The sequence below is a fragment of the Micropterus salmoides genome, unplaced genomic scaffold (genome assembly GCF_014851395.1).
Source record: "Micropterus salmoides isolate LMB-PRFRI ecotype aquatic unplaced genomic scaffold, ASM1485139v1 Ms_hic_scaffold_16, whole genome shotgun sequence".
Classification (NCBI taxonomy): Eukaryota; Metazoa; Chordata; class Actinopteri; order Centrarchiformes; family Centrarchidae; genus Micropterus; species Micropterus salmoides.
The window spans coordinates 18,908,320-19,049,522 of record NW_024040707.1 but is presented as its reverse complement, the minus strand read 5'-3'; the positions used below and the strand labels follow the sequence as shown (position 1 = coordinate 19,049,522).

The 141,203-nt window shown below is 41.5% G+C and overlaps 11 protein-coding genes across 13 annotated transcripts in view; 7 read left to right on the top strand and 4 right to left on the bottom strand.

Moving 5' to 3' along the window:
* LOC119906187 (probable E3 ubiquitin-protein ligase DTX3) overlaps window positions 1-2,319 on the top strand; it is a 3,659-nt gene extending 1,340 nt beyond the window's left edge. The window contains exons 2-3 of the mRNA XM_038723737.1: window positions 858-1,075; window positions 1,225-2,319. Of these exons, the coding sequence (XP_038579665.1) occupies window positions 858-1,075; window positions 1,225-1,303 (297 nt within the window). The 3' untranslated portion in view covers window positions 1,304-2,319. The remainder of the gene's footprint in view (window positions 1-857; window positions 1,076-1,224) is intronic.
* A 14,845-nt stretch (window positions 2,320-17,164) lies between these two features.
* Window positions 17,165-27,447, bottom strand: rnd1b (Rho family GTPase 1b). Its single transcript, XM_038723672.1, has 5 exons — window positions 27,196-27,447; window positions 26,616-26,703; window positions 21,030-21,139; window positions 20,709-20,843; window positions 17,165-20,173 (listed from the first exon to the last, which is right to left on the bottom strand). The coding sequence occupies exons 1-5, from the start codon at window positions 27,313-27,315 to the stop codon at window positions 19,928-19,930; spliced, it is 699 nt and encodes a 232-aa protein (XP_038579600.1). The 5' UTR covers window positions 27,316-27,447; the 3' UTR covers window positions 17,165-19,927.
* A 2,944-nt stretch (window positions 27,448-30,391) lies between these two features.
* Window positions 30,392-52,050, bottom strand: cacnb3b (calcium channel, voltage-dependent, beta 3b). Of its 2 annotated transcripts, none has more exons than XM_038722608.1 (14): window positions 51,473-52,050; window positions 39,162-39,281; window positions 38,828-38,950; window positions 38,586-38,707; window positions 38,292-38,344; window positions 37,855-37,874; window positions 37,582-37,662; window positions 35,459-35,517; window positions 35,128-35,228; window positions 34,810-34,961; window positions 34,060-34,155; window positions 33,798-33,968; window positions 33,659-33,706; window positions 30,392-33,541 (listed from the first exon to the last, which is right to left on the bottom strand). In XM_038722608.1, exons 1-13 carry the CDS (start codon window positions 51,509-51,511, stop codon window positions 33,677-33,679), a joined length of 1,167 nt encoding a protein of 388 aa, XP_038578536.1. In that variant the 5' UTR covers window positions 51,512-52,050; the 3' UTR covers window positions 30,392-33,541; window positions 33,659-33,676. The 2 variants fall into 2 exon arrangements, with proteins under 2 accessions (XP_038578536.1, XP_038578535.1); XM_038722607.1 differs by lacking the exon at window positions 51,473-52,050 and adding an exon at window positions 42,512-47,155.
* Window positions 52,051-54,824: 2,774 nt separating this feature from the next.
* Window positions 54,825-91,930, top strand: LOC119905502 (adenylate cyclase type 6-like). Its single transcript, XM_038722604.1, has 24 exons — window positions 54,825-55,074; window positions 57,274-57,465; window positions 57,547-58,429; window positions 77,816-77,965; window positions 78,356-78,477; window positions 80,575-80,686; window positions 81,003-81,130; window positions 81,356-81,514; window positions 81,637-81,778; window positions 81,970-82,098; window positions 82,866-82,894; window positions 83,139-83,286; window positions 83,415-83,512; window positions 83,652-83,739; window positions 83,894-84,010; window positions 86,300-86,449; window positions 86,584-86,759; window positions 86,958-86,990; window positions 87,077-87,106; window positions 87,207-87,339; window positions 87,626-87,889; window positions 88,112-88,316; window positions 88,507-88,631; window positions 90,033-91,930. The coding sequence occupies exons 3-24, from the start codon at window positions 57,548-57,550 to the stop codon at window positions 90,159-90,161; spliced, it is 3,549 nt and encodes a 1,182-aa protein (XP_038578532.1). The 5' UTR covers window positions 54,825-55,074; window positions 57,274-57,465; window position 57,547; the 3' UTR covers window positions 90,162-91,930.
* A 963-nt stretch (window positions 91,931-92,893) lies between these two features.
* On the top strand, window positions 92,894-102,477 carry galnt6 (UDP-N-acetyl-alpha-D-galactosamine:polypeptide N-acetylgalactosaminyltransferase 6 (GalNAc-T6)). The gene is made up of 11 exons (XM_038722605.1): window positions 92,894-93,094; window positions 94,399-94,907; window positions 95,458-95,630; window positions 97,893-98,042; window positions 99,377-99,611; window positions 99,695-99,812; window positions 99,914-100,114; window positions 100,299-100,430; window positions 100,548-100,649; window positions 100,751-100,909; window positions 101,863-102,477. Exons 2-11 carry the CDS (start codon window positions 94,426-94,428, stop codon window positions 101,974-101,976), a joined length of 1,866 nt encoding a protein of 621 aa, XP_038578533.1. The 5' UTR covers window positions 92,894-93,094; window positions 94,399-94,425; the 3' UTR covers window positions 101,977-102,477.
* A 684-nt stretch (window positions 102,478-103,161) lies between these two features.
* Window positions 103,162-107,045, top strand: LOC119905504 (glucose-6-phosphate 1-dehydrogenase-like). Its single transcript, XM_038722606.1, has 12 exons — window positions 103,162-103,344; window positions 103,979-104,016; window positions 104,158-104,266; window positions 104,366-104,583; window positions 104,667-104,825; window positions 104,959-105,084; window positions 105,191-105,284; window positions 105,395-105,581; window positions 105,711-105,946; window positions 106,380-106,456; window positions 106,552-106,644; window positions 106,747-107,045. Exons 1-12 carry the CDS (start codon window positions 103,216-103,218, stop codon window positions 106,835-106,837), a joined length of 1,557 nt encoding a protein of 518 aa, XP_038578534.1. The 5' UTR covers window positions 103,162-103,215; the 3' UTR covers window positions 106,838-107,045.
* An 822-nt stretch (window positions 107,046-107,867) lies between these two features.
* Window positions 107,868-114,567, bottom strand: zgc:158263 (ceramide kinase family protein). The gene is made up of 13 exons (XM_038722603.1): window positions 114,151-114,567; window positions 112,925-113,020; window positions 112,573-112,710; window positions 112,335-112,463; window positions 112,079-112,142; window positions 111,824-111,969; window positions 111,662-111,736; window positions 111,390-111,542; window positions 111,010-111,115; window positions 109,963-110,066; window positions 109,598-109,794; window positions 109,205-109,512; window positions 107,868-109,006 (listed from the first exon to the last, which is right to left on the bottom strand). Exons 1-13 carry the CDS (start codon window positions 114,272-114,274, stop codon window positions 108,889-108,891), a joined length of 1,758 nt encoding a protein of 585 aa, XP_038578531.1. The 5' UTR covers window positions 114,275-114,567; the 3' UTR covers window positions 107,868-108,888.
* A 1,803-nt stretch (window positions 114,568-116,370) lies between these two features.
* On the top strand, window positions 116,371-119,074 carry naa10 (N-alpha-acetyltransferase 10, NatA catalytic subuni). 2 transcript variants are annotated; one of them, XM_038722600.1, is made up of 8 exons: window positions 116,371-116,562; window positions 116,724-116,822; window positions 116,938-116,996; window positions 117,078-117,123; window positions 117,244-117,359; window positions 117,480-117,524; window positions 118,286-118,370; window positions 118,508-119,074. In XM_038722600.1, the coding sequence occupies exons 1-8, from the start codon at window positions 116,542-116,544 to the stop codon at window positions 118,697-118,699; spliced, it is 663 nt and encodes a 220-aa protein (XP_038578528.1). In that variant the 5' UTR covers window positions 116,371-116,541; the 3' UTR covers window positions 118,700-119,074. The 2 variants fall into 2 exon arrangements, with proteins under 2 accessions (XP_038578528.1, XP_038578530.1); XM_038722602.1 differs by having other exon boundaries at window positions 116,372-116,562; window positions 118,517-119,074.
* A 150-nt stretch (window positions 119,075-119,224) lies between these two features.
* Window positions 119,225-129,634, top strand: LOC119905499 (rho GTPase-activating protein 4-like). Its single transcript, XM_038722599.1, has 22 exons — window positions 119,225-120,570; window positions 122,057-122,146; window positions 122,345-122,516; window positions 122,648-122,810; window positions 123,054-123,116; window positions 123,204-123,332; window positions 123,420-123,548; window positions 123,871-124,092; window positions 124,204-124,305; window positions 124,897-125,070; window positions 125,201-125,285; window positions 125,521-125,548; window positions 125,678-125,777; window positions 125,936-125,996; window positions 126,384-126,461; window positions 126,591-126,719; window positions 126,819-126,924; window positions 127,508-127,735; window positions 127,821-127,876; window positions 127,973-128,204; window positions 128,288-128,333; window positions 128,885-129,634. Exons 2-22 carry the CDS (start codon window positions 122,080-122,082, stop codon window positions 129,059-129,061), a joined length of 2,547 nt encoding a protein of 848 aa, XP_038578527.1. The 5' UTR covers window positions 119,225-120,570; window positions 122,057-122,079; the 3' UTR covers window positions 129,062-129,634.
* Window positions 129,635-131,779: 2,145 nt separating this feature from the next.
* Window positions 131,780-135,048, top strand: ssr4 (signal sequence receptor, delta). The gene is made up of 6 exons (XM_038723435.1): window positions 131,780-131,944; window positions 132,167-132,285; window positions 132,386-132,460; window positions 133,220-133,309; window positions 133,443-133,508; window positions 134,381-135,048. The coding sequence occupies exons 1-6, from the start codon at window positions 131,899-131,901 to the stop codon at window positions 134,483-134,485; spliced, it is 501 nt and encodes a 166-aa protein (XP_038579363.1). The 5' UTR covers window positions 131,780-131,898; the 3' UTR covers window positions 134,486-135,048.
* Window positions 135,049-139,379: 4,331 nt separating this feature from the next.
* The window catches only part of avpr2aa (arginine vasopressin receptor 2a, duplicate a), a 17,416-nt gene continuing 15,592 nt past the window's right edge, over window positions 139,380-141,203 (bottom strand). Inside the window, exon 7 of the mRNA XM_038723533.1 lies at window positions 139,380-141,203. This exon is cut by the window's right edge and continues 117 nt beyond it. Within this exon, the coding sequence (XP_038579461.1) occupies window positions 141,121-141,203 (83 nt within the window). The 3' untranslated portion in view covers window positions 139,380-141,120.

The window sequence follows — 141,203 nt, the reverse complement described above, 5'->3', positions numbered from 1 at the left end:
ATGAGCAAAGCTTGAAGCAGACAGTGTTTGTTTTTTATTATTGAAAAATTACCGTATTGATTGATTAGCAAAATATGTGCTGATTATTTTCTGTCAATCAACAAATTGACGAATCACGTAATCTTTTAGGTCTACTTTGAACACCTTCAATATGTGGCAGAAGTTCTGTTTCCAACCCATTTTAGAGCATATTTTTATGTACAAAAAACCAGCAAGCATCGTAACTGTGACAGCAAATGTGCAATGGACAGTATGTGTCTCTGTGTGACAGAAAGAGAGCACATGCATCATGCCATATATGTGTTTATAGGGAGTCAGATGGGAGCAATACACCAAAGCAAACGGTAAAAATTAAGCATTGATTTTCATCCCAGTGTTCAAATTTGTCTACAGGTCAAGATATAAATGGAGGAGATTTATGTGTAGGAGAGAGAGTGGGGTTATATTTTTGGATGTTGTGCAACACTGAAGGCATCTTAAAGTTTCTGAAGTGTCTGTTGTATCAGGGAATGTTTTCTGGGCCTCAGGAGTATTTCAGATGCAACATCAAGGTTAGTTACCATGCCAAGGACTACCTCTCTGTGGCAGTAGAAGTCAGCCTTTTTCTTACCATATGTGAATGTAGATCCATCCCTTGTTTAGTTGTTTATAGGGAGATTTGAGAATGAGCTTTTCCTCCTAATCTATAACAAAGATATATTACAAAATTCATCAATGTCTTGGTCATGAAAACCTCTATCCCCACTCTTCCTAAAGGCAGGATTGTCATCTGGATTTAAGCGGCATTATAAGAGGGCCAAAATTGTTGATCAGTGTATGTTCATTAGTAATATATGCTGTTGTTTACCATATTACAGCCTGAGCACCCAAACCCCGGAGTGAGGTACAGCAGCACCTCTCGTGTTGCATTCCTGCCAGCCTGCGAGGAGGGTGAGAAAGTCCTGAAGCTGCTGAGGAAGGCCTTCGACAGGAGACTCACCTTCACCATCGGACGATCTGTCACCACAGGCCTCAACAATGTCATCACCTGGAACGACATCCATCACAAGACCAACATACAAGGTGGACCACAATGGTATGCACATTATTGCTGTAGAATAATCATTTCATTGAAATTTGTTGAGTGTAGAGTCATTGAATGTCTGACATTTCTGCCATCCCTAGACCCACACTGCAGATGTGTACTTACTACTTTACTAATACTTTATACTTTCTCCATTCCAGTTTTGGATATCCAGATCCAGAATATTTGTTCAGGGTTCAAGAGGAGCTTCGTCGTAATGGAGTGACAGAGGATGACTGATGCGTGAAGACAATCAGAGGACGTCCTTCTAATATATTTAATACTGTGTATTGTTACATATTTGCACATTTTGCATCATCAAGCAGGCATCTTCACCACTGACTTTTTTCCTCTATCGAGTGGATAAATTGAATAATTATATTGAGACATGAAGATTGTCTGTCAACTAACTATGCAAAATAATATTTTAAACTCTGTACAGTATATAATATACACAATGATTATAGTACTGTAGGTACTAAAAGGTAGTAAAGACGTTATACAATTTTAATAATGTAAAAATGCCATGTATCATCTTTTGTTAAAACTGGATCACAGGTCTGGTGCAGAGAACCATAGGAGGCAGAACAGGTCTTTACTTGGTCTGGCTCACAGTCAGCAACAAGGATGCAGCCAAAACAAGCAAACTGATCCTGAGGGGTAAGATGAGAAGAATTAAAAAAAGGCTGGACAGCATAAACAACATAGACTATCTAACAAGGAGTGACTGCTACCTGTTTTCTGTATAGACTGATACATGGATAGTGTCGATATGTCCCAATGATGATGTCCACAACAATCTTGAAACATTGGCTTTAGCTTTAGCACATTTCTGAACATAAGTGGAATGGGTGAACCAACATATCATTACTGTTGTATATTTCAAGCTTACATGGTAATGGAGTAAGTCTACTTTGCTATAGCTGACACTGGGTGACTGCTTTGACTTTGCTCAGTATGATTAATTCACACATTCAACCAGGGAGGTCCATGTAGGAAACCTTTGCACGCCTATGACAATATGGTTAACGTCGGAAACGAGAGACGATAATGTATGTGGTATTGTCAAGTCTGATGGTATTCTATATTTTGCTTAATGTCAACAAATCCAATGAAAAGACTAAAACCAACAATGAATTGCTCCTACTAGCAAGTGTTGCCTGTGTATCCACACATGTAGCTTATTCCTCTCTGCCACAGACTACCATTGGAGTACAAAAGCTAATAAAAACACATAAAGGTGACATGTTCCTTCATTACATTGAACATGGACAATGTAGTCTGTTTAAAGTCCTCCTGCTCTTAATATTCACTAATGTACCAAATCCGTGGCTGTAAATAGTACCAAACAAATGCACAATTTACTTGTTTGAGTTATGTTTGTTAAAAAACTACAGCGCCCAACTGTTTTAGCCATTACAAAAATTAAATTAAAATACATAAAAAACGTTGTGTATATATATATATACACTGAACAAAATCATAAATGCAACACTTTTGTTTTTGCCCCCATTCATCATGAGCTGAACTCAAAGATGTAATACTTTCTTTGCATAGGTGTGCCTTAGGCTGGCCACAATAAAAGGCCACTCAAAAACGCACAGTTTCACTATATTGGGTGGGTCCGGGGGGGTCCGGAAAACAGTCAGCATCTGGTGTGACCACCATTTGCCTCACGCAGTGCAACACATCCCCTTCGCATAGAGTTGATCAGGTAGTTGATTGTGGCCTGTGGAATGTTGGTCCACTCCTCTTCAATGGCTGTGCGAAGTCAGATCGAGACCACGATGACGACGATGAGCATGTAGATGAGCTTCCCTGAGACGGTTCCTGACAGTTTGTGCAGAAATTCTTTGGTTATGTAAATTGATTGTTGTAGCGGCTGTCCGGGTGGCTGGTCTCAGACGATCTTGGAGTTGAAGATGCTGGATGTGGAGGTCCTGGCTGGTTACATGTGGTCTGCGGTTGTGGGGCCGGTTGGATGTACTGTCAAATTCTCTGAAACACCTTTGGAGATGGCTTTGGAGAAATGAACATTCAATTCACAGGCAACTGCACTGGTGGACATTCCTGCAGTCAGCATGCCAATTGCATGCTTCCTCAAAACTTGCAACAGCTGTGGCATTGTGCTGTGTGATGGAACTAAACATTTCTGAGTGGCCTTTCATTGTGGCCAGCCTAAGACACAACTGTGCAATACCCATGCTGTGTGATCAGCATCTTGATATACCACACCTGTGAGGTGAATAGATTATCTCAGCAAAGGAGAAGTGCTCACTAACAGATTTTGACAGATTTGTGAACAATATTTAACAGAAATAGGACTTTTGTGTACATAGAGAAAGTGTTAGATCTTTGAGTTCAGCTCATGATGAATGGGAGCAAGTATATATGTATGCGTATATATATATATACATATATATGTATATATATATACCCTCTGAGACAACACACCCTCTGAGATAACCTCTTACTTATTTTAACCCAAACCATCATCTTTTCTTAAAACTAACCAAGTAACATAGATTGGGGAACTGGTCCTTTCATGGGATACGTTGATAACAACCAAAATATAAAAGTCTTATCCTATAGCATGTTGTGCCTTTATATGACATCAGTGAACGCACTGTATTGAAAGAAGTGTCAAACAAAAGGAGTGTTGGGGGTGATCAGTCTTCACCAGTCCAGTCCTGTATCTATCAAGCTCTTTTAGTCCAAAAACACCATAGATATATTTCACTCCTGCCATTTACAAGTCTGGTCCACCAGAGGGTGATGCTCCCCTCAAAGAAAACTTATGTGATGGCGTCTGCTTGGTATGCAGCTGCATTATCGCCACAAACCCACAGTCCTGCGGCACCTCCCAAACCTCATCGCCCAAAGTCAGTGAGATGAGCAGAGCATCTGCCATAGATGATGAGTCATGTGTTTCTATGGTGCTCGGGGCAGTTTAGCAGCAGCGTGCACATCGGAGAGAACAGTTATCACCTTGTGTTTGACCACATTGAACTGATCATCTCTGGATTTCTTATGGCAGTGCAAATGCTGTTAAAGATGAGCTGTGTTAGTTGCAATGCACAGACAGATCCTTACTCAATATGAAGGTTAATAAAGGCAAAAGAATTCAAAGCTCATCTGCACTTTAATTGAGGTAATTTGCAGGTTTGTCACCATGTCTGTTCTCATATGTTAAATGTGTAACAAGTGTCCTTGTCATCTCTGGCACAACAAACCTGAAAATAGAGCAGAGAAGCATTGTATTTTCTCAGATCTCATGCATCTGTTGATGCTTTTCACTCTGCTCTTTGACCAGCAGACATTTAAATTACAACTGAATATGAATGATATCCAGCTGATTTTCTTCTCAGGGGCAGCATTACAGAGTTATAGGATGAGGTAATACTTTTAACCACCTCCTACCATATCAGAAAGAGTGCTCATGTGACAAGGCGGAGTTACTGGGCTTGGCCTCTTTAGTGTTCTGGTGTTTAGCGGCTGGGGGCATTTCTGTGGCCTAGGATCTCAGGGCATCTGCTGCTCTCACAAAGCAGACCAGGACCCATCTGGTCAAAATGTACCACCACCACCACCCTCGTCATTTCCCCCCATAATTCAATCCATCCATGTCTCCTCTTTTCCTCTCTTGTCCCTTTATCGATTCTCTGTTATCACTCTGTTATTATTTTCCTGTCTGCTGCAATGTGTAAATAGAAAAGCACATAAAGCATCACCTGATACAACGTCATGAACATTCATTACATATTTGCATATTTTGTTGTGATTTATTACTGTGTTTTACACCTTTTAACAGAAGAGTGACTTACAGTGACAGAATGGAAACTTGTCTTTATAAGTAGAGAAGCAGATTGTGGAGGGGAAAAAAAATTTAATGGAGCACTGAACATACCTAAAATACAGGGAGGAAATGCAACAAACGTTCATTTCAGTGAATCTAACCTATATTTGAAAATAAAATATTCTATGTGACAGGCTGAAGATTGTTTCCATAAGAAGACATCCTCCCATTTGACTGTAATTCTTCAGGCATTATTATTTAAATGCAGTTTATATTCTTGATTAAACTAGGGAAAGAACTGGGATGGACTCTTACTATCTTGTTTGCCTTGGGTCCCGAATTTAAATTAAAATTGAATGACTCTTTGCACCTGTCTGCAGGTATTTCCCTTCCCTGTCATTGCCCATCTGGACATCTGGGAATAGCGGCAAGGAATTGCAAAAATATAACCAGAGACATAAATATGTATTAATGATTATGCAGAGCAATATTGTGGGCGGATTAAACAGGCATCAATGTAAATGGGCAGTGGCAAGCCTCCCCGATAAAATGGATTGATGATTGATGGAGTGAAAATAAACGCTCAGTGTATGGATTAAGACGGATACATCTGTAGCTTCATTCATTTCCATCAAAAGTGGCTCTACACTGTTTTTCTCCTGTCCGGCACTGAAAATAGCACCAAGACTTTCTGGGTGTGACTAGACGGCCGCTCAGCAGGGGCTCCCAGGAAACATGCGGACAGTGTATACCCATCACGCGAAAGATGTGCAGTGTTTCCTGTACTAGAGATGATAAGAAAATCGTTGTGTGACAATGCAGAGCTGTTGTTCCTGCCCCCTCTTCCCACTGTGCTCCTTAATTAGAGTGTCTCTGGCTGTGGGGAGAACCCTGGCACAGCGCCCGCCTGCCTGTCTGCCTGCCTCCTCATCCTCTCACACTCTGGTGCTAAAGTCAACCAATCACAGACATACCTGTCTTTTTGGGTGCAGGGCACGCTACTCTTCATCTCCCTACATTGTAATGAGGAGCAACTCCACCAGACGTAGCCTACTTTTGCATACCTTTGAAGCTATGTTTTTGGATATCTTCACCCCAGTTTCCTCTTTTAATGCCAAAGTTGACAGAGATAAAGACTATCTGGCTTCCCTGAATTAAAAAAAAATCTCTGTATCCAAATCATAAAGGGCACGCAAGGATATGTTTCAGGCCGTGTTTCTATGTTAGGTAAATGGACAGGAGGAGGCTGAGGAAGCATCTGTCTCCACACACAATCTTTGTGTGACAGAATGTCAGCCCACATTGCTGACATGCTCATTCACTGTGCCTAAGGCTGTTAGCTTAAGAACAGTAAAGTGAAGGTGGGTGTGTGGGTGCTTGTGCTTCTGTGGCTTTTGTCTGTGTGCCCTTGACTGCATCTGTGCATACAGTATGTACGGATATGCACTAGTGAATGCTTGAACATGTGTGTGTGTGTGTGCTTGTTGAGGCGTTTTCTCACATTCTGTTCTCTGATTCATAGCCGGGGCTGCATGGCTTTTTGTCTGCCTGATTTAGCAGAACAGACCCTCTGCTTTTCTTAGTAATGCTGACAGATTTACTGACTTGCTTTGCCGACAGGACACAACAGCAGAGCTGGCATTTATTGGGGTCTTTGGCTGGGTTGTCAGCATCACAGATTGAACGCTCTGCTCAAGCTGTTCTTCATTAACGACAGTCGAGCTTCTCCTCGATAAAAGTATAGCAGCTCCATCATCTGTTCTCTGTGAGAGAGATTAAAGCAATGTCCAGTAATTACCTCTCCAAACTTAAATCAGGAACGGTGTTGTTATCCGTTGTTTATCAGTTCAGCTTGTCCATTTCACACAGAATACCGAACCTCATAATCTCCTCCATGTGAAACTACAATCACAGGCTGTACAGCAACATGAAAATATTCAACAAAAACTGAACAAAACCCCCCTGCAAATACAGTGTAGTCCACTGAGGGATGCCAAACTCCTTTGTTGTCCTTCATGTCTGCATCCTAAGCCTTGGGCATCCACACTCAGACTGCCTCATGTAAGAGCAATTAGCAGTGGCTGTCATGGCAACTGGCATGACCTTTCTATCATTTCAAAAATGATAATCTCTGCTAAGGTTTGTCATTCTTCTGAACAACTGCAACAGCTGTCTGGAGCCTCTTTCACATTCGTGGAAGTTTCTTTATATTAGTTTGTTACCAAAAAAATTATATATTGTGAATTTCCGAGAGTTTTAATGTGGCCTGGTTACAAACTTTACATTGGAAGGTTGTATCCAGTGTCACCTCTACTGTATGTGAGCCCCACTGAAACTTTGGAGGCACCAGTTATATTGTACTGTTCAAGTGGAAATTAGCCCTTTTTCTCTCCATTGAGATAGAAAAGATCTCAGTTTGGCATTACACAAGTTCAAGTGACTGGAAAGTCAGAATTACAAATAATAAATTCACACCATTTCTTTTTAATTTTATTGTATTTTGATATTTTTGTGTATACTGTATGTTGTATGTGTGTCTAGCATGAAGAGGCTAAAACATTTCATTGTGCAACCCTGTGTTGTAAAATGACAAATAAATGAACCTTGATACCTTGAATTGGTTTCAACCACTTGTTTTCAAAAGAATTGCCAAATTGCACACTTCACAGAAAAAGCATCATTATTATATAAACAATTGAGCTCAGGTATGAGCTTTTAAGGATTCACATTGAATATACTGTGTAAATATAAATACAGACAAGCTCAAGAAAAATGCTAGCACAATTGTAGATTGTATATTGCTGTGCAAAGTGCAGAACTATCAGACAAGGAATACCAGTCTCTGACCAGTGGTTTTTACATGTCTCAAGGTTAAGTGTGTGAAGGAGGGAGAATTCTTGCGGTTATGAAGCCGGGCACCTTGCCTCACCTGTGGTTTGTTGCAGTGTGATGTGTTGAGACGCCACACTACCAGAGGGCTAAGCAGGAGTTCTTACAATTAGCAAATGGAACAGCTGCACCTTGTGGCAACAAACAACTCACTCAGCAGTTTGGGCTTTGAGTTATGAGAGTAAACAGAAAGCTTAATCATTTCAGATAATTATAGCAAGAATGTTGTGTGAGTAACCATTCCTGCTACAGTGTGTTCTCGAAACATAAGCCAATGTGACTCATAAGATACAGTTTCATATTCATAGCCCAACTGTATCCCTTTTTCAGAAAAAAAGATTGGTCAGGTTATGCTACCTCGTGTAGAAACAGACTGTAAAATTTCTGAAATTACCAGCGAATATGGCCTACCTCTCACAAATCCAAAATGATAAGGGAATCTTGAGAGAAGCTTAAAGCTTATCATTGGGGAAATACATACTGTATATATCTATATCAACAGCAAAATTAATTAATGCTTAATTTCAGAATTTGAAGATTGAAAATATTGTTTTTTTAAACCAAATATAACAAAACAATTATGAAGTAAGAGGATATTGTACAGTAATATGATGTAACACATTAGTTAAACACATTGTAGATCTATGAATATTTGGTCTCGACACAAGAGCTCTTTAAAACATCAAAAGTCATCTTCATAATTAGAGGAAGATGAAGACTAGGGAGAGAGTGGACATTTAAATATTATCAGTGTAGCATACTGATTCCTGTCACAAAGGGGCCTCTAAGCCTTCCACAGTCAGCATCAAGGCAGGAAGGATAGCAACTGGGAAAAAATGCATATTTACTTATCAAAGACGCCCCCCCAAGCAGCTGTGAATCAAAAGCCTAGAGTATACGAGTCAAAGGGAAGAGGAAGAAGAAACAGAGGAAAAAGAAGAAACAGCTTTGGGAGGGAGGACACAGACAGAGGGCGGATGAAAATCCTCCACGGGAATATCTTTGGAGCTGATGTGTTGCATAGTAACAGACTGCATTCCAGTATCTAGACCATGCATTGATTAGTCCATCTAATTTATCTCAAAGTACTTTGTTTTCCACCTTTTAAAGGTAAGGGTGCACACCCAAAGAGAGAACCTGGCTTTATTTATGAAGGCCATCAGGGCTTGTATAGTTGTGTAATGAGGAGAGAGAAAGTAATGGAAAGATAGGCACATCAAACAGGATCATTGATGAGCACTGTCCTTAATCTCTAAAATATTTTTCTCTTTTCAACCTCTCTCTTTAAGAACAATACATCTTATGCAGTTCAATTTTAATCTTTAGTGCCATAGATTCACAACCGGATTCAATGAGCTGAAACATGTAGCGAAGACATCTCACAGTCCCAAAGAGGTTATTTCAAAATATTTTATGCATGGACACAAGTTGAAAGGTGACAACAGGTAATCCATGAGTTAAATAAAGAATGCAGAATAAAAACATTTGGTGTCCGATTTATATCATGAAACCGCGCACCACTGCTGTTGCACTTTGCAGTCGGCTGGTCTCTCTGACCTGTAAATCTGCAGGAGGTCATAGCGAAGTTTCATTGTTGTGTAACACATTGCTGAATTTTTCATTTGCATAATTTTACGATAAATAAAAGACGGGCAAGTGAATGGTGGCAGATGCTGGCGCAGGTGTGACAGTTCCAAAGACGGTTAGATAGTTAGAAATGTCATGACCTTCTAAACACCAGCATAAAGATGAATGTCTTCTAATTGTGTTCCTCTCCCTTGAGTGGAGGCTGCATGGATGTCCAGGTTGGCAGTGAGCTTAGAGCCATAGCCACCCAGACTTTGGTATGCAGGATTCATTTTTACCGAGTTCATCAACTGTCTCACATGTATCATGGTGTTGCTCCAGTATCTGTCCTGCACGTGCTGCCAAAAATACTGGTGTGACTGAGGTCCATCCTGTAAATCTGCAGGCTTTTGACACCTCTGTCATACAGTAAGACAAGAAGATGCCCACTGCAGTTAGTTTGGTAAAACTGGACCGACATTTTCTTTAAAAAAAAAAAGCACCTGCACCAGCTCTACTGTCTCCTTCAAAAACCCATGCAATGTACGTCTGCTCCCTTTATTCGTCTATAAAAAAACGTAGGAAACATGCTTTTATCACAGATGTGCTACCTGTTGTCATGACAACATATCCCTGCACTGGCATTGTTGCAGATCAGCACATCAAATGCCAGTTAAGTAATTACACTGATAACAAAGCCTTGCTTGCCTTGTCAGGAAGGCCATATAAGCCTCTGTTGTGTTTCCTCATAAGTTCTCTGTTTGATCCTCACATCTTTGGTGCAACTTGGCTCGTTTCAGTTTTCTGTGGATTTTTCCTGCCAGCAAAGACCTCTTCCCAATGCAGTGCTTATGTAATCCGCATTGGCTCTATGCTTCAGTTCCCCCTTTGAGTATGTACATGCAAGAACATCCCTCCAGTGTGTGTATTCTCAGTGCTTTTACAGCTCCCCTGTCACTAAGGATCAATGTCATTGCTCAGCTCAGCGTCTCTCTTAGATCCAGCCCCCCCCCCCCCCCCTTTAACACTCCAGTGTCCGTATCTGTTGCAGCATGTCAAACATATAGCCTTTCTATCTTCACAGTCCACTTCATTTTGAAGTAAAATTGAGATGAGGTTCTGACTTAAAATCTATCGAGCTATTCAAGATAGGAAATTCTGCCCTCTTCCCGGCCTTTGCTCACTCCCCATCTCCTTATTTCTTTGCTCCCAACCCCCCCCGGGCGTGAACAGGAGACTTATTGCTCAGTAGGAGGGCTCTCTGGTCCTGCGTGCACCCGGACTAAGCCTTACGCACACCTCACTCTCAAACCACTAAAGGCACATGCTCCCGCCTGTAGCCATGGTTCCCTAAAGAGGAGTGGCAGAGAAAAAAATGAATAGAGTGCTTCCTGCAGTAGCCTCGGCCTTCCTTTTGTGTGTCTCCCATCCTTCCCCCCACTACTAAGACTTCTCTCATAGCTGCAAGGACCTCAGGGATAACAGTTGCGCACATGCATGCATGCTGATCACTGAGGGAGAGGTGCTCTGTTTGGAGGAATGCACTGGTCCTTTTGATGGTTGATGTGCGTTATGGAGCATTCATCAATTTAGGCTGCCAGAAATGGGTTCCGCACTTTGATGTGTGCAATTGAAGCAGTGCTTTTGCACCTGACCACTGAGTAAAAAAAAAGTAAAATGATGGTGGTGAAACATGGCAGAGACACAATGTGTATTTAGGTGTAATTATGGAGTAATTATCACTGCTGTGCTCTCAGTCGGCTGCAGCTGACCTAATCTAGAATTTTAATCAGCATGAAGGACAAAGCATTGGGCCCTGCTCATTTCTCCACTGGTGCAGCTGAGGGGACGGCGCTTATGGCCGCTGTACTTGATGTTTCCATGTTAATTTGGCTTGTGCAGACACACGCAGGATGTGGCCCGTAGCCAAATCCACTGTGTGTGTGTTTCTCTGTGTGTGTTTGTGTGTGTTGAGGGTACAGAGCAGTGCTCCTCCTCACCCTCTCGTGCTCAGATAGTGTTACATTGTGCACAGCAGAGCACGCCTCTGTCTTTGTGTGTGGTTGCCCAGTGATCACAAAGGAGGGGCACAGAGCATGTGAATAGTGTGTTTGTCTACTGTGTTTATGTTTTGGATGTACAGTTTGGTTTGGTGCACTCACCATGGAGAACATCCTCTGTATAAAACATGTACAATAGAGTTGCAAACACAACCTACGACACAAACATGCACCTAAATATACAGGGACATTTATTATTATTGTTTATTTGTAATGAATTATTTACAAAATTAAACAAACATTTGATGTATGGCACTGGACCTTTCATCTGCTGTCATCTTATGTTCAAATTAAAACATATATATCATGCATAAAGCACTAAAAATTGGTACAGGGGGCCTTATGCTAAGTCATGCACAACATGACATCCCTTTTATAATATGAACAAGACTAAAATGTACACGTTTGGATTTTCTACCGACAAATACTTGCCATTTAATGTAAACAAGATTAAACAAGAAGAGGAAATTTGCTCATTTGGCAAACACGAGCAAGTAAACATTTAACACAGGCAATGCTCGCAAACACAAACAGCGTATAAGGATTAGAATAAACCGAAGAAACACAACCAATTTGCATGACTTGTGTCACGTTTCTGGCCCACCCTGGTTAAAGAATAATGATGTACCCCAAAACAACACAACGATTTCTCTATTCCTTTTTTAAAAAACAACATTCGGTTTCAGAGGAACAAATTGTGCTTTCCCACTGTGGCCACAGGGAACATTAAACAATAGCTCATTGGTGGCGCTGCCAGGGAAACACAAGGTCAAGAGAGAGCACTAGGGGAGCCGTAGGTTTAGCCACAGGCGGGAGTTTAGGGTCAGGGGTCACACAGAGAGGTGGGGCTGGTGGAGGAGCTGCAACATAGTTTTTAGTCCCAGCTGGTACTGAAGATACAGAGGGAAGATCTGTTCAGGTGGACAGTTACTGGTGCTGCCTGTAAAGTGACGATAGAGCTGATGTGTTTGTAAAGTGAGGATTTTATTAGAGTTATCAACAAGTAAAATAATGATATACTGTAAAGAGAATATGTTGGGTTTCTAATAAATACATGGACACTCATCTCTAAACCTCAGTCCATTATTTGTGAGCTAGTGAATCTGAAAAGAACAACATTGTAACATTGTAATGAGATTGTGAGGATAAAGGGCATAATAGGAATGCGGTGATCATGTCGCATTAAATCCTATTATACTAACCCTTTTTTGAGAGCAAAACAGGCTGAATTGGGAATTGATGGGTTTGGATATTCTGGCCCTGCCCTGCACTGCGGCAGAGGCAGAGAATCTGGTGTCTGTGTGTCTGAGTGAGAGTGAGAGAGAGAGGGAGAGGGAGCACACACTGCAGGACCCGACACCTCATCACACCTCATCACTAATCAAAGATTAGCGCATATCTGCACAGATGCGTGTGGATGGATCGCTGTGACATTCATAAGATCAGTTTTATTTTCAAGATGACAACATGGAAGATTTTAATCTGCCAGCACACAAACTGGGAGCATAAAGTGGCAGGTTAGCTCTGGACTGTGCTGTTGTGTTGTTGCGTCCTTCCACCCCGAGGACCCAGAGCATGATGATAAAATTACACAACAGCACTGAGGGCTGTCCACTCAGTGCTGCATCACCCTTTGTACATCGGCATCCAGATCTGCTAAAAAATGTATAGTCCAGCCTGAACACTGACTCATTCTACTAAGATGTCAGGTCCCAATTCTATTTTTTCTTTCTTTTTTGTTTTTGGTCGCACATACTTTTAAACTAGAATACAATCACTATAACTACAATGAAAAGGAGAACGCCTATTTGTGCATCTTCCATCATCAATCTAGATTTTAATGAATGGATTTAAATGTCACCAGGGAGATAATGATGTTCATTTTGCGATGTGGATGTGGATTGATATTCAGATTAGTTAAACATGTGTGTGAATCAGAATCAATCAACTGTGTTTTACAGCCTGTTAAATTAGCTTTGTGTGGGTAAAATGCCCTCTCTCTCTCCAGCTTTTGTCCATGGCAACACAGTAATCCTGGGTCAAAGTGACCCCATGTTTGTGTTGGAGACAAAGAACTTTTCTAAGGTGGCTGTGTATGGCAAAGTCTTAACAAAATGGCCGGGTTGATCCTAAAAGCTCACTGGACTGTGCCATGATGCCACTTTTCCTTAACCGAGCCCTCGAGGTACAAGCCACAGCTGAGTGGGCAATTGAACTCTCCGTGCCTGTCCAGATGTTGTCCTAATTTACTACGACTAGCAGCGTATGTGGCCCATTTACATGTCCTCACACCCAGTGTGTGTGCCTGCATGTGTACAATGTCAGCCACTACCTCAGGTGCTCCTGCATCCACCCCACTGACATCCCATGATTCATTTTGTTTTTAGCAGCAGTGTTTTTTTTTTTTTTTTTTTAGAAAAAAGCAGCAAGAGATTTGTTGTATGAGTTCCAAACTGGGGACTGCTCAGGTTTGTCGTCCTCACACCAGTTTCTTAATGTTTCAGTGCATTTGGATGAGAATAGGTTGAAAACACATCTTGGATGATCGGTTACTGTGTTACCTGTAAAAGTTTAGGTGTTCAGCACGACACTATATGAGTAAAAAGAACATGAGCAAAACGTTTGCCTTACCACATAATTTGGTGTCATACTGAAGCACAGCTTCTCCCAGAAGTCTAAATTTATTTGCAATAATGGTGCCCTTTTCTGTTTATATTTATATTACCATAAAATAAATATCTTTTGATTGTATTACCATATAATAAATCTCTTTTGGTGTTTTTGCCAAAAGTAATTTCCAACAAAACCCACTGTACATTACCTGCTCAGCACCAAACAGCAGATGGACACAGTTAACTACTAGCTGGTCAACACAGTGGAGCATTTAGTAGATAAAGATTCAGATGTTTCACTCAGGAGTTTGTGGAGAGCAAAACAGAGATAAAAGAAAGTGGATTCAAATCGGGTGGACAAAAAAACAACTCCAACCGAAAGCTAATGCTGCTCCATATGTGCTGGATGTGTAAATAAGAAACTGGTTGACGATATGTTTGCCCTTTTTAAAATATTACCTTAGTTCTCTTCCACTGCCTACTCTGCTTTGCAGACAGCACTTGTAGCACTGGAAGAAGAGGCAAGGTGAGGGCTCATGGGCTGGTTGGCCTGGTGGCACCTCTGCCACATTCTGTGGCATCAGGCCAGTTTCAGACACCTCTGCAGCTGGCAGCGACCAGATGTGGTGTGTTTGAAGACAGATGAGAGAAGCAGCTTTGTGCATCTTCAGAATAGACAGAGATTTTGAAGATTTCCAACAATCTGCAAGGATGAATGTGTGCCAAGTGCTTGCTATCTATCTATCTATCTATCTATCTATCTATCTATCTATCTATCTATCTATCTATCTTTTTACTACCTTCAAAATTAATCAAAATTAACATGCCACTTGGTTTATTGTTCCATTAAGCAGAGTCTGTGATAATACTTCACTGATCATTAGTGACTAAGATCTTAGTGCAGGGTTGAAGTAATAGAAAATGATAGTAATCCCCCATCCTTCATGATCTAAATTTGCTCTATCCTTATTGGAACATGCTCTGCATGCCTGCAGTGACACAGAGCCTGTTAAAGGAATTATTAGCACTGATAGAGCGGAAAAGATAAGCACCTCACTTCCTACAGAGATGATTGAAGTGAGACATTACTGGAGACATCTGTTCACTTTCATTATAACACTTTCACAAGTATTTGATCGGAAAAATTAAAGCACTAGATGGGCATTTTTTAAACATGTGTAAAGCTTTTTGAAGGCCATGTGATTTTAATGAAAGTATAAATCAATATCAGCATATCATAATGATGTGTATAAAACCTGAAGAGAGAGAGAGAACTGGAGGACAGTCAAAGCCGTGTTACTGTAAGTGGCATCTCAATAGCCAAATGCAAAATGCTGTGTTTACAGCATTAAATAATACAGACACTACTCTGAATTTCTAAAGTTGGTGTACTTGAAGAGATATTTTGTGTATAAATATATTTTGAAAAGACTTGATATGTACCAGAGAAGCTCAAAAGTCTTTGAGCTAGAGTCCAAGTCAAATTTCAAGTCACTCATGGTTGTATCACCTGCTGCGTTCAATCCGGGCTGCTTATAACACTGCATAGTTATAAGGAATTCTGTAACTGTAACCTGTTTTTCACTAACAGAGCACAAACATGTAATGTGCAATGCAATTAATGACAGCTTATTAACTACTCTAAGTCAACACATTCTCAAACCCAGTGTAATGTTAACTAATGTTAAATAAAACTGTAACGTTACATGATCAACAATTACCCTGTAACCTGTTTGCAGCCAGTGTTAATAATTAACGTGATGGCAGCCAGCAGGACGTAAATGATTACATTAATCGACCTCCACAAATTTGGCAAGTAAACAAACACTCATCCATCTTTTCATGACGAACAACAGTCGGGAGTTAACCTCCCGTAGGTCGTAGCTAAAGCAAGAAGCAAGCTAACGTTAGATAGCCAATGCTGAGCTAAACAAGTGTACTCACCACAGGTTACTAACCTATTTTGCGTTCAGCGCTTCTTTGTTTGGGCCTTTTGTATTAAGTTTTAAAGCCAAAGTTTATGATGAATGGCACAGCAGTTGATCGTGTTTGTTGTCCTCTCTCATGTGTGGCCGTGTGCAGCAGATAGGCTACTATGTGTTACGTAGGTAAAGCAAGGGCGAGAATAACAGCAAGCTCATCAGACATTTCCTAAAAAAAAAACATTGTTCACGAGTCCTGCACCTCGAGTCTCAAGTTGAGTCTGAAGTCACTGTGTGTGCGACTTAAGTCGGACTAAAGTCAGAGTCTTAAACTCGAGTCTCTCTGATATGTACAGATATAAACAAATAGATAATTGACCCTTCGCTAAGCCACGCCCGGATACGCAGCTGGCCAATCACAGCGCAGTATAGGACTCGCTCCAACTGAGGTCCGACACTTTTATGGCTGCGCTCCACTGACTTTAATGCAAAAGGAGTCGTTTACTAGCTTTTTTTGCTGTATTTTGCTAAGATTTGGTGAAACACTGTTCCTGGGCCACTTGTAATATTTACATTCGCTAACCAGAGAGGTTGAAAGGAGAAGTATCATTTATTCTCTTTCCAAACCCTAAAATAAATCCAGAAAATGTAGGCTGTGGATTGTTTCTAATGTAATGTTAGTTAGCTAAAGCCAGAGGGCTCTGGCTAACGCTAGCTATATAAACCTACTGCTTTTGCATTTTAATGATTGTAATAGTGAATGGAGACCTACCCAGGAACAGTGTTGATCCTTAATATCGTTGTCTTTCGTCTCAATCGTCAGGGGATGCGGTGGTTCACTTTCACTGTGTGACTGGTAGGTTTAGCTTCTATCTTTAATTTTTTTCACGTCAGTTTGACAGCCTGAATACAACCTTCAAATGTGTAATGCAACTGCAGAACTTTCTGCTTCTTTCTGAGATCAATTTTTCCAACAAATTTGACAATATTTCTTCGGGGTGTGCAGTAATAGACAGTGGCAGTGCCATGATAAAAGTCTGACAGGTCCATCAGTTTGTTGTACTGTTAGTAACAGTAACTAAGGGGGGCATGGCTTAGCGAAGGGTCAATTAATCTCACCACCAGTAAATATTTGACTACTTATTCTGATCATTTATGATAACACTGTGAACCTGGGTATATATCAAAGAAACGTTTTTTCAGTAACATACGGTTAAAGATTTAACTTTTGCAGTAAATGACAAGAGAATGACAAGTCAAGGGTGCCGAACAGGGCAAGCTTTATTTAACACAGCAAAAAACAAAAGAAAAAAAGTCAAGTTTTCAAAATAGATTTTAAACAAATGTACATGTCAATCAAAAAAGGCAAAAAAAAAAGCTGCCAAATAAATATTCACATCAACAACAATATTTTCATGTGACATCCTTGAAGATGTCTTACAATGATTATAAAACAAGAGACAGTATGTACAATCATACAACTTCAATAGGACATGCGTAGGAGTTTGACTGCACCATTGTACCACACACTGACTACAACACAAAGGCTGCATATTAACTGACAAGGTCTGTGAGCCACCCATCTATCTCATCTTCAGAGGGCCTGGAATCAGCTCCCCAACCCCAAAAATTATATTTTATATATATCTCAACAAATTATTTTTTGAACAAGCCTTGCAATAAATGCATACTGAAGCTGTAATAATGGATGTGAGGATGTCTGCTTGTGAGCCAACCCTCTCTGTCCACACAACCAACCCAAGAGCCAGTTTCTGGTTCCTACACTGACTTGTTGCTAGGCAATGCCGAGGAATTTGGTGTACGACCATGAACTGGAAGCCTTTGTGCAAATCACCACTTAAAGTTCCTCCGACTATCGGGGGCAGCTCACAGCTCCATAAAGACGCTACAACCATCTCAGTGAGATATTTCTAAAACAACAGCGGGACTCACATCATGCTTTAAATACCAAAAAACAGCAGCAAAAAAAAACAAAAAAACCCCAGAAAAAACAAAATCACAGCAATCATAAAAACAAAATATGAAAAATAGCTTTCTTTGGACAGGGCCAGCCTGTGCTTTTTCATTACTTGTTCTGCTTAGTTCCACATAATTTCCTTTTTTCCACACACTAGCCCTTTTTACAAGATGACTGTTAGACTTTTGAATGTTTCCAATTTTAAAAACATACACTGCACTGCACTCCCTCGAGCAGTTAATTTAAGTCCTACTGCCTCAATACTTTTTATTATGATTTGGTAAAACATATTCTAGCATCTCCAACTCAGAGAGTGTTGTTTGCTCTTTTTCCACATACTCTATTTCATAGGGGTGATTGTTCTATATACCAGTGGCAACTTACATGGAGGAGGAGGGGCAAACACAGATAAGCAGCCTCTTTGTACAGCAGAGATGGTTCCAGTCTATAACGTGGATGTCCATGGAGCGTTATAGCATGACAGTAATCACAAAGCTGCATCTTTATTGCCATACAGGTTACCTTGCATCACAAGCACTTAAATCCTTATTGCTTTATGGTTTGAAGCACAGAGATCAATGCTGCACAGAAATATAACCATGAAGCCAAAGATTTAAGCTCAGAAAAGGGTCCAATTTTTGCTCCGTAGTCACTGTAACCTACAGTAAGTGCTGCTTATTGGAGGTCACTAGATCAACATGAGTGTACGACAAAAAAAACTAGCGTCATCTTGGAAGAGTAGAGTCAAGTTGGGAGTGCTACATTGGATTGTTGCAAACGAGATATATCCACAGGCATATTACAGTAGTCAAAATATTCTCAATAACTTTTGGGAACATGATATGAAAGGCATTTTTCAAAACTGCATACCATTAGAGAATTGTTGAAAAGCTCTCAACAACGCAATGCTACAAATCTTCTCTAATCTACAAACCACATTTTCCAAATCGCAGTCAGCCTGACTTAGGTAGACGTGATCCTATGCTTTTAAATATACCTCCTAACACTTTGACTGGCATCAAAAACCAGCCACAGCTTCATAAATAACACTCGACAGCTCAGCATTGAACTATTTGTGTTTATGCTCCTGGTCACAACGAATGCGTCTTTTGTCATCTATTAAAATGTGTCTGTCCCAACACAATATAGTATTTTAAAATAGACTCCAGCTGTGACAGCAGAGACACCAGAAGAACTAAAGACTAAACTTCCATTTATTTTTGTGTGTCCTCATTTCATTTTGTACCACAGCGTTTTCAGCCACCTCCACTTAGTCCACTGAAAGCCTGCGGAGCAGTGCTGTCCAGAGCTACACAACCATGCACTAAGAATCCATGCAGGTTGAAATAGTCTAGACTGCTGTCTGCACGGCAGCCTGTGCTCAGAGCTCTTATGCCTGCTCTTATCACCACTGAGACCACGAGAACCGCTCTCTATGTAATAGCTCTCACTGTGGTTTGTCCCACTACTCCCTCTACAACTCTGTGCTTTCACAGGCCTAAATGGGGATACCAGTGAGAAGCTATTTCACAGCTCACACACCTTACTAAGAGGGATGTACAGGATTTTGCTAATTCCTGACAGTTTCATGCTAGATATATTTTTGTACTTAGAAAAATATCCATTGAATTGTCTGAGAGGCATTTACATCACAAGATTAAACGTCACACGTTGCACATTTCCAATTTGGACAAAATCAACATGTGCCTAGAGATAGTAAAATCATACAGATGTAACACCGTTCTAGTTGCATACTGTTTACAGGTGAAGAAATGATAGCTCGATGATAAAACCTTGACTGATATTGTTTGTTCGAAAGCAAGATAAACAGTAGTGGAAAAAGATGTGCGCTAAAAGGTTCAGGAGCAAGTGGGCAGCGAGGTGTCCACCTCTTCTGAGGGGCGTTTGGTTTCTGGGGGGGTGAGGGAAGGATTCAGCAGGAAGCCCTGATAAAACCATCGTGCCCACCCCCCCTCCCCCGAGACCAAAGAGGCAGGGGCTTGGGGTCGCATGTGATGACTGTAACCCAAGAGGTCTCCACTCACATGACCGAGCAGCTCTTGGCCTTCTCCTTCTTGAAGGTGGAGGAGAGCAAATCCGACTTGCTAGGCAGGTGGAGAAGTCTTTTGGAGAGGCGGCGGGTGGGGCTAGACTTCGGGAGAGGCTGCAGCTTGTTGATGCAGGCCATTGCTGCGGTGCGGAACACACTGTGAATGCTTTTCTCAGAGGTGAAAGCTGAGCACTCCAGGTAAGCCTCTGCACCCAGCTGCTTGGCCATGGCAGAACCCTGCAATAAATGTGTGAGTGATGAAGGGCACTGTTCATACCATCCTTTAATACATATTTGTATTTCTTATTGCACATGGGGCGCCATGTAGTGTGGAGTTCAGGAAGAGAGGCCCCTGCCAGCTCATAAACTGGCTGTGAAATTAAAAATGAAGATGGTGACTGAATTCCCTATGCTATTCTTTGTCATTATACAAAATATAAAATAGGGTTTATTGATATTTATAGTTGATCAGCTACTATTGTGATCATGATGCAATCTTATGATCCACAAGTTTTCAAGCAATAATGAGTCAGATTCCCAAAATGACTTCTGAAATACTTGATAAATAACCGACCATAAATAAATAACTGCTCCAGCTGTTAAAACAGAACCTAACAGACAGAGATTTATATATATATATATATATATATATATATATATATATATATATATATATATATATATATATATATATATATATATATATATATATATATATATATATATATATATATATATATATATATATATATATTTACTTATTTTGTCACACCTGCTCATAGGTGATGGGTGTCTGTTTCTGATTGGACAGCTCCATCAGTGTGCAGACATCTGTGCGCAGGTCGATCTTACATCCGATGAGCAAGATACGCGTGCTCGGACAGAAGTCCAGGATCTCAGTTTTCCACTGTGGACACAAAAAGACAAGGATCAGTTCAGTGGGTCCAAGTAAATAATAACCTGATTTATTGCACAGTCCTACGATATACTTTCACAAAAACAAGCTATAGTAGAAGGAATTGCTGATATTAAGTGTGTGACAATGAGGTACAAAAGAGAAAAATAAAAAAGAGCAGAGTACTGAAGCCATTACCTTCTTCAGACTGCTGTCGACAGTGTCTGGGCGGCTGATGTCAAAACACAGCAAAACTGCATCAGAGTCACTGTAGCACAGGGGCCTCACATTATCATAGTATGGAGAACCTTAGAAGGCAGAAAAGAGAGAATCATTAATGTGGGTAAAAGACAAGAAGACAAACTTTGAAAACGAATGCAGGCGTCTCTGATTTCAAGTAGCTCCATGTGGCATCAATGACTTCAATGCAGCCCCTTGTGACTACAGGAACTCGAAGCAGAATAAGTGCAGCGCTGAATATTGCTGATTTGTGATACTAAAGTAACAGAGGAATCTTACACAGCCACCATTTTGAAGTATTGGCAAAGGACCTCAGTGTTTTCCTCATCTTCATGGTGAAATGGTTACACACTTGTAGTTTCTATACTTTGTAGTTCTCATAGTTTCCCTGTACGTTTTTCTTTTGTTTTGTTGTTGAATGTTTGATATTTAAAGGTTCTAGGCAACATTTTCACTGTAAAATGTTGAATAGTTCATGATTTGAGCCAATGATTTATTATTTTTAAGTGGATATTGTTTCAGGAATTGACTGCTGTTGCAACAGGCAGTTGGTCATGGCAAAAAAGGGTGATGGAGGAGCATAGTTGCAGAGGCAGAGTGAGAGAGTGCAGCTGCAGGGATTATGTGCAATCGGCATCACATCTCCTGCTGAGCTTCACTTTGCTGTCCCTGAAACTGCTCTTTTCCCTGCTCCTATATCCTCTGCTGGCATTTCAGAGGGAGAGAAGATGACAATCGAGCCCTAAATCCTCATTGATCTTCTCTTGCAGTAGATTACGCAAGTGGAACGGTGGGGCTCGGGGTGGGCAGACGCTCCCACTCATGCTCAGAATCCTTAAGTAAACTACCCACCCCCCCAAAAAATCCTCTGCTCGGCGCGCACTATCTCCAGTCCCTCTGTTACCACAGCAACAGCCTTGGAATCCACCATCTACATCAGCCATTCCTCCTACCTCCCCATAAAGGCTTGCCTTAACTGCCAATCAATCATTTTACACCGCAAACTGCTCACCCACCTCCTGTTGGGGGCATTCCTCTGCTCTGCAACAGAGTTGGGGACCACAGACGTACATCCATTACACACAAAGACACATTCACACATGGCAACACCACACCTAATGGGGCACACAGACTCACTATTTAAATTTGGCAGCAGCCAGAGGTGAACCCAATCTGTGATCAGATGAAACAGAAGAAGAGCAGCTCAATGGAATTAACATGTTTACTTTGGGCTCCGTGTGAATCCCAAAAGCGGATTCAGTGTTCCCATTAAAGCTATCACTCACTAGATATTACACAAACATCCTGATTGATTTACAGCATAGGAAACAATGCAGCAGAAGAAAACACATGAAAAAGCACCCACAACATGGATGTGTGCATATAGATCCATTTCATGAATACTTGATGATTTTCCACATTATCAAAGGGTAAAACTGAATTTGCCAGCTGCCGGGTGCTGTGAGTGGAATAATGACAAGCTGTGATGAAATTCCTCAGGGCTCGGTGTCCTGGAGAAAGTAAACATCTCTGCAAAGGAACAAAGGGACACGCTTGTTGTATTATAACTCTGTTGCTACACCTTTGGAAAGAATGACTTTGTTCTACTCTTAAATGTAAAATTGACTGAAACATCCTGATTAAATTAAGTAATTTACCACAACTATATTTTTACAAATAGGACAGACATCCTTAAGAATGCAAATTACATTGTTGCCCTCACACCATTTACACCTAGGGCTGGAGCTTAAAACCCACGCTCATCTGTGAGACAACTTTGCATTTGCTGACTGTGAAAATTGACACACATTAAAATCAGAACAATTAGCACCACAGACATGATAAGTCTCTCTCTCTCTCTTTCTGTGTGTGTGGCAACTCTGAGGAATCTCATGGGAGAGCCAGAGAAGGGCGCTCTATAAATCTTCTCAATCTTCCACAAGGGGTTATCACACAGCCGGGAAACTGGGTGTGATTCTACATTAAATGGCCACTGATCTAAATGCAGCAATCAATGGAAAGCTGCACAGGGGGTCCAAGAGCCTTTGCAATTAAAGCTGACAAATTAGTTACTATGCCAAGAGGGATGGGAAATGGTGGGGACGTCTTGGATGTTGGATTTTTTTTATTTTGGGCATACGATGCATGATTCAGCAGGTGTATTTTTCCTATCTTCAAAAGGAATAAAACTTTGTTTTTTTTCTACATGAATGTGTAAATATTAGTTTTTGAAGCTCTACAGCATGCTGTTTGGGTACACTAGCAGCCTTGGCATCATTCTCCCGACACTCCAGGACCCAGTTTCTAATCCTGGAAGAAATAGCTGTTTCTATTGTGGCAAGAAAAAGCCAGGAGGAAGAGAGGAGGGAAAGCAGGAGTGTAGCCCACTGAGACAGATCACAAAGAGCCCTCCTATGCCATTAATCCGTCACCCCCTGCAGTCTGATATCACAGAGTACCAGTCTCTGTCTCTTCCCCTCTCTTCCCTACTCCTCTCCATTGCAACAACCCAAAGAATGGCCTGGATAGACAGATCAATGGACAAGCAGAGCCTAAGCAAATGTTCCCTTTCTTCCATTTTCTTAACAGCATGCCTCTACGACAGATGGAGAGTTTCTGAGGCATGAAACGTGGAGAGTGAGGCTGACTAACTGGGGAATGGAAGGAAAAGAAAAGAGCATAACTAAATTCCTGCGGCTGAGCTCTACTCCATCCGTCTTGATGGTACGGTGCCCAGAGCTAAGTGTTGAGGTAGAAATTGGGCCAGAGCAGAAGTAGGTTTCGCAGGCCGAGACGACGGGCCTTGTGTTGGAGCGTACAGGTGGGGGAGGGGAGGATCTGCTTTTTCCATTTGTGCACGAGTGAGAGTGCAATTTTGTGCATGTGTGCTAAATCAACTGAGGGACATAGCCCGTCTTCTTCATTAGCACACTCCTCGCCTACCACGAGAATACAGGGGTCAGACAGATTAATGATCCAGTGATGGGATGACTCACAGATTTGGGGATGAGAGTAGCCCTGCCCCTCCACCCACACTCGGCCGGCTGGGAGATGTGGTGCAACTGCTGCTGTGGCTGAGAATGACGGACTTCACAGCCAGGCCCCAAAAAAACACTACATTGCGTCAGACAGTTGTTCCCTGGTTTCACATGCCAGAGCCAGTCAGCATCACCACAGAAGCCCCCTGCAGGGAGGGAGAGGGAGGTTCTTTGTTCCTGAGCATCGCCGCGTCTGAACTGTTAACAAGCTTTACTTTGTAACTTGACACTGTCAAAGCTGATCACACTCTGTATTTTGAAGTTGAGCGAGAGAACAGATTGTTTAAAATTTTTTAACTAAAACCTTGACGTGCACTGAATTAAAAGGGTGTTCTTCTAGTAATTGTTTGCAAAAGTCGTAGGCAGAGCCTCAGAGGTAAAAATCTACCATTGTTAGAACAGTTAAAAGGTTTATGCTAATACCAATTAATTCACGTAGCCTGTTGCATGAAATTCATCTGCCTAAACTAGTACTTATTCTATTCAAAAACTAAACTAGTGTATTATTTGCATCCCTAACTCAGACTGAACACTAAAAATAACTAAAAGCGTAGTGGCCATTAGAAATGAGCCATTAACTAATTGTGATTATTGTCTATTAACAATGTCTCTCTTTTACAGTTATACAGATTGTTTCATCAGCTTAAATTGATACAGGGTTAATAACAAATCAATCTCATTCATTAATCAGACAGCAAATGATTATATATACAGTACCTTCTTATACTCAAACGCTTTTGACCTGAAATAAATTACTCACTAACACCATAATGAGATTCATTATTCACTATACATGAGTTACAGCCACTGGACGGTGTTCACCTTCCCCTCGTTCTCTCTCCCCCTGCATGTCTGATCGGAGCAGGCTGATTAAAACTGGTGGATTGATTTTGGTCTGTAAATCCATGGCTGGGCTGGGAGAAGGATCTGCCTGCCATGGGGAGGCCGGTGATGAGGTCAGTCCAATCAATGAAGGCGAGTCGGGATAATGAGGAGACCCTCTCAGTGTGGTGGCGCTGCAGCGGCACAACTTTGTGCAATTAGAGCAAATAACAGTAAGAAGAGGAAACTGCACGGTATGACCAGAAAATAGCCCCTGTCATCCATCACCAGGAGCCTGACATGACATACATGAGAGTCATCTATCACAAATGAAGGGAAGGAGGGGGTGCACATTCATTTAAGTGTTTAAATCAAAAAGCCTGTTTGTTGTTTGCTTGTGCCTGGATAACGGGGAGGCAACAAAAGTCAACAGAGGGAAGGAAAGATTTGAAACATTTAAAGATTGGCGGGACAAAAGTGTAAATGGAAACAGAAAACTGCATATACAAGCGAAAGAAAGAAAGAATGTTAAACTCTGTGGGTCAGTCAGAAGGGGTGGCCCAGTGGTCCTATTCAGAGTCTTAATCCTCTGTATCATGCTGTTCTAGTGGGTCACCCAGAGCAGCATATGGAGGCAAATGCAGGTCACCAGAGTTTTTGAGCTGCCTCCTGGCTGTCTGCTCCAGAAAACCTTCCTGCTCAACAGGATGTCTCTCTGTGTGCCCATCATCCCCCGGCACCAGGCCCACTCCTGCTGGCCAGACCAAAGGTCCACAGTCTGGGATTAAAAAGCAGGATTTGGTCTGGGGAGGGAATTACACTTACTTTTCCCCTGTTGCTGCTTTGTTATAACGGGGGAAAAATTGCGAGAACTCGGTAAATACTGCATCATCTCACACAACTGGGTCTGTTACATAAAGGATTTGTTGTACACAGACACACGCACGCGCGCACACACATACACGCCAACTTGCTTATGGTGACCTAGTGAGGCTCCAGATACATCCAGTGTGGAGGGAGAGGGATGCTGCGCAGTGAGCATGATGAGAATCAAACAGGTGCTCCAGACCCGTGTTCACAGTATCCAGGTCAACACTCTAAACAGCAGATCCCCGGGGAGATCCACCCTGACACATTGACCCTCTTTTTCACGCTTAGTGTAAATGAACATATGATGCACAAAGTCAGCAATAACAACAAGTCAAGCGGAATAATCACTGTCTTTCTGCCTACTTTACAGTGAAACACATTAGGTAGAGAAACGCACTTGCAGCTCTGTCAATCCTTTATCCCCCCCCCCCCCCCCCCCCATGCACAACTGTGATATAAGAGGACATTTAATCAGCTGCAATTTAGAGATGTGAAAGGTGACTCTGCCGTTCAACAAGTGCACATTTTATGTGCTCTTACAGCAACAAAACAAAGAGGCCTGCACATAAGCCTTTAAGTAATTACCATAAACACCACTTTCATGCTGCCTTTATTCCAAGGCAGACAGGGTCATGGCAATTACATTTCTTGCACCCAAAAGAGGAATATCTAGGAGGAAAGTGCAGCTCGCCTTTCAGCTGAGATCATTACATTCACAGCGCATTGCCTATTATATTCTAGTCTCCTTCAGCGCTGCAGGCAGAATGGCAGGCCATGATAGGCCAGACAAGACAGGGGAATGGTGATGAGTTACCTGAAGTGTCCCACAGACTGAGCTCCACTCGCTGCTCCTCCAGCTCCAGACAGGCTGTGTAGTTTTCAAATACCGTCGGCACGTAGGTCTGGGGAGCAATTAGCAACACGGTGCCATTAGTGGGGAGGTGACAGTCAGTCAGACACAGGTAATGGAATTTATCTAGCTAATTAGTGCAACACAAAAACACGCACTGAGGGGTCAATCAAAAACTATACGCCTGATACAATTCCTCAGATTGAAGGATCAATCACGTGAATCAGTGCAGCTGCTGCAGGAAATAATCAGCACAGGCCAATATAATATGAAGCAACCATAAATGCTAGGGAATACCTTTCAACTGGTCATGCTATAAAAAGCTAATGCATTTAAAAGTATTAACGGTACATGCATACAGAATAAACCAAGAGGACAAAATTGTATGAAAATACGCATTAAAACTGCTGCAACAGACGCACCGATTTTTTTTGTTGCCACACTCAGTCATCTTAAGAGAATTTTGCACTGGTCATCAACAAAATACAGAACAGTTTTACGTGCATACACTTTAACTTCATTTTTCACAAACATTAGAGCATACCTCTGGATAACAATCCTTCGCCAGGACTTGCAACATCGCCGTTTTTCCGCATTGAACGTCTCCCACAAGAACCAGTTTACATCTCACCACCAGCGGCTGTGTATTTCTCCTTTCCTTCATGATGCTGGTCCAGTGTTTATTTTTTATTTTTTGCAGAAAAACTAAAACAAGCAGCAGAACAGTCCAGATAGCGTCCGAGTGTGACCGCGCGCCCTGATGTCTGGCTCGTCGGAAGATGCTCGCAGTTGATCTGATTGAATTTGCCACTGCGGCTCTTTATACGGGCGAGCAGCAGCCAATAGGAACTCGCCATTCCACAGGCTTTCCAACGTGTCTTCTCTGCACTCAGTGATGTTCTCAGAAAGCAAAAACAAGTTACTTCGTCAAGGATGATAGAACAATTGCGCATTAGATTGTGGGAGGAGTCTAATAGTTCTGTACACATTTATGTTTCTCTGCAAACTAAGAAAATCCATTACTGTGAACAAGTAATTTCAGCTCCTTCTCCAATAATTTGATGAAAATCTGTTTTTCAGACTTTAGGGCTTGAAATACAGTAGCCAGCAGTCAGTCACTGCAGACTTCTGTTTTGTCACCTGCGGGTCCTGTCACTTGGCCTGCTGGTAATTGATTGATTAGATTGACTTGACTCACAGGATCAATAGCATACCACTGGCTGAGGACAATGGGACTGATAGACCAATCCACAGTGGACTAATTAGTTACCTTTAATCTGCACTACAGAGTCAAGTCAGTTTTATCTAAGCAACTCGGCTTCTTCTTTTTGAAAATGTTGCAAATTAGCCCTGAACTTCTTTTTTTCTTTGTGTGATTGTGTATTTCACAATGATGTTTGATTTCTCACAAGTTGTCGCTTTCTTCTAAAATCCAACATTTCTTACTGGTTACAGTTACTCTGACAGGAGAGATTTAAAGAATGTTTCACTGAATGTCTGCAGTATAATACCAGCAAGTCGACATGTGGGATGGTGTGAGGCCCCCTGATAGGTGACCAGCTATCCAGTGTCCACAGGGTCAAGTCAGAGGTCTTCCCTCTCACTTATGCTGCTCAAAGCCCTGGAGACACACTGACTTTCACACCCTGAAGGTTATTACTCTATGGAAACAGCATCTCATTGTTAGGAAAAATGAGAATTAAAGATAAAAGTCAATTAACTGCCTTCCCCCCATTGTCTGGCAGCCAAGTTTGGCTAATTTACTTACTGTTGCCAATCAGAACCCTTGCCATTTTTGCCCCAGTGGGTCAAAGCAATTTGCCTTTGTTCACAAACAACCCATATCATTCACCCCCCATGCTGGGATCTGTCTGTGTTTTAGAGACCAATATGTTTGTTGTTATTTTACACAGGTCTGATTGTGAAGGTTCTGTCTGCATGCTGTTGAGAAATTGGTTTGTATTGCTATTAGCATTTAATTTACACCAACAGCAACATTTGACCAAATGCACTTTTTCTCTTTGTTCACAGTATTTTTTTTTTTACATCAATCTTTCAAGTGAGTGTGGCAAAATAATACCACTCACTATCAGCGCCGCAAAAAGGAGGAACTCTGTTAAATTTTAAATAAATTTTCCCCCAGATTTCTCCTGCAGAAGGATGGATAAAAATAGTTTGTCTCCAAACTCAGTAATTCCTCTGATGCTGGAAACTACAGGTGAAGACATCATGTCATAAAATCAGGTTACTAAAAGAGAAAAGAAAGGCAGGGGAAGAAACAATAGTAATAATAGTTAGCATGCAAGCATTATAAATGAAGCAGCATTGCCTTTAAGAAACTTTTTGTTAACATTTGGATTGTGCTTTTAAGTGTTTCAAGTTTTAATATGCTGTTGCAACAAACTGTTAATTATTTCATTTTATTTAATTCATGATTGTGAAGTGAAGCGTTACTCAGTTGTCTTTTATAATATAGTAATGCGTTATTCGTTTCTCAGTAGAGGGGCCAGAGTAAGATGGCTTCCCACCTTTGTCTTGTGCTCAGGTTGTAAGGAAGATCTACAAAACTGTGACAGAAATAATCTTCTATAATTTCTAAAACCTCATAGTGAAAGCTTCGAACATAAATTACATATATTTGGAGAAAAGAGGGCTGAAATATGCTGAGATTTCAAATTGTGCAGCCTTTCTTAAAGCATTATAAACACTTCATTACTGATTACTCCTACAGGCATGACAATGGATGTATTGAAGAGGGAGTAGACCCACTAAGGCTTCATGTGTACGGGGCCAGGATCTTTGTGCTACGCTGCTGATTAGTACTGGTGAATAAAACTTCAGTACAGTTCTGCATGCAGGAAGTTAAGATGAGAAGTAGCAGACTATGAACTCTCTCTAACCCTTCGAAACTAACTGCAATGCATACATCGACGCCGCTGATGGGACAGAGAGAGACAGGTGGCTGTGAATAATCATCAGGTATAAAGTGACACCTTCCAATATGGCTGATTCTAGAGGATGAGAAGGACAAGGCTGGGCAGGAAGGGGCTTCTGGCAGGATAAAGCATGGGCGCTTTAAACAATCACACCTCGATATATTTGGTGACAGTGTTGGTAATTATCATCAACACAATGACAACACACAGAAACAGAAACAGAAAAAAGCTGAGTCACCTCTCTCACAAGATTCGCAGACGGTGAGAAACTTGAGCCGGGAGACTTCCTTATTTTGCTGCCACAAACTCATCAGCAGATGGTGTCGTAACAAAGGCTTTTCAGGGAAGGATTTTCACACATGATAGTTTTAGACATACACATGAAGCAGCCATTTGTCTTTTTGTCCATTGTCCAGACACAATGTTCAGTAAGGCTACTTTATAAAACCCAAAGATCTACATTGTGGAGATTTTATAGAGACTGTTTTTTTAGTACAAAGTAGGCTACATCCAATAAAAGCTGCTCAAAGTGATGTCTGGGTTGGCAGAAATCTCAGGGCCCCTGGGCCAGACAAAACCAAACCTAGCTGCATTCCACTAGATGTAAGCGAGAAAATATGTTTTCTTTCTTGTAATTAGGGTGAACTGAGCCTTTAAATAGCAGTTAAAAATGAAAACCATCACTATATGATATTTCTGGTTTACATTGGACTGATTATTCTACAGGTACAGACATGTCACTTCTGCCCTCTGTTGGTGGTATTGTGAATCACCGAGGAGAAATAAAAACCACAGAAATGTTACTTAAATGTTGTTGTGTTTTATTCACCCCCCTCTTTCAGTTGTGCAATTGACAAAAGACGCACCCTGTACACATCATCATCAGACACTGTTGGATATCATTTATCTTGCTGACTTGTCAGAAACCACATGAAATGTTGACATCATCATTGGACCAGACAACTTGTTCAGTATTGGAGGCGGGTACAGCATAACGTTTAGTGCATTTATTGCATCGTAAAGCAGACATATAAATGATAATAGTGCAATTATACCCCATCATAACTGAGGAGATATCTTGATAGTCTCAGCTAGTGTCTTGTCAATGCTAGACTTTTTATTGCATACAGAATTTAGGTAGGTGAAACGCAATAGGAAATGATAATGGTAAAAAATTGTGCTTTGACATCCAAAGAATAATTCACTTTTTGTAGAAATTTCCTGCAATAAAATTAAGCAAACAGAAGGAGCTGATTTTTTTTAATCAAAAGAAGGTACTTTGCTCTCTGTGTTTCATCAAGTAGAAGTTATGTATCTCAAACCTGGTCCTTCAGAAATGAATGGGGGTGTCAGTGGAAGCAAACTTTATGCTGGTGCTAAATAACTGCAGTGCACCATTCTAAAAAGAGAGGAAAATACATACAAGCACATGCTTTCTGAGGCGCTGAATATAGAATTGTGTACTGTGACTAAAACCCTTCTACTTTCTGTCAGCATTAGCTGTTTCTGTGCAATTTGATAAGAAGATCTGCATATTGAATATACAGTATGTACAATTAGGCCTTGATAATGTATTCACGTGACTGGTTATGTAGGTCATGTTGAGTTGCTCTGAAGAGTGAATGGCTCATGTGAGGATGGTCCCAAAAAGCCCTTCTGATGAAACAGGAATACAATATGTCATGCACATACATAAATACATAGATTATTTACACATGTGGTATGTTTGCTGTACTCTATAGTTGTATAAGGTAAAAGCAGATGCATTAATGTGGGAATTACAGTGCTTATTGAGATTCATGTTTTTTGAGTACTGTAAAACATGAAATGGAGGCAAATAGATGATTAAATCAAGACAAAAGAGAGAACTGGTGGCTATGCAAAGTTTGGATTAAGCTTTTGGTATTTGCAGCAAAGACATTTAACTAGCCTTATGACTGGAAGTCGTCCATGTTCTTAATTTATGTGGATACATATTTAATTTATGTCTTGCAGTTTGTTTGCAATGGTCAGAGAAATAAGTAACGGTGGATATGAGAATAACATAAATATGCCACCAGAGGTCGCCCTACATATGTTTATAAACCTGCAGCATACATGCGGGGTTTAGCTGTTTATGCCAAAAGATAATTAAATAATTTACTGGGCTTATTAGGATGTGACCCTTCACAATCTGTCAATGTGCTCAGAGACCTGAATGTCCCTTCGGGGGTGATAAAGAAGTCTCAGTTTTGTAGCGCGGTGGTGTAGTGGAGGGTGGGTGCAAGTGTACAGGGCATTGCTACTTCTTTTCCACTGAGCAACTAAATTTTGAAGCCCCATTGATATCTAAACTCACCCTACCATCAAAAGAGAAACTGGGACTGTATAGTCCACCCACATCACCAGTTATCATTCCCCCACTGAGTAGCAGTGAAGTGTGGAATTTAAATGATCCCACTGACATAGTAAAAAAAAAATGCAGAGATTTTCTTGACTCTGTAGTTTGTGGTGATTTGTTTATTTTAGTTTAGTGCTAGTATTACTAAGAATTACATTCAGCACACACGCTGAGGTAACCTTTAATTGTATTATTAATCTATACACTTATCTCAAGCTTTCACTTTAAAGTCATCATAAGCCAAACAACATGTATTAGATATCAGTCGATCGCTTGATACCTGGTTATGCTACAAATTATACTTCTGGGTGGACCGAATATTGTTTCAGAAAGAAGATGTTTTTATTTCTTCGAGATTAAAAATGCATAGGCTACTGCAACAAGTGACATACATATAATTAGTTGAAATGATTAAATTGATGCACAGCTTTTCAAATTGCATTTTCATTTGTTATGGGATTTGCCACCAACCATCTGCACACAAACCACAGTAATTGTAAATAATCCTTCCTAAGCCAACAGACCAGCATTTATATATTCATAGCTGTGACAAAAGATGCATATAGATTGTAAGTCTGTGCTTGCCATGCATGGGTTTTGCATCACTGTTGCATACACATATGCGATCAGCTACACTGAGGGCCAAGATAGGGATTATAGATGGTAGTGATGATCCCTAACACAAACTGTAAAAAAAAATGAAATAAAAGGAAAGGATACTTTAAAAAGGCTACTGGATAAACAAGAAGTCAAGGCAAGGAACAACAGTGCCTTTGAGGAAACATTTGGTTAAAATGGAATGACAGCTCACAGAGAGCTGTAGGGATGGAAGACACAGAATTGGTTTTCTGTCACTCTCTGCACTCTTTGGCCAGAGGGGGAAGTCAGGTTAATCAGAGAGAGATCCCTGGAAACCCTACAACAGGAAGCTATTCGTGTTTGTATTTTGTGTTACACTGTATGCTAAAATACTCTGATTTCACAGGTATGTAATTTGTCTACAGTGAGAGCTGAATAAGCCTATCTGTGTCTGGGACAGCCATTTCTGGGTGTCTGATCACATATGGGCTGGCTCAGCTTTGCCAGGTAGGGGTTGTGACTTTCAGTGTGAAAGAAGGGAGTTGGGAACATGGTCAGGGTGGGAGGAGGGAGGGTGAGGGACGGCGGCGTGCAGTGACTGCCCTGCTGTAGAAAGCGGCCCTGAGCCTACTGGTTTTTGTTACCAGTAGGCGTGCAGCTGTAGAAAGCGGCCCTGAGTTGTCGCGTGGCGGTGGGAGCAGGGAGCTTTAGCCGAGGGGGCAGCAGTGAGGTGGAGGCTCCTCTGTCTGTTGTGGCGCTGGTCAAATCTTCCTCCTCCTCTAGCTCCTCTCCCTGGTTATGTTTCTCCTCTTCCTGCAGCTCACCAGCCTCCTGCTCTTTCTCTCTCAAGGGGACTCTGCTCTTGTTCTCTTGTGGCCAGAGAAGGTGGTGGCTGGCTTTGGAGAGATGAGGGCTGCTGCTGCCCCCTGGTAGCACCCTGGTCCCTGTGCTCTATGACCTCCTAGTCTGACCCCAGCTGACAGCACAGGCTGCTCCTGCAGGGATGCAGGGGCAAACATTTTTGAGAGAAGAAAGTGTGAGCACCAGAAACCAGTAGCAAAAGAAAGACTAAAGTTTACCAAAGTAAGAAAGAGAAGCCCATTAATTCTCACCTATGTCTGTTGTAGTAATCATTCTATCAACTCTTGAGTCTCAGAAAACTAGTGAATGGACACAGGAGACAGAAAAATTGTAATTAATAATGCAGCCAAAGTGTTAATAAATCAAGCATCAGTGATATGTTTGTCTTACCTGTTGGCTGGAGTTAGCTGAGGGTGGTGTGATCACACTTTGGTCCAGTAAGGGGTTAACAGGGGCAGAACAGGGGAGATGCGTGGCACGCCAGTAAATTTCCAGGTACTCCGCAAGGTGTTCACATGCATCTTCCAGCTGGTTCTCATCCAGGATGACATCAAACATCTCCTAATGAGTCAAACATAGGATCATGAGAGATGAGAAAGAAAATATAACTGTATGAATTTCAACTCTTTTCTGAGCATGATGAGAGACATACAGGTGGACACTGAGCCAGCTTGTCCCCTGCCATCATCTGGACGTTGAGGTGTTTGCTTTGTGACTTCCCTCGGGATTTGATCAGCCTCTGAAGAACCTGTGAGATGAGATAAAGAGAGACAAGCAGTTCAAAAATAAAAAACCCAAGTAATAAAGGTTATCATAGACATGGTTCTAATTTTATTTCCATTTTTCCTTTATATTTACTCATATAAAGTGAGCGCATCATGGCAAATCTGAAAATAGCGTTTCCTCTTTCAACATACTTTTAATCTGGAGATTAAAAGCCCATTTTAGCCTGTGTAGTCAAAGTGCAAAACTCCATCATCATGAGTCATATCATTTTTTAAACCTTCCTGCCGTAAATGTAAGCAACATATTCTGCAATTCATTGTAATTAGGACAACTAAAGGTTATTATTTTCATTCTTGATCACATTATTAAATTTGTAAAATGTCAAAATGAATGAAAAATGATCAGTCAAATGTATCATAGTTTTGTCTGATCAAGAGTCCAATACCCAGAAACATTCAGTTTGCAATAATATAAAAGTGAGCAAATCCTGCACTAGAGAAGCTGGAATAATTTGGTTTGAATTTTTTTTAACTTGAATAAACAATCAAAATGATTAATCAATTAGCTCCTGATTCATTTGTCAACTAATGGATTATTCCACTGCTTCTGCTCAACAAATATGTTGGCAAAGCCTTGAATGAATTTCTTTGTGAGGTTTATGTGGGTTGTGCTCTACTTTAGGTGAGGAGACTTTGACATAGACGACAATGGGAGCCAGAGAAGTTTTGAGGAGCTGTGCCGGGTGATTGATGGTGTCTGCATCCAGGATGACCAGCTGAAGAGACTTGGCCAGCTCAAAGATCCTCTCTATCTCACTCTGGACCTCAGCTGTCAACAAACCATAGAAGGACAGGCAATTGACACGTTTCACGAGCAACGTCTCTTACCTTGCTTTAGTACAAATTTAACATCAAAGAAAGAGTGGCATCTATTTTTAGCAGGTATTCAACTTTATTTAGCACAAAAGATTAAAGACAACTTTCTTTTCACTCACCCAGACTGGAGCGCGTGTTGGATCTCTCCATTATGGCCTTCTTGTTCAGCACAGAGCGCTTCGCCAGTGACAGATCAGCAGTCACCCGTGTAATAGAGATCCTACAGAAGAAGCGTCTTATCAAATCACATCCAACAACTGTTCCATTTCAAAAGATGAGATGAACTTCTACTCGTTTGGAGCTAAAAATAAATCATCATCGTCATGTGTCCTATCGACCATGAAAGGTGATAGGCAGATTCCCACGAAACAGCTCTGGAGCTCGGTCACAACGTTACTGTACACTGACTGAGCCACAGCTGCAGAGAGCAACACAGACAGCCGTACCCACCTGCCGTCAAATCTGTGCTTCAGGAAGTCAAACAAGGCTTTCTGCATCATGTCGGTTACCTAAGCGACAGACGGGAGGAAGGAAGAGTGGAGAGAAGTTAGACTAGACATTATTGTTACATTTTTTCACTCACTTTTGTTGAAGTCCCCCCCGTTTAGAATTTATAACCACTATATAAAGATTTTATACACACACACACACACACACACACACACATATAAATAAGGGTATAAGGACACGTTTTAGCGTTTATTAACATATAGTATTCGTCAACAATATAATATAAATAATAATATAAAAACGTACTATATAGACCTAGGCCTATTCCTACAAACATGTAAAATGCTGCTTTGATTGTTGAGTATTATACACAACTCTTGTCTTTTACAAGAGTGTCCTGGCCAAAGTGGCAGCGTAAAATAGTCACATGAGAACACATACAAACAAGTTGGCACATTCACATTTAGCACAATATCCTTTAATTTTTTAAACAATTACATTCCTCTTGAAGGAAGATGGCGCTGTCACTAGTACAGGCTGTCAGCACAGATAGAAATGAGCACCATTAAAGTCCCCCTCCACTCAAAAATGTGTTACTTCACTCTGATGTTTCAGCTTCACCTTTCAGAATGATGCATGTGCAGAGAGGGAGAATGAGTGGCTGTAAGGTTTTAAGACTGGTAATTGAGTTTTTCTGTGGTCCAAAGCAGAGTTTATTTATATGTCTTCAAACGTGTCTGGAGGCGATCTTTAAAGGCTACATGGAGAGATAGTGTGTGTTTGCTTGCGTTTGGTTGTATGTGCACTGTGAGGGAGAAGCGAAGCAGTCTATTATTATAACAGTCCTGAAAAATGGTTGGCCTTCGGAATAGGGGATGAAGCGCACAGTGGTGTTGCTCTTCCACCGTGTAACATGGAGACGGCGGGACAGCGAGAGGGGAAGAGAGTGGGAAAGAAGAAGGCAACCTTGAGGAACAATGGTGAGCGACCGAAAAGAATATGTGGGAGAGAGAGCGAGACAAAGCGGGGAAAAAGAGAACAAGTGGGGGAGAGAGAAGGAGGAAGGCTGGCTTTCACCACTGGAGCATCCCCAAAGCACATCACCAGAGCAATGCATAAATATTTAACGCACACACACACAAAACAAACGGCTTGGCACACAGCCTGCGCAGTCACAGAAGAGAGAACAAGGCAGAGAGAAAATGTTGAAGCACGGAGACATTCTGTTCAATTACATGCCTCACATTTCACCATATTCATTGGCAGATTCATACAAAATCGACAAATTCCAAGATTGATCAAATTTAATCCCAATGTGTTTACAGACATCTCATCCCATATATGTTACAGAGCGATTAGCATAGGAGAATACCACATACAGCAGCTAATATAAGGGGGCACGTATGCAGTTCTGTATCACTCAAAATGGAGCTAAGATTCCTGTTGTGTGTGCTATAATTTCATCAGGATGTGACCGTGGTGTTTAGTATCAGTGTTAATGGAATAATAGAGGCGTGAGTGAGTCCCTCTAGATCAAACCAGGCAAGTCCATGCTCGACCAGAAAATATAGCCCAGATTAAACTGGAACAAACAAAGGCAGCCCCGAGAATAAAAGAACAGAGACTGAGCCCAATTATGATCTTTTCATTATTACTTAATTTTTTCGATGAAGCAAATCAAAGTGTAAAAAAGTCTCAGATTAAGGCTCAAGTGATACCTTAAAAATGCTCATGTGTTTGACTAACAAACACTACACATCTCTGTGAAGCAGTGCATTGAGCTAAATGCTAACATCAGCATGTAAACATTCTTACAATGGCAATTTAAACATGCTAATTTCTAGCAGGTGCAGAGCAGGTGTAGTGTTTGCCATGTTCAGCATCTCAGTTTAGCATGTTAGCATGCTAACGTTTGATAATTAGCACTAAACACAAAGGGCAGCTGAGGCTGATGGGAGTGTCATAAACCTGTTGGACAAATAAAGAATTTGTTATGATGGTATATGAAAAGTCAGGGCCCTAATCCCGACCACGTACAGGCAATTACTCCAAACACAAGGCAAGACTTGAATAAGCAGAACTAAACAATACCAACTGAAAAGCTGTTTTGATGATTATCTCACCTCATAGCCTTTCAGCGAAGGGCCCACCAGCACCACCGGCCGCATGGAAGGGACCACGTCATATGGGGGAACATGTTCAGTCTGCACACATCACAAGCACAGGATTTGGAGGTGGAAAATATACCAGATATTGAAATTAATTTATGACACACACATTCAGCTAATACACTCAAAAGAATGACAACTAGTCGATCTCTGCACTAGCAACGGTCAGAGCAATGAAAATGCCATGTAAAGGGATATACAGAGGAAGAGGCACAATGGCAAACATACCTGTTTCTGCTTCTGTTTGGCTTTCAGAATAAACAGAACGAACATTAAGCAAGAAGGCTATGAACTAATAAGAAGGCTCTGGTTATAAGTCATCACTTCGTACAAAATATTTCAGTTCTAATTTTTTTCTAAACAAAGAAAACAAGCATGCCATGCAGGACAGAGAAAAAGTACATTTACATTGCGGCTCTTCAAGAAAGTAGCCTTTCATAATTTGTGTGTACATTTTTAGTGGTCATCTCACATAATCATTAAGCTTAGTTTGATATAAAAGGCAAACTATGTTGAGAAGATATTTCCAAACACACTTTTCTTCTGAAGGGAGCATTTTAGCCCAGGGATAGCCCTGTGTGCAAATCTGGACCTGTGAGAGCATGCAGTCCCAGTTGAGGCAGAGCAGACAGACGCGGTAGCAGGACTCCTCCGGTCCCATTTACCTGCAGATGGTGGGGTGGACCTCCAGCCTCCGGATGAAGCGTTCCCTCCTTTCCTGTGGAGCAACATAATGCAAAGCTTCAGTATGTGTGAAACCCCTCAGGAGGCAATTTAGAAAGAAGGACTTCCAAAACAGAGCAACACATGAGCAAGTACTAGTTCTAATAGCTCGTGCTAGACGGGAAGCTGGTGTAATTAGGGCAACAGAGAGAGACAGAAAGAGAGAGAAACAGAAAGGAGCATAGGAGAGATAACAGAGACACGTGGATCTCTCAGAGTTGTGGTTGACCTCTGACCTTGCTGCTGCTTTCTGCTCTTGTTTTATCCTCATTGCCTCCAGTTTGACTGGGCTCGGGATGAAAGTGATGTCTGCTCCTTCCTTCACCAGACGACCAATCCACCAATCATTGTTGTATTTCTGTGTGACAGTGAAACACACTTTTTTATGGCTCCGAAGTTATGCTGCAAAATGTGTGGACATGGATCAATTCTTTTTTTGCGAGTAATGGGATAATATTAATGCTGAAGGCCCTTTTACCTCTTTTATGTGCAGAAAGTCTTTGGTTTCAAAATTAATAGCGGCTCCTTGGACTGGACAATCTTCATCAAGGGCCCCACAGTAACTCACATTGGTTTTCACTGCAAATGCTACTGGTTTAGACTGTTGAAAGACAGAGAAAGTAAAAAATATAATTGAGATATGTAGTAATGTACATTATTACAATTTTGGTTTTATAGACCTTTATGATTACAAGATTAAATTGGTCTATTAATAATCAAACTCAAAGTATTAACATGATTCAGCCGTTTACACACAGGAACAGAAGGTGAGTTTAAGGACAAGCATTGACCTTTGACCCTTGGGCTCTCACCTTGGCTCTCTCTAGCTGCAGCTGAGCCTGGCGCTCGGCTTCACGCCGAGACGCCTCCTGGTCCTCCTCCAGGGACAGGTCGGAATCAGAAGGTCGACTAGTGTAGGAATCGGCTGAACCCTGAAAGAAAGGAAGAGGGGACAGAAATAATGTTACAGCGCAGGCATGGAAGAGTTAAATCCACCACAATACTGTACCTAACATCTTGCAGCACTTGTTCAGAATTACTTGCGATATAGTAACGGTTCACTTACTGCAAACAGCCTCAACGCAGCTCAGAACAGATCACCTACATCTCCCCCTGTGTCTCCCATATCCTTCTCCTTGTTCAACCTGTCTCTGAACCCGCCTGTCCTTTCCTGAAGCCATGTGATCCAGCCTGCAAGGACCAGTGAGTTCCTGCAGCTTTCCAAAGCAGCTGTCTCAGGGGAACAGGTGCGTGAGCACTGCAACAACACCAACAACCAGCACAGTACTTGTTGTCTATGAATCCACTCAGCCAGGCACACCAGATGTTGGCATCAGCCCAGATATTTCAACCAGGAAAACAATACGAAGACAATACTAATAAAATTGCAGGTAATTCAGGAGAATGCTAAAAAATTTATCTTTTGATCATTTTCTAGACACCAGATTGGTCTGTATCAACAACGGATGTGGTTTAGACAAATCAACTTTTGTGTTTGTAGTTTGTGCTCTGAATTTGTTTGTTTATCAATAAATGCTGTGATTTATATCAGAATTTCTACAAATCACAACATTTAGTTGTCCAGTTCAAGACATTTTAACATAATTAAAATGTCTTTGGCTCGTAGTTTAACTCGCTCTCCTTATATAGGATTCCACTGCCATTCACCAAATAACAAGAATACCAAATTTCTGAACATCACATAATAAAAGCTACCTCTTTTCTATGAAACAGGAAAGGAAAATAATAAAAACTCATTAAAGAAAAAATACAGGACAGACAGATACAGAACCTGCCACCCTCTTTACTACACATGTAAACTTCCAGACTGATAAAACTCTCACAAAGCCTCCCTTCACCAGATCCTACATTTCACTCTATCAGCATCCTGCTCTTCCCTGATGGCTGCAAGTCCCAGCTGGGTACTGGGCTGGAAGACTCCTCACATACAAGACAGGAGCACCCACATAAGAGAGCCAAATATAGCTCAATAACAACGTCATCCTTCTTTTACCTTTCCCCCGCTACCTGCCTCCTCCTCCCTCTTTTTCTTCCCTCCTCCCTACCATTTCCATCCCTCCCTCGCTTTCTCCCCTGCCCCCAAAAAACTGCTTTAGCTGAATCCAGCGCAGAGTTGGTGGATACCATTTGAATATCAAAGCCTGCCAGAGGTGGAGCAGAATCTGAAGAGTCTACCAGCAGAAGAAACACAACCTACAGCACATGGAGTTCTGCAGATGTATGAAGGGCATTAATATCATGAAGTACAGACTGAACTGATTTAGTGCAATATATCTACACATTGTCTTCCCCTGAACTGATCGCACTTTTATATTCTCACAATTTTAGATTGTTATAGTTTGATGAAAAAGGACTAAAAATTACTGAAAATTACCTTGTAAATAAAAAATGACTACCAAAAAACTATAACTAAAAACACACCCTTAAAGTTACAGCACAGAACTGAAGTATCTTTCTTGTTGTCACTTCCTTTACTCAAGCATCACAACACTTAGCTTAATATGGTATGGTTAGCCACTGAGCATCAGTGATGCAAAATACTAAGATTTGCTTTGCTATCTGATACGTGGCCTTTTAGGTATTACAAAATCTGCAGATATCTCAATGGCAGATGCAGGGGAAACAGATATTAAGGATAAGGTGCGATATTTGCATTTCAGTACTATAATATTTTCAAACCATAGTATAGACATTGGCAGACCAATGTTGTAGTGTTTTGTAGGATGATTACAATAAAGTAAAGTCACATAAACACTTTGTACATACAGAATATTTTGTCACCAGTTGCAGTGTGTTGCTCCCTGTTGCCCCACGACTGACATTATATTCCAGGTGTTTAAAGACCATTTCAAAACAAAGAGCGGTAGAAAAGACTGACAAGGAGTTGTGAAATTTGTAAAATGCTGGTACTCTGCTTTTATAGCTCAAATCTCTCTCTTCCTAAAGTGTGTGATAAGTGCCTGATAATAACATATTACAGCCAATTACTGTGTAGATTTGACAAACTTCATCTTATTGGTAACTCTGACAAATCCCTTGGTGATGTGTAGTTCAAAGCCATTCCCAGTCAGAGAGACTTCAGACGGTTTTGTATTTCTCCCCAAGTGCATGAATGAAGAAATACTCATGAACTGACAAGCCAACACAACAGATACTGAAACTAAGGTGTAAAACAGATCCCCCTCATCAGCAACATCAAATATATTTTGCATATTGCATGATTTTAAAGAGAATCACTTTTTTAAAATTGCTATTAAAGGACAGATTTTGTCCCCCAAATCTGTCTTAAAACAGTATACTCACAGTTTTTGCTTGCTGTGATCATTCCTTCTGTTCACACTGGCTGTTAAGTGATGCCTTCCAAATGTGCTTCCAATTTAAGTGATGATGTGGGACAAAATCCACAGTCCTCGTCCTTTGCAAAAATATATTCCAAAGTTTATCTGGAGTTAATCAAATCAGGTGGGTGTCTTCCAAAGTTACAGTCATTTTTTGTACAGATTTTCTCTTTGTGTTTCCACAGACTTTCCTCGCTGAGCTCCCGTGGACAGATAGGGACACAAAGAGGCAATATTGTATTAAAAAGACTGTAAACTTTAAGTGAAATATTCTCACTTGGACTGGATATGTTCCCCAATCACTTCCATTTGATGCACATTATGTAGGGATCTTTCAAATTTTTGAAATTCTCACTCAAAGTAACATCAGGAAAGTGACTAAGCACACAGAACCAAACAGAAAGTTCAAATACAATATTTAAAGGTAGGAATGAAAAAAGAAATAACAGTGTAAAAATTTATGACATTCAACAGATGGGCCTCCCGGTGAGACACAAGTTCAATGCATAGCTGCAAAGTAACCTACAGAGTTGAGATAGATAGACAAATTGCATGTGTACAGAACAGTAGCTGTGTTCACTGAAGATGAGAAGAAGGGGAGGGAAGAGAGGGGAAGTGGGGAGATGCTGGCAAAGTGAGTGAACCAGAATAGACTTCTGCTGAGAAAGAGTGAGAGGGGAGGGGAGGAGAGAAAAACAGAAAGAAGAAGATGTCTCCTAGCAGACAGACAAGAGACTCATGGAGGAAGAGAGGGAGTTTGCATGCAGCATGATTAAACAAAACGAGGAGCATTAACAGCGTACCTTGTTACAGATGAGTCCTGTAGCGCTTGAGTCGGAGGCAGACATGATTCTGCTGCCAGCGCTCTCTTCTCCCCCATTGCACAGAAAAGGCAGAGCCCTCCTCCCCTCAGCCCGTGGTTACAGGGTGGGAGAGAGAGGGTGGCACGCTCAGCCTAAGTGCTTCACAGCTGACGTTGCTGCGCTGCCTCAACAGCCATTTCCTATACAAAATTGATGCACACCTGACTGCAGCACTGGTGTGTACACGCCCGCGTACTGGTAAAGTACAGTGGGTTTCTTCAGCTTTTCAGCCCTCATGAAATAAAAAGAGCATTCCTCTGGTTTCATACACCGTCGCAATCTCGTCTCGTCTCCTCTCCTCTCCTCTCCTCTCCTCTCCTCTCCTCTCCTCTCCTCTCCTCTCCTCTCCTCTGAGTCTCCCCACCACAAACCACAAATCTCATGTATCACACCCCTTCCAAGTTTTTGCATACATTTCTCATATGTCAATTCCTGCTTTAAGAGATCTTGAAAAAGTGATAAAACAGGTTGGTCTGGTGCTTAATCACCAACTGCAGAGTATAATTTTTTCACTGAGCACAGATGAGAACTTCTATAAATAAGATAGAACAAAGACTGAGCAGTTATGTAAGACATGCAAAGTGATAGTGTAATACTGTAACAATAGCCAAGCAAGAAAATGCTGAGTGGCAACTTAGTTTATAATTCCTCTGCTAATTAGTAGCTATCTTTGCTTAACAGGTGACTGTTTCAAAAGCAAAGAACACAAAGGGTGTGAAGCTTGTGGAGGACAGGGAGCCAGAACGAGAGGAGGAAACGAATGGAGAAATGAACAGAGGGAGAGGAGAGGAAAAGGGAAGGCAGGGCTTTGTCCGCCTGCCTGTCTGCCTGCCCTGCACCATCCTCCTGACAGGAAGGTGATGCATGAGCCTACAGAACAGAAATGCAGCGGTGAGTCAGCATGCAGCCATCTAGAGTCCATCAGACATCTTACAGTAATAATCCAGCAGAGGGGTCTCTATTGTAGGAGACAGCCTCGTTGTTCCAGGCACGCCAGGGCTGCATGCCTGCTCTCCAGGTTGCCCCAGGCACTGAGGACCTTTCTTTGCAACCATTATGCTGGCAGCATGCGCTCCCTCACCCTCATTCAACTTTGGCTGCTTAAGAATTAAGTGCACTCCACCAGGGCTTTTAGTAAAAAATGTCTCAGGGCTATATTTCTACTTGGCTTTTTAAAATTAAAGGGATGCAAGCAGGCAAGCTTTCAAACACACACACATGCTCTCACACACAAACACATATCATTGTAGTTTGAGCAACTACCTCCCTCAGATTCCTCTGGAACAGATAAGGAGACTATTTTCATCGTTAGTGTTGTGCATGAAGCAGCAGCCATTGACTAACAGCCTTTCACACAGTGGGAGAGGAATGCGAAAATGGAGAGGGAGCGAAACCACAGGAAACAAACAGAGCTAGAAACAGAAAGATATGAGCAAAGAGAAAGAATCCCTGAAAAGCAAATAAGATTGATGGAGAAAAACGGTGAGAAATTAAACACTAAGAAAAGTCCCAGAAAGTAAAAAATAAATGTTTATCACATAATTTGTCTGCTCTGCCAATGTTAACTGTTAAAGCTCTTTAAATCAAATTGAAGAGAGGGAGAAGGAATGATAAAGGGAAAAAGGTGAAACATTGTGATGAAAACAGAGGGACAAAAAAGAAAAAGAGGGAGGGAGGAGGACTGTCGGCACATTAGAACAATAGGACCAGAGATTAACAGCAGAATCTTTTCTTTTTGTCATTTTTTTGCTGTTCAGTCAGTCTAAATATAGCTCTCTTCTCCTCTCCTTCCACTCCTCCCATCACAGACTGGGGTTGGCAGTGGGGAGAGGATAGCGAAGGATTGTCAAAGTTCACTGAGTTTTGATGAATTCCCTCAAGAAAGAGCAAAGCAGATTTGAGACTGGCTCAGCTATATTCACTGATGCCAGATAGCCCATCTGAATGTGAACAAAGTGCCTATATGGACAACAAGAACAGACAGCCTCTGAGGCTTGTCTGTTCAGCATGTAGTAAGTCTCTGTAGCAATTTGCTTCTCCTTTCCGGCAGGTTAATATTAAATCGAGTGTTGTTCAATCCTCCTGATAATGTGATGCAGGTGTTCTTCATAATGTTTCTTTTTTTAGCACTTCTCTTCAAAGTTCACACAGGCCTCCGCAAACGAGGTAATAAGAGAAACACGATTACACAAAGAAACAAGTCTGACTATGTGGACAGAAGGAAAAGTAGAGAAAGTGATTTAAAACTTGATGTAATTTTCCAACCATTGTTGGGTCTGTGACACGCTAATTCTCATTCTCAAGACAAAACCAGTGCTGAGTTGTGGTACTGATAATAAACAATTCTATTTTTCAGTTCTTTACTTTGAGGGATATAAACATTTGTCCCCCTTCCCTTTTGTATTTAACAAAAGAAGATACAGTTCTCAAATGATAAACAGTCTGAACACATGCAGCAGAACAAAATCTAAAATAAGCAAAATATGGTTTTAAATCAGATTCAAGATTAATTAAACTATGGCTGTGGATTTGACATTCAGTGCCAATCTTTAATACCTGACTGTTTTCGATATATGTTGGCGCTGATACAGACACATTTCAGTTGGTGCTAAAAAAGTATTAAGGTTTGATACTGAGCTCTTTATTTATTTTTTTGCTGAGCACTGCAGCTCAACCACACTTTCATACTGTAAGCAACTGAGACGCTCTGCACCAACTGGGAACTCAGTGGCTTGCGAAAGGGCAGCATCAGAGAAGACAGGGGTCCAGATTCCCCCCACAAATCTGGAGATTTAAGCACAAAAACTCTGCGGTCACCTGCACAGGCCTGCACCTTTTGACTTGTAAAGAGGCACCTTACAATCTGTGTGCAGCGGGAGCTGAGGCAGCATTACCGGCAGAGGTGGATCATCCAGAGCCAGAGAGAAGGTCTCCTGACAGTGCAACCAGAGTAGGGCAGAGTGGATCAATAGGAGAGCCACCCAGATTGATACTCCATCCTGTCCCGAGCGGCTCCACCCTCCTCCTGCTCTAATGTTACCTCAGGATACTTTCTCTCTGCCTGTAATGAGCCCTTGACAGCCTATAAATAAGCACTTCGAAGTCATTTCCACTACACCACTGCTTTCTGACAAAAGGCACAGAGTTACATCCATTCGAGTCGAGGTTTGAGAAAAGAGGACATCTTGTGTTAGTCAACTGCAAAGAGTGCTACAAAGTGCTACAGATGCAATGACGACAATGTGATGACGTGAATTATCACAGATTGGTCGACAGTGAAGTTGGCATACAGTAGAGGAAGAGGAGCATGATGCAGCGTGCTTGGCCAGGAATCTCTATCTTTCATCCACGCTGCCGACTCGGCCTTGCCGGCTTTGCTGTGCATACTTAGGCTTTCATCTCCCCAAGGGATCGCTCAACCTGACTTCACCAAACTGCTTCAAAGTGTAGAGAAGCTGGAGCTAACCCACATAAAGCTGTGTACCTACAGTGCAGCACAGAATGGCACATCCCTCTGCAGCATCCTTCATTAAATCAGATATGTTTTTTCGAAGCTGACCTGATTTAGGCTCTAGGTTTTGAGTTAGGCCTAATTGGTGTTTCTTGACTAGTGGGCTGAGCTAACAGAGAGAATGTCAGACTTATCAATATGTAATGGCGCCCTACATATTCACACATTCCAGCTTTGCATCTAAAAACGGTGTGTTTTCTTTCAAATTTGAGTCTTAAACATTTGTAATGACTACATAGGGATGGTTTATCACAATAAAAGTAATTTGTGCGTTTGCAGATGTTACAGCCAAGAAAGCCATTTGGAGATGTTTAAAATAGTAGAAACAGAGCGATGTCCTAGATAAGACCAGCCAAACATAAAGATGTCACATGAAAAAATTAAATAGTGTACTTCTTTACATTCTGACTTTGTAATAATTTAAAAAAGGTAGGCTTTCTAAACAGGAACTCAGAGAAGCTAAACTGGAATCTTTGGCCCTCTCAACATTCTTGGTTCATCAAATTTAATCAAGGCATTGCACAGTGATGCGCCAACACGGACACACACACATATGCATGCACATACACACACGCACACAAACACACAAAGCACTTCGCTCCTCACGGGACGGGCTTTTAGTGCTCTGTCTCATGCAGTATTTAATTGACCCCACACAGGAAGCCTAGCGGTTCCAAATGCACTCCTTCCCCCCACCAATAGAGACAGCATGAATGCCTGCAAGTGTGCCCACAGCTTCCCACCACTGCCCCTCTGTCACACAACTGCACTAAATGCCATTTTCTGCTTTAGTGCAACTCAGAATTTTCCACAGAAATGTCAGCACTGAGGGTGAGGAGTTTGGACATACATTCAGATTTGTTCAGAAAGCTCCAATGTAGATGGAAATTCAGCCATGCCCCACTTTGACTGCCGCATACACCAACTCAATTTCTCAAACTTTCACTCAAAATGTCAAGACCCGAGTTGAAAGGTTTTCCTGTTTCCACAAAGTAAACCTATGTCTTTTATCGCCATCTAATCAGGGATCATTCAGGAAGCATGTACAGATCTGTCATTTAAGGTTTAGAATGGCTATCAGTGCAATTTGCAGCAGAGATTAGATGCAGGAGAGATAGCAGCGTACTTACTCAGTTGGAGGTAGGAGAGCACACTCCCCGTCTCTCTTGCTCGCTCTCTCTGCTAGTCAGTCATGGTGTGCTCTCTCTCTTGGGTAACACTGAAGTGTACTGTAGCATGCTTGTAAGCAGTCTATCCCTCTCTCTTTCTCTACAACCCCCTCCTCTTTTATTCTCCACCACTCTCAGTACACAACCCTTTGCTACGTCAGTGAGGCTCTCTCTGCTCTGCATACCACACTTCCCACCCTCTCTGCTGCTCTTCTCTCTTCCCTTCATCTCTATACCTCGCCTGTCCAATGGGACGCAACGCCATACATAGTTCATTCAGGACTCATCACGACAGAGCATCACTGTGGCAAACAAGATCACTGTGTTGTCATGTTGGATGGGATTGTATCTTACAGCAACAAGCAGTCTCATAAAATCTCTTCTCGCTGCTATCGCAATTTAAAATCAATCCCCACTTTCAGATCCAGAAACTCACATCGGAAGTAATGAAATGTTTTATGAACCATCACATTCTCACTTTAGACACGGCTTGGGATTCTTGCATGCATTTCATTGACAAAAGTATGTGGAAGTCTGAATATTGCGCCCGTGTGTGATTGCTGAACTTTTGATTCCAAAATGACAGGCATTAATATGCTGCCTCCACTCATCTGGGCTTTCCACAAGATTTTGTAATCTTTCTGCAGGGTTTTGCTCCCATTCAGACACGTGAGCGTCATTCAAGCCATGAAAGTCTGGCTCACAATTGGCATTCCAGTTTATCCCAAACCTGTTTGATGGTGATGAGGTCAGGCCTCTGTGCAGGCCGGCACATGATCCCACGCCAACTTCAAAGGACTATTTCTTTATGCGTATCGCTTTGTGCACTGAGTCAGTCTCGTGTTAAAACTGTTCAGCTGGAAGTTGTAGCTTTAAGATTTCCCAAAATTGGGAGTATTGTTTCAAGACCATGAAAAAAGGCCCCAGACCTGAAGTACACACAAGTAAGTGGTGAGGGTTTTACACAACCATTCTGTGTAACTCACAAAGACAAGGACAAAATCTCAAAGGGTAAACACGTCCATTTCTACAGTCCTATCACATTGTTATTTCAGCCACTATGGATTTCAACATGTCAAAATCCAAAAGTTTAGAGACAAGAGAAAGTCTTGCCGTGGTGAGGGGATATGGAAGCATTGTAAGTTTTCTCTGTTCGACATGTGGAGGCGTCCCCAGTGTAGCCCTCTGTTCACTGAGTGTGTTCTGTAGATGTCATGACTGGCTGTACTCTGACACCTCCTCAGGTGCTGAGCGCATATGTTATGGATATGAACAGATGTGTATGTGGGAGGTTTTTCTTTAAAACCTGTACAAACAAACCAAACAAACCAATCTTTTTTTGTTAAATTTGTGTGTGAATGAAGATACAGCGTAAGAGATCGACGACATGCATCTAAAGATCTAAAGATCTAAAGACCAGACTATAAAACCATGACTATGGGCAATGTGAAAATCTCCAGCAAAGCTGAGATTCATAATTCATAGGATAGGTTGCAGGAAACAGTGAGGCGGAGGAGAGAAGAAAAAAGAGGAGGAGAGAGAGAGATGGAGGAGGCAACCATTCGAATTCTGCATGAGCAGTAGATGTGAATAAAACATGAATGAGTGAAGGTTTGAAAGTTAAACTCCATGGTGCTTTGCGCTGAGCGGGAGACCGGCAGAAAAAGGAGAGCAGCTTTAGGAGCTGCACCCAAGCATTGAGTGCAGATGTCTGTTAGTCTGTCCCATTTGAAGCCCCTCTGTGGGCATAGGTGCTGCTGGTGCATTATGGATGAGGGACTATTTTAAGTTTGCTGTGTTTTGATTTTTGAGTGGAAGGAGATGACACCTGGCTGCTGCCAAATCCTTCCATGGGGTTTGTACAGTACTTGATGAGTTCAGACATGCAGGTACAGCGTTGCGTTCCAAGGCAGACCTGATCCCTGTTTGAAGTGTGCACGTCAAGAGCAGGGAGGAGGTAAACAGACTGGTGGGATGCTAGGGAAGTGAGTGAGGGTGTCACTAAGCAGCTCTTCACAAAGACAGTACTGATAAAGCACACAAACATACAGTATATCACATGATGTCTAGTGAGGTTCTTAGTTATGTCGCTGAGTGGTTCATTTAACCACTGTGCAGAAAGATTATTCAAGCTACCAATGTAAATATTACCAGTAATGCTTTTCAAAAAAAATATTAGGCTGCAGTCAAAAATAATTAATGTTTTCTTCTTGTTACTGCAGTATGACACATTAAGAAGTGATGTAATAAAAAGAGTGATTGATGAGTGTTGTCATGTCCATGCTGCAAGCTTCAAATGGGTTTTTCAATGTCTTTGCTCATACACAACACTTCACATAAGGGACAATGTGAAAGTGCAATTTATTAACTATAAACAACACAGAATTACTCTCTAAACTGTTATAATGGATATAATTGAAATTGTTTTCTGTTTAATTCTGCATGCAGACATTTGATTAATTTAATAAAGATTTTTGCTGCTAAATTTACTTTTCAAAGAACTCTGTCACTCTTCTCTTTTCTGAGACTCTCAGACAAGCAAAGACAAAATGAATGGAAAAGACATCATCCTAAAGCATACCTCACTTAATGTGATGTCCCGCAAATATAATGGCACACGTTGCCAAAATCATTTTCATCTTACATTTCATGGGAAGATATTGAATTTCAAGTGCAACACCTGCTTCAACGAGATGCTCAAGAGACTTTTAGCACTCCAGCACTCAGGATGAATCCAGTGCAGAGACTGACTAGACCCCCTGCAGTTTGCCAACCACACACTGACGCAAATGATGCAATCATTTAGCTCCTCCAGGGGACCTTTTGCTGGCTGGAAAAGGCTGGCAGCACGGTCAAAATCATGTGTTTGACTTTTCAAGCACCTTTAACGCAGTCCAGACCCTTTGGGTGGGAAACATGCTCACAGAGATGCAGATGGACGCCCCAGAGGTGTCCTGGACCATGGATTATCTCACCAGTGGGCCACAGTTTGTCAGCCTTTAGCAATTTGTGTTCATTATGGAAAATGCAACACCAATTTCTGTTTCTATATACCTAATTTCTCTAAATCAAACCTGCAGGAAGTGTCACGGTAACGTTTATTTATGAAACTGTCATGGTAAGGCTTAAGCTAGCAAATGAGCAAAAACATTAACCCTTAAAAAACTTTAAATACAAGTTTTGGGACTTTTTGGTGAATTGTTGCAGAGTGATTTCATCATACTTTTCTTCATAATAATAGATTTCTCTGTTCTCTGTTCACCAGATAATAGGCTAGTGGATTACATTACATACAGAGAATTACTACATTTGTAAATATATTGAGATTACAAGTCTGACTCATATAGATGGATACTATTACACCATGGTACATGCATATTGCAATATCATTTACAGCTATTGCATCATCAATTGCTGCACAGAACATTGTTACAGAGGGAACTTTCACTCCCCCCTTTAATATTTTATATTTCTTAATTTCATGCAAGGAAAGCAGAATATAGTAAGTGTAAGTTAGTTTCACATGTCCTGACATTGCAGTAGGCTAAGTTAAGAAGGAGATAGTTATGGTGTTGACTGTCGATTGACAGAGTCATATTGAGTGGTGGATTTATGAATGTTTTTCTCATTCATAAGAGTAGAAACAGTTTCATCAAATCCTGACTGCATGGATGAGCTGTATGATATGTGAAAAAAAACCAAAACATTATTATAGCATAAATGCAATTACTGTAGCTTATCCTGGAGCAAAAATGTAATTATGTCCCTCATAACCCAATAAATGATAAGGTTAACAGACCGACGGGGCTGGATGAGCGTTTTCATCTGTTGCACCAGCTGATCAGTTCTTTTATTTGGCTCCAAATGTTTATCATGAACCTTTAAAAAAGCCCACTGCAGCCCAGCCCCACTGTCCCTAATTTCTGCTGGCAGACTGACAGTACCAATACATGCCGAGACTCCTATACTCCGAAGTGAGAGAGTCCCATTGAGGTCAGCCTGTCTAATTTAATTATCGGCATTCCAACAAGGAACTGCTTCTACCTTTACTGCTTGTTTATGTCTGGAGGTACAGTAATGAGGGGCTACGCGACGCATCCAGCCTGGTTTCAACCCCCTTCATACAGCACAGTAGCAGTCAAAATCTCATTCAGTCGCCAATTACCTCGACCACCCCCGAAGAGATCCAAAAAGAAGAGGGAAAAACTAACAATAACCCACCTCGTTAAGCAGAAAGACGCTTGAATTGGTCAGGGACATCCGCAGTTAACGGGATCTCAGCCACCTCAGCCCAACTTGGGGTAAAAAAAAAAGCCACAGTTTTCACAGTAGGCATCAACTAAAAGACAGAGCCCAGCGCCTCGTCCAAACATTTATACAACACGAGAGGAAACGGCTCGGCTGCTGCTCAACGCTTCATTTGAAGTGAAGCTCCGGCAGCATCTGCGCTATAAAATCTGTAGTTTGGGTTCACGGCATGATCAATGACTGTACACAAAGCCAAACGCACGGACACGGGTGGATAGATTACAGCTTTCTTAATAAATTATGCAAGACCTGCACTTTTTACACCACCCAGTCTCCTCTTCTATTTTTGAATTTAAATATATGATGATCACCTGTGAGTTTGACTTCAGCCCTTTTGAATGTGTGCCCAAACTCGTTCACTGACATATCTGTTTTATTAAAATTTAACTGTCTGGGTTTATATCTACAGAATTTATCTGTTTTCTCTTATCACAGCGCAACTCAATATGTTCTCGACAAATGCAGCTATTTAAAAATGTTTACTAAGCAAATACCACCCCCCCCCCCCCAGAAAACGCTGTTTTCAACGGAATGATACGTCTTGTATTTGGTCGCTAAATATGTCCAGGCAGGCAAAAGGATATATGGCATGCGGGTCTTCTCGGTTTTCACTGATCCAGCACTTTGGCCCCCTCCCATCCTGTAAACGCGTTCCATTTACATAGGGCCAATCGACCGCTCCAGTCAGGTACCTTACAGGCCATAAAGCAGACACCTTTTGTGGTTAGAGTTATTTTTTCACTCTATATTTGAAGCAGCTCATCGGTGTTCCTGACAATCTGGGACAAGCAGATATGACATTTGGCAACATCCATAGTGCAAGGATAACGCAAAGATCCTCCTTCTGAAAAGTCCATCATTTGTGCACTGAAGGTTTCAAGTTTCCTTTTCACCCTTGTGTAATTTGCCTGCTGGACCACGATTGGCTACCAAACTAGTTGTGATGTCACAAAATCTTGCTCACGCATGCATGCGTTCAACTATTATCTTAGGTGAACACAGATAAATTTTCCTCCCTCAGAAGATAAATGTAAAAATGTCTTTCTAATGTCAGTCTCTGCACACGCATCACTGAAGGTCAAAGATTCAAGTGTAATAAACACATAAAGGGGGGTTAATACAAATTAGGTCCACCAGGACTTTATTTTGTACCCTCATATGTTGGATGCGCCTATAAACTCTTGGGTATATACCCACACACACACGCACGCACGCACGCACGCACACACACACACACACACACACACACACACACACACACACACAAATTATTTCTATAGTTTTACTGCAGAGAAATACTTTATAGTTTTAGGCGTTCCTACACAGAGAAGTGATGTACGAGACTATTGATGGCCAATGGCGCCGACTGCTGGGCAAACTGACGACAATGGCAATGTGTATTCATATTCATATTTATACATTTAAATATCTGTTCATTTGCACAAAGCTATATAAATATAAGTTGACTTTAAAACTCTCCCATCAACTGTAATAATAAGTGTTTATTATGGGTGTTGTAATTTAACTTCTTCACAACCCATCATACTAGTTGTAACTGTATAAAAGAATGTAACTGCTACAGGTTTCTGCTTTCTGCAGCCACAGCCAAGTTTACCCACCACTCAATATCATTCCCTCAAGTGTATTTTTTGTATTTGATGTAATTGTGATTTTCTTGTGTCAATATTAATGATAAACCGATTAATCAGATATCTGGCATTTTGAGATAATTGGCATCGGCCAATACCTGTATTGACAGGCCGATGTCTGCGGAGCCATGAGCAGGAAGCCATGTCAATGTGGCTGCTGTGGAAAGATGTTAGCGGTCTCCCTTGTGAGTTTTGGGAAGGCGGTGAAAAAGTTAGTTTCAAGCCTCAAATTTCCTCATTCACCATCATCTTTTCTAAATGTTAACAGGTTTCTCACATCCTAAATGACAGCTAATCTATAACCATTACTGGTTAGCGTTATTAGCCAGCCTATATACTACTGTAAAGAATAATGTAATGAAGTCACTTCTGACAAAGTGTAGGCCTACCTCGCTCTCCCATATATGGCACGTTCTGAAATCTATAACCCAGAGTAATTCTCTATTTAATTAATTAATTACAATTCTATCTAAAACAACACTTTACTGGATAAAATAACTGTGTATGTTAGATTGTACTCTGCATGGAATAATGGAATTATACATGACCTTTCTTCATTTTGATATCGGCATTATTGACAGCCCTGCTCTGTAAATAAGTCCATACATATAATATTGGTGGACCACTAATCAATACAATTTGTAGTTACTATATATTTTGGCGTTTAAGGCACCTTTTCTTTTACTTTTTTCTTGCAGCATGATGTAGGTTTTATCTTGGTTTGAAAATGCTTTTGAAAAGTTATGTATCTATGCATCTGTTCTTGTGATTCTATGGCTGTGACACTTGAATTTCCCTGCATGGGAATTTCATTAGTAAAAATAGGCTATTGAAGTAGCTGTGCAGAGAGTTGTCTGTCCCGTAAGCCTACGATAATTACCATAACATTGTAAACTTCTTGGCCTACAGTAGTTTATATTTTTTTTATATTAATGTTATGGACTATATTGTGTAACAACTTACTGTAACCTGATGTTTAATGTTCCTGGTGGGATCCTCATGGGTGTGTAGTTGTTTTAAAGGGTGAAAAGTCAACATCAGAGTACTCTGTGTCAACACCAGCGTTGCCTTACTGGTTTACAAATTAAACTCAATCATGTGATGAGATACTTACAGGCTGGCTATACAGTCATTAAACCTGATACATTGAACCTACTATTTTTCTTTAATGCCTTGCTGTTAAATAAATAAATAGATAATGAATGTAAACACTTAAAATACTGCTTTGGGAGAGCTTGGCAGTGATTATACATCTTTTCCACTAGGTGGTGCTATAACAATGTCTGAATGTGATTTATGGCAGCATTGTACATAGAGGTTCATATTGTTTCCTGCCACTTAAAAAGTTTTGTTGTACTTTGACTGACAAGGTGGGCTGATGTGAAAGTGAGGGGGGAAAAGTAAAAGAACAAACGGACAGCGTTGCAGCGTGTAAATCCCACATGCCAGAGGGGCACACTCAAGCCGCCTCTAGAGGGACTCCTGTGTTCACGAATGGGAGTGCAGCTTGTGTGAGTTTGTGTATTATGTGTGTGTGTGTGTGGAGAGAGAGAGAGAGAGAGAGAGAGAGAGAGAGAGAGAGAGAGAGAGAGAGGGAGAGAGAGAGAGAGAGAGAGAGAGACAGACAGAGACAGAGAGTCGAGGAGGTTGTACTGGGAATGTACTGTGTCTCTGGCTGCGAAGAGTGAAGGTTGCCCGGCCAATAACGCAGTTTCCCCCTTCCTCCGAACGAAACCTCCCCCCTTTCCCAGACGGACAGACCCGTCTGAAGCGTGTGACCGCTGCTGCGTGGAGACTGAACACGGAGCAAAAACTGGAGCTCCTCCGCAGTGTCACAGTTACTCCTGTAATCGAGGATGTCCAATGGTAAGTCCACTCACTGCCTCTCTTAAAGCGTTCCCGCGGCTCTGTTGGGCAACTGCTCTGCACAATGTTAATTCGTTGCAGGCCGGCTGGTCTGAAATGCAGTAAGAGGATACAGCAGTCCCAACAGCTGACTTGTAGCTACTACAGTGTTTTGCTGTGACGATTGCGGCGGCGTCAGGGAGCCTGAACTGTCCTGCGGGACTGTAGCCTACACATTGGTCCTTATAGCAGGAGCAGGAGATTCTTTTACACTTTTTTTAAAAAGACCCAAATCAGCCGGTTTACAGTTTGTATTTTGGCACACAGCATTTTCACCAATCTCCTCTCGTCCAGTGACCTGTTTGGACGTTTATACAGATGGAGACAGGCCCAGTGTGCATAGCCTATGGAGACCCCGTTATCACTGTGCTTTAGTCCTGGACCTCACATCCCCGCGATAGCAGGAGATCCACTGCCAAGGCTGAAGTTGCCCGATGGAATGTTTTCCTCCTGATAGGCTGAGTCGGTTGATGTGTGTCGAGCTGCACTTTCCTTTGCAGCCTATACAGTCCGGACTGACTCCAGGCTATCCAGTCGTACAGTGTCTCCATGTGTAGTGTGGTTTGAGAGGCTTCATGTGAACATGGTGGAGCTGTCGACTTTGCCTGCAGGCTACTTTGGAGCGTCCTCTTATGTAATGCGCTTCGGCTGACTGCCTGCATCACAACAGCCTGGGCCCACACGTGTAATTGCTAAACATGTGTTTATTTAACATCAGGCCTGTGTAAGCAATGGTGACGGAGGTGGGTCTGTCAAATGACCAGCACCCCCACCCCCACCCCCCCACCCCCACAAAAGCAAGATGTTGTTAGTCTGTGCTGAAATGTAAGTGAACGCATCACTTACATCATTTTCTTCATTTGTAATGCATGCAGGACGGCTGACTCAAATCGGCTCATATGTGCCTACAGAGTTCATATTCTATGGCAGATGCTTGTATTACATAAGAGCCGCATGCCACTGCCTGACCTGTCGCAAATGTATCAGATGTGAGTGGAGGACTAAGGTTATTCCTGCAGGAAGCGTGTAAGCTCGGAGCAGAAGGAGAACAGCCACATACTAAACTGATGCTCCCAATATGAAATATCACGCTGATTTTCGGTGTAGTTTGTAATTAGTTCGGGTTATTTTTTATTTTAGAAGGAGTTATATTATTTATTGCTATCAATAAAATGTTTTTCTAAGCAGGGACACGTTTTCAAGGTTGTTCTGTTTAATAATAAATATGTATTTTAGACACAATCCATGAACCGCACTGTGTATCTGAAACCACTCTTTCAATTAGTTAAAAAGAAAAAATATTGTGTGGTGGATGAGCAACTCACAGTACAAGCTGCTGTTGATGTGGCCATGTGTGCTGTCTATGGGCGCTCTTCCCACTGTTTGTCTCAGCTCAGTCAACCTGACAGAGATTTGCTTATTAAGTTTAGAGGTTAGCAGTGTCCTTGACATGTGCTGCCAGAAGCCAGCAATAGTGAGTCATCAAAGCTAATGGGGGAAGCATGGACAATTTAATCTGGACTGAGAGCCCTTGATCTCTGATGGTGCCCACTCAGTGGGCCTTTGTTGTCAAATAGAGCACACCCATCTCTGCCCACTCCAGATGTTAGGGGCAGATTGCAGTGATCAAGCGTAGTGGAGTGCTATCCACTGAGAAGACTTGTTAGTCTCCTCCGAAAAGCCCCCCGATTGTAAATGTTCAAAAAATTCATCAATCAGTGGAGAGTTTGTTGAAATGGGACTGTGTTTAACTTTTATGGTTTGATGACAAAATTGACTTGTGGCACCTGCTGCATGAGGCAATAATTGGAGGAGAATTTGTTGTCACAGTCCAGTGTTTTGCAAACAACAGATCATTTCCATGGCAATGCTGTCCCAGGCTGGTGGGGGAAGTTGATGAGGGAGAGTAGAACGGACAAGCCACTTTCTAGAGAATATTTCCTGACTTCTCTTGATTGTCAAACTTTCTGCCAGAGAGTCATACATAAAGACGCGCACACGCAAACACATCAGTAAACAAAGACATTAACAGATGCCATGCGACAAATGTGTGTTTTCCTTGATGTTTACAGTAATGTATCCATAATCATCTTCAGGTGATATTTCCTCAGGCGGTGTTAGCTCAATATCATAATGTGTATTGTTTGTATGTTTTCACAGGAAAACAGGTGGTCTTTAGAGGCACTTGGTGGTGTATAGGGCTGACACACTGACAACATAGACAGACGGCTGAAACACAGACTCATCTTTGATGCCTCTGGCCAGTCTGAGCTCATGGTGTGTGCCAGCTGGAATAAACTAGTGGCCTGGCCAAAGAGCAAATTGTTGCTGCACACAATAAAGCCCACACAGGTGAGAGGATCCTTACTTTTCTATACCAGTATGTCTTAAACGTTCTCCATCTGTGTGTTAACGTCCATGTGTTTTGCTTAGGATGTCGTGGGCCAGAGGCCTCTTTGTAGGCAGAGTGGATGAGCGAAAGACAGCATGGGGAGAGCGCAATGGCAAAAAGAGAAAGGACAGCTCTTCACTGTGCAACCCACACTACATGAGCTGCCTGAGGGACCATGAGGACCTGGAGCTCCCTAATGCAGCCTCCCAGCATTACCATTACGGAGCAGGGACCAGTGGGGGTAACTTTGGCTTGCGCTGTGGCTGGCAAGAGGACCACTATGGGAAGAGAATTGGTGGCGGTGGAGATCTGGGTCTAAAGGCTGTGGACCTGGGCTTTGAAGATGGTGAGCTCAAGGGCAGGAAAGAGGAGGAATTAGAGGGCAGCTGCAAGACAATGACTGCAGCAGACTGCTGGTGGCGGGTTATGTGGGTTTTCCAATCCAAGAAATTTCAGTCCGCCAAGCTGGAGCGCCTGTACCAGCGCTACTTCTTCAGGCTCAACCAGAGTTCTCTGACCATGCTGATGGGGGTGCTCGTGGTGGTGTGTGGGGTGATGCTGGTCTTCCACTGCGTCCACACGACCCCCGACGTGGCCTACGTCTCAGTACTCTCTGTGGCCATGGCGCTCTTCCTGGCCATGATGGTGGTTTGCAACCGCAACGGCTTCCACCAGGACTACATGTGGATTGTGAGCTACCTGGTGATTGGGGTGCTGATTGTGGTGCAGGTTTTTGGGGTGCTGATGATGTACCCCCCCAGTGCTTCAGAGGGCATCTGGTGGACGGTTTTCTTCATCTACATTATCTACACGCTGCTGCCTGTCAGAATGAGAGCTGCTGTGGTTAGTGGAGCTGTGCTGTCCACTATACACGTAGTGACCGCCTGGCAACTCAACCAAGAGTACAAGTTCATTTTCAAGCAGGTAAGTGGTGGCAGGAATAACACAGAACACTAAATCATATCTGTTAGTTTGTGTTAGGTGTGGGTGATATTGATGTTATTATAATAACATAATAACATTTCTGTTAACTGACACAATTAATCGATCAACAGATAATAACCGTTTTCTAAATCGATTTTCAGGTATGTGATTTTAAAAGCGACTATTTCTTGCTTTTTTCCCCCATTTTCATAAAATTGTAAACTGAAAAAACTGTCGGTTGGACAAAACAAGAAATTTGAGGTTGTCACTATGGGCAGTTGTGGGAAAAATTTTATAGACAAAACGACTAATCAAGAAAACAAGCGGCGCATTGATCGATGATGGAAATAATCTTGAGAAATTCAGTTGAGAAAGTGTTTACAGATAAAATAATACTACATCTGAAAAATACAAAATTGCCAGAAAGCATTACTGCTCATTGATTTGCAACATTTGCCACGATGGTCTCATGCAACCAGTGATATAAAGAGATGTAAAAGATTTGGCAACATCTGTGAAGGTAGCCAAATAACTAAGCCGAATGCACTATTTAGTCATACTTTTAACTTTATTCTAAATAAAAATACTTGCATGTTGTTATTTGTGAAAAAGGGGAAAAATTAAAATTACTTTTAAATTCCATTCACTAACAAAGACCATGCCAATGTGAAGGATGAAAAGGTAGTTTATTTGGATAATGAGGAGTATTTATGATGGAGGGATCGAGTGGAGAGGGATGAAGGGGTCGAGAATGGAGGGATGAAGAAGGTTGTTAAGGGTTTGGTGGCCGGAGCGGCTATGAACCCTGGGTCGAGACTCAGGGTGGCGGCTCGTCTCGATAAGCGACTTGTTTATCAACCCTCCGTGGTTCCTGTTGTAGAAAAAAGACAAAATGATCTCTTTGGCAGGATTATGGATTTTAGCGTGAATATCTTTGATGATGGGAGGAAACCAGAGCACCTGGGGGAAACCCACGCAAACACTGGGAGAAAATTGAGCGAGGTCTCAGCACAGGCCCCTCTTGCTTTGAGGCCGCAGTCCTTTCCACTGCGCCACCGTGCTTCCCATTAAAAGAAGTGAGAAAACAGGGTTTGGGGAAGAGAGATGTGAGAACTGAGGAACAGGAGACAAAGGGGTTAGACAGGCATATATATGTATGTGCATGTGATTGGATTTGAGAGGCACAGGTGGCTGAAATGAGTGAAGCACGGGTGGTTGGATTGGTGGAATTGAATGAGGCACAGGTGGTCGAATAAGTAAGAGAGCGGTCCTTTTCCTGAACTGTAGTTATATATCTCCATATGTGTTTTGTACCCAATAATGACCTGCAATAAAAATATTCTTACAAAATACTCACATGTACATTATACAGTATTTATAGTGAATAGGAAAGAAATCTCTGTAATTGGTCCTCGTGTCGGCACTGGATGCCTTCAGTGTAAGTGGGTGGGGGCAAAATCAGTGTTTGTTTTGTGTAAAAATGCATTCCAAAGTTTGAAAATGTGAATGGAATTTTGGGAGATTCACACTTAATTTGTCAGACTGCATACACTTCTTATCAGTTTTGGCTCAACAGGAGGAACAATAACAGCAGCCAATAACTCTTTTACTGGCCACTTGGGCATGTGAGACAGACTTGAAAAAATTTAAATCTATCCTTTAATCGTTTTGACACTTTGAAACTGAAGCCCTTATCAAAACAATCAGTTGTTTTGTAGTAAAATTTCATTCTTGATTATGTCTTTTCGGATCCAAGTTGCTGCTAAATGGACAACCATCTTTGACAATGAACGTGAGCATTTATATTCATGAAAAAACGAGACACATTTTTCAGACTCGTGCTACTCAGGGCCCACCATTATCACCCTACAATTGAGCACAATGTTGTTACTGTATTCACAAATGGAAACGCCCTACTTTCTCTTTCCATCAATATAGGACAAACATTGTACAGACTCCTCAACCACGTTTCCATGTCAAAGGTGCCGTACTAAAAGTAGATGGTGCTGTAGATCTCGGCAGCTTTTCAAATGAGATTTTTAATGAGCCTATGTTTTGTGCTGTAGGGCAGCCATTGGCAACTCTGTTGGGGTTTGTGGAAGGTCATCTGGGTTGAATGAGCCCGTTTAGCTGCACTGTGGAGGAATATCATGATAATGTAGCATGGTGCCATTCAGGCCGCAATTCCCTAAAACAAGGAGGCTATTGTAGTAAAATGTAACAGGGTGGGGTGGGATACCCGGATTGTGCAATGAATTTGATGGAAAACAGGATGATTACTTCTTCATATTGGAGGCTGCGGCAACCCCCCCCCCCAAAAAAAAAAACATAACAGATTTAGACATTTATAATTACTTCAGCTCCCAACACAATGAAAACATTTCTTCATTTCTTTTGTCTGTAAATTCTTTGTAGTTGTTAGTCCTCATTGATTTTTCTTCTAATGTTCACTGTGTTTGTGTTAAAAAGATATATTGGATCAGATTGTACTATTCAATTCTACTTAGGGATTAAGAAAGTATTTATCTGCTAAACCTCCAAAACAGAAGTAATGAATGACGTTTTTGTAGGGCAGCAACAAACTATTTTGTCCATCTGTCGACTATGTTGATTGATTATTTAATTACTCCATAATGCACATGAAATACATATCACAATTTTCCAATTACTTGTTTTGTCCTGTCCTGGTCCTGGTATTGTGCATGCTGGCTCACTGTCACACTGCCGTGGCTTACTGGGACACTTGAATAGAACTGAGCCATCAGCTACAAGGGCTATGATATGAATGATCTTCACATTAGTTTTTTATGTAATCCACAATTTTCCGGCCATGTAATTGATGTCATAGGTCAACCTGCCATTAAGAGCTGTGTAGTGTAGTATAAGAATTTAATTTGTACCGTTTTGTCAGTCACTGGAAGGTTTTAGTGTCCCTAGACGGCTACGTGTTGAGTTTACACGACGTTGGGTTCACTGGAAGCAATATATTTGAAAGGGGGGCACTGAGGTGTTCTTGTTTGTTTAACTCTGAAATACAGAATGAGTAGGATTTGTTGGATGCTGTTTGTAAACACACTACTCAAAGGTGGCCACTACTCCCTGGCTCAACCAGCGAGAGAGAGAGAAATACAGAGTGAGAGCAGCGGTGAGCTAGAGAGTGAATGAAGAGAGAGAGCGGCATTAGAATGACCACGGCAGTGACTCAGGGACGTAAAACTTTATTTTCTGATTGTTTCACTGTGGTTACGCTCTAAAGCACAAATAAACACGCCCACACCTCCTCACGACCCTGCGGGAAGGAGGTACGTTGCCGGATTTTGTGTGAATGCAGCCGAAGCGCACTCTTCATCCTGTCTGCTGTAGCTCAGCCCTGCCATCGGTCAGACAGACACACAGACCGGCAGCTCTTTATACATCCATGACACAGACAGAGAGCAGAGGAGAGAGACTGCGACAGTGAAGTAACCTGCTCGCTAAGTTATTTAGAAACACAAGAGTCGATCTCACACCCTGTGAGCTGTTATTGGCTGGGGGCTACACACCCACTGCCCAAAGTAGGTCATAAATGATTATTGTATATTATAATTTTATTATTACCTCTACCAAGGAGGTGATGTTTTCAGTGCCTTTTGTTAGTTTGTTTGTCTGTCAGTAGGATTACCGAAAATCTGCTGGCCCTATTTTCATGAAACTTGGTGGAAGGGTGTAGCATGTGCAAAGGAAGAACCTATTACATTTTTGGATCCAAATCATGTGGTGGATTCACAAATTATTTTTCATTTTTGTTAACGTTGCTAGATAATTGTAACACTGGTGTTGGCAAAATTAACTGAAGTTGTCGTGCACGCCCCAAAGTGCGCAAACCCATCATAATTAATGTTAATGGTGTTCCGCAACAAACATGCAACATAACATAACAGCCGCCTCAAACATAACTGCAGAAACAAATGCAGGTATGGAAGAAATAAGCATTTAAGGATGTGATTTTTTTGTTGGATTAATCCGGAATTACCGGTGAGGAGTACATAACAAATGCACAGCTGAGATGACGAGACACAACCATATTTCGACATACTGTAATTCTGATAGTTTTGGGAATATGTCCAGACCGATTTGCACATCATGGACCAAGACTCGACTACTGGCTTTAGTGGAGGTCTGGCCTCTCTAAGTGCCCTTGTAGTTTTCGTATGAGTCTATGCATTGTTTTCTAGGAAAATCCAACTCATTCTGCCTTTAAACAACATTATTGTTTTTAATGTCAAATTTGTTGCATTTGTTTAATATTCATAAACATAATTTCTATTCACATTTTATGGAAATTAATGATAATATTATTCTAAGACACTTACTGTTCAATTATTTGGCATTCACTGACATGCTTTTTTAAATGATATTTCAAAAAGTTAGCTGGCCAAAAAAGGTTCAGAACCACTGGCCTACAGGCTGTTTCAGAGGCCTTTTCATCCTTCCAAGAATGAAAGAAATGTGACAAACTTACATACGTGTTTTAATTTCTGTATGAAGTGGTCACACCTGGGGTTGAACTTTGTAGAGACATATTATTGCTTTTCTCTACCATTGCTATTAAGCAACCAGATGAATGTGGAGCCACTCTGAATAAGGCAATATTGACATAACTCTACTGGTCCAGTGAGCTTGTGTGTTGTTAAGTGCACATGCCCCAGACTAGACAGGGTGACTACAGGCACATTGGTCTGTTGCCTCTGTGGACTCCAGTCCTGGTTGGTTGCATTGGTCTTCTGATGATGGACTGCTGCCCTGCCTGGGGGCTTGGACCCCCAACACCGTACGTTCCAGTTCCCTGAGCAATCAATGACATGGGCCTCACACTGCTCGGCTAGAGGCTTGCTCTCTCTCATAGGCTTTTAATAGAGATGGTGGGAAGGACATCAGGTTTGCTTGGGGTTGTGTTGTGCCCTTATCGACCATTTCACACGCATCTGTACAGAAATCCTTTTAGATGAAGAGGAGTTTCAGGGGGATTTCTTTATTTCCCTCTCTCTCTTAAGATAAGAGCAGCACAGTGTGTCATTTAGTTGTCCCTCAGTCTGGCTACAAGCTACTCGCAGCTGTAAGAATACAGAAGGACTCCATTCAGTCTGTCACACCCTCTGCATCACACATATACTCTCACACAAACTGTGTGGCTCCTGGCGTCACAAGGCCAGACTCTCTGATCTGGGAAAGCTTCTTCTGGGACCTCATCATCATCCAGCCCTCTCTGTGTCCCAGTCTCGTTTTTTTCTCTCCCTGCAGAGACGTTCATGCAGGATCAGAGCTGAGAAGATGTGAGAGCGATGATGGCGAGGACAAAAGAGGTCTTTGTGACAGACCTCCACGATGAAGCGGGGGGGTTACAGTAGTGACAAGGGGACAACCACGAATGGAGAGTGTGAAATAATGCTGGGCTGACGCACCCGGCTGTAAAAGAGATGCCAGTCTCTTCTCTCTCTTTTTTCTTCCTCCACTTTTCTCCCTCTTTTTCTCTGAGTCATAATTCCATTCTCACAAAATCCCCCTCAGATGGAGTGGCCTTTTATTTCAGAGATTGATCTGACGCTACTCATGGGGATTGTTTCAGTAGATCTCCATGTTTCACCGCTCTGCTCTGAAGGGCCTCTGAAATCTACAGAGAGATGAAGGTATAACTGCTCTCAGGAAGAAGCGAGTTACACTGCCGCTGTTATCTGAAGGGCCTCCACTATCCTACAGGAACAGGTTTCAGAGAGACCTCATTCATTCTTACAGTTGGTGTCTGGTTATAATGAAAGATTTTGACTTAGACAGGAGAGCTTGGGCTGTACTCGAGCCTTGACCTTCATGTCCTCTGTAGTAGCTACCACACTGAATACTCATCCCTGGTGAAAAATATGTCCAACTCTTATTGTACCATTTCATTTCTATGATTACATTTTTTTTCTCAGATTCCATTGGAACTGTCTTGTCTCAAACTCAGTGCTGCTCAGACTTGGACTTGTCTCAGACATAATTTATCTTGACTACAGCCCTACAGTAACATAGTAGTCTCATAAAGCTGGCTCACAATTTTTGCTCGTTTTGGACAAGCGTTGTTTCAAGTGGACTTGACAAGAAATTATTAAAGGTTCTCCTTCACAGAAACAAATAAAGCAAAACAAACTTTTTCTTTTGTCTACTTGCTGACCTGTGTTTGGTCTTGGCCTCCGATTTGCAAATAGGTTTCTTAATTAAATTAATATTAGTGTATGAGAAAATACCTTATTAATTATTGCTCTTACTGAAGCATCACACTTTACAAAATGTCTGGACAGTAGAGCTATTATGTAACGATACCTAATACAGACTTTGGAATATAGTTTAATCAGTAACTAGTTATCAATTAACTGCCATAGCTATAGTATGTTCAATTCTATTGGCTTTTGTGATTCCTATTGGGACAATAAAGTATATCTTATCTTAAATGACATAAAAATTGAAGGTAAAAAAAAGTCATGAATAATGAACAGTTATTCTGTAAATGATCAGTTTCCTCTTCTAATTAGAGATGCACCAATTGCATTTTTCTGTCCGATTCCTGACCTGCCGATTATGATTTTCTTTCTTTCTAAAAACTATAATTGACAGCATACACAAAAAAAATTGTGAATTTCCTTTATTGGAAAATTATCTTTATTAGGATCCCATTAGCATTTTCTGACTGGGATCATTTCAACTGTACGTTCATTATTAAACATTGACTATTAAATAACTTTTATTTTATCCAAACTGCAGCAGATTACAGGACCTTCTCTTGCTCAGACACATCTCAAAATAAAAATTGCTTCAGGTTAGGTTGCTGGATTTCCACAGAATGGCAATGTAATTGTTGTGGTGGGGGTATATTTGTATTTTTTATTTGACAATATTTTAAAGAATACATTACCCTATTTCTAGTACACTGAAAAAAAGCTCGAGTGGAGTGTGTTGCCCTGCCGCATCGCATGCTGTTGAAGATAATAGCGAGTGGTGCTGTTGTCGGTGGGTCTGTCTGCAAGGCCCTTTATACATGTAAACGGAAACAAATTTGGAATTAAACCCTTTAGCTTGAAATGGAAAGTAGTATTGATTTGGTTAAGTTGTTTAAACTTGAAACTATGAGTTAGAATAACTCAAAGTATGAAGTTGAAATTATAACAAGTTCATTTAACTAAAAAAACTACGTTGAGACAACTAGAACACTGTAGTTATATCAACATTATGAACTTGAATTTATGAGTTGAAACAAAGGCAATCTTCAAGTTAAGTTAACTTGCATTTTCAAGGCAGCAGGTGAACTTGCATTTCCAAGTTCAACTAACTTGAAATGTCTTATATTTAGTTATCTTAACTTTAAAATGTGAGTATAAAAGCTGTAGAATTGTTTGTCTGACAAGAAAAAGCAAGTTTCCTTGAATGGACAATGTAATAAAGTTCAAACGATAAATAATCATTAATTAGAGTTGAGTTTACTCATAGTTTTAAGGCAGCAATTGAAAGTTTTTAAGTTGAACCACCTTGATAATTTTTACAGTGTAGCCATGTCATTTCTTATCTCACTATTTCTGACTCTATTTGTCAGTTTTATAAAGACATGTTTTTATTTTTTTTTTCACCCGCGATTCCGTGTCCTTTTTTATTTATTTATTTATTTGTTAATTACCAACTGTGGTACTCAATGACATTGGCACCAACAGCTGTGTTCACTGTGTCTTTAACTGTTTCGTGTTTGTAAGATTTCCACCGTGTCCGCGTCTTCTAATGTAGCCTAATACAAGATAGTGTCTATCTTGTCTGAGCATTACGTCTTCTTCACTCACGGTGAAGAACTACGGCAGGCCTACAACATGTTTTAGCATGTCCAACGAGGGTTAAAATGAAGGGCAACTGGACTTGGTTGAAGATACTGGAAGACGTTTCGTCCCTTATCCAAAGGACTTCTTCAGTTCTGACTGACTGGCAGGGAAACTCAGCTATTTAACCTCAGTGGGGTCGTTATCCCGGGTCATCGATACCGCTGGTTCGTTAGTGTTCCTTGGTGTTGTGACGACAGTCGTTACAGTCGTTGAGACTACCTGTGGCCAAGACTGAACTAAACATACCAACAAGCGCCCAAGCCAGAGAGAAGGAACAGAACCACCTGAAGGGGGCACTTACAGCCTGTGGATACCCTAAATGGTCCTTTGTGAAAACAGCCACAAGATCCAAGAAGAACAAAACTACAGGGGAGGAGGAAAAGAAGGTCAAACGCAACAACATTGTGATTCCATACGTGTCTGGAGTATCAGAGAAACTAAGGAGGATTTTTAACAAACATAACATCCCTGTGTTTTTTAAACCCAAGAACACACTAAGACAGATGCTGGTACACCCCAAAGACCGCACACCCAAACACAAGAAAAGCAATCTAGTGTATGCGGTCCAATGCAGTGAGGAATGCACAGACCTGTATATTGGGGAGACTAAACAACCACTACACAAACGCATGGCTCAACACAGAAGGGCCAACTCCTCAGGTCAAGACTCTGCAGTCTACTTACATCTGAAGGACAGAGGACACTCGTTTGAGGACCACCAGGTGCACATTTTAGACAGAGAAGATGGATGGTTTGGAAGAGGTGTCAAGGAAGCCATCTACACCAGGGTTGAGAAGCCGTCATTGAACAGGGGAGGGGGTCTACGCCACCACTTATCCCCCACTTACAATGCTGTCCTTTCATCACTTCCCAGGAAACTCAACAAACGTAACCCATTGGCCTCAGGTGAAGATACCAACGATGGTCGTTCAGTCTTGGCCACAGGTAGTCTCAACGACTGTAACGACTGTCGTCACAACACCAAGGAACACTAACGAACCAGCGGTATCGATGACCCGGGATAACGACCCCACTGAGGTTAAATAGCTGAGTTTCCCTGCCAGTCAGTCAGAACTGAAGAAGTCCTTTGGATAAGGGACGAAACGTCTTCCAGTATCTTCAACCAAGTCCAGTTGCCCTTCATTTTAACCCTCGTTGGATAACTATGACCTGGATGACTGAGAATCTTCATAGACATGTTTTAGCATGGCAGTAAATTGGACATTTGACGCTGCTCGACCATTGCTGGTTAAGCCAAAAACCAACTGGTCGACTGGAGCATCCCTACTCCTAATTGCAAAGAAGGATTTCTTTCTAACCCCCCCTTCAAACATCTACCCAGTTTAGAGCAATAGGTTATATAATTTATACAATTTTACTTTCAACCAGCTTCATATGTCTTCACTTTCACTTCACATAATTACTGTAAAGTGGATGTCATGACTGTGAAGTGAGCCCAGTTATCAGAAACTCTGTATGGATATTTTGTTGGGCTGAAGTCCTTCCTGTGCTGCAACTTGCAACTGCCACAGATGGGTCAATTCATTATCTCCTCATCTTCACTTCTGATTACTGGGATTTAGCACGCTTCATTCCTTTAACTGCATTTGGTTTTAAAAGTCTGCTGCAGGCTGCTCTGACAGCTGACGTTGTGTTTTACTTTCAAGTTTTGACAGTTGACTGTTGACCCGCAGCCTTTTAATTGGAAAGAAGCTACTAAATTCTTCTCATGCTGTTGATGACGTCAGTGTTTGTTGTCGTGTTGGATTTTCTGACATTTCTGCACGTCTGCAACACTGGACGTCCTAATGTCGAATCTTCACTCCAGCGTATGAATGTATCAAACAGAGCCAGAGTCGCTTTGTGTGTACAGCCTTTAGTGTAAGCACGCAATAATCCTAATGGATGATCCTCAGTTTTTCAGTATCTGAGTTTTTATCACTCCTGCATTCTCATTATGTTGGCTGGGAGGTACACGATCGAGTGCGATTTTAGAGATTCCCACTTATACTCCAGATTTAAAAGAGTCCTCAGTAGAAAATGCCCCCTCACATTGGTCTATCTTTGTCCAGTCACCTGAGTTAGGATTTCACCTCGTGGCGCCGATCACTGAGTCTGTGGCTGGAAGTCAGATATGTTCGAGCCAGAGCACACACGCACATGCATCACATGTTCCAAAACAGATTCATTTGGCCCTCAGAATGCTTCCCTGTGAGAGACCACCTGTCCCTCGTGTTTTTGTTATGTCACTCTCTTTTGTGGGTAGATGAGGCAGCAGCTAACTTTTCTATGATTGGCATTTGGCGCCGCACAGAGACATTTTGATATATATATTTCTATAACTTAAGGTTGAACAGCTGTGCATCCGTATGCCTTGTCTTAAGGGGGATTATTTGATATTCTGTGCCATTGTTTACTTATAAGAATTTATAACCAGCCGGCATGCAAGATGTCATACATGGATTAACAAGGAACTAAACAGAAGTTGTTCTTTTGTGCGCAGCAGGATATATTTGGATAACCAAATCCAAAATAAAGTCCTCTGAAGAAGAGCTATTGATGGACAGGTCAAGAAGGGAGCGAACTCTAGAAAGTATTTGCTATTGTTATAGTGTGCTGATCAGGCGCTAGAGGAAAAACCTGTTCCCATGGCACATTGTCATGGAGTCAACGGATGTGGGACCAGTGGAAACATACTGATCGCTCTGCTTAACACCGGTGAAAAAGATACCAATCAATGAAATGTCACAGGCATGACAGAGGCGTGCATAATGAATTTAGGCCAGAACATTGGTGTTATGTAAGAAAACCTGAAAGCACCCACACAGGGCTGCCTTAACCTTTATGAAATTATTTATAATGTTTGCTTTCAAAGTATGACAAGAGCTGTGTCTGATACTGGCATGTGTTGTAGGGTAATACCAACTGCTCTATGAGAGGTATTGAAACTAAAAGAAAATGTGACTTGTTAGTTCTGTATTATTATTACAGAAGTATTTACTCTGTTTAAGATATGTTTTTATTTATTGTTTGATTTTATTATTATAACACTGGTGCCCATATGATAATTTTGATACCAAAAAACTTAGTGCCTGAGTTTGAGATATAAAAACAAAACCCTTAAGTTTGAAGATAAAACAATTTTTCGATTAAGTTAAATAAAATTAAAAATGAGGTCAAAAATTAGTAAGACTAAGAATCATACATTTAATACTAGAAATTCTTTGATGATTCTACTCACATTACATTCATCTGATGCAATTGCTAGACATGTCAAAGGTCGCACGCCTCTGGAGCAACTAGGGGTTAAGTGTCTTGCTCAGGGACACATTGGTGGATTGAACCTGGGTCTCTCACACGAAAAAGCAAGTGTCTTATCCACTGCCCCATCACCACCCTCACACGTTTTGGTCAGTACTCAATATGTATTGTCGTTTGATACCCAGCTCTACTTAAATCGAACGAATCTGGTGTCCAGTGTACACAAGTTATGTACACCCAAATACACACACAGTCATGTGACCTGTGTCTGTCTGTGTGAGCCGCGTGTATCAGAGCAGCTAACTTGGCTGCTATCAAATGGTGAGAACCCATGATCAGGTACTGTGGGTGCTAAACAATGCACTGGCTGAAATAATAGATCCCCCCCCCTCAACTCCTTTACTCCCAGCACCAACCCCTCTCAAAGAAGGAGAGAGCTTGTGACTCATCCACTTATTGTATTACAACCAGAGGCAATGATACAAACCCGGATAACTTCCACCACAATGGGTGGGAGCAATTAGGATTAGCAAAATATTGCTCTTAAAACACAGCCAAAGATAAGGCAAATAATAGCCAGGCTAATAATAGCTGAGGAAGTGCAGGCTTCTAATGAAAGCTCATGGTTTACTAACAACTTGGCTATCTGCAAAAGTAAATACAGGGATTTAAGGCTGAACTGCCATGGCGGACGGCCAAGAGATATATATTAGGAATCCATTAGCAGTGTTAAATGTTGATCTGTGTGGCATTCAGGCCCTTAGGCTTTTTACACTGGATCCCGCTGAGCGTAGTGCATCCTATCCCAGTGCTGGTGAGAGGAAGGTGATTGGCTCTCTGTCAAAGTTCACTTCCACGCCAGCTAACCGTCTTGTTATCCCCCTATCCAGTGTTAAAACAACCACAACATGTGTCGGGCCGGCGTGGGAATGTGTTACTGTAATTAACAAACATGTTCATTATGAGTGTACAAACTCCACCCTGCTATTGACATGTGAAGAACAACAAGACATTATAGACCCTCTTTAACCTGCTCCAAATGATTTTTTCCCCAGTCAGTGTTGACAGTTTTTCCTGTAGTTTAAGCACTGAGTCACATTTTAATTGAATGATGTCAGATACACTAACAAAATCACATTATGGTCACATTATGTAATTTCACACACTTGGGGTTAATCCAGAGGAAGTTACACTCTTCTGCCTTCACAGGATCCTCCCACTGAAGTGTGCAGAAAGCAGTGCATTGTTTCACGTCTTCGTTTATTAAGCTCCCTCCTTACACATAAAAAAATCCTTTCCTTTTAAGGTGGCAGAAAGACGGTACTGTTTTCTTTGTTTGGGATGAAGTGTCATGAGCACCTTCATGTTGTAAAGAAGAGCTATAGCTGCTGGACTCTATGTTTTCTTTAACATTCAATATGCCTGAATCACAAGAGTCTTTGCTTTGGGACATATAGCCTTTAAGGGCTGAACTGAGATGATGCACATCATAAATGAAAGGACAGAACACTAAGACACATACAGTACAGTAGCAGTTCAGTTTGTAGAAACTCAAAGCCCAATCTTTTATTCCTGTGAAATGCTGATGATGTATCGGGCTTCACAAACATGTGGTGTTTCCGTTTCCTGAAGTTGGCCTGGAAGGCGGATGTGTTACATGCATGAGTGCAGTATCAACTCATCCTCGACTGAACAGCTCATGAAAGACCAAACCAAAACTTAAATTGAAGCCATCGTGTCTGCTGTTTAAAGTGTGTTTTTCTTGTATCAGTATTGATCCATATGCTGGTAAAAGTCCATATTGTGTATGGTTGAAGAGTTAGGACAGGGAAGGAGAGTGGTTAAAACTGTGCTGTGAATGTTAGCCGATGCTTCAATAACTGGAGAGTGAAACTAAACTCTTGTGTGTTTTTATTGGAGCTCCGGTTTCTGGCCAGCACACATCTCATGTAATGAATGCAGTTTAATGCTCCCTCTCTTAATTCCCTCTCTTATTTATAGAATTTCTGACTAAAAGAAAAAAAACATGCTTTAGTGCTAAACAAATGCTGTACCATTTAGTTGTACTCGTCACCAGTAGACATCTTCCCATTTTGTCCCATTCAGTTATCTATTTATATTTGTGTTACATAGGCCTCTCTCAATGTGAAATGGCCTTGGGTTCACGTTGTACATTGTGCTTAAAAGGAGATGGAGGCAATAGCAGATGAAATGGGAATTCCTGGATGTTTAGCTCACAGTCACACAGTTCAAGGTCTGGACTCCCTCACACAGTTCAAATCAGTGAGAGCAGCCAACGGAGGAGTGAATGGGGCTTGTTGGCTGGTTGGTTTGTTAGGCTAATTAACCAAATCTTGTGTTCTTGCAGTTGCGGTGCTGTAATTGCAGCTGTGCCTGCGAGGGTGTGAGTGGGCAGGAAGTGAAGGGTTAGTGAGGACACAGCTGGGAGGAGAGTGTCCCCCCCTCGCCCACTCCACCCCCACCCTCCCTCCCTCGGTCTGTCCAGCCAAACACTGACCCTGGAACACTGAGCAGCCAAGACCACTGACTAACAGACCCTGACGTATTCATCATAACAGCTTTGTGTCTAATTCTAATCTAATACTAATATTTGGTTATTAATAATTACATTTTACCCAAATCATAATTAAAATAAGGAAATGGGGAGGACAGTGGCGGACATAAAACACCTGTTGATGCTACTACTCATTCTACCATTGATCCCAGGAATAATTTATATATAAATATATATAAATATATATGTGTGTGTGTATATATATATATATATATATATATATATATAAACTTTTATAGTGTGATTTTTGCAAGGATCTGTACCAAACAAAGATGTTTTCTTAAGTCTGTGGAATATGATGTGTAGGCTAGAATGTCTCTCCAGCACGGGAATATTTCATTTATAATGGTATTTTGACACAAGTTTTACCTTTAACAAACATTGAAAATTGCAGTAGGCCATATTGCAATTTTGATAGGATTTTGATTATTTCACTGATTTATCCTTGCTCATCTTTATGTCTTTTTTAATGCCAAACAATTAATCGATTTGTCTATATAATTGGTATTTGCATCCCAAAAGTAGCAGCAATAGGTAACACATAGTGTGTGGGAGCCTTGAAAATGTGAGATTGTACACTCATTTCATGTAAGTTTTGTGGCTGTGGCTGTAGTTCACAGAGACAGGAAATGTCCCAGAGCAGAACTAAACTAAGGATGCAACATGGTATAATACAGCCAAGAGCTACAAGAAAGTAACAAGATGGCAAAAATGTTTAATTTGATCCTCCTGCTTTGTTTTAGGGAGTGGGTTCGTGAAAGGCTCTCAAATTACAACAAAAATAATCTCTTATATCTGTATACTGTTGCACTTGTTCCCCTTTCTTCACTGTCAGTTTTTTTCTCTGAGGCCAGTAAGTCTTCTGATACTGTTGCATATTTTTCATGACTGTCTTGAAGTTTATTTATACTGCAAGGCTCAGTAACTCAGAGGTGACATACATATTAATGTGCTTCAAAGTAAAAAGCAAGGAAAAAATAGGCATTCATGCCAAATAATATATAAAATAAGATAAAAACAGATAAGTCATAATCTTACAATAAAAAGGGAATAATAATACTGATTCAAAAATGTTACCTATTAACTACACACTTTCAATATCAATCAAGATCAGCTTTATTTAAATAGCACACTTAAAACAACAAGGTTGACTAAAGTGCTTTACAGGGTAAAAGTACAACAATAAAACATTAAAGTAAAAAAAAGATGTTCATGTGGGAGAGAATTCCAGAGAGCAGGACTATAATGACTGAGACCATAAGCTGATTTATAATTTATTCTAGGTATAGAGAGGAGGCTCAAAAGGTACATTCTGATACAGTGTCAGAAGAAAAAAAATCCAGATGCAAATTGTCCTTATGAAGCCTGTCAAGAGTAAATTGAGGGACGAGATATTGAAGTAGAAGGATGAATGAGCTTTGAGTTGAGGGAAATTTGGAGTGGACCATTTTAGCTGGTGGTTGCAGCTTGTTTAGTCAGTAATTCCAGGATCACTGGGAGATTTTCCATCATGTTTGGACAACGTTTATGTGCAAGTATTAATTCAGGATCTGTTTTTCTGACAGATGTACGGCCTGGGTCCGGCTCTATTTAGCTTCAGCGTTTCACAAAGATTACTTCGTGGCCTCACTGGTCGCCTGAGACCAATTTTGGTTTGGCCTAAGCCATGACAAAAACAGAGCTCCGATTCCAGATGGCAGCGACCCAAGATGGCAAAGACAGGCACCCGCACCCCTCTGCAACATTTATCTTTATAAGGAATGGCTTCTTTTCTTATGTTAGTAATTAACCATTATTGTAACCCGGATTAGATTCGGGATTAGTGCAACCAATTCTGTTTTTTTTACCACCGCAGTACCACATGTTATCTTTTCAGGCTATGATCAGCAGTGTGTGACTGGGCTTTGACATTCATCTCTGTAAGACGTCTTAAAAGCTCTAGATGCCTATCAAAGGTCATGTGCTGGAGAGTAGCCCCCATGTCACCAGCAGTCAGTGTCCCCAGAGCCTGTGTGTTGACTTATGGGATTCAGCACTCTGGTCTTTTATAGTTTAAACTCCAGTTTAAGTGGAGCTTAGGTTTGGTTGGATATCTGAACTTATGTATTATTGCAGGCCTTTTAATACTCCTGGATAAATCCAAACACTGATTGTGTACGAAATGCCTGATCAATCAAGTAAGTGACAGTGTGTTGTATCTGTAAATATTAGTTCTTAGCTTACTTCCTCTCACTGTATTGTCATAGGAGTTCATATTTGTTACAAATGCATCAACACGTGAGCACCTAAGCTCTGCTCACAGACAGTGCTTCTACAGTTGCCTTCACTGAACTTGAATAAAAGAAACGCTTGTGCAGTGGGCCTAAATGTTATCAAAACATCTCGTATTAATTAGTAGAACATATCAGCTAATGGCGTAACCTATCTCTGAATGAATGTATAATGACCTTGCTGTGAAAACCTGATCCGTGCACATGTACATTCCAGCGTGCTTGTGTGTGAGGGAATTGTCCAGTGGGATATTATTAAAGACAGAATGGATTTTCTGTATGTTTGCCAAGCAGAACTCTTTTCCATCCCCTTCCTTCATTAATTCTTTAACATGCTATCCATCTGTCTTACTTTATAAAGCACCTCACCGGGAGCCGCGCCTTATAAGCCAATGTTTGGACTCCTTTTAACTTCACCGCCAAGAGGTTCCTACTTAAGTAAATGTGGAGCAAGGCCCGTCTTTTGAGAGACAAAAAGTCTGCAGGTCAGGAAGAATGGTCAGGAGGCATCAGTGGAAGCAACTCTAATACCAGCTTAGTGGTTAGAAAGACAGTGGCACTATGTTAATGGGGAGAAGCTCCTTCTGCTCTCTTTGCACCACAGTGCTGTTTAGAGAGGGGAGTGTCAGAGCGGCTGTGGGTCTGTGCTAGATTTGCATGCCTGCGTGATATAAGTGCAGCTACAGACACAGCAAGCCTCAGGATCAAAGAGCTGCCATTCCAAAATGAGTTCACATAAGATTTATTCAAAAGCCTCTGTGAATGCTTCTTCCTCTAATCTCCAGACCGTGTGGTGACTAAGCATAACTTGGCATTAACAGAAGCTTTGTTCATCATGTTTCCCCTCAGTTTAGTTTCACTTATTCAGAGCTATCAGGCTGTTATGTTGAGCTATCATTCAAGATGTTGTCAGTTAGTTGTTGTTCAGCCTCAATAAGCTCCACCTGGATGCAGCGCACCTGCTGATGTTTTGGGGCTTTTGCAAAGTTTAAATTGATGCTGCACTTGCATTTGTATCGCATTTGCAAATAAATATCCATGTATCCATGCCATCACGGCACTGTAGTGTGTTTTGCTATTCCACAAAAATGCACAAAATCCTCAATGTGGGACCTACTAATCTGCATTTAAGCAGACTCTATGTTTGTTGCCAAGCTTGATAGGAATGTCTTTACTTGGATTGAAATCTGAGCACACTCACATGGGAAGCTGAATTGGCTGAATGTAAATTAAGTGCATTGCGGAGAAGTGTGGTCCTGGGAACTGCAGGTGGCCCTGTATCTCAGACAGGCCACTTAACAAAGTTATCTGGCTCACTCTGTTCAGAGCCATCTGTTTGGGATTAATGTGATCAGGTTATGTGAGAGCCCTTCCAGACTGGAGTGTCAAGTCTCCATTGGTGGTCTACAACATTACGATGCAGGGCTTATCAGGAAGCCAATGATTTATGAACACAATAGGCTGATCACTAATTGAGTGACAGTGCGACACAAATTCAATGCACTTAGAGGACAATTGCTCAATCATGTAAAGAACAAGAGTGGATGTTCTTTGTAGGTCCTCACACCTGATCCTCTGATGATGAGGTGTCTCACACCTCCTGACAGCTTTGATCTAAATCTTTGAAAGTTGACAGTTCAGGCATCAAAGATTCTCTGCCATGCTGCATCATCAAGTGGAAAAAGTGCTTCATGTTCTTTCCTGAAACCCTGTTTGAAGGAACCTGGCTGCATCCATATCGCTCAGAAATACAATTTTGGATGCTCTGTTTAGTTCCTGAATAATGCTGTAGCTCTCTGCCTGCATCAGCCACATAAGGGATTGGTATTTGCCCAGTACATCAAAAGCATGTTTGCGTCTGCACCTAAAAACCGTGAGTGTGGTTATTTTTTTGCTTACTGCTGTGCTTCTGATCTAGTTTGGCCATTTGTGTTCAGATGGAATAGGAAGCTACCACCATCTCTCTCTTTGACTAAACAGTTGAATTTGCATGCCACTGTCCTGTGCAAGTTGTGTTCTGTTTCAAGCACAGGTTGTTAGATCTCTGTCTTGTTGTGACAACAAAGACCAAGTTCTTGTGTGTACAGTGTCAACCTCATGTCAGGGCTGTGGTAGAAAGCCCGCCATCACTCTACACGTTTGAGGCCTTGTCTTAGTTTACTTTCAGTGGGAGTTTTGCTCACTGTGTGGATGCTATGTTAGTTTAATGACCTCTTAATTTCTTTCAAAAAAGAACATATTCATGAAAATATGCTGTGTATGCATGTATGCAGATAACCATCAACTATCTACAGCTTCCATCTGTCTTCTGCCAAATTACAAACACGTACACAAACACACAGGTTTGGCTACATACCAGCCATGGCTCAGAAATACTGGTAATTGTGATGAGATATTTCATGTTCTCCAGTTTTGTTAATGTTATTGTGTGTACCCTGCCTGCATGTCTTTTTCTCATTATTGATGATATCATCTTCAGAGGAAGCGCTGGGGTGCTCTGGTCATGGGTCAAGTGACTTTCCCAGGCTGGAGTGTGTTTCTGAGCATGGAGAGGACGTGTGTGTGCGCGCGCCTTGCCTGTGTGTTTCTGAGTGGAGGGGAAGTCCAGAGCTTGAGGCTCCATTTCTGATGTTCAGTCTTGGCCGTGGACGCAGAGAAATCACAAACAGACTTACACACAGGCTTACCACACGCATCCAAAAACACAAGGGCACACACAGAAAGCGGTCGGAGCAGCGCAGAGGAATGCTTTTAAGGTCGATGACCCCACAAAGCTAACTCAACGCTATATCTAAACTTTATTTACTCAAGCCACAGATAATGCTGTTTTACACATGCATTCTTGGAGCCTCATTGTTCAATCAGCATACCTGACTGCACTGGGAACCCACAGGAAAGTTACATTATTCTGTTTCTCACTACTGTCTTAAGCTGTACATTCAAATATACATGTACTGCTTTAAGCTCCATTTTGACAAGAAAAGGCTGTTCTGCATATCATCTGTTTTTGGCTCTCAAACGTACTCCATACATACTAAAGGACAAAACAAACTTTTAGCCTAAGTAGAAGAAAAACAGGAGTGTGTCCTCCTCTCATGCACCACACTGATCCTCCGGGCTTCTTCGTTGCCGTTCAGAACATGCCATGAGGAGAATGTCCTCTTGCAGAGCCACCACAAGGCCACACTCATCATCTCTAACCAGATCACATATAATAGCCCCTCAGACGTTTGAGGAATTTTTCTGCTTGCAGTAAATCCTATGACACGGAGTGTTATCAATTTCGTTTATTGACCACTCCCAGGTCAGGCACAGTTCACCATATTCTTATGATGTGACATGTACATGCCTGATGAAATTCTCAGTTGTTGTTTATATTTCTTTCTTTTGTTTCTGTGTTTTTCAGATCAGTGCCAACGTGCTGATCTTCCTGTGCACTAACATGATCGGGATCTGTACCCACTACCCTGCTGAGGTCTCCCAGAGACAAGCCTTCCAAGAGACGAGAGGATATATCCAGGCCAGACTGCACCTGCAGAGGGAAAACGAGCAGCAGGTACACACACGCACTGACACATGCACTCAGACACATGCATGTTCATGCAAATTAGTGAGGGAGGCGGCACTGCCCTGAAAACCTACCACATGTATGAATGCAAAAGAGCAACAAATGGGTGTCTCCATTTTCTAGTTACATTTTTTTTTTGTTTCAGTTTTAGAGGTCAACAATATGTTCTGAAGTATAACACGTATCTCCACTCCTCTCTATTTGACTAACACGTTCCCACGCATATGCCAACGAGGCAGGGTGACTCATTGAGCATTCTTAACAGCAGAAACTGATGGAAATGAATGGCCTCTCTCTCTCTCTGTCTTTCTTTAATTTCTCTCCCCATGTCTATTCTCTCTCTCTCTCTCTCTCTCTCTCTCTCTCTCTCTCTCTCAGGAGCGCCTACTGCTGTCAGTGCTGCCAAGGCATGTTGCCATGGAGATGAAGGCTGATATCAATGCCAAGAAGGAAGATATGATGTTCCACAAGATCTACATCCAAAAACACGACAATGTTAGGTAAATAAAGATAAATACACACCACTTGGTCCGCACCACTGCACTGACACACACACACACACACACACACACACACACACACACACACACACACACACACAGGAAGAGGTTGGAGAGCTTGTGTACTTTGCTATCACCAGCGGCTTTGACCTCACTCTGCTGACTGATGTGTCAGTTACAGAGTTACTCCAACAGCTATTTCCCTGACAGCATGTATTATGCATGTTGTTGTTTATTGACACTGACAGCATCGGCTGCAGTAACGATATTGACTTAGGCACACTGCTGTGCTTTCTGTAGCAAAAGATAGGAGGCAGACCTTTTTTGGCCCAACGTCTCGGCCCTCACCACTGGATTTCACCTCCCGAGTGGGAATTACTCAGTACTAATAGGTGATTGAAACTCTCCATCCATTAGCCTACTGGTGAGCCCTGCCGGTGCTGTTTAGGTTGTGGTGGTGATGGTGGTACGGAACAACGAGACAGGGTTGCAGCTGAAATCTCTTGCCAGAGGTGACCCAAAGAGGTTCAGGTGATGCACTTAGTGGAAAAATCTGCAGCGCCCTTGCTCTACCAAAGTGTAAACTTGTAAACAAGAATAATCCATTATCCAAGATTAAAACCTGCTGTCTTTGTCCAAAATTGATGCACAGGTCATTTTTGTAAAAGCTTTAACACCAGACAACAACTACATGTGAGTTAATGTTTTCTAATCCTGTTGAAGGATCACTAATATATGCTCTACTTTCTATGGAATTATGGCCAGCCCATATAACCTCAAAATGCTTATCTGTCAAACTCATTTGTTATGGGAGTGACTATACATTTAAAGGGTCAGTTCACCCAAACTACAGACAACCTTGTACGCCTTGTAATAACTGGCCACGCAGGAAGTTTTGGTTGTATTTGCCAAGATTTGGCTTTTGCTGAGGTGAATTTTGAAGAAGAAACAGAAGAGAAAAATGACACTATGCTACAGCAACATCCATCCAGGGGCTGGAGCCAATCCCAGCTGACATTGTGCGAAAGGTGGGGTACACCCTGGACAGGTCGCCAATCCATCGCAGGGCCGCACATAGATAAACAACCAGTCACACTCACACCTAAGGACAATTTAGGGTCACCAATCACGGTGGCTTCCTCCCACCGTCCAAAGACATGTAGACCACATGTCTTGGTCCAAAGTTATCTTTGGGACTAGTAGAAAGTAGTTCCAATGAAAACCTGGTCCAAAGACATGCGGTCTACATGTCTTTGGATGGTGGGAGGAAGCCAGAGCACCCGGAGAGAACCCATGCAGACACAGAACATGCAAACTCCACACAGAAAGGCCGGGGCAACCGGGGTTAGGACCCGCGACCTTCTTGATGTGAGGCCACAGCGCTATCCGCCAGACACCATTACTAGTCACTTTGGAAAATCCACAGATCACATGGTCAGTTTTCTTTGGGACTAGTAGAAAGTAGTTCCAATGAAAACTGTCGACAGTGATGGCAGGAGCGGATATCTCAAAACTCAATACTATATCCACTGCATGGTTAGATACCACTCTGGGTAAGGGAGGAGATGTGTTTGCATGTAGTTTGTGTGAGTTGACTCTTTAGAGATAATCTATTGCATCATGGCTCAGGGTGTGAGATGCAGACAGACTCTGGACTGCTGTAATTAAAGACCAGTTCTCCCCCCCAGTGGATGACCCCATGGGACCAACAGCGCCATCTGTCGCCTTCAACCGGAACTCAGACTGTCCATAGTGTTGTTTATCCTGGCCTTTCATTACTATCAAAAGTTAGAAATGAAAGGCATGCAGACAGGGGGACAGGGGGTGGTGTTCTCAGAGGGACGGGCTGGAGGAGGTGACCTACATTGGCCTAGATGATGAGAGCCAGAGCTGAACAAATGTCCGCCTCTCTCCCTCCCCTGCTCACATGGCAGCTGGACAGTGAGGAGGGAGGGAGGCGCTAGACCATGCCAATGAACTTTATACTTTATTGATTGGTCTCATTTTGTCTTTTCCTTTGTCTTTCTTTTCCGTGTCTTGTCCGTTTGTTTCGGGCCACCCTCTCCATCTCCACCACCACCAACAACTCTCCTGCAGCATACTATTTGCAGACATCGAGGGCTTCACCAGCCTGGCGTCTCAGTGCACGGCCCAGGAGCTGGTGATGACACTCAACGAGCTGTTCGCTCGATTTGACAAGCTGGCCTCGGTGAGCACTGACAACCTGCCGCCGCCATTTTCCCAGCCGAACTTTGAACCACTATTGCTTATGTAACCATACAGCCTATAACCTTCATTGTTAGTGTGTGTGTGTGTGTGTGTGTGTGTGTGTGTGTGTGTGTGTGGTGGGTACTTCAGCATTGTGCAAGACATCAATTAGACTATGCTGAGACTGATGAGTCATCTAAATTATGCATAAAAAGCTCTATATTTGACACAAGCATGCGGCATATTAACTGTAATTGAAGGCCTAACATTGTGTGTCTGTGTGTGTCTCTGTGTGTGTGTGTGTCCTTGTTGTACAGGAGAACCACTGCCTGCGTATTAAAATCCTAGGGGACTGTTACTACTGTGTGTCAGGGCTGCCTGAGCCCCGGGCTGACCACGCCCACTGCTGTGTGGAGATGGGAGTAGATATGATTGAGGCCATCTCGTGAGTCAAACACAAACTAATGCACTGAAACTCAAAGACCCACACACTCAAAACAAGAACACACGCCCCTACAGTCATCAGTAATGTTCTAGTGACGGTTAAGTCACGATTTCTTGCCTTGTTTATGCTGCACGGGGTATAGGAGAGACGCTGTGAAGCTGAAGGTGACATTCTTTTTTTGACAATAGTGTGTGTGTGCGTGTGTGTGTGTGTGTGCAACTGCAGGCTGGTGAGAGAGGTGACAGGCGTTAATGTGAACATGCGGGTGGGCATCCACAGCGGGCGCGTTCACTGCGGGGTGCTGGGCCTGCGCAAGTGGCAGTTTGACGTGTGGTCCAACGACGTGACGCTCGCCAACCAAATGGAGGCCGGGGGCAAGGCTGGGTAAGTCCCTCCTACTCCACCTGCCACCGGACTGATGTAGGCTCCCATAGCCTGTTTAGTTTCTGACACACTGTTTGTTTGTGTGTGTGTGTGTGTGTGTGTGTGTGTGTGTGTGTGTGTAGGCGTATCCACATCACCAAAGCCACACTGCAGTATCTAAACGGTGACTATGAGGTGGAGCCAGGATTTGGAGGAGAGAGAAATGCTTACCTGAAAGAGCAAAACATTGAAACCTTCTTGGTGCTGGGCTGCAGCCAGAAGAGGGTTAGTACACAGTCACACACACACACACACATACACACACACTCACACACATGTCCTTGATTACCTGCTTGACCTCTTCAGAACTTCACACTAGTGCCATATTTCACACACCCAATATAATAGCTTGTCACCTGACATAGAAGACCTTGTTTGTCAAAGCATTTTCCCTGGTGGGCTTTCTTCACTTCCAGAAAGACGAGAAAGCCATGATGACCAAGATGCAGCGAGCACGTGCAAATTCTGCAGAGGGATTGATGCCGCGCTGGGTGCCTGACAGATCCTTCTCCAGAACCAAGGAGTCCAAAGTCTTCAGGCAGATGGTGAGAGACACTCAGGGAGCACTTAGCTGAGCACATGGCACCTCTTCTTCTATATCCGATTTCCTGTGTGCATCCTCTCCACTCTCTGAAGTCAAATCATAAATATCTTATAATTATATTCTAATTATGTCCTCAAAGAAGCTGTTAATATTAGGCATTTCTCTTGTATGGTCATTCAAGGGTCTATTGCATGGCTAGACTCCTAGCCTGGTTTCTTTTAGAATACATTCACCTCAAATGAACAAGATTCTCTATAAATATAAATTTGAATGCCTGAAGGTGACAAATGTGCACAGAACTGTATGTATGGTAAAGTGTAAGAGAGACAATGGTAATGTAAGAAGTATTGATCTGTTCCTGTCAAACAAACAGGAGTTACAACAGGGCTCCCAGAGATTCCCAGTGGATCATTTACAACTGGAGCTAATCTGATAAGGCTGCAGCTGCATATATATCTCTTTCTCACTCTCTCTACCTCCCTCTCTTTATCCTACTCATTTCCTTGTCTTTCCTACATTCTTCCCCTCTCCTCCTCCTTTTGTCCTCTCCATCTCAGAGGGTTTGAGCCCTAGGGGCAAAGAGGGTGTAATTTGAAGCCTCCGAGCATTAATTAAAACATCAGTCTGGCTCTCAGGGATTAGCTGTTCAGATGTCTGAGTCTCTGTCTATTTTTCAGTTGTACTGTGGCTACACGATAATCTCTCCCTTTTCTCTCCTGCACTGTTTTTTTGTCTCTTTTTTCACTGTCTGTTTTTGTTTTTTCTCAGGGAATCGATGAAGCATCCAGCAAAGACATGTGAGTGTTTTGGCCTCAGTTATTAAGGTGTCTTTTGTTATTAGCGGCTGATTGGCAGACACTGTAGCGGTCACTATTGAGCCCCACTGTTGGTTTTATACAGTCACATCCAAACCCAGCACTAATACCATGTTAGCTCTGAGTCATCCTGCCTGTCACAGCATAGGCCAAGTCCCTCATACACACTCACACACAGATACAAGCACACACCACACAGTGACCTATTGTTCCATCTACCTCATAGCCGCTCTGCTCAGGAGGCCATGAACCCTGAGGATGAGGTGGATGAGTTTCTCGGACGGGCCATCGACGCACGCAGCATCGACCAGCTGAGGAAGGATCACGTCAAGAAGTTCCTACTCACCTTTCAGACCCCCGACGTCGAGAAAAAGGTTGGTATTTGATTGGAGCTGGTTTGAAAATCACCATAATTCCCTGTCAAATTAAAAGGAATTGATTTTATTTACCTCTTTAATTGAACTACAAGGCAACTTATTTCTCATTGATTTTCTATTCTCAGTATTCCAAAAAGGTTGATGATCGTTTTGGGGGATATGTGGCCTGCACACTCCTTGTTTTCTGTTTCATCTGTTTCATTCAGATTATAGTTTTCCCAAGGTAAGTAGCTCCCTCAAGTAAGTCGCCTTTTCCCAGTTTCCCAGTTATACTGAACTGTGGGCAGGAAATGTGGTCTTGATTAGTTTATAAGGAGTTAATGAGAGTTATACATCCTAATGCGTTTTCTTCTCTTCCGCAGAACAACACTTATGCTTGGTCTTTACATCAGCATCTTCATCATCCTCGTCAACATCCTCTTCATCTGTGCCATCTACTCCTGCATCAAAGTAAGAAACGAAGGACTTCCCCATATGATATTGCCCATATGATTTCCCTTGCAGATAACTTCAGATTAGAGTCATTATCATATGTCTTCAGCCAGCATCACTAATGGTATTAACTCTCTCTTATCTGATCTTCTCCTTGCTGTCTGCATCCAAGCTCTTCCCAGCTGTCTTGCAGACTGTAACCAAGAAAATTGTCCAGTCTCGTGCAAACAGCACACTGGTGGGCGTCTTCACCATCCTCCTCCTCTTCATTTCCTCCTTTGCTAACATGGTAGGGACACAGCTCTTCATTTTGTCATTTTTGAATCATGTATTTGTTGTGAATGGTATCATGTTGGTTCAAGTCTATCAATCACTAAGTTTCTCGTCAGATTTTCAAGAGATTTGAAGAAATTCTGCACCCTCCTCACATTATTTAATTTGGCTAAGGGGGTGCTGTAATTAGACTACGCCGATCAGCTATAACATTATGACCACTGACAGGTGAAGTGAGTCACACTGATTATCTTGTTAGAATGGCACCTGTAAGTTGGTGCGACATAGTAAAAGTTAGCAAGTGAACATTTTATCCTCAAAGCTGATGTGTTTGAAGCTTGATGACAGGGTCAGAGCATCTCCAAAACTGCAGCTCTCGTAGTTCCCGGTCTGCAGTGGTCAGTATCTATCATAAGTGGTATAAGGTAGGAAAAGCAGTGAACCAGCGACAGGGTTGAGACTCTTTGATGCATGTAAGGAGCGAAGGCTGGCCTGTGTGGTCCGATACAACAGACAAACTACTGTAGTTCAAATTGCCGAAAAAGTTAATGCTGGTTCTGATAGAGAGGTGTCAGAACACACAGTGTATCACAGTTTGTTGTGTATGGGGCTGCATAGTCGCAGACCAGTTAGGGTGCCTATGCTGACCCCTGTCCACTGCCAAAAGCATCTACAATGGACATGTGAGCATCAGAACTGGATCACAGAGCAATGGAAGACAGTGGTCTAGTCGGATGAATCACATTTTCTTTTACGTCACGTGGATGGTCGGGTGTGTGTGCATCGCTTACCTAGGGAACATATGGCACCAGGATGCACTGTGGGGAAGAAGGCAAGCTGGCGGAGGCAGTGTGATGTGCAATGTTCTGCTGGAAAACCTTGGGTCCTGCCATTAATGTGGATGTTACATTGACACGTACCAACCACCTAAGCATTGTTGCAGACCATGTAAACCCTTTATGGAAACGGTATTCTCTGATGGCAGTGGTCTCTTTCAGCAGGATAATGCGCCCTGCCACAAAGCAAAAATGGTCCAGAAGTGGTTTGAGGAATACAACGAGTTGAAGGTGTTGACTAGGCCTCCAAATTCCCCAGATCTCAATCCAATTTAGCATCTATGGGATATGCTGGACAAACAAGTCCGATCCATGGAGGCACCACCTCGCAACTCACAGGACCTAATCTGCTGCTAACGTCTTGGTGCCAGATACCACAGCACACCTTCAGAGGTCTAGAGTCCATGCCTCGACCAGTCAGGCCTGTTTTGGTGGCAAAAAGGGGGAACTACGCAATATTAGGCAGGTAGTCATAATGTTATGGCTGATCAGTGTATATACAACTATAGATGCCAAATAACGAATGCCATGGCCAAGAAAAGTGTTAAAAGTCATGCAACGATTAAAATCATGTTTATTAATGCTGAAAACCTAATTTCTGTGCATCAGCAACAGAAAATGATGTTTTATATGATGGCACATTAAAAACTGTCACCAACAGAAGTTATGCTTTGACTATGGTTTAGCGGTTTAACCATGTTTTACCATGTGTGTCACTCTATTTGTTCGTGCTCTGTAGTTTTTCGCTGATCCACTTGTATGATTTGCTGCCTGCAGGGTTGTTCCAGCCTGTGATTTTTTCCTCAGTGTCACACTCCAACATCAAGCTAGCCAATTTAAATTTCATAAAGACTTATTCAGTAGCTTGCTTGCTCAGGTCAGCAGCTACTTTCTCTATTCTGCACCATTGAGCTTCAGTCTGCTCATTTTTGGGGTTCTTTGTCTATTATTGTATTTTGAAACATCCTTAATTTGTAAAATGATATTATGTAAGTACCTACAGTATGTGCAGAAAAATATTTTCCAGTAATGTGACTGAAGGCATTTAAAATCTTGTGTCAAAACCTTTAAAATTACAGAAGTGACAAATATTTTTAGATGGATTTTTATTATTGGATTTCTTATTTGAAGTAATTTAAAAACACTATTATTTACATAGTTTTTTCATCAAATAGCATTGATCAATATTTTCAAATGTAAAATGCCCTCCTTGCACATATCTTTGTCACAATTCTTTAATAACCAATAACCAAGTGATCTTTATCAAAAATGTCTAGGTTATGTGCAAATACATCACTATCAGACATCATCAAACATGCATTTTGCGGCCCAGTTGGGTTCTACTGTCATGTTCAAAGGGGAAAAAATAAAGGATTTACATGTTTTATTACTTTGGCCTTTTTCAGCATTACATTTGTGTGTCTCTCGCTGACGCTTAAATGACACACTGTGTCCTCGTTTCATGCCAGTTTACCTGCAGCAGAGAGAAACTGGAGGAATGTGTGGCCGATGAGCTGAACACATCAGTGACTCTCTGCTTGCTGCACAACCTGACCAAGACCGCAGAGGACGGTTTGACTCTGTGTTCCAGCCAGGCCATGCCCTGCCATTTCCCCGAGGTCAGTCCCATAACATGTTAGCATGTGTGTACAGTACATCGTGTGTGTTTATCTGTGTGCATGAAAAGTATATTTGAATATTCACCTCACCTTCCTTGTCCCCTTCCTCCCTGGCTGTCTCCTCTCTGCTGCAGTATTTCAGCTACAGCGTACTGCTGACCCTGCTGGCCTGCTCCGTGTTCCTCCACATCAGCAGCATAGGGAAGCTGGCTCTGATGCTGTTCATCCAGCTCACTTTCCTCCTGCTGGTGGAGTGGCCTCAGGTGGCCCTGTTTGACAACGCAGACCTGCTGGTCTTTGCCAACACCCTGTGAGTCCCCTCACACACATACACAAGCACATACCCTCAGTCTTTCAACCTGAATAGTTGAGCTCCTGTGTCACAATACTTTGGTTTAGGTTGGCCTACATTATTACAATAAGGTTTAGATTATAAAAGACCTACTTTCTCATGTACCAGTTGGGCTCTACTCCTATTTTTTGAATATGTTCTAATTTTTTTCCTCAGGCAATTATCACCTGTTAATGATTCTCTACAACAGTAAGTTGTATTATTTTATTCAGTACTACCTAATTTTGATGACTCATGTGGTTTGTTGACCTGACTTTTCCGTGTCTATTTTCCAGGCCTGGTTTCAATGAAACTGCAGAACAGTGGTAAGTACCTTTCTCTTCGTCCGGGTCCTTAGTACGGGTCAGGCTGCACAAATTTTACTCCCATGCAAGACACTCATTCAACTCCTCTTTCCCTCCTCAGCCTGGAGAGCGTGACCAAGGTATCCCTAAAGGTCATGACCCCTGTAATCCTGACAGTGTTTGTTCTGGCTCTCTACTTGCACGGCCAGCAGGTGGAGTCCACCGCACGCCTGGACTTCCTCTGGAAGCTGCAGGTAAATTAAACCGTTCCAGATGTAAAACAAAATATTTTGACACATCATAGCAGGAAACATCCATTAACAAATTAGGCACTGTTCTGTTCAAGTGTTCCAGTAAGCGATGGCAGTGTGACAGTGAGCCAATATGCACAATAACAGGATCCTGAAACTGAGGCAGCTATATGGAATTTAGCCATCACTTATTTTATTATTTACACCTGCATTTTTCCCCGCTGTGACATGTCAAAACACCTTCAATGAAAAAGCCCTATAGCCACATCTCTGCCCCTCCTCTCCTCAGGCTACAGAAGAGAAGGAGGATATGGAGGAGCTGCAGGCGTACAACCGCCGCCTGCTCCACAACATCCTGCCCAAGGACGTAGCCGCACACTTTCTTGCACGGGAGCGTCGGAATGACGAGCTGTACTACCAGTCATGCGAATGCGTCGCGGTCATGTTTGCCTCCATCAGCAACTTTTCTGAGTTTTACGTGGAGCTGGAGGCCAACAACGAGGGAGTGGAGTGCCTCAGGCTGCTCAACGAGATCATCGCTGATTTTGACGAGGTGAGAAGAGATGGAAAATACATATAAGAAGATGATGAATGCAAATTATTTTAGAAATGACTAGGATAAGGTATGATGGGGTTTTTTCATGCTTCCTACAATCACCTTCTCCACACTGTCTTTGTTGTTCTGCCCTTTAGCAAGCTGTTGACCTAAAGCTGAAGTGCAGCATTTGTTTGTCTCATCTCCTCTTCTTATCCACTGTTGATTACTCTTCTCTAGATCATCAGTGAGGACAGGTTTCGTCAGCTGGAGAAAATCAAGACCATCGGCTCCACCTACATGGCAGCCTCTGGTCTGAATGACTCTACTTACGACAGAGAGGGCCGTTCTCACATCTTGGCTCTGGCCGACTATGCCATGAGGCTTAGGGAGCAGATGAAATACATCAATGAGCACTCCTTCAACAACTTCCAGATGAAGATAGGTAAGCCTGGGAGGTAGTGGAGATTGTTTTTTGAAACATTATCTGATAAATCTGCCAGTTGGCATTTGTTTAAAAAATCATTTTCCCGGTCAAAGTACTACAGTAATCTACTTCCTTACAAGCAGCATTATATTTGAGTCAGTGTGGTGTAACTAGTATGATGTAACACAGCCAGGTGCTTTCTTTTCAGGGTTGAACATGGGGCCAGTGGTAGCAGGGGTGATTGGAGCCAGGAAACCCCAATATGATATCTGGGGGAACACAGTCAATGTGGCCAGCCGGATGGACAGCACAGGAGTACCAGACTGCATCCAGGTAATTCTACACAACTCCTCTCAGTACTTCCTCAGCAGTATGTAAATTTACGTTCACAAGAAGCATTTTGCAGTTTTAGTTATTGGTAAGTGAATCAGCCAACCCAAAATACCAGTCCAGTTACTTAGAAACTAGTCATAATGCTGTCTCAGTAGTTATTCTAATATGAAAGTGTGCGTCGGTTACTTTTTTCACCACAAAATCTTGCATCAGTTCTGCACTTTTATAATCTTCTGCACTGTAAAAAACGTCTTTCCCCAAACTGAGAGATAATTATCACTCCAAGGCATGTACATTTGAAAGCATTGTTTGTGGTATCTGAAAGAGACAAAGTCATTCGCCTATGCTCTGTATGAAAGTCATACAGATACCAATTCTATAGATATAATCAGTGCACAGTCCTTCAGGATTTAGGTTCAGACATCTGCTCTGCAGAAGTGCCCTTGAGCTGTGCCCATGCTGTTCTCTAGCAGAAATAGCACTCTAATGTCCCTCTGGAGGACAGCATAAAGCTAAATTTGAATTACCTGCATTATTTTCATCTTCAAGAGAGAGACCACAGTCGTTGCATGTTCCCCAGAGAAGCAGTCAGTCAGTTATGTCAGTAATGGACAAGATTAAGGACAAGATATCCAAAGTCTTATTTATCATCTCATTCATGGATATATAGTTGATGTAAAAGCTAATTTTGAAACGTGAAAAAAAACACCAACCTAGCTAACAGCTGTAGTGACATTTTTTGCCCTTAAATCAAATACATAAATTGGTTGCTAGAAAGATTACAGTCAGAACAATGCTTCCATCTGTTGTACACTGTGAGTTACTGCAAGTTAAAATGCCTTCTAAGATACACATGGTAGAAACAGCAGGGCTGCAACTTTCCAACTTGTTATATTTTGATTGATTAATTTAGCCTCAGAAATGTTAGTAAAACTGAATAAAATGCCCATCAGATGTTTTGTATTAGTCAACTAACTGAAACCCAACTATATCCAATTTAGAAGCAGCTAATCTTCACATCTGAGACGCTAGAAAGTCTATTCCAAACACTCCAAAAAAGTTAGTTTATATGATAAAATAGAGGGAAAAAGTCCCCACCTTTGAGTAACTAGTGAATATGTGGCATTTACTGTGTGCTTGATAAATGACTTAAATTTGATTGTCAAAATGGGTGTGGATTATTTTTCTCAACACTGACTGTTTGTTTGAGCTCTAATACATAAGTAGATCTATTTTGCTCGACGTTTTATACAAAATGCGCTACTTTTTAAACATGTTATACCTTGATCACAGTCACATTAGGAAGATTATTCAGTGTGAAACTGGGACTGACAGCGTTTCTCTTGGAGAAGGATTGAGTGTCTCACATCTTTGGTGTCAAATGTCCGCGCCCTCTCTTAGGTGACCACTGACCTGTACCACGTGCTGGTCAACAACAGATACCAGCTGGACTGTCGAGGTGTCGTCAAGGTGAAAGGGAAGGGGGAGATGACCACTTACTTCCTCACTAGCGGTCCCCCGGGCAGTTAACAACAGAGAGGCCAACCACAGCGTGACTCCTGCTGCACTGACAAGACAGAGAATGCAGAGGGCTAGCTCAGCGATGAGCACCGAAGTACGGTGCGAACACACCGGGGGGACAGGAGACGGCTAACAGAGACAAGCTCGGCCTGTCTGTATGTTGTCACGGACTCAGATACACACATGTTGTATGCTGTTCATGTCTGACGGCTTTTTCCCAAGCTGCTCGAGAGATCACAAAGCCCAGTTGCCTTAGAACGGAAGTGGCTATGCTTGTGTTTATAAGCAATAGTATTTCATCTGGAGTCGTTATTTATTTTTCTGCAGATGGATTTTTGTGATGACCTTGTACAAAAAAGACAAAATTAAATAAAAATATATATATATAATCAAAAAAAAACCTATATTACTTAAAAGAAAATATGCAAGGACAACATGAAGGATGAAAATGACCAAAGATCAAATGTTTAATATGAAATACACACTAATCTGTTCAAAAGCAAAGTAACCTTAAGTAATTTATTATTCTTTTGACAGCAAAGGCCACGGTAACGTCACTGTCGTTGATAGCGACAAACACTTCTTTGTTGTGGACTTGTTGTTGACTCATGAAGGACAACACACACACACACACACACAGATAGATATAAAACACAATAACCTTGGCTTGGTCTTGTGTGTGTATCAGGGCCTTCTTTGTTTCTTCCAGCCTGTGATTAGCCATAGTCTGGGCACAAGGCTGCTTGTGGTTCACTGAAATGTACGATTGATTACTTGCTCCCTGCAATGTATTTTTGGTTCAAGCCAAGTACGAAAAGAAGGAAGAGCGGTTGCATTAGTATCACGGTACTGAAGAGAGATTGTTAAACTGTTATGAAACATTTTATATAAGTGTGTGTGAGTACCGTATGTATGGGTGTTTGGGTGTGTGTGTGTGAGCACATTAGCTGAATGCTGATCTTTATCTATAAAGGGGCATACTGTAACTTTTCACTGTGAGGTTTTTATGATACTGTATGACAATGCTTTCTTGCCAAACTGGTTGCTGCAAGGCATGTTTTATATTATTCTCGTTGTGTGCCCAATCCTTATTTCCTGTGTCAAAATGATCATTTGAAGAGAATTATGTCTACAGCGCCTTTTACCGGACTGTAACTTTGACTGACTTCATTCCAACCTGAGCAAAAGCCCATGAAACGTATAGTTTGGATTGTGTTGCAACATGTGAACTGAAACTGGTCCTTATAGCTTCAGGATTAATTGTATACAGGAATTCTCCTAAGTATTGCATTGAGATTATGCAATTCCAGGGTGTGCATCTGGTTGTTTTTTGGCACATATAGACTTGAAACACCCCCAAAATTAATAGTCTGAACAACATCATATGAATGTATGTAATAATAAATATTTTTGTCCACATTGAAACTACTACTGAAGAAAACCACTCTTTACATTGCCATTGGTACTGTGGAAGGAGCCTAATCATTGTTCTAGAGGCCAAATTGACTAGACTGAAGGTATGTTTTACATTTAGACAGCTTTACAGCTGGTGTTGATATGCTCATGGTTTTGTGTGAGCCTAAAAAAAAGCTGCCTTCATAGGCTATAAAAAAGATGTTCACATTTGCTTCTCCCTCTCTCTCCTTAGAATGAAAGTTCAAACAAATGCTGTTGCATTTTCCTGTAGAAAGTGGCAGAGTTTAAGAAATAGTGCAATGATTGATTTGATTAATTTCCCCCTTGGATAAGAAATTAATAAATGTCTGTTTATGCATTGATTGTGTTTATTTGGTTTATTATTCCTGTTGATGCTCTCATATCTCTACAGTAGAGGTGATAGGAAAATTAATCTTACAAAAGAAAAGTAGGGCAAGACCTACCTTCAATTTGTTCTTGATAAAGCTGTGTTGAGAGGAATAAATAGTATAAAATTAAAACATATTTGTGATTATTGCCGTCTTAGAAAATGTCACAAACACTTCTGCCCAAAAATCAAGAACAATTTATTCTTCCTTTCACAAAAATCGACTTCCCCCCAACAGTTTATTTCACAGCACAGCTTTAGCGTGCTTTGAGGCGCTCTATTTTGTTTGCTTTTAATTTAGCTCTCACGTCAATCAGCAGCCTGCAATCAAGATTTCTCCCTGGGACAGTAACCTGAGAGACGCCTCCTTCTCCTTTTCTGAATAAATCAGTCTACAGTTTCAAGAGGGCGATACAGGAGAGAGTATTTAATTGCTTGCACATGAATAATGAATTTCTGTTGAGGTAATGGCAATGTTCACTTACAGCACTCTATGCTGAGCATTAATTAAGCGACATAAATTCCCCCTAATCCCTGATGAAAAAGCACTGTTACTATAACAGGCTCATGATAAGGGCACTTAGTATAGGCCTACTAGTTGTTTGTTTTTGTTGCACTGTTTTTAAATATTATATAATATATATTATCTCTAGTAGCCTAATGGTGATACAGTAATGGTGGTACAAAAGTTGACATTTTAAATTCTAGTGATATTTATTATGGGGTATCAAATGTTTAATCGGTTTGTTTGTTGTTGTTGTTTTTCAATTGTATATTTCTTTGTTGTGTAGGTTTTTATTGTTTTTGATTTTCCGCATTTTTGGTACAGATTGTATCACATTTCAGTGCGGTGACTCGTGATCTGCTGTCAACGAAAGCCACCTTTAACGTGCTGCACGGAGAGACAAGCGCGCGGCCAGCAGGGGACTCACTCCAGCTAATCATTTCAACAAATGGCACCTGTTCGGTTCAAAGGAAAAAAAGCCGGGAGGCCGCGGAACTGTTGTATCCTTGTTCACTCAAAACTCCAGTCTGCCGACTTCAAGACGCTGCAACGACCGCGACGTGCTCATTTGGCAACTTTCCACACAAGTAAAGAAATATCAGATCAACCGGAACAAGTGCTCGTCAATTTGAGGTAAGCAGCGGCGTTTCAGAGAGGTAGAAACCCTTTAATAATCATCTTTCAGTAACTTCTCGGTGTAGTTTGTGAGCTTGATCGGAAGGTGTTATTTTTTCGTCAAAAATGTGATTTCTAGACGTCTTCCATACTTGTTGTTTAGAGAGTTATACATATTCTGAATGAAAGCAGCCAACTCTTCCTCTTTCATTTCGCCTCAGCGCAACGTGTAGCTGCTGAGAGTTTTGACAGAACTCAGAAGTCTGCTTATGGTCCAAGTATTGTAAAAATATGTTCAGTATGTAAAATTATGTTTTACTTGTTTATTCCAAGCTGGCCTGATTAGAGATTATATTATTTGGGGAGTCAAAACAGATCTATAGGCCCATATAATATTGACCGTGGGTTTTTTTTGTTGTTTTGTTTTTTTATGTTGTCAGGTCTACTAATTTCCCTTCCTCTTCCTCCTTTATCGTAACTGTGGTGACAACCAACTGGAATAACTGCTCATCAGAGACAAAAATGCAAAGTGGACTGTGTTCGTTTCCCTTTTCTGGAACACCAACAGAGTGTCCTCTTGAATCAATTATGAAGGAGCCTGGCTTGAGAATAGAGTAAATTAATTATGACCAAGTAAGAGTGAGTCTCAAACTGAACAGTGATCACCTAAGGACTCACAGATGTCCTACTTTGCCATGATATCCTGTGTCACATGGGCAGGAAACAGCCTCTTTTTGTTACAGGCGTTGGTGAAGTTAAGGTGCTGTCATGCTCCACGTAGCAAACTCTTACTTCCTGTAGCAGATGACTGTTGATCATCACTGGTTGGGTGTGTTTGGAGCAGGTGTCCATGGAAGGCATTGTGTCACTCATTAACCGGTGTGTGAGCCAGTAGCGTCACAGCCCTCGTGCTGCTGTGTGGGTCCTAGAGGACTGTGGGCAGGTGAATTCAGGTGTTTACTGAGAGGTGTGGTGTGTTTGTTCGCAATCTCCACCTCCCTGTTCTCTCCACCCGTCCTGTGGGATTGTTTCCTAAACAGACAGACAGGGAGGGAGGGAGGAGTGAGGTTGGCTTGATAACCTGCTGCTATGACACTTGCAGAAACCGGTTTAAGGGATTTTCTCTTGCTTGTCTTTTCTACTGTAGGAAAAACTCAGTGAATGTTTAGCGGGTATAGGCAGGTAAGCGTTACAGAGGAGTGGGTTTTGAATAAAGTATTTTTCAGACCATTGGCAAAACCCCTTGCATAACATGCGCAAACATTTTGCAGAAAGCTTCCAGGGAATTAGTTTTTTTTTTTTTTTTTTTCTGTTTTTTACAGCCTTGGGAACAACACCCACATTGAAACATGCGTCTGTTCCTACGCCGACGTATATCCCCTGTGAAACTGGTGCTCTTTGGGGGGACTCTCTTCATGGTGGCCCTGGTGGTTCTCCAGAGGGATGTTGGCTCTTCGCCAGCTGGTGACCCCTGGTTTCAAGATCTAGTGGACAAGAGGGACAAGGTGTTGGACATTGTCCGAGGGGCTGTCAACAACATCGGCTTCCAGATTGGGGCTCCGCAGCCACCACCAGTACAAGAAAAGCCCACCCAGGATGCCATCTGCCCCGCTGGATTCTACACTCAGGCTGAGCTCAAACCTCACGTTGAGAGACCACCTCAGGACCCCACAAACCTCGGGGCTGATGGGAAAGCATTTGTAAAAGACCACATGACCCCTGAGGAGGAGAAGGAGAAGGAGGAGGGTATGACCCGGCATTGTTTCAACCAGTTTGCCAGTGACCGCATCTCCCTCAGCCGTAGTCTTGGGGATGACACAAGGCCTCCAGAGTAAGTAAAAATCTGAATCTTGGACAAATCACTGTTTTACCAACAAGTGTGCTGACATGTACATGGCTGAGGTCATCTTAGTAAATTATATACATGCATTTTCATATTGCCTTCTCTCTCCATTATTCTGGAAAATTGATTAGTTAAAAGACTAACCTAAATGTAATCACAATAATTGAGAATAGCATAGCAGCATGCACATGCCAGTATCCTGGATAATTGAGACTGAGGCTGCGTTGTTGAAAATACTATCACTCACTGTAAATGTTTGTCCAACTTGACATCTGAACATGTCGCAGGCTTGATAGGCCTTGAACGTTTGCTCGGCAGAGCTGTCAAGTGCCTTTTTATGAGCTGATCGTTTATGGCTGTTTGCACATTGTGCTATTTAAAGTGGTACTGCCTTGAATACATGCAAACAATGGTTTGTTATACGTGGCACTGCAAAACCTCCTGTGACTTTCATTTCATCAGGTATGCCTCTCACTTGCACGCCTTCTTTGCCTTTTTGTCACTCTCTCTGTGTTTTGACATGGCTCACCTCACTCAGGTGTGTGGAGAGGAAGTTTCGCCGCTGTCCTCCTCTGCCTACAACCAGCGTTATTATTGTCTTCCACAATGAAGCTTGGTCCACCCTGCTCAGGACAGTGTACAGCGTCCTGCACACATCTCCTGCTATCCTGCTCAAAGAGATCATCTTGGTAGATGACGCCAGTGTTGCAGGTGTGAAAAATATAAACACACGCTAATGACAAAACATACTCAAAGACGCACTGATGGGAACATGGTATCTAAATGACCTTGTTTAAGAGCTGGGTGACAGGGAGCAGGGCTTAGAGAGTTCAGTTTTATCACTTAATGCAATCTTATTTCTGCTCTTAATCAGGCAGTAAGTGAGGAACATATTTGTTAACGCAGCATTTCCGCTAACCTGTTGAGTGCTTGGAAGCGGATGTAATATTTCATACAAAAACAGAGTAGGTAGAGAACTGGCAGTGCTAAACTACAGAAAAGGAAACGCACGACAGTAATGCTTTTTATCTGCCACAGATAATGGAGTCATAATATTTCAGTTAATGTATAATTTTAACTTTATTTTCATCACCAGGAAGCTCTGGTGTGTTATGTCTTCAACAAAAACAGAAAAAACCATGAAGTGTAAATTTATAAGTAATTTATTAATTAAATTTACCCTCAGTGTATTAAGGGCAGCATTCCAGTCGCTGTGAGCTTTGATAAGATAATGCAGGATGATGATGATGATAGCTTTTTAGCAGCTTCCACACAGTAACAGGCAGGTTACTGTGTGCAAACTGAGTGTGAGATGCAGGGAGACGACAGTGACATAAATGAGAATGCCCCTTTTCTACTTGACTATGGGCTACTGGGCTCCAGTGAAATACAGATTATGCTGGTGGGCACCGACTTGACTCTAGTGAGAATTATCGAAAATGACAAGTTATGCTATAAGGAGCCTTTGACATGTGAGTGCAGCTGTGACATATGTTTTGCATGATAAATAGTTACAAATGTTAAGTGACTTCACAACAGTTTTTGGGAAATGTCAGTTATGTTGTTGCTGTGCAATATTATATGAGTTGTCTAAGAATGTTTATTATAATACAGTAAATTGTTAACATTCTTGATTTTTAGGTGAGTAAAGTAAGTACTATTTACAGCTTTATACACCTGCTAACCCTACTCCATTGGTTTACTGTTTGTTCTCTGTTTTAGTTTATCTTTAAATTTTAGGCGTTGGAATCTCTAGGCACCTCATGATTCAATTTGATTACGATTCAGAGGGCTGCGATGCGATAGTAAAATTATAAAATGTACGTGTACACTAAAATCCAAAAGAAACGTCTCCTCATTATCTTAAAGGGACTAGTTTGCATCCCTTGCTCCTGGGTGATTACCATCCATTCCTCTGCACCACAAGCATTCAGCCATACACTTGCTACACACACGTTATGCACTGTTCTTTTAAAGGACTAACTTTCGCTGCTCTTATGACAGCACATGTCACGTAGATGTCCTTTGAAGAATGAGGGGAAAAAGCTAGCTAAGCGTTCAGTGTGACCTTGCTCACACTGTGTGCGAGTGAAAATATTTGATGATATTAATTTTGTGAAATTTTAGTAGCGGCGCTCATTCATTCAGCAGCGGTCACTGCACTTCTGAGTTTCACCTTTTGTGTTCTGTCAAAATTGCGTGTTCAATTTACATTTAGAAAAGCTACACTCTGTACATATACTCTGTACATATTGTGTGCATTCACTATAAAATTTAATCTAAAATTCAGATCTAGTTTACTGTAGTATTTCAAACAGCAACTGTGCTGCCATCTAATATTTTAGGTGTCACATAATTTCAGTTTTAGCACTAAAAGAATATAACAGTGCGCAATGCCTCCTAATGTCTTCATGATAATTTATCAATTCTGTTTTTCAGTTGTTTTAACACCTTAAATACACACTCCATAACAGTTGACACTAGCCTGACTATCCCTGCTGTGTAAAGCAGGTCACTTAGACTGAAACTTAAGTGAAATATGAGGCATGCATTGTGGAAATAAATGATCTTAAAAGGGAAGTGTGGCCTAGTTTTATCAGCAGCTGTTCCACTTCATTGCTCTCACAATGCTCTCACAATTAATATGACGATAGACTTTTCTTCTCTGAAGCAATGAGACGCTTTATTGAATATCAGGCTGAAAGTTTTACTTTCACTCATCACTTCTGGTTGTAAGTTTGAAATCTGTCACCTCTGACCACACCCAGCATCATTAATGGGTGTGGTTCAAAGTGTGTTCTGTTGTAAGCACAGGGTCAGTGTAACCTGAACACACTCTGATATAACAGCAGCAAGTGAGCTTCAACCACTGGAGTTCACCTAATACAACATTTTCAGTTTGACAACTCTTGTTTTGAACAAAGAATAGACAGATATGATAATGTGTTGGGGTTTTTTTTTTTATTCCTTTAGATCACCTGAAGAACCAACTGGAGGTCTTTGTGCAACAGTTGAAGATTGTTCGCGTAGTGAGGCAGCAGGAGAGAAAGGGCCTAATCACTGCCAGGCTGCTGGGTGCCAGTATTGCTCAAGGCGAAGTGCTAACCTTTCTCGACGCACACTGTGAGAAAACGCATAACCACAACAATACACAAGCCACAATGGCCATTTTGAGAAGCTGTGTATAGCTCATTCAGACACTAGCACTGCCAGAGTTGCAGGTTAATGCATTGTTTTCCATCCTTAGTAAAAATGTAGAGCATCTCATATTTCCTTTAGTTCTCAAAATAGTTTGCAACGTATTATGGCCCTTTTATTTTTTTTATTAAGGTCCATCTAGCCATGATTTAGCCATGATTTGGGACAATTTAGAACTTCACTTCCAGGTAGTATTTAATAAATCTATAAGGAAAACCTTCAGTAGACACACAAATTATCAAGACAGCCACAATGTGTTGGAAGCAGAGTGCTTAATTACATCATGTTTGAAACAAACCTCTCTGTTTGGTCAGAAAATGTACCTGTGATTAGAGAGCAGAGGTGGGTAGTAACGAGTTACATTTACTCTGTTATATGTACTTAAGGCACTTTATAGAGTAAATCATACTTGACGGTGTTAACTTGTAGATATTTTATGAGAATATTGTTACTTTTACTCTGTTACATTTGGACTGATTCATAACGGTACTTGTATTTTATGCATTTTGTTAAATGGAAGGTGGTCAGCTGGTCCCAGGTCTGCACGCACTCGGTTATCCTACCGCCGCAGCCGTGCCTCCACATGACTGTAGTGTACCGGTGTTTTGTATTATTAAGTTACTTGCTACTCAAGTATTTTTTAGAAAATACTTGTGTACTAGTTAATATACTTCAATTCAGTTTTATTTATATGATGGAAAATCATAACACAAGTTATTTCAGGGCACTTTTCATATAAATCAGGTCTATACCATAGTATTTCTAATTATTATTTAAAGAGAGAGCAAAAATGATTATTGTGACTGGTCCAACTGTGCGGCTATTTAAAATAAATAATTAAAATAATTATATAGCCTGACAATTACTGTCGGTCTTAAGCCACCTGCCATCAGCGTCCGTCACTGGAAATTATTATGTCCAATTATGCTCTCTTTTTCTTGAGTTACTTTTTTAACCTTAGTTTTTCTTTCCCTGAATGCTTAGATAGTCAGATGGCGTTATATCTATCTCTCTAGAACAGTTCTGCTAACATGGACATACATTATGATTTTGGTGACGACGTACATCATTGTAAAAAATTTACACTTGTCACTTGGGACACATGCGTCTGCTTAATGTAATACCAACATGTTCATGAGGCCATGCTTTCCCCATCATAACTCTCTACACCTGGAACTGATTGGTGGCAGTACATATTTAATGCGATTTAGGTTCAGAAGTAGCTATAAAGTGATCTCTGTCCTTCCTACCCTGTCTAGGCGAGTGTTTCCATGGTTGGCTAGAGCCCCTGTTGGCCCGGATTGTTGAGGAACCCACTGCCGTAGTCAGTCCAGAGATCACCACCATTGACCTCAACACCTTTAAGTTCAACAAGCCTGTTGCCACTAGCCGCGCTTTTAATCGAGGTAACTTTGACTGGAGCCTGACTTTCGGCTGGGAGGCAATCCCTGAGGATGCGAAGAAGCTGCGCAAGGATGAAACCTACCCTGTAAAGTAAGAAGGATCGTGTTGGTTTCACTTGGAGCTTCAATCATTTAAGTGTCTAAAGCTTTTGTATCTGTCTATGGAAATTTCAGAACACCTACTTTTGCCGGAGGTCTCTTCTCAATCTCAAAGAAGTACTTTGAACACATTGGAACATACGATGACAAGATGGAAATCTGGGGCGGAGAAAATGTGGAGATGTCATTCAGGGTCAGTCTCTTTACCTGTACTGCCACAGTTCCACATATGTCTCCCTCCTGTCATTATCAAGTTAGGGTCTGATTTCTACCTGTGTCAAATGTGATTCACAGGTGTGGCAGTGTGGGGGTCAGCTAGAGATCATCCCTTGTTCTGTGGTGGGCCATGTCTTCCGCACTAAGAGTCCTCACACCTTCCCCAAGGGCACAGAGGTCATCACTCGCAACCAGGTGCGCCTGGCTGAGGTCTGGATGGATGACTACAAAAAGATCTTCTATCGCCGCAACAAGAATGCTGCCGTTATGGCCAGTGAGGTCAGTGTGACCTGCTGATAGGAGCAACTGTGTTAAAATGTTAAATGCACATGAATATAATATCTTCCACAATTGTTTAACTAGAATTTATACCTCCTGCTGCAGCAGGTTAATATGATGATGTAACTGTAAATAATTGTTTTGAATTGTTTGAGTTTTAAATATGCCCCCTTCACTGTTATAGCATATGTATGGGGACATCTCTGATCGTCTGAAGCTGAGAGAAAACCTTAAGTGTAAGAACTTCACCTGGTACTTAAACACAGTCTACCCAGAGGTCTTCATTCCGGACTTAACCCCACAAAAGTTTGGAGCAGTGAGTCATGTTTCTCTTTGTCCTTCTGTATTTGCATACAGTTGGATATAACACACCGCGCGTGTTGTATAATTGCAGCTGTATCTTACTGTTATTTTGTGTCTGTGCTTGCACCAGATTAAAAACTTAGGATCTCAAACCTGTCTGGATGCTGGAGAGAGCAACCAGGGAGGTAAACCTGTGATCATGTATCAGTGTCACAATATGGGAGGCAACCAGGTACAATGACTGACTCACACATTATGTGAAATTATGAATTGAAGATAATTTGTTGTTCTCTGGGGCAATTAGGTCTCTGACTGGCTGATTGTCTTTTCTAGTACTTTGAATACACCACTCATAAGGAGCTGCGTCATAACATTGGAAAGCAGCTGTGTCTTCATGCCATGCCTCAGCCAGAGCCGGTGAAGATCGAGCTATGCCAACTGAAGGGGAAGGGAACCAGTTTAGCACCACAACAGGAGTGGGTCTTTACAGAGGTGAGAAGCACTTGGGGCCGGACTGTTCGACATACGTTTATTCGCTTTCTTGCTGAATGTTAGATGAGAAAATTGATATCATATGTCTGCTAAATAAAAGGATACAGCTAGCTGCTGGATATGTTAGCTTGTCATAAACACTGGAAATGAGGGAAATGGTGAGCTTAGTAAGTAAACCAGCTGCTATTGATCTTGTTTAACTCTCGTACAATATGGAATAATATAATACTCCTCCGTTAAGTAAATCTTTCAGTGTACCGCTTATGTCACATAAAACAAGTCATATTTCTTTTAACTCATCGGCAGCCTCATTAAGTGTTTGTTTGTGCAGCCTAAATCAATGTTTAAACACAAGTGTAATGCACTTGGTTTACTGTCTTTTCAAACAAAGGGATCCAAATTATGTACCTAGGTGATCCAGTTCTTCTTGCATATATGTGTCCTCATCCACTACCGTCACTAGGGATATGCTTTCCTGCATCGGTCATCAATGGGTTTGAGCTCCGGTGCCCCCTTTCCTCCTGGGTACAAGCATTGCGTGTCCAAACAACATAATTTTTCTTGCTTCAACCTCTAAAGAACATCAGTGTCACACTGGGTTAAATTTCTTTTTTTAGATGTCTGTCAGAATTTGCCATCCTTCTCTTCATGCAGTCAGTACATATTAATATTGAGGGGTGTTTCACTGACCATTTGCAACTATGGACATTTATAAGGTCAGACAAGGGGTTTGCTTACATGTGCCACATTTCAAGTTAAATGTGATTTATAAAGGGAAATTGGCGTAGGACTGTTTTGTAAATCAGAATATTTTACTTCCTGTGTTTTGACCTTACGCAACCTTTAGTAGTCTTTCCTATGAACAGTTTTATAAACGAGACTCCATGTCTTGTGTATTGATATTTATTTAGGCCTCTGTATTGATTCACCTTTTCTCTGATTCTACTCTCCAGGAAAACCTTCTGAAGAATCCCAGTAGTGGGCAATGCTTACATCTGAACGCAGGCCAGATTCAGATGAACCACTGTAATTCCGCTGACCTCTTTCAGCACTGGTCCTTCAGCTGACCTCCCTGTCTGGCCATCAGGTGACCTCAGGCACCTTGTGTCCTCCTTCCTCAGAATCCGCTCCAAGGAACCAACTCAACATTGAACCAGAATGACTTCATGCTGTGGAGCTTGGGGCATTTGGCCATACTAAGTGGACAGTTAAAGATGGAGGAAAAAGTAAAGACAGTCAGTCTGTTGAAGAGGCTTGGGTTAGCCTCCCACCTGTTTTAAAAAAAATATATATATTTATGATGGTAGCTCAGGAAAGACTTTGTAGATGGTTGAAGGTTATCAAACAGTGAGTACGTGGACTTGTGCACATTCAGGAGTGGCAGCCTGATCGTGGGGCAATGGCTGTCAGCTGCAGTGATCTTTATTCAGTGAATTTACAGTCCAGATTAGAAAGTGATTGTTTTTTTTGTCTGACTAAATGTTGAAATGTGAGAATATGCACAAGTCTTACTAAAGAGAGATGCCTGTTTTTTAAATAAAAAATCTACTTTGTTGTGTCACAAATGATCATTTGTATTATAGAATTTCTTTATCAGCATGTATCTAGAAAAGTTTTTGCTGAAGCAAGGGAAATATATTTAAGTTTTAACCAACAGTTTTGATCTCTTTGATTATAGTTTTTTTTTTTTTTTTTTTTCCCATGTAGTGGTTGGTATTGATTTAAAGTATATAATATAGTATAGTATCCTTAAAGAATGATTAAATCAGACTCTAGGCTGTGGGTTACTGATGTACAGAGATTAAATCATTTGGATTTAAAAGTTGCCTGCATAGAATTGCAGTCAAACTTTTTCTCCTGTTAAAATTACAACACTAGAGATTACAGTATGTACTGATAAGAACTCTTTCTGCAAAGTCATAAGCCCTTCTCAGTCAGAGGCACTTATTAATGTTTGCGCAACGTTTGTCTAAGGAGTGGTGTAGGAGGAACATTCCAATTGTTCTCAGCCGTTTCTAAAAAGACCTGAAATGTGAGTTATAGTGAATGGGAAGGATTTCCTCCAGGCTGCCAAACCTGATCTGATTCTTTATAGATTTCATTTTGTGTGAAGTCGTGCAATACACACCCAAACTGCTGGAATGCAGGGGCTCGTATGCAATAACGCCACCTGCAACAATAGGGGGCAGTATTAACTCACTGAACTTTTCTGCAAGGCAAGGGTGACAATTGAAATTCCACCATACAGTGTCATTCATGTAGCCATTGGGTAATGAGTAGCCACAGCAGGGACAGACTATGACCAGATGGACCAGAAGATGAGCACTGAGCCTTTGACTCGCTCTGAGGTGTTTGGACAGCTTAGGAGGGAGCTCTATGGAGAGGAGCAGTCCAGTCACTCCAACACACACATATTCATCATCCTGGGAGCCTCTGTGAGTACAACCTCTGCATGTCTTACAACATGTCATGAATAACCGCTGTTTCCTCTATTCTAAAATTACAACTGCTATTTCCTTTTAACGCAATTCAACAAAGATCTGTAGAAATGTTCAGTCTGAGATGTTAAAAGGTACCCTGTCAAATGTTTACAAACTGTCTTATTTGGTGAGGTCACTTGATCCATCTAGATTTCTATCTGCATTAAACGACAAGCAGTGAAAAAGTGGTGTGGTAATCAGAGAATGAAAGCCGGGAAATGAGCACATTTGGACTGTAATGTGCTGCATCTACTTTTTCCTTTGTAAAGCATTGAAAGAGCAAAACCATTTTGTCAGACTGCTCTTGGCCTTGAGCCTGGCTCAACTTCCAAAATCTAGTTGTTTTTATCTGTCGTCCTTGTTTGTTTTCTCTTTATTTGTCGATGCCTGTAATCTATTTAAATGTTACACGAGTCCTGCAAAGAGGGTGTGATCAGAGTTCTCACATTACTCAACAGATCCACTCACTCCACAACTCTACTGCCTATTTTTAAAGTCTGCCTTCACTTTGGGCTCTTGTTTGATTCTTTTCAGCCACTGATTTTCCGTAGAGGTTCATGATCAGATTTCTTCCTTATTTGTTTTGTAGGGGGATCTCGCTAAAAAGAAGATCTATCCAACTTTGTGGTGAGTAAAAAATCGCTGCTCAAGCACAAATCTCAGACGAAGTTGCTTTAAAAGTTGACCGGTTACTTTGTATTTTGAGGAGTTTGACCCTTGGCCGGTGCTCTGCATCACTGCGTTTGACTGTCTCTGTCCATTCTTTAGGTGGTTATTCAGAGATGGCCTGCTCCCGAATGACACATACTTTGTGGGTTTTGCCCGGTCTAACCTGAAAGTGGAGGATATCAAGACAGCATGTCTGCCTCATATGAAGGTAGTCTAGCTAAGGCTTCTTATCAGCCATCTGAGACGAGGTTGATGATTGTTTTTGGGGTGTGTTTTTTCAGTAATAATTGTTCAACATTTCCCTCAGGTCACTGATGAAGAGAGTGAGTGTCTCTCAGCCTTCTTCAGTAAGAACTCCTACTTTAGAGGCAGTTATGATGATGGCCACTCTTTCGCCCAACTCAGCGCTCACCTGTCGTCTCTGCCTGGGGGAGCCGATGCCCATAGACTCTTCTACCTGGCTCTGCCCCCCACCGTCTACCACCACGTCAGCACAAACATCAGAACCCACTGCATGAGTGTCAAGTCAGTAGTTGTTACACACACAAAACAAATGGTTGACCTGCTATTTGATCGCATTATTCTTATCAGCTATGTGTGTAAAGCAGAGGCTGGAGCAGGGTAATTGTTGAGAAGCCCTTTGGCCGTGACCTCCAGAGCTCACAGGAGCTGTCAGCCCACCTGTCCTCCCTGTTCACAGAGGACCAAGTCTACCGCATAGACCACTACCTGGGCAAGGAGATGGTCCAGAACCTCATGGTGCTCAGGTAACAAGCTCCATACGCACATTTCCAAGCACTTGATCACTGTTATAAACCTAAACATCTTTCATCTCTTCCTTCCTGTGTCGGAGGTACTCAGGGTTTTATTTTGGCAGTGTTTGTATTCCCTCACTTGCAGGTTTGGAAATCGCATCTTTGGACCCATATGGAACAGGAACAGTGTGGCCTGCGTGGTCCTCACCTTCAAGGAGCCTTTTGGCACTCAGGGTCGTGGAGGATACTTTGATGACTTTGGTATCATTCGGTGAGAGACGGTACATTCAGATAAAAGGGAAAATACCGAATACATTGTTATTGTTACACTAGAGCCTTTTACTTTCCCTGATTGCAGTTCATGTTTCTTGATGTAGAGATGTCATGCAGAACCATCTCCTCCAGATGCTTTGTTTGGTCGCCATGGAGAAACCTGCTTCCACCAGCCCAGATGACGTGAGGAATGAGAAGGTAAGACCAACGGTTGGATGGTTGGAATTAGTAGGACGTTTGTTCATGTTTTGTCTATAATTCCAGACCATCATTGCAACTGTTGTCCTGTGATTATTGCTGCGCTGTAGGTGAAGGTGTTGAAGTGTATAGCACCTGTTCCTGTGTCAGATGTGGTGCTCGGCCAGTACGTGGGGGACCCTGAGGGGGAGGGCCAGTCCAAGCTGGGTTACCTTGATGACCCCACCGTACCAGAAGGCTCCTGCACGCCAACATTTGCCACCGCAGTGCTCTATGTCCACAATGAAAGATGGGATGGTCAGGCAAAAGATTTTTCCCTCATTTGTCTTCATTTTTGAGATTTTATGACCTCCCCCTGACTCTCTCTCCCTGTCTTATTTTTCCCAAATTCATGTCCGTCACCACATCAACCACCCCTTCCACTAGGAGTTCCTTTCATCCTCCGCTGTGGTAAAGCTCTGAATGAGAGGAAGGCAGAAGTGCGTCTGCAGTTCACTGACGTGCCAGGGGACATCTTTGGCGACCGCTGCCAGAGGAACGAGCTGGTGGTGCGGGTGCAGCCGGACGAAGCCATTTACCTAAAGATGATGACCAAGAGACCTGGGGTTTACTTCAGCCCAGAGGAGACTGAGCTGGACCTCACCTACAGGAGCAGATACAAGGTGCTTCAGGCTCACTTAACTCAAAGAATCCATTGTGGTCCATCAACCAACTTTCAGTCATAAAATATTGTGTTTTTCTGCAGCAGTGTGTTAAGTTGCTTGTTTCTTGTTTTTAGACTGTTCTTGAATCAATGCAAATCTCTTTAATGTCCAGATAGTTTCACTAAATTCTTCAGATACCTTGGTCACACTTTATTTGAATGATATATATCATATCACCTAAAGGTCTATTGATTATGAGATGACATTTGATAGTGTTTGATAGCAATTCAATGTCTCACGGTAATCTCGATGGTATTATAGGGTAAAGGTGTAGAGATGCACCAAACAGGCTTAAGATAGTTTCTTAAAAATCAAATAGTTGAATATTATTGTCTAATATTGTGTAACAGCATATAATAAGCAGGTATTTACAGTTGCCGTCTTCCTCTAGCATGTGAAGCTCCCAGATGCGTATGAGAGGCTGATACTGGATGTCTTCTGTGGAAATCAGATGCATTTTGTCCGCAGGTTTGTTGTACCATTCACTGTCCTACTTCATTGCCTAGGTATTTTGTTTTTGTGCTGTATATTTTGACTTTGAACTGCTCCTCTTTCTGTCCCAGTGATGAGTTGCGGGAGGCCTGGAGGATCTTCACCCCCCTCCTCAACCAAATAGAAGGAAGGAAGACGCACCCTATCCCTTACACATATGGAAGGTAAAACGGTATCTGTTTTGTGACAGGAATGAAAACGTTGCACATTTTCCTTTTTAAGTGATCATTTCTCTTCCTCCTTTGGTTTCTTTGTCATGTCCATAGTCGTGGTCCAAACGAAGCGGATGATCTCGTGAAGAAGGTGGGATTCCGCTATGAGGGAACATACAAGTGGGTGCAGCCCCACGCACCATGATGCCATCTGTCACTCACTCATACACTTTTGTTGGCAAGTTTACAAACAATAAAGTACCAGTGATAAATTTTGTCTGTATATGCCACTGCTTTTTATCCCTAATTATACAAGAATGAATGTGGAAATATAAGTGTACTCTTCTCAACTGTATCTGCCTGATTTAAGTGTTCACCTGCAAATTTGAAATCTAATAAATCATGATTCACTCTTCTGGCCTTTTCTTTTCAAGTAGCAATGGCCACACCTAACACCTATGGCTTTAAGACATATGAGACTTACATAGCAAGAAAGTCTGTTGTTTGAATGAAAAGCCTGTTCTTATCAGCAGGCCTGTGTGTACAGTCATCACTAAACCGTGCTAACACAAAGCAACAACACCACATCATCTTTATACTAGGAGGGCTTGTTGGTCTGGTTTGTAGGAGGTTTGTAGGTGGTCAGTCACAAAGGAGAAAATATCCTGCTTCAGGTAAGAGTGATTTCCAGGTAGGTGTTTTAAACTAAATTCAAATAAAAACGAAATAATTGTTAATACATTATTAACAACAATTAAAACAATGAATGAGCTTACAACCTCAATTTACTTAAATTTGTTTGAGTCTGATACTGTTTCTCGTTACCTGTGTCTGTCTCTACCTTGCGTGTGGCCTAGCAAGGGGCCTACAAACACACACACATACATACACACACTCACCAATAACTGACCATATGGTGATCCTGCCAGTACTCGGAGGACCGTGTGAAGTGCAGTGAAGACGAACAGTTGTTTAAACAAATTCCCCTTCGTGTTATTTGATTAACTTCTGTAACATTTACTGTATGCAATAATAGTATCTTGTTACAGTAAGCTATATTGACATTAAAAAGATTTTTTTTAAAGGTATAATCTCATAACCCAGATTAGTTTATATCCCACTAGAAAGAATTGTTGCAACTTCACAATAGCTGTATTGTTCAGTTCTAGAGGTACAATGCTTCTCTTCTGAGCTAATGTTGACAACAATAAAGCATAAAATAAGTCAGCACAGTCTTTTAGTGTGAATAGTTTAGTTTATTTAACAGGGGTCATGCACAACATAACCACTGAGCCAGAGTTAGCTCATCTACACCTGGGCAGGAAGATGTTAAAAAGCAATGTAGTGCAATACAAAAAATATAATACACCAATTAAAAGTAGTACAATTGGCAAAATGTACACACAGTACATCACATATAAAACAACATCATGCAAAATATACATTACATTGTCTCCATGTTGGAAAACAGTTGGTTCCATACAAAGATTTGGATAATAGTTTAAAATAGTGAAGCTTATGCATTCTCTGAAATGGGAGGGGGAGGAGGGGTGATTGAGTTCCATTTATCTGCTCTGTCTGAAAATGCTGATTGTGCAAAACCTGTTTTCATAAATTTAGCCGAGCAGTTACCTCTGACCGGTCCCCTGGTCTACCTAGCATTGTCCCTGCAGAATGACACATTTTTTAAGTGCTAGTTGTACAACGTCATGAATTCACTTATACACCAGGTAAATATCTGCAAAACAAAGAAAACTGTCGAAGGTCAATAAATTACTCTTTTGAATGATGGTAGCTCCTTGTTTTTTGAAGAATGTTCACAGATTGTTTGTAAAGAGTGTATTTTTATTGCATTAAGATGCAATTCTTTTTTCTTTTCACTTCTGTTGACATTCCCCATTATTTTATTCCCTGGGAGCTCAAGTGAAATTAAATAAAAATGTGCAGACCAAAAACTACATACAAACACTGTATACAAGTTGTTTGTGCAGAAAAGAATGCATTAACGGTAAGTGTATAATTGAACAAGTTTTTCATATTGTTTTTAGGAGCAGTATTCAACAAACACATACTCCTTTAGTATTAAATAGTTTTATTTTCATTATTGCAATGAGAAAACTTGTCAAAGTGCCTGAAATATTGGTCTTTTTGGCCCTGACAGACAGCAAGGCCGGCTAGCTTTTCTTTCCATAAATGTGCAAATTTGCCTTGTCTTACAAACATTCCGATCATCACTTTTCTCTAGTCATCCACAATTTAGGGACGACTATTTGTGTAGGATGTCCTCTCTCTCTCATTTGCATCATCACTGTTGTGCACGACTGCACCATCCTCGATGCCCCTGGCATACAGACGCACCAACTGGCCATGAATCCTATGAGAAGAAGCCAACACTGTTAAAAACTGTGCCACTGAGAAATACTCACCCATTGCCACCTGTACACTAGTTTGTTTTATGTGACGGAGCTGTGTTACAATTAAATCTGAACCTGACATATGATAACAGTGGGAGAATAATACAGTGCCGTCTGAGAATACACAAAGCACAACATAGATGGTTATACTCTCTCACCTGCAGAGGACCTCGGTTAAAGTCAGAATCTCTCCGTCACAGTTCCACACCGACACTGCAGGAGCTTTGCTGCAGCACAGACCACACAGGAAGGAGGTGGTTTTCTGCTCGTTTGTTATCTCTCGCCTTGTGCCTCTCTGTGCCAGGTGCTGTTGAGATCCACTCCTGCTTACAGTCTCGACACAGTCTTCGTCATCTAGGCCAACACTCGTCCCTCCAATCTCTTCATATCCTTCCTCCTCTTTGCCAGAGGGGATAGAGAAACGGACGGCCTTCACACGGTGGACCTCCACAAATGGCAGGTCAAACTAAGAAAGGTGTGGTAGAGAAACTGGGTCAAGCTGTGGTTAAACTTGTTAGTCTGGCTTTGTTTTAATGTGAAAGTGCACATACCTGGTCCTGTGTGCTCGTGTGCCTGTAGAGGAATTTGAGGAATCCAAGAGGGTTTGTGTCCCATACCAGGATGAGGTCCCCTGTTCCGTCTGCCAGGTGGGCAGAGGGAGAGAGGCCCAGAGGACTCTTGGGACACGAGCTGGACATACAAGTGAGAGACACACACCTGAACCTGCCCTCCACAGTCACCCACTCACCTGGAGAGACAGAGATTCACATTGCTCAACCTGACGAAGGGTTGGAATTGGACTTAGCTTAGTTTTAAGCCCAAAAGGCTGCTTTAAGTATTCATAATTTGTGTTAAATGGGCTAAAATACACAAAAAAAACCAAACAGAGGACTTTCATGTGAGTCTATGTTATTACCTTCTGAGTCACTACTGAACTGGCTGAAGTGGGAACTGTACAGGGAGCCTGAATCTGAAGAGCTGGGGAAAAGTCTTTCTGTGCTTCTGGAGCACACACTGCACCTTAACACACACACACACACACACACAAGCATCACAAAATAATTAAACTCCGGTTGGAAGTCTGTGGAATAACAACCTCCTCGACCTCGACACCCATTCATACGAGCATAATAAACGATTTGCTGACAGCCAGAGGCAGCTGCCTCAGACAACGTCCCAGGCATTGTACGCTCTAACAGGAGACCAAGGCTCAACTTTCATCTAGATCAAGTTCCTCTTGCCGTGGTTCCTTACCTCCTTAAAGGTGCACCCAACACCTGAGTCTCTGCTGCAGGTGGTAGCGGTTACAGTGATCTCAAACAGTGAATTTGAACCATTTCACTAGTGCTTGAATAATAATGATGCTACTCCCGGGGACACTTTCTCTCTGTCTCATTAAATGGGTCCTTAGCTTAGATCAGGAGGCGGACTCACAGAAAAGTAGGGCGTAAGACTAGTTACCAGAAAATGTAACTGGCTTTCATCACTTAAAAAAGTTCAGACGTTACTGTGGGCTTCTTCCAACACTGCCAACTTGTACCCATGTTTTATTGTCATTAGTCTTGTTATCCAGGATGAGTCCAATTGGCCTTAAACAACTGGGGCTCATGGAGAGACGCTACATAAAACATCATTATTGCGGTGTTGTTTATGTGAGTTTTGTTTCACCTCGCATAGCTGAGTCACAATCAGACAACGCTGGAAACTGAAGTAATAAACAGTGATCCTAAATGATGCAATCATCCATGTGTCACAGTAAAGTACAGAAAAAAGTAATTGCAAATAGAAAATACTAGGTACGTGACAAATAACATTATAAAAATAGAGAAGTAGAGAATTTTTATGGGACCATGATCTGGCGTGCACACTGTGATCATCTTTCTTTTTCTTGAAATTTCAGTTTTGTGTTTATTATTAATTGCACTCTTCTTTATGTAATTTCTTGTCAGTAGTGGTGTTTTACCCTGAGAGGCAACGCGTTCTGTCTCTAGGGTTGGAGAGCACTGGGTCTGCTGGTAGATACTGAACTATGCCTGCATAGCTTCTGTTGCTCAGGTACACCATTGTGCCTGGAGAAAAGGAAAGCAATTAGGTTATCAGAAAACACACAACACTACATACATGCACAACGTTTTTATAAAGAGCATTATGCACGTAAGTGTGGTTTTGTACATAAAATGTTTTTAAAAAGAGCAAATCGATAACATGATATTTTTTCATCCTGTTATGTTACGTTATGAGTACCAGTTTCTTACTTTAAGATAAATATAAACACAGATTATCTCACACCATCTAATTCGGCACCCGTCATTTGTCTTCTCTAAATGACTCATTAGTCCACACCTGAATAGTCATATCGGAGAGGTCCCATCCAGCGGTGTTTTTCACTCTCAGCCAGTACGTCCCCATAGAAGCCATAGCCCAACAGAGACACAGAGTAGCGTACCAGAGCAGAAGCTTGATGGACTGAACACACGTCCAAAGGCTGAGAATCTCCTGCAATGTATTGTGGGAAATAAGAAGGGCCATACAGGCTAAACTATGGAGCTCAGAGTTGACGAAATTCTTCAGGTATTTTAAGATGGTGATTTCAAAGAGTGAAAATCCTTCCTCACCAACGATTATGTGCAAAGCTGAAGTAACAGGGTCAATCACTCCTACTGTGGCGTAACACACACAGTCTGTAGAACCTACAAGACAAGGCAAGGCAACGTGATGTATGTGCCGGTGCTATGAAACTCCATCCGTTTATGCATACTTAATAACAGTGTAATTACCTGCAGGGATGATGCCAATATGAAGGGGACAAGGCTGTAACGTGACAGCGGGATCGTTCTCACAAAGGCCTGCCTCTTGTTGTGTCCGCCCAATCAAACCGTGAAGTATTTCGCTGAACATGCCATCCCCGCCCACACACACCACACTGTTATAAACAAACACAAGGGTTTCTGTTAGGGGAGCACCTCCCTTTGCTTAGCTGTTACAATGCTGTCACACCACAGTGCAAACAATGCAGTGTTGATAGCTCTTACCCGTCAAAGCCTGTCAGGTCTTTCTTCAGGAGGTGGTCTCTGGCCTGGTTTGCACATGCAGTCACTAAACAGTAAATGTTATCATTACATATCATCTGCAAATCACTTTCATTCATTATGTCTTAAATTAAGTAGGTTGGTCTGAGGCCATCTATGAGACAAAATTCTTCACCTAAAGGAGCCTCTGCATCAGCATCAAATTAAGCTTTTCTCAAAACGGATAAAGGCAGTATTACTCAATTTTATTGTTTCTCACCTATCACATGAGAGCTGATACCAGCCAGCTCAAACAGAGGGGCAACCAGAGAATGGTAGATCTTTCTTCCTTTCTTCTTCCCTCCAAATGGGTTGATAAACACCAGCAGCCTGTGCGGACGCAACGGACCTGAAAGATAGTTTCAGAATATTACAGGTTGTTGAGAGCCTGAAGGATCTGAAAATAATAAATGCTTAATAGCTATAATATCAGATTAACGCCATGTCTAGTTCCTTACTGTGAGTTTTGAGAGCAGTTCTTAGGTGTTTCGTCCACTGGTCTCTGAGGACCCGACTGGGGCAGCTGAACTGGGTCCGGCCCAGTCTCCATAGTAACCCGTAAGAGCCCCCACTGCTGGTGCGCTTTACATAGAAAACTGGTAGTGGATAGATAGATTAAAAAAACAAAACCATGATGTAAAACCACAATATGGACTGTTGCAATGTGGAGGTTTAAAGGCAGATATACTCGCTACACTGTAAAGAATTATGTGCCGTGCACTTCTATGTAAATTCTAATATTGTTCAGTTACAATGGATGTGCAATGCTTCTGTGTTTGTATTATTTACTTAAGGCCCAAGAGAACCTACCTGTGAAATCTTTATCTGTGTCTTCAACTGACTTCTGGGGCAGGATCTCCACCCGGCCCTCCTCCACTCCAACCACCTCTGCCACAGGTACTGAAACTTTAATTACACAGACAAACACGCACAGCGCAAACTTCAGTGGACAAGCTTCTGTGCATGCAATGAATATAATATTTGAACCACTAGAAAGCCCGTTGACCTTCCTCACAGCAGATATTTTATTTCATTTCATTCTCGTAGCATTTGGTGCACAGGTGTACCTAATGGAATTAATACTGGTTGCAACCCATCAACGCCAGGTCTTTTTGACATGTCATGCTAAATAAAGCACAGGTGTTAATAACTGATGATGACTGAATTATATTTAGCTGCTTGAGTTTTACAGGTCCTGGTACTGTGAATACTGGCCCACTGTCCCTTTGTCATGGGTTAGTTGATGACATTAGTAACAATGTGCTTTTCCTACTATGAAAAGTCAAAATGTCTGCTGTGTAAGAGGCCTATTATGCATGCTGGCTCACTAGTAGCCTACATCTGTTAATGATAAGTCAAAAGGTCTATTATTGACAGTTTTGGAGCTTAGGCTTTACAGTCACTGACTATAAGAGTGATTTATACAGCTTGTGTAAAACATCATTGCGTCTTCTTTTGGGTCAATATCTTTTTGGTGCAAATGTCAAAGACAACATACTGTATATTGTGTTCAAATTTATGTTCATTATGTTGTTTGTTCGGTGGTGGGTGGCCAGAGAGACAGAGGCAGTTTGGTGTTGAGAAAAAAAGAATAGCCCCTGACCTATCACCAGTGAGTTCTCTAGAGCCAGTGTTTTCAGTCAACTGTCTCAGCAGGTTGCGATTCATGTTAGTGCTGTTGAACTTGTTCTACATGCTTTCTGCAAACAGCTATAGAGTGACACTAAAACAGCAAATTAAAAACCTCCCTCTCAGTAATTATATGTAATTATTGTTTTGTTCATGGTGTTTCTAGGCTACTTCTAAAGAATAAATAGGCTACTGTCTTGTTTGTCAGTAGCCCTGTCTGCAATATCATGTCAGATAAGAAACTTGTTGTGGTTTTAAAAAATGTGTTATTCAGCATTAACATGACTGAGAAAGTATTTTCTTATTCCTTAGTGCATGCATTATTACATCTATTATGTATTGTGCTGATCTAAAACCATTTCTCTATCGGAGATCGGCTTATTTTCACACAGTAAAGAGTCACCAACCTGTTTTCTTGTCGCGATTCTTCTTATCTACCTCGGTCCAGTTGAAATGCCAGCCTGTCAGGACCGCCCGGTATCTTTTTTTCCCGACCCACAAACTTGACTCCAGCTTCAGGTCTGTCTCCATCTGGAAAAGCGCTCCAGTCACAGTGTCGCTCTTTCCCCGTTTCTCAGAAAAAACTTTTATGACCACATTTTACACCCCTAATTCACCTCTGAGAAATGGCAGCCATCTCGCCATCAGTCAACAAACAACCACAGTCCTTATCTCCCATGTTAACGTTTTCATCTTCCTGTGAATGAACCTGAAGATCTTTCCTGGAGACACGTTTAGGCCATTATTCATGTGAAATGTTGAAGACATCGCCTCACCCAGGGTTTTATTCTAAAAATATCCGTTTCCTCCACAGTCCCTCCCTGGTGTCACCTGCTGTATTTGCATGTTGCACTGCTGATTGGATGCCAGTAGTTTACCTGTAGTTTAGCCAATTACTATGGCAACACAAATCATTTGGTGATTGAAAATGGATTAGACCATGTCACAGTAAAGTACAAAATGCATAGTTTAAATAATAGCCTACCAGCAGGGGGGGGTAAGTAACTGGTAAAGCGAGACATTAAAATAACAAGCTCACCTGTGAAAACCAAATATAACTCTTAAGTGGAACACGAAAATACCTTATTCTTATTTGGTGTGTGCGCGCGCGAGTGTATGTGTGTGTGTGTGTGAGAGAGAGAGAGTCACAGAGAGAGAGAGAGAGTATTGTCATTTGCAAACTAATAATGACAAAGCTCTTTTTAACTTCCATTTCTCAGACTTTTGCATTTCAAGTGGATACTTGTGTAACATATATTTTGGCTTTATTTTTTCCAAAATGAGAAACAACTGAATAAACATTCAAAGAGTGAGTGGAAACACAAGAACAGAAATAAACAGGGACATGGCAACACAGCTCTATAACACCAACCTTTCACCCTGAGCCCTCTTAAACCATTTTTCAGGGATTGTGAAATGTTACAAAAGTGTAAAATGTACATTGTGTTATAATTTAAACATATGTGTGTTGAAGCCCAACCTTCCATATGCCGATATTTTTATATTTTTAACGACTTTATGTATATGACATTTAGGGGAATTGTAAAAATTTTTAATTATATTTATGTATTTTCCAGGCTCAGAGGAAAACCTCCATTAGCACACCTAGCTCACGAGGGTCTAAAGATGAAGTGATATCCCAGATTTGAGACTTTAAGCCTTAACACTTAGAGTTCATTGTTGTGACACTTAACTTCTTTGATATTTGACTCTCTGAAGACTTGACTTGACTCGTGCCCTGAAAGCAAAAATATTATAGATCATTTTGACCTTGCAAAATTTCAGAACAATAGGAAAAAAGTAAGACAGGGACAGGCAGACCTTTGCATGACCACATATTTTGAATATTCAACATTAGGGCCTGAAAGTGCTTGGTCTCAGCTATATAAAAAAGTAAGGAAAGTAAGGAAAATTGTCAGCATTCAGAGTCATGGACTTTCTCCCAAGGACTTGTGACTAGACTTCAGACTTAACTTTGATTTACCCCCCAAAATATTTTCTAAATAACACCAAACAGTATAGTCAGTATATCAATTCAGCATTATTTTGGAGCTGCAGTACTTTATGGATAGATTGACTTGTGCAGGGGTCTGGGGAAAAATGAACTTTTTGACCCAAATCCCATCCTCTGCATTGTATCCTTTGTCTTCCCATCAAGTACAGACTACAAAACAGATTATACATGGCACTTCATTATATGCCCAGAAACCAGTGCTCTTATACTAGAATAACACTGCCAATAGCCCCATGCAGGTTTGTTGTTAAAATGTGTTTGTGGCATTTTGATTAAATGCAGCTTTTTACAACTTCTATTTAGGAATGCAGATCATGAGCACAACATAGCCTAAATTGAATAATCAATTAAGGGCTTATAACTAGATCTGAACAATGGACCTGGGGTTTTGGGGGCCTCTGGGTCAGTCAGCCTTGTTAGAACTGCCCAGCATGATGCTTCCTATAGTTGTGTAAAGTTTGCGACAATAGTCAACAACATAACATCTGAGTTCTTATCGACGTGAGGGCATTTTTCAGAATAAAGTAATTTATGGAATTTTTTTGTGCTTCATTCAACGGCTCCGGCTTTTACTGTGAAGGCTCAGCGCACACAGTGACCGGAAATGCTTGTCGTTATTGTGGCACGCTCCTTCCTCCCCTCCCTTCCTTGCTAGCAAGTCGACTTAGCTAGCTAGCGAGACAACCTGTTTAAACCTTATAGTGTAATTATTATGAATTGATTGATCAGCGTAGTGTATTTGAGTTCTGTCTCCAAAGTCCGGATAACAAGCCAAACCAGCAAAATGAACATACGAAACGCAAGGGTAAGTGCGCTGAAGTCCTGTCGACAGCCACGCTGTTTCTACTAACTGGTAGCTAAGCTAACGTTAGTTACAATGTTACTCGTTAGCTGACCAAAAATTTCCGATTAAAGGGTTAGCATCGTGTAATGCACCTTTCTGACGCTCAGGTTTCTTTCTTTCAGCCGGAGGACCTTATGAACATGCAGCACTGTAACCTGCTGTGCCTTCCTGAAAATTATCAGATGAAATACTATTTCTATCACGGATTGTCCTGGCCTCAGGTGATTCACAGTTTCCTACTCTCCTGGTACTGCTAACTCCACTGCTCCTGATCATCTGGATCCTTCCAGTGCAAACGTTTGTTTGATGCTCGTCGCCTGTTTTCATCTTTTTCAGCTCTCATACATTGCTGAGGACGAAAATGGCAAGATTGTGGGATATGTGCTGGCAAAGATGTGAGTATCTGTGATTACGTTTTGTTTTACCTAACATCAATTGAACGTAACTAAACCTAACCTATTGTGGGACCTTATTAGGGAGGAGGACCCAGATGATGTACCCCATGGACACATCACATCCCTGGTGAGTCAGATCGTTAGACATGTCATACAATCTCCTCCATTATTTATATTTTGTGTTTTATTACTGATATTCATGGCTGACTTCTCTGTGGCAATAAAAACCCTTGTCTCTGTGTTCCAGGCGGTGAAGCGCTCCCACAGACGTCTTGGCCTGGCCCAGAAGCTGATGGACCAGGCCAGCCGGGCCATGATAGAAAACTTCAATGCTAAATATGTCTCACTTCATGTTCGCAAAAGGTACTGTGCACTGTGTGTTTGCGCGCAGTGAACTTGGTTTGTACTGTTCCCTGTTTGGTCCTATGTGTCTCAGCACTCCTGTTTGTAAGGGACTTACCAGTCTTTTTCCCCCCACTGCAGCAACCGAGCAGCCCTGCACCTGTATTCCAACACGCTCAAATTCCAGTAAGTTAATTTTTTTGGCAACATCACTTCAGTGTTTTTATTGTAATGCATGTGATTCTTGGGTATTCTTACACAGTTAGCTTGGTTGTAACCCAAATGCTGAGGTCATGAGTAGAGCTAGAATTGGGCTGGGCTGATATTGTATTATTCAAATGTTTTTACAGATTTTTTTTGAAACATTTACGTATTATACATCATACAGTACATGATTTGAGACAGTCCAAAGAGGTTGAGGCACTAACAGTAAAATATCGTAAATCTGAGAGATAAAGCTGTGCTGCTCAGTAGGACCTTTATGAATACATTCCTCGCTTCCATAAGTTTGAGAGTTCAAGAAGGGAATATAGTGACTGTTTTGTTTTTTAAGTTCTTGATTTGGAGGTACTGTACCTGGGGGAAAAAGTCAGATAGTGGAATGCTAAATCCTCTGACCATCTGGGTGAAAGACATGAAAATATTGTCTTTGAGCTACATGTTCATCTTGCAGTTGCAGTTAAATACCATTAGAGACTCAGATTTGTTGGGTTGGCAGTTATTGTTAGCGGATATTTTCCAGTATTGGCCTCAAAAATCCATTGGTGGGGAATCGTTAATAAATTTATTTATTTGGTCAAAACTTTGTCAAATTTGAATAAATGTCAGATAAAACTCCTCCAAGGTAGCTAAAACCCACAAATTCCCATTGTAAAGATACAATGTATATGTCCTCAATGGCAGCTGAATGTAACTGATTATATTGTTATATTGTTGTTCCTCCACAGGATTAGTGAGGTAGAGCCTAAATACTATGCAGATGGGGAGGATGCCTATGCCATGAAGAGAGACCTGGCCCACATGGCCGATGAGGTGACTTAATTCTCTACGCTGTTGGCGCTAGATTTACATGATTTTTCACAAGCTCCATGTCACCCCAGGGGACATGTAACACACTGAACTCTGATGAGCAGATTCTGATTGCGAATGTGTGGTGTTTCTGTGTGTGGGTCCCACAGCTGAGGAAGCCCGGGGTGCGAGTTTCGGGTCAGGAGGCCCCGTCTGGCCAGAGCCCGTCAGGGTCTGGCGACCAGGAGAGAGAGAGCGAGAGAGACAGCGGAGGAGAGAGCAAAGAGCTGAGTGAAGTCAGCGAGGCAACAGAAAGCACAGACGTTAAAGATTCTTCTTCTGATTCACAATGACACTGCAGTCGTAGACATTTTTAAATTCATCCCTCCCTTCCTATTTTTATCAATATTTGACAATATCTCTGGCTTTACAAACTGTGACTGTCTGTGCGTGAAAGCCGTTCCCTCATTTCAAATCTTAAATCTTGCTTTTCACTGCAACAATGAACAAAAAGTGTTGGATAATGACATGGATCGGGGTGATCTAAATGAACCTAAAATGAATAACTGGTCTCCTTGTTTTCATTGGATTGCTGTTGTCATTACCAAACGTGGCCCAAAGTTCTGTGAGATTTACAGAATTGAAAGCAGCCCCTGCTTTTCAAGTTGTTTCAGTCTGGTCTCTTAATTATTTAACAGAATTACTGCAAATAAATCTTTCAAATAATACCTCTGGTATTGCACTTATTTCATTAGGTGATCAAAAGCAGCTTATTAGTCTATTTCTGAGTGTAGACTACATTACAGTTCTCCATGGCCACTATGTAGTAAGTTAAATGTGTATATTTATTTAGTTAATGCAGTGCTTAATTGTAAACTCATTGTGAAGCCTGTATAATAATACCATCTACACAGACAGTCACAGATGTTACTTCCCTTGGACACAATCATATGAGGTACACCAGTTCCATAATCAAGGTTCCTATTGATGGTGGAAAGACCCTACAGTTTGTGTAGGATTTCCTACTTTGGTGACCCCTAGTGGCGGCATAAAAAAAATCACTGAGGCAGTCAACATTGCACACTGTTACACCGCAACAAATCTGACCCTTGGACACAAATGAACCAGCTGAATACAACAGACTGTTCCAGTTTTCACTAGGGTTGTTGCATTTTTTTTTTACAAATAAAAACGTATGACATAATAATGCTACATTTAGGAAATTTAAGATAATTGAAAAGCATTATACTCAAAAAGTCGAGTCGAGGAAAGACTACAATGAATGTGTGACCTTAAACCCTCCTTGTTTACATCTGACCATCTATCAAACGGCATCTTTTGTCAGGCTAGCCAAAAAATGTCAGTTAAGACTGTTTTTTTGTGCTGATAAAGCATCATCATTCTACTGTGATAGAGGAAGGAAACAGGAGTGACAGAGAAGTATGTGACAGATAACGACAAACACTATGCACACTGGTCTCTCAGAACGTTTTGCTGTTTGTGACAAATTGTAAAATAGCTCAGTTTCACACCTTCGTACCATTTTACACTTCTAGTTAGAGGTGAGAGAAAACCATAACACTGCAGCCGTTCAAAACAAGTTATTTACAGACATCCGTTATGTGAGTTACGATTTAATAGGAGCAAAAGTTTTACAGGAGTACATGTAGTGAAAGTCACTGGGGACTTTCACTGAAATCAAATACCATTTTCTTGGTGGTCATACAGAATGGAAGCTGATTGTGGAGTACAGACTTGTGCCAAGAATACCCCAGAGTATTCAGGGTTGTTTTTTAATGTTTATTTTTTATGTTTTTCACTATAGCAGCTGATTTCACTTAGTAGCCTGTCAATAACCAGTGCAGAGGGACTAATCAGTGAAAACAGCTGGTGTTTGATTAGACTGAAAGCCTTGTGTGGAGTTCAAGAGGCAAGCATGAAAGAGGGACTCGAAAAGGTTTTCACTCATTTCACTTGCACAATCCCACACTGACGCCTCAAACTGAATGTGTCAGTGAGATGACGGGTGAGAGAGAGAGTGCAGAAGAGCAGTGTGTGTGTGTGTGTGAGAGAAAGAGAGTCAGATGAGTTCCACTCCACCCACATCTATCCGTGTCCAATGTGAGGGGGAGGTGAAACAGTTGAGGGCTTACTGCACTATTAACTGGCATTTTTTAGTTGCCTCAGTCTGGAGAAGAGACTAGTCAAGGCTGCTCATCATCAGGTAGGACTGTTTTATTTTTTTGGGAGGGGGATGCATTAAACTTTTATTGATTTTTATTTACTGACATATCTCCCCAAAACAGAATATTTTGCCAGTTTAGGTCTAATAAACACATCCTTGTACTGCAAAGTAAGTGCTGTTATAGAGGATTGCTCTGCTAGATTATTTCAGTTAGGCTATGTTATTGTTGGCTACAGACGTAGCCCTCAGGCCATTAACGTTTCATAAGCTCACTACGTGTCTGTACTTGTGAAAACCTAAATTGAGACTCACAGAATCACCATAATAGCGACTGAAAACCCCATTGCATTAAGGTTAAGACTAGCTTTAATAAAATATTACCGCATATTGTGACGACAGGAGGGGGTGATTCACTGCTGATCACATAGAGAAAGAATGAAAGGGCTAATGGAAAAGGGTGACACAGGCTGGAAAAACACTCTACAGCAGGGTTTGGGTCTGCTGTAGTGCAGCAGGCTCATTTTTAGTAGGCCAGTTGGTAAATGCTATAGAGAGTGCTGATGAGTGATGTTTGACTTTTGTAGAAAGGGGAAGTCAAGGGGGGAAAGGGAGAATGTGTGTGGCGGTTGTGTACAAATGGTCATAATCCAGCAAGAAAACATGCTACTCTTCCCCTTTCTGATAAGCACTAAATGTCAGCCTGATAAGTGAGATCTTGCAAAAAATCTGTGGCTAAATAGTTTATTTTTGATTCCTCACAGGCCCGTCAGATTACCACGTGTTCAAATTAATGTCATGCATTGAGATTCTCCATTCATACACTCTTCTGCACCACTGCATCTATAGTCCGCTGAGAACAGGCCGAGATATTTATAGCCGTGTTAGTTTCTGTCGCACAACTTAATAAATATGGGTTTCTCAGATTGTGACGACTGCTTATTTTGATGTTTCTCCTATATGAAGCCTAGTTGCAGTCAGATACAGTTCTTAGTCTAAACTGGAATATACTTTTTATAAAGATTCTCAGTCATCAAGTTAATGAGATATCTGGAAATATGAAGCAAAAAGCAGCTGGATTTGCTGTTTTATTCTTGATAAAGAATTTACTACAAGTGCAGTGAACATGAGTGTCATTGACATACCACCTGTAGTCTTTGGAGCAAACATCCTCACAGGGTTGGAAGCCTTGTGCTTCACCCTATTTTTAGGGCAGCAAAGATGTTGATAGAGATATATTTGCACCTAATGCAATTCTGCAGTGTGGCCGGTGCAGCAGGCAGCACATGCCAACTGGTTTTCTAGTTGCCTGCTGCTCAGCACAGGGTGACCAGTTTCAAGAGATGTGTTACAGTAAGCTGAACATGCTCTTTTCACTCTTTCTATGGCAAGAGGAAGTTAGTGTGGTATGCAGAGGGGGTGTTTTCAGCACTAAAAATGTTTGTGTAAATGTTTGCAGGATGCAGCAGGCTGTAGGCCTTTTCATACTACATGGTGAGATAATAAAACATTCACTTGTTTTATCCAGAATTCCACCCAGTTGGAGCAACAATGACTTCCCATGTAAAACTCCGGAAGGAGAAGATTGCTATGGTGGACTATGACACCCAAATCAAAGGTAAAATTATTACTTTCATCTACCAGGTTCTAACAACCGTTCACTCTTTATCATACCCCATCTTGACAGTGATCAACATGTGTTTTGTGAGGGGGGACGTGAAATCCGTTACTCACCCACCACAAGACTTTCAGAATAAGTCACATCTCTTGTGTTTCTTTCTCTTTGCCTTGTCTGTTATTTTTTTCTCCCCTTCAGAGGTGCGTTGCCAGCTTGTAGACCAGCTGAAGGTGTTGGACCTGCAACTTGAGCAGAAGAGCCAGCAGTTGCAGGACCTGACAGACTACCTGCGACGACGGGGTGAGATTGAAAGCGAGTACTCCCGCTCCCTTGACAAACTCGCTGAAAGGTTCTCTTCCAGGATCAAGAGGTAAAGCCGGTCCTGCCTTTGACAGTGCACATTATGTACTAACTCGCAGTTCATTTGAGGACGCTGTTGTGAGGCACACCTGACTGTATCTTACACATTTTTTGTTCCTTCCCTTCTTTCCATATACTCAGGAAGGAGCCCAGTAGTCACTCTGTGGCCCAGGTCTGGTTAGCTCTGCTGTCCCAGACCCGTGAAGAAAGTAGGGACCACAATAGATTTAGTGAGGGCTGCAACAACGTCCTCATCCAGCCCCTCACACACTGCCTGGAGTACACACAACGCCTTGCCAAGAAGGTACTGCAGAGCATTGGCATCCACCAAACACAAGCATAGTCTTTTAGTACGCCTTAGGGACAAGTCTGCACCTGTATAGTGCAATTTACCCGACTATCGCATTGCTGCTACTTTCCTTTTCTGATCTTCACCCCTGTATTTCTCTGTAACTCTTGACATAAAAAAAATGTTGTGGCTCACTGTGTTCCTTCCGTATTATGCCATTTCACTTTGTGGTATTTTGTCTCTGCGCTGTGTTTCCAGAGTAAAGACATCTGTATTCAGCTACAAGATGGACTACTCAAGGTTACCACAGAGCTGCAGACCGTAAGTGAGAAACCAACAACCCAAAAAACATTTTCCGTTTCCAAAAACAAACAAAAGGAAAACATTGCTTTATCTTTTTGTGCGCAGGCATGGCGGACATACTACCAGTACCACTCAGACTACGTGAGTGCAGAGGGGAAGCTGAAGGAGGCAGAGAAACAGGAGGAAAAGCAGAAGCAGAGTGCTGCTAAAAAACTGGAGAGGTTGATAGAAAAAGTAAATCATCTTTTATGTAGTATTGTGAACATACATGTCTATATATGTCTATTTCACCTCTTACTGATAATTGATCATGTGCCATAGAGACAAAGTAAAGTCCAAGACATCTACCTGAAGTGCAGCAAAGCCCGAAACGATTACCTCCTAAACTTGGCTGCAGCCAATGCCTCCATGGAGAAGTACTACCTCCAAGACATCTCTACTCTCATAGATGTGAGTGCATCAGCTCACACTGTGTGTGCTGTCATTTCCTTTCAACATATACAAACACTTTGTATTACACAAGGCAACTTCTGGGGCCATTCAGACCACGTGGACCAATCGGGAATGAGATTCATCAGTTTTTTTTATTTTTTATTTATTTTAGTTCTGGCCTACTAATACCTTCCTACTACCATGACCCATTGGGTCAGTCATTAATCTTTTAAAACATCAAAACATTAGAGCTATTTTGTCAGAGTTATCATAATGTTTAAGGAAGTCACCTTGATCTAAGAGTACACAAATTATATACAGGTGATATTGTCTCCCTCAGTGTGCAGATGTAGGGTACCACCTCTCTTTGGGCCGGGTGATGCAGGCCTACCTGTCCACTCGGTGGCAGACCCAGCAGAACCTGAGCACAGGGCTGCAGCAGCTTCAAGGCACCGTGTCTGGACTGGACCAGAGCCAGGACAGAGACACCCTCCTGAAGGATCACTATAACACCTTCTGTATGCCCCTTCACTTCCCCTATCAGCCCCACGATGGAGACCAGGTGGGTGGGTGTGTGTGGGTGTGTGTGTGTGTGTGTGTGTGTGTGGATGTGTGTGTGTGTTCATTCAGTGGATTATTCAGCTTCAACTATAGACTCTCTCATGTCTGTCAGGTCTCCGAGGTCAGTGCAGAGTGTGAAGTAAGATGTGATCTGGACACCAGATTCAAACAGATACAAACCCGACTGAAAGCTGTCTCCCAGGAAATGGAGGAGGTACAGTACAACACACATGACACCTAACTATCACCTCACCACAGCTCAGGGGCACAGTTCATTCAAGGCTGTAAATAAAAGCTGTTTCCTGCTTACTTAACCATATTATTATTATTATACTGAAGTATGGGGAAAGTGTCAAACTCAGGAAACGGAGCTCAAGCAAGTTAGTGAAGGCAAGCTTGTAAAACATGTGAGGAGGAGGGAAACAACAAAAATATTAAAATGACTTAAACTTTGGCCAGTGTCCATTCAGGCCAGTTAATAGCAAGAATGTGACTTATTAAAGATTTTATTTTTACTCAACAAGTCAAGATTGATCATCACATTTACCTCCTTATTTGCTCTGTTGTTCTGGTGTTTTCACCAGGCACTTGAATGCAATATAGTTGCAATTACATTGTCAGTTCACCTCAGACTTGTCACCATAATATTCATTTGTACCAGTGTCGAGGCATTGTCTCACACACACGCACAGCCGTCAACTTAATCTGTTTCATCATCTTAATTACGGTCATTGAAATGACCGTAATTAAATGCAGTTTTGCCAAAGTGTACTATTCCATTGTCATCTCTGCCACTGTCACACAGGCTAGTAAGAGCATGTCAGCATCCCAGTCTTCCCTGCTGGAGAGTATCGGTGATGATGACCTGGAACCCGGCAACAGTTTGTCTCAGGACGGCAGCACTGAGAACCTGGCAGTCAAGCCCAGTGTGGCCCGCCGCAGGTCCAACGTGCAGGAAATAGAAAACCTCTACTTTACTGTGAGTTTGTTTCTAATGTCAGCACAGATGCACAGATTTTATTTATGTTTTGGTAAACGGTGTGGATGAAAAAAACCACAGCGGTGAGAGCATGATAATGACCTCAAATCACATGTGAATTGTTTTACAGAGAGTGAAAGAATACCTTGTAGGGAGCTCCCTTGTATCTAAACTGCAAGCCAAACATGACCTACTTAAAGTGGCTATGGAAAAAGGTATCACTTCTGCATTATTCACAGAACAATACCATCAGCCAAACTGCTGAGCCACAGTGTAATTTAACCAGTCGGTGCATTGTTGGTTTCCAGTAAATGTTCCTTTTTTAAAATTTCTTTTTCTTTTTTTTTTAAACCTGCAAGTAATGTATAAAATGTTCATTTATTCTGATGTATTTATCTGGCTGGTTCTCATTTAAGCTATATCTTTTTCTTGTGCTTTTCTTCCATCGAGCTGAAGCATCAAATGGAGATCAGCCTAGGTACGGATATAAATGCTCTCTCTTCTGGAGTCATTAAGCTCTTGGTTTAATTGTTGAATACTTATTCTTTGATTGTAACAACATGGAGTTGACTGTGTCTTCACAATATGACTCAATCTGGCTCGGCAGATACAATGGAAAGTATATGCGTATCAAGAAGAATCCCTCAAGTGCCAATTTTATGCACAACCACAAACTTTTCAATGGAGACATGCTGTCCTTCATACAGGTAGTTACCATCATGATTATACCACTTCACTGTTTCCTCTTTCAGCATTTCTCTCTTATGATATATTTAGTCTGTTTCCAGTACATCAGTTAGCAGTAATGTATTTATATGTATGACTTTCTGTTTCAGAAACTGATCACTAAATTTGTTTCACTCAGGCATCGGGGCAACAGATTCCAATTGTTGTGCAAAGCTGCATTTGCTTTATCAACCTCAATGGTGAGTCTTCAACTGAAGGAACAGTAAAACAGCAGCTGCACATTTGCTCTAATGCAAAAGATATTTTTAACATTTCTTTTCAAAAAGACAGTAAGACTTTAAGTCCCCCTGTGGTGATTATTAAAAAGTCACTGTGGCAGACTTCAGTGTCCTCCTCTCCTGCCACTGACCTGATGGGGCAACACTGTCATGAATGTGGCTGATAGCAACAAACAGACTGCGCCAATATTTACAGTCACAACGTCTGCTAGAAGTATAATTTTGAAGATGCTTTAATGGCCTAAACATTCTACACATAATGGCTTTAAATGTAGTTTTGCTTTGGATCTAAAAGGTCTCCACTAGTCTTAACCACTGAGGAATTATGATAATCTGTCTGTACATCAGGTCTCCACCATGAAGGGATATTTAGAGTGCCGGGGTCTCAGATGGAGGTCAACAACCTGAGGGATGCGTTTGAACGAGGTAGGCCTGTGTGTTTTTGTTTATGTGTGCATGTGTGTTGGCATGACCCATATTTATCCTTCCAGAGGAGTTCCCCTGAGTGTGTAGCATTAATAATGTTGGGCAGTGTGCTGTGGGCTTCCCCTGCAGGAGAGGACCCACTGGCTGAGCGGAGATACGACCTGGACTCTGTTGCTGGAGTGCTGAAGCTCTACTTCAGAAGTCTGGAGAATCCCCTCTTCCCCATCAACAGCACCAGTCAACTCCTGGAGCATAACCGTACGTGTGTGTGTGTGTGTGTGTGTGGTAAGAGGGTGGTCATTTGTTGAAATGTCAAATGAGTGGACAATTTATCTTTCTTTTATCACTTTTTCTCAGAAATAAAGAACGAGGCGGAGAAAGCCGCTCAGCTCAAAATGGTCATCTCTTCCTACCCTGAGCCCGTCATCGTTGTCATGAGATACCTCTTTGCATTTCTTCATCAGTGAGTCTTGACTGTCATTGCCACCTTCCCCCTTTCAGGATATAGATCTACAAAAGAATTGCATAAAACAATCATTCACAGGAAACCAAAATGTTTTTTTCAAGGAAGAGGAAGGACCCAGTTAGCTGATATTCAGCTCATTTTCAGGGGAAGCTTCTAATATTGCCTTTGAGACAGACACAGGAAGGTGACTTAACGTGATGTTTTTACAAAAGACAAATTTGGGGAAAAACTGTTTTTTTGTTGGTTTTTTTTATTTATTTTTTTATTTAGAATCACAAATGTCACTTTGGATAAAAGCGTCTGCCAAATGAGTTAATGAATACAGCAAAATGATGACACATTAAATAGTGACTTGGCAGATAATGGAGATGGGGACAGAAATAAAATGGCCAAAGGACAAAAGATTTATACTCAGAACATTATGTGTAAAGTGCAAAAAAACTGAAACAAACTAAACTAAAGAGAGGGGGATGACCATACAAAACAATCTGAAATGTATTCTATGTGCCTCAACATTTCATTTTTGCCTCCCTTTCTCAGTCATTTTATAATGTTGTGTTTCTCTGCTCCCTGCCTCCAGTGTGTCTCAGTACAGTGACGAGAACATGATGCAGCCTTACAACCTGGCTGTGTGTTTTGGCCCCAGCCTAGTAAGGGGGTCTCAGGATGACGATGTCGTCACGCTGCAGCCTCAGATCAACGACCTGGTGAAGAACATCATCCTCCAGCACGAAAGCATCTTCCCCAGCCAGAGCACAGTACAAGGACCGGTGTATGAGAAATGCATGACACTGGACCAGGATGACTGGTAAGAGAAAAGATGTTCATACACATAACATGGATACAGTGTATGGTGGAATGATTTGATGATCTGGCGGGTGTTTTCTTCACAGTGAGCCTATCCCTGAAGAAGGGGATGTAGAAGCAGAGTACACCCTTGGTAAAGATGGTAAGTTCATGTGTGTAGCCTATCTTAGGTTATCACTAAGGCTGTGACTGTGTCTCTGAATAGGATAAAATAATGCATCAATGTGATTTGCTGCAGAGTTTGAAACCGGATCCTCAGTGTTTAACAGCACCAGCTCCTGTGCAGTGGCAACACAGAGAAAAGCAGAACGTCCTAGAGCCAATAGCAGCGGTTCCATTGACCAACGCAGGTTGACAGCTGGACCAGCAGGGGGAGGCATCTCTTCGGGTGGAAAGTTTTTGCTGCAGATTCCTGTAGGGCCACAGTGCAAACCAAGGCGGGTCCCCTCTCCTAGCAATGTGTGCAGAATGTAAGTACCACTGCAGCAGCTGACTATTTGTTTTCATGAGGAATAACTACTCTGTGTTTTCTGATCATGTTTTTTGCATACAGATCGCATCACTCATCTTCTGAGGATCTTGGTGTTAACATAGACAAGGTCTGTGTTGTTTCTCATTTTGTTTTAAGTTACTGGTTCCTCTATGTGACAAGGCACCCTTTTTTTATTAAGGGTTTGTAAGTTGTAACTAATGGCTTTCACAATTAATGACTATCACTTTCTAGTAAGTCATCAGTTTTAAATGTTGTAATTTAAATGTTGCTAAGATTTTGGTCCAGATGTTCTTTGGCACTTTTCCAGGGTAAAGGGGTGAACCATCCTTTCGAGAGATTTCCCTGATGAACGAAAAAGCTAAAAAGACAAATCAAATTTTACACTGGAGGAGGATAACACCAGACAAAGAATTTTCAAAACCTGGCCACCCAAAAGTAGTTAATTAAGAAACTGAATTACAGAGCATTTAGTAAATTAATTATTCAAATTTAGAAAGTGATTGGTTATAACTTACAAACCGTTTATAAAAGAAAGCGGAACCAAATTACAAATGATATTAATAATAGTACGTTGAACATTATCAGAACCTGTCGAGCAGAAGGGACAGCTTTGTCTTTGTTCTCTCTCTCATCGCCATTGTTTATTGAATCTCGCAGGAGGTTTGTCGCCAGATGGACTCGGTCTTCAAGGAGCTCCTCATGCGGCAAACTGTGCAGGATCCCTCCTCCACCGCCTCCTCTCCCTCTGCCCAAGTTGCCCAAAGGAAAGGGAGGCAGAATGTACGCAGGGGGAGAGGAGCAGGTCTTTTCAAAGCAGCAGATCCACTGGACTGAGAGGACTGGCATCAGATGACCTAAAAAGAGAGAGATGATACTAATGAAAACTGAGGTGTAGGGTGATGTGCTCTGACAGTAGCTTTCAGCACATCTATTTCTAGAGAACTGAGATCACTGACCCAGTCACTTCTCTGGAGGTCCCCATGATTGGTCCGGGCTGCTTTCCACAGGGTGGCACTCTACTCGGAAGCTTTTGTTCATGTTTTAGCAGAACCCTGCCGTTACTGCAGACCTTCACTGCAATGTGGAAACTGTGGATTACTTGAAATGCACAGATGTGTTTGTGTACAGCTGAATCTGGTTATGCACATAATGACTTTATCAGTGTCTGTGTTGATATTCAACTGTTTCCAGTTTAAGCCAAACTTCTCAGTGATTTTTGGTCAGTACATGCATCATTATTCATCAAAAGTCTGTTAACAAAATGAAATGGAGTCACATGGTTGATAAGAAAACTGTGAATACTGTAGCTGCAAGGAAATTGTATATATTCATTATTTGTAACTTGGTTACACATGATTTGTCTGTAAATTTCTGCTATATGCCAAATAAATATTTTATCTATTCTAACTGCTTTTTTATTTTGTTTTAATATGAGGACTGAAATGTGGGACATAATTTGCTTTTCTGTTGCTTTACTTTAAGCCTTATAAGTTATTGTGAGTAGGTTTAAAAGTTAAAGTAGAATTATTAAGATATTTATGATTTCCGTTTATATTAAGAGTGAAATAAACCAAAGGCTTTTTAGAAATGGCTTTATTATGGTCACCAAATGATTAAAATCAAACCATACTATGCATTACAAAAACGATAAAAAGCATATAGGACTAAGAAATCAACACAGTTTAGCAACAGACCTTTCTTACAACTGAAATTTTGACTTCCATGGCAGGAAAAACACAACTGTAACTAATTATATCTAATTAATGGTAGCTCTTTTCCATTTCAGTGTCAGTAACCCTTCAAAATGAGTCAGCATGCACAGTGACAGGCCTTGTTTGAACCTGGAGCACCTAAATGGAATGAATCCATTATTTTTTATTGTCAGTAATAACTTTTGCTGCTTTGGCATGTCAAAATGTCTTCTGTGAAAAAGGTCTATTGACATGGGAGGCAGTTTGACAGCTTCCTGTGTTCTTAAGGACGCATTTTCCTTTTTAAACAGAGTCTCTCAGCCAGTAGCTACACATTTAGGCACGGAAAACCTTCCAGATAAAAATGAATAAATAAAATGGTGCAAATATTTATTAAAGCTGAATTATTTGAATGTAAGAACTACAACAACTATTTTGTCTTGTAACGAAAATGCCAGAAGGAAGACCCACATTTTTGATTGCTTGAGGTAAAAATTGTTGAGATATTTTCTGGTTATGATTTGAACAAGATTAAAGGCTTTGTTAAATTCACATTAATACATGTGCAATTTGCCAGTAATTATTATAGTAGTATAGATAAGCTTTTAATATAATTATCTTTACGTCTTTAAAACACAAGGATGTAGTACAGTGGTTTTATCAGCCAAATGTTCTCAAATTAAAGTATAAAAGTAAACTACTCATCAGACACTGTTATATTATCATATAGGGTTATTATTACTAATTACTTAATTAAAACTAAGCATTCTAATGTTTTAGCTAGTTGAATATTTTATGTACTGTTGTTGGGCAGTGTGTCATGTTTTAAATGAATATAAAATCAGAAATCTGCAGTAAATTGTATGATTGTCAGATAAATGTAGCAGACCAGTCTAATCAGCTGCAGCGTCCGATGAAAATCGGATATCCGATCCACAAATCAGGTGCGGTTCAATCATAGGCCAGTTAAAGACTTTTGTGAAGGCTTGCTCCTTGCAGCACAAATAAAAAATTTTGGACCATGGATTTATAAAGAGACAACAAATGTGAATGTCTTAAAACAGCATAAAACACCCTGTTAACAATGCAAATTTGAACATTATTAACAGAAAAAAGTGGTAACGCATCAAATTTGGGTGCTACCACATCATCAGTTTCTGAGGGTAAACAAATACAGTGATAGCAAGAATTAAAATAATTGCATAAAATGAGGTTAAGAAGTAATATTGATTGAATTGGGCATAAGAAATCATATTAATTAATTAACAGATATTGATTACTTACTGAGGACAAAAATTAGCTTGTATAAAATATCATACATGACATATTCCTTTAATAAATCAAATTAGACTTTTGTCCTTATATGAACAGACATTCTTATAAACTGAGACTGAATGAAAACACATAGGCTATGGTCTGTTGTCCACCTTCTGGACAGGAATGAGAACCTGGAGGATGTAGAGTACAGAGTAGGCCTATGTGAAGGGTTTTGTTGCCCTTTGAACTGCTACTGTATTTAAAATACGGTGGATTCGAAAAGAAAAGTAGCATACAATGATGTAACTCTCATGTAAAGTAGGCTAAAAGTACCAATAAAGTATTCTTTATTACAGTAACTGTTACTTTCGTAATGTACTTAGTCACTCAGACCAAAAAATTGTTTAATATTTTAGGCAAATCAGGTGTGTTATAACCATAGGTTTATATAAGTAGTTCAAATTATTAAACATCGACATTCATCAGAAATTTTGATAAACCCAATGGCCACCTTCTGTTCTGATTCAGATGACGTGTCGACAGAGTAAGTTCCCAAAATGCCTTGCGGCGCAAGAGCCTACGTCATTCCTGCGCAGCCGCAGAGGCGTTGCAGCGGTGAGCTGAGGTGGACTTCTTCCATTGAGTCGGTGTGAAAGGAGCAGTGCAGTTCTCAGACCTCAGCAACAACACAAAACTTCCCAGACAAACCTCTTAGGCACCACAATGATTCGGATAGCCGTCTTCCTCGCTCTGCTGGTGGCCTGCTTGGGTAAGTCAGCGAGGTGGAGAGGCGTTAATTAGCTCTTAATGCTAACTTAACCAGCCTTAGCTAGTAACTGTTAGCTAGTTCATCAGATCACTTCCATTTGTCATCTAAATTAGGTGGGATATGAGTCTTGGTGATATATGTATGAATTGATAATACTGTGCAGATGACGCATTGTTGTTACAAGATTTTGTCTAACCTCAGCTGTGCACTCTGTGGTGACAGGGGAGAGCTGCACAGACCCAGTGATCACTCCGTCGGCCTACACCACCTCTGACGCCGTCATCTCCTCCGAGTCTGTCTTCATCGTTGAACTCAGCCTGGCCTGTGCCAACGGAGCACAGGTAACAGTCCACCTCTAACACTTCCAACAGACAGTATGATTACAGTATATTGATGTTATCGGGTGATTGACTCGTCGATGATCATTTCTGTCCTCACCAGAGTGTGACTCTGTATGCTGATGTCAACGGAAGACAGTTCCCTGTGACTAGAGGCCAGGATGTTGGCAAGTACCAGGTATGGTAGTGGCTTCATGTTTATATGTACTGCTTAAGGCATTTACTCCCTCACTGTATTTTATTTGGTAGTGTTTATGATTAGTACACAAGATAGTGACACTGAAGAAGGTGGATCATATAGCCAGAATGGTTGGGAAATCTCAGTTCTCCTATTCTTATTCCTAACCACCCTGGACCTCTTACCCTTAACTACAAAAAATGCCCGGAGCTTGTCCTCAGATTAAGTCATTCCTAGGTGATTATAAGTCATAAGAGGTCTTTGACCAGTTGGTTCATTTGTCTAACTTAAAACTTAATAAAATAGCCTCAAGGGTTATTGTCACTCCACAGATGAACAATCTCTGAAAACCTAGAGCTTATCATTGAGCAAATTTATTGTAATGCCTGAGCCGTGATGTGATATTTGTCACTTGCCAATATTTGGCAATCTGACCAGACCATACTGCTACACACAGTGAATGGCCATTTGCGTGGAGGTGTAAAGGTAGGCAGGATTTGAACTTCTCTCGCAAGGTCTCTTTTTCACGTCACTTTTTGCCTGTACAAACAAGTGCAACACTGCGAATGGCTTTGACGAGAAACTGCCCAAAAGTGTGCACAGTTAGCCCTATTTCAACGATTCATCACATCTCACCGCTCACTATTACAGCAGGCTTTTCTCCTTCATTTTGAGCAATGCCCAGCCTTAATCCGTTCCTCAGCAGCCCTTAAACACACTACACAGCCGCTTTGATTGGCATGTGATTTCTTTCCTCAGGTGTCCTGGAGTCTTCCTCACAAACAGGCCAGCTCTGGAACATATCAGGTCAAATTCTTTGATGAGGAGTCCTACAGTTCACTGCGCAAGGTTCGTGTTTGATGCATAGTTGCTACGAGTGAGCTCTGCTTGTTTCGCATTGTGCTTTCTCTTTAAGGAAAGGTTGTTTAATTAGAATTCTGTGTGTGTGTGTGTGTGTGTGTGTGAATCTCCTTTGTCCCAGGCCCAGAGAAACAATGAAGATGTCAATGCCATTGAGCCTCTCTTCTCTGTCAACATTGACCACAGGGTGAGTCTCCTATAGACATCAGATTAAACCCATGAATACAGTCACTATCATGGTCCCATTAGCCTTGTAGAATTGTGTAAATTGGATTAAAGCAGCTAAAATCAATATTTTTATATTAACATTGAATCAAATGACGAGTATTATCAGTTCCTCTCAGCTATATATAAAGCCTTGTAGCATCTTTCAGTTCTTTGTTTTGGTTGAACAGATTTTACAAAATTAGTGAGTTAGAACAGAACTAAAAAGGGAGTGAATGCTGGACTTGAATTCACTAGGCAGCTAGAAACGCAACTTCCAATAAATGCTAATGTTGCTCCGTATCTCCTGGATGTGAAAATTGGTAAGGTAGTAATATGTCAGTGCTGTGTTTACAGCTGTTTTCCGCTTCCTTCAAGAGGACAAAAAATATCAGTTATTGCGTCGTTTTTGTAGGGTTCACTTCCTTAATACTACAGGATTTCTATTGTATTTGACTGTAGAGACAAACCCTAGAGCTGTTCCACAGACTGTAAGCAAGGATCGAATAACTTATGTCAGCTGCCATTTTGATTTTATTGGTAGGGGATTCACAGCTGGAATCCCTCCATTCATGAAAAACACATTTTATGAAGCTCGCAAATGCTCAGTAATTCAGTTGTAGCTTAGTGAGACAAGGGTGGGTGTTTGCATTAAGAATAACATCATACTTTAAAGTGACAGATTAGTTCTTGGGTTCTTTAAGATATGAGGTCCAATCTGAGCATTCCCCGACATTGCTTTCAGCCTCAGAGTGTTCCTAGAAGCAGGTGGAAGTGGAATGTGTAGTTGGTCATCATTTGTTCTCTTCCTCTGTAAACCTGTGATGATCTCTTTTCTTTTTCTTATCTCTAAAGGGTGCTTGGAATGGCCCATGGGTATCTACTGAGGTGGTGGCTGCCCTCATTGGTATCCTGGTTTACTACATGGCCTTCAGTGCTAAGAGCACCATTCAAGCATAAACATATTCACAATCACTTTTTAACCACTGGATTGTTAAAGACTGAATTCTGGTGGAGCTCAACCAATGATCCATCATCCAGTGTTGTGGCGAGCCAATAGGATTTTGCCGCTAGGTCTGTTTTGGACAAGGAGCAAGAGCAGCAGTCTTTGTGTTTTGTTTTATTCAGACTGTGTCTGAATGCCACCAGTCCTGTCAGTTTATAGAAAAATCTCTTCACAAGTTTGTCTTGTCAATATGGATGGAATTTTGTAATTTTTTTGATAAAACATCAATCCTGGACCACATGAATGAATAAATAAACAAAACAAATATAGATCATGTACTGTATTCGGTCCTGCTTAGAAGATGTTGCTACATCCCGACCAGATTATACTTTGTCCTTCTGTGTGGATACGCTGGCCAGAGTGGGATTTGTTCAGGTGTGCTGAACACCAACTGAGAGAGGTCAAGATCTCAATGCATATGAAATATCAATAATTTGACTGCACTGGCTGGCCTAAACAGGCCTAGTGTATTTGTCTCTTCCAGAAAAAATTAATAAATGGCTTGTTTTTCTTCCAGTCTGACGCGTTACTTCATGTGAGAGTCCAGTTACAGACCCCCTCTTTTATAAAATACTTTTTCTCCAAGACAGAATGGAGTCTGTTGTTCCATAGCAAGATATGTCAACTATGAAGTTTTCTTTTTTTTGATTGCCATTGATTCAAAAATCCTATATCTAACAATAACTGGTTCCAAGCAGATGCAGCTTTCACAGACTAACTGCTAGATGAATGAAAGATGGCTACAGATATTCTTAAAAGCTACAGTTTTTGTTCTGCTTAATATCTGATATGATAAACGGTTTCTAAAAGTAACAAAAGTTTTAAACCCTTTGGACTTATGGGAAATTACTACTATAAAATATTTGATTTATATGAGAAATGGTTTGTTCTCAAGTACAAATTTAGGATTTATAATAATAAAAAACATGAATATGAGTTTTGCACGGAGTTGGTGGCTTACCTCTCCGTGAACAAGGGCTGTTTCTGTGTGCAGAGGAGAGGCGTTGCTGTCCCCCTGGCATTCCTAGATAGTCAAGGAGAGGCGTGAGTGCAGCTGATGTCCTGTTTTCCCTCGATGCACACCAACAGTAAACAATAAATCAGTAACAGGCACAGAGCTACCTTTGTTACCTTTCTAACTTGCTGTGGTGCAGTTCCACCAGTTGAACACACTGTGGCAGCTCTGTGCTGCTTTTTAAAGTCTTTGTTGGATCAAAAGTGAGGCCAGCTATTACCTCATGGACAGATTACACATGATTTTTACTGGTTCACGATCAGCTGTTGCTAATGTAATGCAACACATTGCATAATGTACTTTGTGCCCCTGTTCTGTTTTACATCCACTTAACTCTAGTTTGTCACATTTATAGGTACGTAGAGCAATTCAAGCTTATGTGATCTAGTTTTGTAGATTTAAATTTAGCATGTCTATTTATGTAGCTGGCCTGAACCAGTGTTTGCACACACTGTAGGTACAGCACATAGTGTGCTGCTTTTCCTGTCTACAAGAACAGCACAACTGCAACTTCTCGCTGACTCCCATGCGACTGATGTAAACTTTGTGTATGGGTAACATGACCTGCACACATAAACACAGCACAGTGTACAGAGTCCACAAGAAGTTTCTCATATGTCTGCTTTTCTGTGTTGTCAGGACAAATACATGCGTGCTCTCTCATGGTGTAAGCACATCTCACCCTTTGTCTTCTGTCACCATGACAAGGAGAAAATAGAGACATCACAATGTGTTTATTTCAGAGAAGACATGAGCCAGAGAGAATCCAGATACTCCCTTATGGAGTCACCTATTAGGCTGTGGGAAGTGGGGGGCGGCTGGATGGAGGGATATAAATGGAATGGACAAACAAACAGGCAAAGAAGGCCGCTCACTTGCTGCTGACACAAGACTCCTTCCTCCTCTTTGTTGTGTGATGGAGGTTGAAGTCCATCCCACAGATCAGGGCAGATAATTGCGGATGTAGAATCAAATATTTTGAGATTGTTGTTTGAGAATGCATGCACTCACAGGAAGTCATGATTTATTCTTTCAATGGAGAATTGTTTATCTGTTAATTTTTGTTTATTCTTTATACAAATTACACAACGCATGGTTTTAATCTTGATATGCCCATTAACAGCAACATGTCACTTTGTTTTTAGAGGCATACATGTGCTTGTTATTATAGGTTTATCATGATTGCTACATAAGACAACATTTTTTTTTTTTTGAGAACTAGGAGTTACTGTAGAGAAATCTGGGTAGCCTATGTGTGTGAGTGCTGCGAGGCAGAGAAAAGCTGCTTTGACAGAGGTGTGTAAAACTCCGGGAGCAGACACTGATTGGTTTAGTGAGAATCAGCAATGTGGAAAGTGGCGTCACCCACAAGTGATTCTCACATGAAGGCAAATTTTCTGTCTCTGCCAGAAGCATTGTTTTTAGTGCTCATTCTTCACGCTTTCTGTGAAGCAGGACAAGGTCAACAACTGTGGGTTAACTCAATACTCAGAAAACAGACTGCATCTTTTCACACGGGCTTCCCCTCCCTTACATTACAATCACAGTTATTGTTCCATGTTTCATGGGTGTGTATGTACAGTGTGGCATGTTATATGTATAGCTGCTTTAACCACAACATATTGAATGGGTTTGGAGTGAATAAACTCCCAGTCATTTCCAAGCTTTTGTGCTTTCCTCAGTGTTATCTCCCTCTTCCTGTCCTGTTTGGGCATCCTCTAATCCGCTTTGCTTGTCGATGCAGTTGCCAGTCAAGAACTAGCCATATATGGGGAAATGCCCTTTTCTCTCTCTCTTTCTCTCTCTCTCTCTCTCTGTAAATGTATTGTCTTTCATCTTATTAGACACCCCATCCACATTTCTCACTGAAAGGTCAACCACTGTAACAGAGTATTTTTCTTAATTTGCGTGCACTCATCATAGGTGGCCAGGGAGCCATGAAAACCTGTCGGTTAAACAGGAGCAGACACATCACAACAAACCGTTTCTTTGCGCTTAAATCCTGTGAAAGCCTGTTGAATAAGCTTCCATACAATGGATTTAATCAGCCACTGCCCACATGCCTGTTTTACCTATGAAGAAAAAAATGACAGGGTCTTGTTGGGGTGTAAACACAACCACACTTTAAGTAATGAAAACAGGGTGGTGAGAGTGATAAAAGATTCCCCCTGGCTCTCAGCGGAATAACCCATTTTAAATCAGTAAATACTTTATCTTCACTAAAGTATGAGGCAAGCATTTCTGTAGAATCGTAATTGCCACCAATAAAAATAAAAGTGTGGCTATATTTGGCAAAAATCCCACTGAAAACAGCTGTTGTTAAAAAAAAAGCAATAGGTGCAGATACTTTTTATGTGAGAATAATGTCTTGCATAAAACAACTCCCAAAATAAACTCCCAGCTGCTTGGACAGATAGAATTGTTTTTTTTAAATCACCAGGTTGAAAGCCGCGAAAGAGAGAAAAGTGTAAAAAAATATTTTTGTGTTTTGAAAAGGCATTATAAATTGTCTGGTTCGTTTTTTCTTTTGCTTCCTCTGTTTATAAATTATGATGTTCCAGTGCTCTTCGCTAACACAGACAGTGGATTTGGTTGTGTAAGTTGTACGGCCAGAAATGCCTCCCGGTGTCTTGGAATGAGCTCAGTAGCAGCCTCGGCAGTCATCAGGTCTGCAGAGGGGTCTTGAGTTAAGCAATGCAGACACATTGCTCAGTTCACTAAAGCTCCTGGCTCCAGGTCTGATTTATGCAACTTTGGTCAAGACCGGGGGGCTTCTGTCATTATTCAGAGCCACTAGATGCACTCCTGGGCCGACACTTAATTGATTTGAAGAGGCGAGTTCACCTTTTTCCTTGTCCCTGTGACAGCCATATAGAGGCCTCATTTATTTCCCTTACATCCCATTGCAGCCACAGACTGGCAGGAAGCTCTGCCCCACTGTAATGAAGAAGTGACCTTGAGTTTAGACATTAACCTCACTTCAGCTTGGAAACCACGAACATCAGGACATTCAACATAATGACACACACATGGCAGGACTGCAAAAAAAGCTGGGACCTAGACCTTCCCATTAGACCTAATAGATCTAACCTATTCTCTGAAAACAAGGGGGGGGGGGGGGGGGGGGGTGATCATGGCAGGTTGGATTATAGCTACTGTGGTCTTCTATCAACAATAGTCACAGGGACAAAGTTGTGTTTTATTTTAGTGGGTATTTGTGGCCCGCAAATGTTCCATTCATTTGAGAACATTCATTATTTAGTTGTTGTAATGCTCACACATGGCTGTACAGAAAGTACAATGCATTGTAATGTAATGAAAGTGTGTTTAGCCTCTCCCATCAGACAGATCTGAAGTCTGGCTCTTTCAGCGGAGAAGAACTGTCCTCTGGCCTATTAACTTCCTGTCAGGAAGAGGAAAATACATGAACAACCCTGAGGGTTTAGGAGAAGTTCATCTATTTCCTGATATAACAAAGTGAGACACGGGACGTTGTTGCTGTAGCCTTTCATTTGGCAGAGAATCAAAGTGGAGGCTTGTGTCTGGGGAACAAATTCACAGTGGCGTGCTGAAAGCACAAACACCCTGGCCACACAGAGGAAAAGGTGAGGCTTCTACTTCGAACCAGACAAGTACTCCTGAGACACCTTGAAAGCGTATTGTCCTGCAGACTCGCATAACACTGCTTTCACATGAAAAAACGGACGTGCTGGATGTGTGATTAAAACGGCATTAAAAAAACATGCTATTGTTTTGGTGGAATGTCCAGTCTGAAATGAATAGTTTACAGTAACACATACAGTAAATTCTAATCTTATTTTGTACACACAAAAAACAGCTTATATAAACTTTTATTTAAAACATGTCATAACATTACCATTTTTACTCTGTCATGCAGTTGAGGGGCACAATACATTGCTCTTAATGCAGAGAAAATGTGATATGAAAACTGTACATGAACATAAGACAATAACAGGAAATTAAAATATATGTATATTTTCATTTATACAACAATAAATAAAATATTAAAAGAACGCATGGTGTGATATAACATTACCATGATCCCTGCTCTGGTGGCTGCGCTGTCTAAGAAAAACATGGTGGTCATCATTCAAAGATTAATCCAGTGAGGGAGACCCCTCTTCATGTCTACTGATACTATAGGCACTTGGTAAGACTGGGATTATTTTCACTGAAGTTTTCTTCAACTGACATGCAGTCTAAATGATGTGCAGTAGTTTCTCTATACACGTAATATGTCTTGTCTGTTGAAGCTTTGTATTATCTCAACCATTAAGACCTGAATTGATTATACTGTCAAGCTATAAAAAAAATCTTTGGTTTGACATCTTGTTTTCTACTAAACACGTCGGACCATTACAATTGTATGATTTACATTCAACGTTCATCTTACACAAAATCTAATGATATGTAATGTGCCTTACATTTTCAATAAATATACTTGACGTTGTTCATCACTGTACATGGAATGCTGTTGTTATTTATTTTCTTCCTGTCTTTTCCTTGATGTTAATGTTCTCATTTCATTCTTTCAGCATGACAGGAAGGTAATTTTGTGTACCTCACATGCTGTCTTTGTAAGAAATACAATCACATAATTGTGTCCCGGTTGGTTGCGGAAACCTGGATTACTCATTTGTATTCTTCCAGGACAATCATTCCTCTTGTCTGTGTTATTAAACCACGGTATTCCAGTTCCTTGTGGGGCAGTGTCTTGACTCTACTGCACCATCCTCATGAGTGAATCTCCATCCATCTTGCTAACAAATCACTATTGTTCTTTGGAACCAGATTCCTCTTGAGTGAATATGAATTCAGCCTCAAGCATTCATCCCTAATCCACTTTCTTTGATTTAACAAAGTTTGTTCACATTATTAGATTTTGACTGGAGCCTTCTCAGGTCCACTCCTGCAGCTGTAACATCCATGTCATCTCCTGTCTGTTCTCAGTCTAACAGCAGTCTTGCTCTCTCTTGCTGTCTGTATGTGTCTCTCTCTCTCTAATTCCCTGCTGCTTTGTTTTCTCTACACCCATAGCTTTGGCTGCTGCTTTGTAGATTAGGCGTGCCGTAAGTCCATCAGTACAGTGATCCATCCCTTGCATTCCTGTGGCTCTGCTCTGTCTGAGCAGGGCAAGGCTTTTTCTCATTTCTCATATTCAATCAATGCACAGGGTCAACCGCAGCTGAGGTGAATATCTCTTTACTTTCAAGGCCATTTTCCGTGCAAAAGCTGTCACTGACTGTCACTGTACAGTATATTCCACAGGGCCTTCATAAAATGGTGTTGACATCTTCAATGAAACCCTTCCTCACTGCTGCAGTGCAGTGGACAGGTGATTACAGATAGAGGTCCTGCTGACAGTACAGCTGTCCTTTGTTATTGGAAACATCTGGCAGAGGTCAGCGCTCTCCGTTCACATGTTGTGACACTGAGGTGGTGGTGGCGGCGGAGTTGTGTGCAACAGCACGTCCTTGCAACGGGCTTGTGTGCACCCCTGCATGTCTTTTCAAACATGTCTCTGTGCATCTGTTTCTGCCTCATTTACCTCTTTCAGTACAGACTGTCCTTGGTGGTGGAGGTGTGTGTGGTGGTGGAGTCGTCGGGCAGTGAGCCCCTACGACCAGGTCGTGACC

Bases quoted from the DNA above. Each gene is read 5' to 3' on its own strand.
- LOC119905499 (XM_038722599.1), top strand. From the start codon at position 122,080: ATGACTTCCCATGTAAAACTCCGGAAGGAGAAGATTGCTATGGTGGAC. The intron at 123,549-123,870 runs GTGAGTGCATCA...TGTCTCCCTCAG, and splicing joins ACATCTCTACTCTCATAGAT to TGTGCAGATGTAGGGTACCA. The intron at 125,549-125,677 runs GTACGGATATAA...CTGGCTCGGCAG, and splicing joins TCAAATGGAGATCAGCCTAG to ATACAATGGAAAGTATATGC.
- zgc:158263 (XM_038722603.1), bottom strand. From the start codon at position 114,274: ATGGAGACAGACCTGAAGCTGGAGTCAAGTTTGTGGGTCGGGAAAAAA. The intron at 112,143-112,334 runs GTGAGAAACAAT...TTTACTGTTTAG, and splicing joins TATCAGCTCTCATGTGATAG to TGACTGCATGTGCAAACCAG. The intron at 109,007-109,204 runs GTGAGAGAGTAT...TTCTTCTCATAG, and splicing joins TTAACCGAGGTCCTCTGCAG to GATTCATGGCCAGTTGGTGC.
- rnd1b (XM_038723672.1), bottom strand. From the start codon at position 27,315: ATGAAGGAAAGGAGAAATACACAGCCGCTGGTGGTGAGATGTAAACTG. The intron at 21,140-26,615 runs GTAACTCATCAC...CTGCCTTCTAAG, and splicing joins CAGTCTGTGGGACACTTCAG to GTTCTCCATACTATGATAAT. The intron at 20,174-20,708 runs GTGTGACAAAAT...CATTTATTGCAG, and splicing joins CACCCATCACCTATGAGCAG to GGTTCTGCCATGGCCAAGCA.
- naa10 (XM_038722600.1), top strand. From the start codon at position 116,542: ATGAACATACGAAACGCAAGG. The intron at 117,360-117,479 runs GTACTGTGCACT...CCCCCACTGCAG, and splicing joins TCACTTCATGTTCGCAAAAG to CAACCGAGCAGCCCTGCACC. The intron at 117,525-118,285 runs GTAAGTTAATTT...GTTCCTCCACAG, and splicing joins TCCAACACGCTCAAATTCCA to GATTAGTGAGGTAGAGCCTA.
- LOC119905502 (XM_038722604.1), top strand. From the start codon at position 57,548: ATGTCGTGGGCCAGAGGCCTCTTTGTAGGCAGAGTGGATGAGCGAAAG. The intron at 83,287-83,414 runs GTTGGTATTTGA...TTCTATTCTCAG, and splicing joins CCCCCGACGTCGAGAAAAAG to TATTCCAAAAAGGTTGATGA. The intron at 86,991-87,076 runs GTAAGTTGTATT...TCTATTTTCCAG, and splicing joins GTTAATGATTCTCTACAACA to GCCTGGTTTCAATGAAACTG.
- galnt6 (XM_038722605.1), top strand. From the start codon at position 94,426: ATGCGTCTGTTCCTACGCCGACGTATATCCCCTGTGAAACTGGTGCTC. The intron at 99,612-99,694 runs GTAAGAAGGATC...TGGAAATTTCAG, and splicing joins GATGAAACCTACCCTGTAAA to AACACCTACTTTTGCCGGAG. The intron at 100,431-100,547 runs GTGAGTCATGTT...TGCTTGCACCAG, and splicing joins CCCCACAAAAGTTTGGAGCA to ATTAAAAACTTAGGATCTCA.
- LOC119905504 (XM_038722606.1), top strand. From the start codon at position 103,216: ATGGACCAGAAGATGAGCACTGAGCCTTTGACTCGCTCTGAGGTGTTT. The intron at 105,085-105,190 runs GTGAGAGACGGT...TTCTTGATGTAG, and splicing joins GATGACTTTGGTATCATTCG to AGATGTCATGCAGAACCATC. The intron at 105,947-106,379 runs GTGCTTCAGGCT...GTCTTCCTCTAG, and splicing joins CCTACAGGAGCAGATACAAG to CATGTGAAGCTCCCAGATGC.
- ssr4 (XM_038723435.1), top strand. From the start codon at position 131,899: ATGATTCGGATAGCCGTCTTCCTCGCTCTGCTGGTGGCCTGCTTGG. The intron at 132,286-132,385 runs GTAACAGTCCAC...TGTCCTCACCAG, and splicing joins CCTGTGCCAACGGAGCACAG to AGTGTGACTCTGTATGCTGA. The intron at 133,310-133,442 runs GTTCGTGTTTGA...CCTTTGTCCCAG, and splicing joins CCTACAGTTCACTGCGCAAG to GCCCAGAGAAACAATGAAGA.
- cacnb3b (XM_038722607.1), bottom strand. From the start codon at position 42,556: ATGTCTGCCTCCGACTCAAGCGCTACAGGACTCATCTGTAACAAG. The intron at 35,518-37,581 runs GTGAGATAATCA...TCTGTCGCTTAG, and splicing joins CTTCGCTGAAAGGCTATGAG to GTAACCGACATGATGCAGAA. The intron at 33,969-34,059 runs GTATGTCTCTCA...TTGACTCATTAG, and splicing joins AGCTGGCTCAGTGTCCACCT to GAGATGTTTGATGTCATCCT.